This window comes from Takifugu rubripes, chromosome 14 (genome assembly GCF_901000725.2).
Source record: "Takifugu rubripes chromosome 14, fTakRub1.2, whole genome shotgun sequence".
NCBI lineage: Eukaryota > Metazoa > Chordata > Actinopteri > Tetraodontiformes > Tetraodontidae > Takifugu > Takifugu rubripes.
Window position 1 is genome coordinate 766,855 of NC_042298.1, and position 128,875 is coordinate 895,729.

General features: G+C 43.4%; 4 protein-coding genes, 1 long non-coding RNA gene and 1 pseudogene across 9 annotated transcripts; 3 read left to right on the forward strand and 3 right to left on the reverse strand.

Annotated features, from left to right (window-relative positions):
• Positions 1–12,709: 12,709 nt before the first annotated feature.
• Positions 12,710–72,582, forward strand: il1rapl2 (interleukin 1 receptor accessory protein-like 2). Of its 3 annotated transcripts, XM_029847294.1 has the most exons (19): positions 12,710–13,130; positions 13,264–13,596; positions 13,716–13,883; positions 26,397–26,505; positions 33,665–33,834; positions 34,288–34,391; positions 41,990–42,176; positions 42,255–42,408; positions 46,758–46,832; positions 51,152–51,284; positions 51,935–52,080; positions 56,146–56,286; positions 58,074–58,134; positions 59,279–59,388; positions 65,944–66,089; positions 66,232–66,309; positions 66,382–66,498; positions 70,063–70,299; positions 71,392–72,582. In XM_029847294.1, the coding sequence occupies exons 4-19, from the start codon at positions 26,412–26,414 to the stop codon at positions 71,482–71,484; spliced, it is 2,046 nt and encodes a 681-aa protein (XP_029703154.1). In that variant the 5' UTR covers positions 12,710–13,130; positions 13,264–13,596; positions 13,716–13,883; positions 26,397–26,411; the 3' UTR covers positions 71,485–72,582. The 3 variants fall into 3 exon arrangements, with proteins under 3 accessions (XP_029703154.1, XP_011616440.2, XP_029703155.1); XM_011618138.2 differs by having other exon boundaries at positions 12,710–13,596; positions 13,720–13,883; XM_029847295.1 differs by lacking the exons at positions 33,665–33,834; positions 34,288–34,391 and having other exon boundaries at positions 12,775–13,596.
• On the reverse strand, positions 24,909–26,212 carry LOC115252375 (uncharacterized). The gene is made up of 2 exons (XR_003890809.1): positions 25,775–26,212; positions 24,909–25,699 (listed from the first exon to the last, which is right to left on the reverse strand). It is a non-coding gene; the product is annotated as an uncharacterized lncRNA (long non-coding RNA).
• Positions 57,091–57,443, forward strand: LOC115252371 (small ubiquitin-related modifier 3 pseudogene; annotated as a pseudogene).
• A 7,186-nt stretch (positions 72,583–79,768) lies between the features above and the next one.
• Positions 79,769–88,650, reverse strand: hspa9 (heat shock protein 9). Its single transcript, XM_029847296.1, has 16 exons — positions 88,362–88,650; positions 87,870–87,928; positions 87,700–87,787; positions 87,302–87,483; positions 87,084–87,208; positions 86,928–87,001; positions 85,507–85,613; positions 85,267–85,429; positions 85,083–85,175; positions 82,535–82,744; positions 81,899–82,126; positions 81,597–81,819; positions 81,415–81,509; positions 81,234–81,326; positions 80,786–80,926; positions 79,769–80,600 (listed from the first exon to the last, which is right to left on the reverse strand). The coding sequence occupies exons 1-16, from the start codon at positions 88,440–88,442 to the stop codon at positions 80,532–80,534; spliced, it is 2,031 nt and encodes a 676-aa protein (XP_029703156.1). The 5' UTR covers positions 88,443–88,650; the 3' UTR covers positions 79,769–80,531.
• Positions 88,651–91,137: 2,487 nt separating this feature from the next.
• LOC115252366 (centromere protein U) lies at positions 91,138–97,814 on the reverse strand. Its single transcript, XM_029847311.1, has 13 exons — positions 97,697–97,814; positions 96,431–96,509; positions 95,901–96,069; positions 95,713–95,811; positions 95,560–95,632; positions 94,687–94,773; positions 94,536–94,605; positions 94,159–94,261; positions 93,032–93,110; positions 92,888–92,935; positions 92,700–92,761; positions 91,528–91,684; positions 91,138–91,415 (listed from the first exon to the last, which is right to left on the reverse strand). Exons 2-13 carry the CDS (start codon positions 96,507–96,509, stop codon positions 91,305–91,307), a joined length of 1,137 nt encoding a protein of 378 aa, XP_029703171.1. The 5' UTR covers positions 97,697–97,814; the 3' UTR covers positions 91,138–91,304.
• Positions 97,815–104,230: 6,416 nt separating this feature from the next.
• Positions 104,231–117,510, forward strand: LOC115252365 (RELT-like protein 2). Of its 3 annotated transcripts, XM_029847303.1 has the most exons (8): positions 104,231–104,935; positions 105,038–105,094; positions 107,899–107,965; positions 109,008–109,213; positions 109,763–109,825; positions 109,908–109,971; positions 113,211–113,387; positions 113,460–117,510. In XM_029847303.1, the coding sequence occupies exons 4-8, from the start codon at positions 109,021–109,023 to the stop codon at positions 114,457–114,459; spliced, it is 1,497 nt and encodes a 498-aa protein (XP_029703163.1). In that variant the 5' UTR covers positions 104,231–104,935; positions 105,038–105,094; positions 107,899–107,965; positions 109,008–109,020; the 3' UTR covers positions 114,460–117,510. The 3 variants fall into 3 exon arrangements, with proteins under 3 accessions (XP_029703163.1, XP_029703164.1, XP_029703162.1); XM_029847304.1 differs by lacking the exon at positions 105,038–105,094 and having other exon boundaries at positions 104,231–104,692; XM_029847302.1 differs by lacking the exons at positions 104,231–104,935; positions 105,038–105,094; positions 107,899–107,965 and adding an exon at positions 107,975–108,059.
• Positions 117,511–128,875: the final 11,365 nt, after the last annotated feature.

The window sequence follows — 128,875 nt, forward strand, 5'->3', positions numbered from 1 at the left end:
AGGGTTCCTGAGAAAAAAGACCCACAAGCAGGCAACGCAGTAAAGCTCAACTATTTAATGACTTTATCAAGTCTTCAGCAGCATCCATACTTGGCAAAAACAAGGTGTAACAGAAAAACTCGAGGACGGAGGCAAATCCCTCCAATTATGATGTACAAAAAACAGAACTCAAAAATTCCAAGATTAAACCAAAGGTTGTGCACTTCCAAAAGGCTCTGGTGAAACATACGAAACTAAGGGGCACCTTACTCATACCCAACTAATCAAGACCAAACGCCCATCAAATTGGAGGGAAAACAAAGCAAAGCAAAGGCAGGAAGTAGGTGGGCGGAGTTCCTGTACACGATCGACACCTGTAAACAAGATCACCTCCTACTTGAGACGAACTTCCAGATCACTAACAAGGACAGAGTCTTGGTGAGAACCTTTCACGCATGGACATCTACTTCCAACATGGGCTCCTTTATATGTGGAGCTGACATAAAATGGTAAGAATGCAAAACTAAACAACAGTTTGGACTCTTTGCTGTTTTACGTCCACAAAGCAAAAAGGCATTAAAAACTGAATACAAGAGCATTTAACTTAAAAGAATTCAGATAATGCTTTCTTCTCTGCGCTTCTCTGTACCTGCCTCAACTCCTGCTGCTGAACCTTGATTCAATTACTGCATTCTCTTCTATTTAGACTGAATGTATTGCCAAGGTTGTATTATTTCTATAAATTGCAGCCATGTAATTTTCTTGAGCAAAAGTGAAACCACTGAAAGCAGTCCCACACACCCTGTAGTTTCCGTCAAACCAAATCATACTGTGCCACCACCAGTATGAAAGCTCTTATGACTGTAGTTATTAAATAACATGCACCCCTAAATATCCTGCATCCCTACAGTAAAGGCAGTGAAACATTGGTTGTTTTGATGAATTAAAAATATTACTCAAGAAGAAAGGAGACCCAAAGCAAAGACGTAAATCAGCTAAAGCACTAGCTTCTCCAGTTGAAGGTGTGTTTTAGAGCGGCCTCTTCACACACCAGACCTGAATGCAAGTGCACATCTGTGGGCTGTACTGGAGACTGTGCACAGCAGACGTCGGCGCAACCTGACAGATTTGGAGCAGATTTTCTCCACTTCAGGATGACTGTTTCCACTGTGGTCCACGCAATATCTAATCTCATGGAACTTCTTTTCTACCCTTTTCCTGGTGGATGAGATGCCTCTGATGCTTTGGACGATCTCTGTGGACCATAACTTTAGCTGTGCGAGGCAAGGAAAATCCTACTGAAACAGCTGAACTTTATGAGATTAATCAGACATTAAACAGAGTCATGGCAGCGTACGGATGTCTTTTTATGAATTTGAATATAATTGGATAACCCTGAGTGCAGCCACGTCCCCGGGGAGTCCACGCACATCCAAGCACATCATTTTAGCTTTTCACCCTGAAAAGATGTTAGAGGTCACATTAAAGGTGAAAATGTCAGAGCAGGTTCTCTCTCTCTCTCTCTCTCTCTCTCTCTCTCTCACACACACACACACACACACACACACACACACACACATACACACATCTATCTATCTATCTATCTATCTATCTATCTATCTATCTATCTATCTATCTATCTATCTATCTATCTATCTATCTATCTATCTATCTATCTATCTATCTATCTATCTATCTATCTATCTATCGATCGATCCAAAGAAAAAAGAGAGGGAGACAGAATAAAGATAGGGAACAAGGGAGAGAGAACACAAGATAAAGAGGTGGATGAAAAGAGAAAACGTTCTCCCTTTTTCTCATATTAGAGTGTATGAGTAGGTTTATCAGACAGGAAGCAGTGTGGGCTGGAAATACTGCAGGCAATTTCAATTGTGTGAGTATGCATGTGTGTCATGTGGTTCAGTGTGTGTGGGTGTATGCAGCGTGGGTGTGTGTCAGAAACAGCCAGAGAACAGATCTTTTCTAAATCAGGAAGGAATATGACACCAGTGAGAATTTCAGAGTTACACGAGAGAGGAGAAAATCTCCCGTTTGCCATATCCACTATTTATCTGACTGTCGGTTTTCCTTTTTATTTCTGTATAATTAGGCATCGGATGAATCCTTCCATATATTTAAGCATTGCTGCATTTCCAAAATAGTTAAGGTATGAATCTTATACTAGTTAACAATGCCATGGTGACAGAGTGGTGTTTATGCAGTAATAAAGGTGAATATTCACCTCAATACATCAAAAGAAGCCAAACTGCTGCATTTAGCAGCAAGCTTCAATTGCTCACAGGAATCACAGGATTAAATTAAATGGTGCAACTAAATTTTTTGGATAAAATCCTTTGGGTCAAATGTTGATGTGAAGGTGTCTGTGTTGAACCATCCATGTCCTTGTCCATTTTAATATACACAGTTTGTCATATTACCAAGATTAATTTGACCTCAGGAGAATCTACCTTGGCCTGTCCTCCTACAGCTAGCTCCTCTGTGACAGGTGCTGCCCTGACCGCCTCCTGCCAAACGGGGCGGTCTTTTATTGGACTGAAGAGTTTGTGGCAACGTTCAGCTTGTTGCAGGATTCTCTGTTGGGGCCTCTGCTCTCTTCACTGCCAGACCCAAGCCTGCTTTTCAATGTCAATACGGCAGCAGGACATACTGCTGTGGGACTTCCAACAAAGCTAAAGGACACTATTTTGAGACATTAACCACAAGCTGTGGTTAGGAACAAAAGACTGTCCACAGTAGAAGACAATGGACAGTGGACTGTTGATAGAACAGGGGCTGTTGCTGATGCATTTTCCTACCCCCCATTACAGCAATGGGAGACACAGGAAAGACAGACATCAGCATTGAAGTGCCAGAGAGGGACACATGACCAGCAGGGACTGGCAGTTGTTGATGTGTCAGCGTTGAAGAGGTGCCAAGAGGAGGATGCAGATATGAGGCGAGTACTCTCACTTAAAGCTTGGTATTATGAGCTCTCTGTGTTTCCTCACTTCACAAAAGGACTCAAGGCTGAAGACCCTGCAACAATCACACTCTTATCTTTAATTGGTGTAGTTGCTCAGTAAAAAAGACCAGAATTACTAACTGCTTCAACTGGACTGTGAGTATGTTGTATGTAAACCCCTGGTGCACCTGGTCCACACGTCTTATCACAACATGTCCTATCATGAACATGTCAAAGCCACCCTCCCCTCCCACACCTTGTATCACACCTCACTGGCCCTCACCCCAACATAGAGCAAAGCCTGAGCCTGATACTGAAGGCTAACATTTATACAGCACCTTTCAAGCAAAGATTGCAGCTCAAGAACTTTTACAACAAAAGAGTAAACATTTACAATAAATGATTTAAATCAAATATAACAAAAGATAAAAATAAAATCCAACACAGGTTTTGTGTCACAGAAAGAAGCCCCAGAATGCAGAATGGGAAAACAAAACTGGTATAGCAGGCGTTTATTGCAACAGCAAGCAAATGAACAAATAAAATATAAAATGAATCCACAGAATTCTGATTGTCAGGCAGGTAGAGGTGGTGAGAGGCTGGACCTGCACTGCTGGCAGAACACTGCTGAGAATAAGGAGGAACAAAGATTTCATCCAAAGAAAACTCAACCAAAAATCGCTGCTTGTGTAAGAAAGCAAAATTAAAATCAATGTTCTGTGGAGAGTTTGATCTTCTTCTAAAGATATCTAGAAGTATCATGTTTCAAAGCATAGAGGTGTAGGTAACAAAAGAGGCATCCCTACTTTGCTTTGGCCTTGGCCAGTGGGAATTCTCCCAGCTACATGGGTGGTGCCCAAGAAAACACCTCCAGACTCATTCTTGGTGACATCAAACCCTGGTATGACACGGTCACTGTCAACAAATAGATCAGGGTTATTTCCCAGTCAAAAACCCTAGAAAACCAGTGAGGTCCAGTCCCTCCTGAAAAACTGCAGCGGCACTTCCATGTCAGGGGACAGGGAACCGTACAGCACAGCCCAAAGGAGAACAAGAGTAAAATCCCAAACAACATTGTAGATCAAATCAAATCAAATCAAATCAAATCAATCTTTATTTATATAGCGTCTTTTACAAACAAAAGTGGCTTTTCTGCCTTCTAGTTCAGATGGGTGATGCCAAGAGTCAGGCTTTCAAGTTAACTGGAGCCATATTTTGGTCTTGGATTAATTAATAACTTGGAGTGATAGATTGCTGCCACTCCCCCTCCTCGACCACTAACACGAGGAATATGATAATTAAGATGGGTAGGAGGAGTAGATTCATTTAAGCTAACATACTCCTCCTCCTGAAGCCAGGTCTCAGTAAGACAAAATAAATCAATGTGATGATCCGCTATCAGGTCGTGTACTAACAGGGATTTACACAAAAGAGATCTAATATTTAACAGTCCACACTTAATTGTGATATGTGTCGCCGAGTGGGGAAAAACAATTAGCCACGGGAAGCGGGTGGTGGTGCACCGTGGGTGCGAACCATCACCCAGCCGCCCTGGCTAGCCGGCTGCTCGGCTGCTGCCGGGGGACCACTAGCTGTAGCTACGCTAGGCAGCTCCGCAGCAGCTAGCTTCTCCTGGCTACCTGACGCAGCTCCAGCTAACTCCAAGCTGCGGAATCGCGTCTCAAGCTCAATAAGTCTCGCCTCCATAGCCGTAAATAAACTACATTTTCTGCACCTATTTCCTTCACTACAGGAGGCAGAGGAGTAACTAAACATTTCACACGCGAACAGACAAAGACACCGGGTGAAACAAATTGTGAGGCCATGCTAATGCTGATAATCGGCGGAGCCCTTTATTTGTTTAATATGACTCCCGGATGATGTGGCAGGGATGTGGCACTTAAATTATAGAGGCTCCAACATGTTAATGACATTTAGCATAGATGCCCCACTGACGGAGGATTTAAAACACTTCTTCGGCTGCTGTGAGGCTGAGCTGTAGCCATCCCACATTTGCAGCAGCCTCCAGCTCTGACACCCTGACACCCTGTGTGCACTGACCAGGATTTTCACATTCATTTTCAACCTTTCCTTGTCACAGGCCATTATCACTTCCTGCCTGGAGGCAGCGACCATCATCCTCATTCAGAAACGACAGTTGCAGCCACCCTCAATGTCTTCAGACCATGGCCCTTACACCTATAGCCATAAAGTCCTAGGAGGCAGGTCTCTCAGCACATAGCCATACTCTTAGGGAGGGTGGGGGCAGCATTATGGACGGAGGCACGGAACAGCCGTTAACACTGATTGCACTCTGAAGTTACGTCCAGCAAATCAAAATCAAATCAAATCAATCTTTATTTTTATAACGTCTTATACAATCAAAATTGTTTCAAGGTGCTTTCCAGAATCCCAGGGCCTGACCTCAGACAAGCAACAGTGGCAAGGAAAAACTCAACTTTAACAGGAAGAAACCTTGAGCAGGACCAGGCTCATGTAGGGGGACCCTCCTGCTGATGGGGGGGTGGGTAGAGAGAAGAGAGGAGAGGAGAGGAGAGGAGAGGAGAGGAGAGGAGAGGAGAGGAGAGGAGAGGAGAGGAGAGGAGAGGCACAGAGCACAGAAACACACACAAAAATACACTATACAACGGGTCAGCGGGGCCGGAGGTCATCATGCAGCTCCGAAGGCGGCGATACCTGTAAATGACGACCCCCTAAGTACGATAATTTGTCTATCTATGATGGTAACTGGAACTACAGAATTAGTAACAATAACCTTTTTCAAAGAGGTAGGTTTTAAGTCTGATCTTAAAAGTAGCGATGGAGTCAGCCTCCCGTACCTGGACAGGGAGCTGGTTCCATAGCAGGGGGGCCTGGTAGCTAAATGCTCAGCCCCCCCATTCTACTCCTAGAAACTCTGGGAACCACAAGTAGACCAGCATTCTGAGAGCGGAGCGGTCTATTGGGCTGATAAGGTATCACTAGCTCCTCCAGGTAGGATGGAGCTAGGCCTCTGAGGACCTTGTAGGTCAAAAGAGGGGTTTTAAAAATGATTCTAAATTTAACAGGCAGCCAATGAAGAGATGCCAGTAAAGGAGTTATGTGATCTCTTTTGTCAATACCTGTCAGAATTCTGGCTGCAGCATTTTGGATCAACTGGAGGCTTCTTAAAGAGTTGTTTGGACACCCTGATAATAAAGAATTACAATAGTCCAGCCTGGAAGTAACAAATGCATGGACTAACTTTTCAGCATCATGCTGCGTCAGTAGCTTCCTAATCTTTGTGATGTTCCTCAGGTGAAAAAGGCACTTCTAGAGACTGTTTTAATGTTTGAGTTGAAGGAGATATTTTGGTCAAAAGTTACTCCTCGATTCCTCACAGAGAGACTAGATGTTAATGAGATGCTATCTAGAGTGATCGTGTGATCTAATTTATCCCTGAGAGGTTCAGGACCAAACACCATGACCTCAGTTTTTCCTGGGTTAAGGAGGAGGAAATTTGAAGACATCTAGGTCTGGAGCTTCACTAACTTCTCTGTCTCCTCTGGTTTCATGGATAAATAAAGCTGAGTGTCATCAGCATAACAATGAAAATTTATCCCATACTGCCAAATAATGTTCCCTAAGGGAAGCATGTACAAGGTGAAGAGGATTGGTCCAAGTACAGAACCTTGAGGAACTCCGTGGCTAACCCTACTGTATGAGGAGGGAATACCATGGACATGAGCAAACCGGTATCTATCAGATAAATATTATCTAAAGCAGTCTAATGCTGTCCCTTTAATCCCAATCACATGTTCCAGTCTATGTAACAGAATGCTGTGATCAACTGTATCAAAAGCAGCACTGAGATCCAGCAGAATCAGCATAGAGACCAGTCCATGATCTGAAGCTATGAGAAGATCATTAGTAACTTTAAGCCGTTTCTGTGCTGTGATGAGCTCTAAAGCCTGACTGAAACATCTCAAACAGGCTGTTCCTCTGCAGGTGCTCCAGTAACTGAGTCACCACCACCTTCTCAAGAACTTTAGAGATAAAAGGAAGGTTGGATATTGGCCCATTATTTTACTAATACGTCAGGATCCAGTGATGGTTTTTTAAGCAACGGCTTAATCACTGCCACCTTGTAGGACCAGGGTACATAACCTGACACTAAAGAACCATTGATCTGGTCCAGGATAGAACTGCCTATCAGTGGTAAAACATCCTTCAACAGGTGTGTTGGGATGGGATCTAAAAGACACGTGGTGGTCTTGGATTTCTAAATTAGCGTTAGGGTTTAAGGGCTCGTTGGAGATCCTGTATGTTCCCACAGTCAGCACATCTGGTGATGGTCCAGTTGTTGGGATGGCCTGGATAGCTTTCTCTGTGATAGCTAGAACTTTATCAGTGAAGAAGCTTATGAAGTCTTCACCACTAAGGGAAGAAGGGATACGTGGATCTAAAACACTGTGACTCTTAGTTGATTTGGCCGCAGTGCTAAAAAGAAACCTGGGGTTGCTCTTATTTTCCTCAATTAAAGAAGAAACATAAGCTGTTCTAGCCAGCAGATGGTGCTAATTTCACTACCAACTACCTTTAGAATGACAGGGCCTTTCAAAAATTTTAACATGTACAAGGAATTCTTCACTTCCAACATGGACATGTTTGTGACAGGACTCACAAACATGAAAAATCTACTGCACACGGAAAACAGTGTAATACCATTTCCCTCATTTCTTTGTACCATTAAAAGAGAAAATAAGGTAAGATATTTAATATATTATAGGTGCAACAATAAATTAGAGCTGCAAGCAGAGTTGAACAGGGAATCACGCTCCACCATAGTAACACTGTTTTAACTATTAGAACACTGCATTCTGTTTGAAGTGAACATTTTTCCCAGGCAGTAAGTCCCAGGCAGTAAGTCAGGCTTTTAAAGGACAGTATATTCACAGAGAGACAGCGTTTCCAAAGCAGCGTTGCTCTCTTTCAGATGCTCAACCCTGAATTGCAGGGGTGATGCATTCAAAGAACATAAGAATACTATATTTTACAAATTGAGGAGATCAGTTCATACTTATATATACACACACATTATATATACACACACACACAATAACTATATTATTGTGTGTGTGTGTATATATAATAAATGTAGTATATTCATTGACTAATCGTGCATTATTCAATGTGATCAATGTAACCAAGTAAAAATATACAAACAGGTCAAAATCTAGAATGTAACAGAATAAAAAGGTTTGTGTGAACATAGGTGTTAGGTTGACCGGTAGAAAGATGCAGATTGTGTTAGACTAGTAATTACGGTAACTACGGTAACAAGTGGTCAAAACACTTGTGCTGTAAGTTTCCTTGAGCAGGCTAAGTGGCCAATGGGACTGCTCGGAATTTGCCAACTTAATAGCAAAATGCTGCTGGAAAAGTCCCGTAGGGCTAAAACAAGTCTTTGACTTGGTGTTAGAAAACCGGTGGGCTAAAGGTGTGACAAGATGAGGGGGTGAGATGACCAGCACAAAAGCACACATGGTCCATCTTCTCTTCCAGGTCTCCTGCTACTTTAGCATCAGGGCCATGAAGTAGCAGTGCTTAACAGACTTTCAGCCTCTTCAGGCTGCAGCACACCTAAACAACATTCAGGCAGAGGACTAAATGTTTCCCATTTAACTATTATTGATGGGTATATTTTGATTTATTGTGATTCTGACTGACAAAGGCTGGGCACTCCATTAGATGGAGGATGAGAAGTTCTGTCACTCAGGAAAAGCTCAGAGCAAGCAGAGCCGCCTGAATTAGCTTGGGCACCTGTTTTGGATGCCCTCTGAATGCCTCTCTAAGGAAGTGTTCCAGGGATCTCCCACCAAGAGGAGGCCCTGAGGATGACCCAGTATACCTCGGAGAGATTTTGTCTCCCATCTGGCCTGGAAGCACCTTGGAATCCTCTCAGAAGAGCTGGAGGAAGTGACTGGGGTGACAGAAGTCTGGGCATCTGTGCTTGGGCTGCTACCGACCCGGCCCCACGTGAAGCAGATGAAGACGAGACAAAAGAAGATGAGAAAAGTCAATCAATCAATCTTTATTTATATAGTGTCTGTTACAATCAGGAATGTCTCTAGGCGCTTTACAGAATCCCAGGGCCTGACTCCCAACAAGAAACAGTGGCAGGAAAACTCCCCTTTAACAGGAAGAAACCTTGAGCAGGACCAGGCTCATATTGGGGGTGGGGGGTGGCGACCCTCCTGCTGACCAGATGGGCAGAGAAGGAGGAGAAGGGGGAGCACATTTATGAGACAGAATAGACAGAGATCATGCAAGTAATTGATTATAACAAGCTGTCAGTATAATAGTAGTAGTAATTAGAATACTTTTTGACAGGTGACATACGACTCACCCACCCAGGAAAATGTTCCATCCTGTGATGGTAGTTCTTGTTTGAACAAACTGGACAAACCTCTGGTGCTTCTGGTGGGATATTGGGTTCTTGTTTGCCAGGAGTATCATGTTCTCTGTATATTCTACCAACTTCCGTAGCACCTGGTCATGCCTCTAACCCTAGTGAATCTGTACCAAGGCTGAGCAGCCACTCAGGATGTGATGGAGAGGTCCCAGGGCTGTGTTGCAAGGCTGCAACTCTCATCTATGCTATACCATTGTGCCAGGTTTTCCTTGACTAGGAAATGTGTCATAAGTGGCACAGATAAGGAAGCTAAGGTCATTGACTTAATTCAGAAAGCGACCACTATACTGCACTTGTATTGTTTAGCATTATTCAGCTCTTGAGATGTCCCTGTGTGCATTCGGTCCTTCCATCTAATCCATGCCATTTTTAAACTCTATAAAACAGTCACAGAAAAAACAAAACTATGTTAAGCACCTCATATGTTGTCCAGAGAAATGGCAAAACCTCACTTTATTGCTGTCCAGCTTGGCTCACCACAAACTCCATCAATGACAAAAACAATTCATACAGGCAGCTTCCCATTGTAACACGGAGTTGAAAGGAAGCTTAGCCACAGATGCTCGTAGCAGTGGTCCAAAATAAATAATGTAGCAAGGCAGAAGGCGTGGAGGGAAGAAGTGGAGGGCTTTCCATGTGGTACATTTACTCACTCTTAAGGAGTATTCAAAGCCAGCTCTCACGGCACAATATGCAACACTCCTGGACTATAAAAGGCTTGTGACTCAGAACACTCCATTCTGTGGAATCTGAAGAAATCTAAAGAGTGAGATACAACAGTGATGCCTGCACTAATGAGGAGGCACCACTGCATAAACTGGTCATGCTTCATGTAAAACCCTCATCACCTCCGCTTCACCCACACAGTTGGTACGTTCCCGTTCTGGTTGGTGGTTGATGTTTGGAAAAGGGTTCCACATATTGTAGTGTTCGGTTTCATTTCCAGCCATCATTTGTTTATGGTTATGTGATTTTAAAACAACGTTGAGTTTTTGAAGTGTGATATTATGCACCCTAACTCCCCTCACGACCAGAGGTGTAATTAGTGTTGTGACGATTCACTAAAATAAGAAGCAAGATTATACCTTTGACTTTTCTTTTGTTTCACTCTCACTAACATTGATTTCAATAAGATAAAAGTGGGAAACATTGAAAGTATAAAAAGAAACAGAAATTGCAAGTAGGTTTTTGTATCATGGAACTACGTATATATGAAGCACTGTGGGTTAATGCCTTCATGTTTCTCCAATGATACAGGTGCTCCTCGAGGATCCAGCTCCCTCAGCTCTCCTTTGTTCTTTCAGGTTTTGTCTTTCTGTGGCCCACACAGTGCTCATTTGTGCTCAGTTCTAGTTCTGTGCTCATAATTTAAGACATGATGAGCCCACATACCTTCATGACTACATGCATCAAATCCGTTTGTCTTTATTATGCGGTTAAATACTGGTTAGTTGCATCAGTTTAAGTTTTTGAAATAGGAAGCTGTTGAATTCATAACCCATACAAAACCCTGGCAGCAACTGACTCCCACCCTCATCTACCTCTGCTGGATTATTATCCACAAAATCTACCTCTCCTCATACAAACGGCTTAACGGACATTCTCCTCTGCTCCTCTCACACCCCCTGAACCCTCATCCTGCCCCTGCTCCTCTGACTCTGGCCTTCAATGCCATGCTGTCTGGAATCCTCTGACACCTTCACTGCCTCTACTTTGGACATGTTTACAAGAGGCTTCAAACACCATCTGCTCTGCTCAACCTTTTAGCTGTAACAGCTGACACATTTGTTTCCTGTCTGCTCATCTTTACGTGTGTCTTTTGGGTACTTGAAAAGTTGGAGGTAGGGCCAGGACAAAGAGGCACATATAAATTCACCTGCCTATCACCATGACTGTTGATGGAACACACTGCATCATGACGTAGCAAAGGTCACGCATAAGCAACACGCATTTGTTATTATCCTGCTTCACAGTAAACTTGAATAAGTTCTTTAGATTAAATGACTCCAGTCGGGCCCTCTATACATGTAGCATGCACTGTGCATTGGGCCCTGTGTCTGCATTTTAAGGGATATGCATTGTGTAATTGATGTGCACCCCTGTGCAACATGGGATGTATGATGAGCATCTTTACGTGTGAGACAAAGGTGGCATGCACACACACACACACTGTTACAATGACTGTAGCAGACATGGCTGCCAGGAGACAGCAAGAGCGGAAGGTGCTTCAGCTGAAGATGGGTACGTTGGTCAGAGAACACAGAAACCAGCTGACCTGTTCTACGGATGCAATGTTTCCTGGTAGCATCGTGACCATGAGCATCATGGCCATGAGCATCACGAGCATCATGACCTTTTTCAATGAAATGAAAAACAATTGATTAAATGAATAAATGATGGACTAATTAAGCAGCTGGTGGTCAAATAGCCTAAATGATTAATACATTTTTGTCCCTTTCATTCAGATTTCTCTTATATTAGTAAGTGAAAGTTATTCAGGCAAACATCTTTTGGTTTTTTTTGCTATTTATTTTCAATGGATGACCATTTGTGCCTCGTTTATTTGTCCCAGATTGATTTTCTTTCAGGTTAAGGCAACTGCTAATTTTCTTTTTATTCCATTAATAACTCAGAATGATTTATTTCAGAGAGATTTATCTTGTATTATTGCTGCAGTCGTTGGCTTTGAAATCATATTTCATGTTCTTCTGCATTCCTTTATAGTAAAAATAATGATATTTTGTTGTTTTGTGTTTTTTCTGTAAATCTACATGAGGGGATTTCAGTGAGTGCGGGTGGGGTACCTCAATTTGTTGCTAATGCCCCAAGTGGGCCAGAGACGGCCCTGTCTCCATTGGACTGATGGAGCCCAGAGCGCTGGCTGCTAGTTACATTTAATTCCAACTGAATCACATCAACTCAGGTGGTGACTTACTTCACTACACACACAAGTGTGCGTCCTCATCTCACAACACAAGTGCACTTCCATCACTTGTGCCCTGTGGAAGGAAGAAGATGACACACAACAAACAGTTCAAAGGAGGGCTCAGAGCAGCAGCTCGCTCCACTTCTGTGGTCCATGTGCATGAAGCCTTTGTGTGTTAAGGACTTTAGATGCTGGAGCTAACGTAAGCTTGATATCTCTGTCCACCTTCAAAATAAGTTTCATATATGATGTGAGCTGGCCTTTTCCATTTTTAGAAGTTCATGATTCCATTTCTTACATCTTTAATTTTTCCCTTTCTTCTGGTTCTGCTTTTTTCTGATATAATTTCTGTGCTCTTTCTTTCTCCCCCTCTCTCCATCTCTCTCTTCCCCCTCTCTCCATCTCTCTCTCGCTCCATCTCTCTTTCCCCCTCTCTCCATCTCTCTCTCTCTCCATCCCCCCCTCTGTCTCTAGGAGTCAGGATTCTTTATACTGTAGTCACAGCGCTGCGCTGCTCTTCCTTCTTCTCTGCACTCTGGATGAAAAGCGATCCTTTTCCCGTCCTTTCTCAGTGCTGCCTATTTGGACTAGACAACTCAGAGAAGAACCAGAGATCATCTGAGGGTCAAACCTGGATCCACACAGAAGAGTGACTCTGCAGGAGACAAAAGTCTGGACTGGACAGACTTTCTGGACAGAAAAGTCAAGAATAAAGCTTTTCTAAATTCCAGCTGATGTTCTGTGAGCGGATCCTCAGCTGACCTGTTAGTTTCTGGGAATCGTCTCCAAACTTAGATGAAAACCTAAAGGTATGAATTAAGCCACGTTGCAGGGTAGAACAGATGTACAGCCTGACTGTCACTGAAGATTTGCTGCACATATGCGTCCTGTACCGACATAGCAGATCACAGATGTTGTAAAGGGGACTTTGCATCCTTCTAGATTTGACTGTGGAGGTATTTTGGACGGACCAGACTTCCACAACTGCGCTCGGACTCAGCAGCGGCGTGAGCGCCGTCTCCTTTCCGCCATGATGTCTCAGTCGGACAGAAGAGGAGCAGCGGTCGGGGTCGCAGAGGGACAGAGGATGCGCTGATCTGGATCCACCGAGGAGGGCAGACGGGGATTGTCTTTTTCCGTCCATGGAGGGGGGTCTGCTGCTCGGCGTGCCTCCGCCACTCTAGATTTGTGCACAAAAGCGGTTGATGTAGATTCTTTCTGCACCTTTTTTATTCCTTCGCGTCTTATAAGACGGCGCGTCCCAAAAAACTGCCGGTAAGGTTCACAAATGTATTTCACGCCCTGCGAGTGTTGCAGCGCTTCTATATGTTGCATTTATACGCACGCGTCACATTCCGTATGCGCGCCTCTGAGCCTCTGTTTTATCTGTTCAGACAGAAGCAGAAGTCCAATTTCCTTGTAATCGCAAAGGCTACTCTCCTCTTCATCTGGTCTCTCCATCACTCACAACGTGCGTGCGTGCGTGCGAGGTCAGAGACCAAATCTGCCAGAGTATTCTTCCGCCGCACGGACGAGCGAGAGAAAGTCCGTCAACCTCTCTGGTAAGATGCGAACCAACCCGGGCTTCACTGCAGCCCCACCAAGTTGACTTCAAATGTAGAAGCTCGCTGTCATGTTCCGCTGAACGGAGACGCACTCCGCGATCTCTTCGATCTCCTCGATCCCTTCACGCTCAGGTCCATTGGAACCTCTTCAGCAAGAGTCAGAAATTCTGCACGGGAGGCGCAATTTGGCGTTTAAATTTCAACTACGAGTTACTCTTTGGTATTAAAGGTTTTACAGTTGATTTTTTAAATTTATGTACACAAGCGATGCTATCCTGCACGCACGCAAGCCCACGGTACATAAAAACACAATTAATTCATGCAAACGTTTTGATTTCGAAACTGTAGTATTTGTAATAAATATTACAATTATTAAAGCTTTATTTACAGCGGTCTGAACCAGTAGAAAGCCATTTTTGCTGCATCCCCCCATCATTATGACCTTAGTTTGTTTTTCTGGATCTATATGGAGTTTTTTTTAGCATTTTCTTTTGAAAATCTATATCCATATAAAATACAAAGAAACTGGGTCCATAAGTTGACCTGCTCCGCTTGCTGCGCACCATTGTTCTTGGTCATGTGATCCAACATGCTGTCCTGTCCTGGGGTTGAGGCTTGGCCCCTTCATGACCAGATGCTGTTGTTTCAATGATGAGGTGAAAGGTTCGAGGACATCATGTTTGGACTAAAGTATAATAAGACTAAACATTTCCCCAACGCAGCTGATTAAACTCTTTAAAATTCCAATTACATCATCATATAGGAGAAAAAGAATGGGATGAAGAATGAAGCATAGCTCACACATGTCAAACAAGAATAAAATGCACACCAATCAATCCATCAATCAATCAATCAATCAGTCAATCAATCATCTTTATTTATATCGCATCTTTTACAATCAAAATTGTTTCAAGGCGCTTTCCAGAATCCCAGGGCCTGACCCCAGACAAGCAACAGTGGCAAGGAAAAACTCCCCTTTAACAGGAAGAAACCTTGAGCAGGACCAGGCTCATGTAGGGGGACCCTCCTGCTGATGGGGGGGTGGGTAGAGAGAGAGAGGAGAAGGGGGGAGGAGAAGGGGGAGGACAGGTATAGGAGAGAATAGGCAGAGATCAGGAAAATACATTAATTATAACACATGCTTATAACACAGATGAACTTCTGTCCCAACACCTGAGCTGTACAGTGTGCAAAACTCTGGCTTATTCACTCTGAGGCTGGCTGGACCCAAATTTAATTTTGGGCATTGTTCAAATGAGCTCCCTGATCAGGTAACTCAGTTAGCACAGTTTGGGGGCTCCGTTAGCATATGTTGTATGTGCACCACTTACCACTGTGCTGCTGTCTGCTTTGGCTCTGTCTGGCTTTAGTTTTTGCCACTAGAAGGCGGATAACTTCTCTTCATTTTCCTCCTGTTTGTTTACATAAGACGCACCGGCGCTACTTGGCAGAAGGAGCCAGAGGAGGGGAGTGGGGCCTCTTGAGGGACTTGTGCACGGAGCGACCACTGTCATTGCACACGCAACACATTGTCACTGCTCCATAGAGATTGAAAGGTTGTCAGACCTCTAGTGCCCCCTTCTGGCCCAGGGCCCTAAGTGTTTGCCTGCTTTGCTTGTCGACACAAAGTGCCTCTGAATACCACAGCAACAATGAAACCACGATGGAGACTCAGACCAACTGTGTTCAATAGAGGCACCTAAAGATAACGCACACTGCGTTACAATGAGACAATGTGTGCTACATATCCTGCACCGGGTGATACTAAACCACAAACCTTGGACAGAAATCCTTTTACACTGTAGAGTGACAGCTTCCACGGAAGCTTAGAGCATGCAGGGACTGCCAGGCAGCTGAAAAGGGGCATAAATTGGGGGCGTTAGTGGCAATTATTCATCACATCCTTTAAACTTCTGACAGGACAAACAGTGTCCAATCAAGTCTAGTACTAATAAGGTGGCTTTGTGCGTGAAAGGGATTTTTCACTGCTTTTATTTTGAAAAGCCACACTGAAAGTGATGTGCTAAGTTACGCAGTTTTGACTAATGAATGAAGAACTTTATACAGCACGTCAATCAGTTGGACTCCCCTGCCAAATTATATATGGTTCGATGTGATATATGAAGAAGGCAAGAGCTCTGCTCCTCGAGCTGAGATTCCGCCATGTTCTGTCATCACACTGACGCTGTCACATGTTCCCCAAGCATGTGACACCGTGGTGGATCCTAGAATGGGTGAGCTGGCCAGATCCTGTTGTAGCAACACATCCCCCATCCTTCCACATCCATGCTTGCAGTGGGTATGATGTTCTCTTTCTGAAACATCGTATTTAGTTTGCTCAAAATGTTTTCTCTCCTTCCTCTGTGGCCGACATCAGACTCAGCCTTCATGTATTTCTTCAAGAGCAAAGGTCTCTTCCTCGCACACCTTCCATGGATGTTACTCTCTCTGATTCAAGAGTCTTTTATCAAATCAAATCAAATCAAATCAAATCAATCTTTATTTATATAGCGTCTTATACAATCAAAATTGTTTCAAGGCACTTTCCAGAATCCCAGGGCCTAACCCCAGACAAGCAACAGTGGCAAGGAAAAACTCCCCTTTAACAGGAAGAAACCTTGAGCAGGACCAGGCTGATGTAGGGGGACCCTCCTGCTGATGGCCGGCTGGGTAAAGAGAGAGGAGAGGAGAGGAGAGGAGAGGAGAGGAGAGGAGAGGAGAGGAGAGGAGAGGAGAGGAGAGGAGAGGAGAGGAGAGGAGAGGAGAGGAGAGGGGAGGAGAGGGGAGGAGAGGAGAGGAGAGGAGGAGGAGAGGAGAGGAGAAGGAGAAGGAGGGGGAAGAGGAGAGGAGAGGGAGAGGAGGGGAGAAGGAGAAGGAGAAGGAGAGGAGAGGAGAGGAGAGGAGAGGAGAGGAGAGGAGAGGAGAGGAGAGGAGAGGCACAGAGTACAGAAACACACACAAAAATACACTATACAACGGGTCAGCGGGGCCGGAGGTCATCATGCAGCTCCGAAAGGCGGCGATACCTGTAAATAAACAGAGAGGGGAGGGGGGGGGGAGAAGCAGAAAAACTACACAGGAATCATCATAACTAGTCTTCTTGATGAGGAGGAGGAAAGGAGAGGAAAGGAGAGGAGAGGAAACCATGACCCAGTGGAGTGACAGAGGCCTGTCAGGTGATCATGTTTCCGGACCCCGGCAGCCTTGGCCTATAACAGCATAGCTAAGATGTGACCTAACGATTAGACGACCCCCTAAGTATGATAATTTGTCTGTCTATGATAGTAACTGGAACTACTGAATTAGTAACAATAAGCTTTTTCAAAGAGGTAGGTTTTAAGTCTGATTTTAAAAGTAGCGATGGAGTCAGCCTCCCGTACCTGGACAGGGAGCTGGTTCCATAGCAGGGGGGCCTGGTAGCTAAATGCTCGGCCCCCCATTCTACTCCTAGAAACTCTGGGAACCACAAGTAGACCAGCATTCTGAGAGCGGAGCGGTCTATTGGGCTGGTAAGGTATCACTAGCTCCTCCAGGTAGGATGGAGCTAGGCCTCTGAGGACCTTGTAGGTCAGAAGAAGTATTTTAAAAGTTATTCTAAATTTGACAGGCAGCCAATGAAGAGATGCCAGTACAGGAGTTATGTGATCTGTTTTGTCAATACCTGTCAGAACTCTGGCTGCAGCATTTTGGATCAACTGGAGGCCTCTTAAAGAGTTGTTTGGACACCCTGATAATAAAGAATTACAATAGTCCAGCCTGGAAGTAACAAATGCATGGACTAACTTTTCAGCATCATGCCGCGTCAGTAGCTTCCTGATCTTTGAGATGTTCCTCGGGTGAAAAATGGCACTTCTAGAGACTAATTTAATGTGTGAGTTGAAGGAGATATTTTGATCAAAAGTTACTCCTAGATTCCTCACAGAGAGACTAGATGTTAATGAGATACCATCTAGAGTGATCATGTGATCTAATCTATCCCTGAGAGGTTCAGGACCAAACACCATGACCTCAGTTTTTCCTGAGTTAAGGAGGAGGAAATTTGAAGACATCCAGGACTTTATGTCTTTAAGACAGGTCTGGAGCTTCACTAACTTCTCTGTCTCCTCTGGTTTCATGGATAAATAAAGCTGAGTGTCATCAGCATAACAATGAAAATTTATCCCATGCTGCTGAATAATGTTCCCTAAGGGAAGCATGTACAAGGTGAAGAGGATTGGTCCAAGTACAGAACCTTGAGGAACCCCATGGCTAACCCTACTGTATGAGGAGGGAACACCATGGACATGAGCAAACTGGTATCTATCAAATAAATATGATCTAAACCAGTTTAGTGCTGTCCCTTTAATCCCAATCACATGTTCCAGTCTATGTAACAGGATGCTGTGATCAACTGTATCAAAAGCAGCACTGAGGTCCAGCAGAACCAGCATAGAGACCAGTCCATGATCTGAAGCTATGAGAAGATCATTAGTAACTTTAAGAAGTGCTGTTTCTGTGCTGTGATGAGCTCTAAAGCCTGACTGAAACATCTCAAACAGGCTGTTCCTCTGCAGGTGCTCCAGTAACTGAGTCACCACCACCTTCTCAAGAACTTTAGAGATAAAAGGAAGGTTGGATATCGGCCTATAATTTGCTAATACGTCAGGGTCAGCTTGTGGTCTTCTCTCGGGGTAAACTACTTGGACGGGCAGATGTGGGCATGTTGGCAATGGCTGTTATCCAGACAGTCAGACAGAACTTCTTTTGAGAACTTTTTAAATCATTTAGAAGATTCAGAAACTACAAGCAGGGTAGTGAAGGACCCAATTGTAACACAACAGGCTTCACATGCTTTAATAAAATTCTTCCTTGTCAGTTCTTTTGATCTCACGTACTTGAGTAAACACAGATGCTCACACAGGGAAGATAGCAGGGTGAAAAGAAGATGAGTGGACTCAAAGTCTTTTGACGAGACCTGGAGGTCAGGGTCTGAGGGCAGTCTAGGTACTGAAGGGTGACAAGCTGGGAGCCCGTGCTACCAGTGAGCGTGCAAAGAGGAGGGTGGCCAATGTCACGACCCTCATCAGACTGCATTAATCTATGGATGAGGATTCATCCATGGACTATGGATGTAGAATAGTAGGAAATGGGGGTGGGTGAGAGGTGTGGTATGCCCTGGACAAGTTGACAGCTCATTGAAGAATATTTATATTATAGTGAATTTATTAATCTGAATAATCAAATGCATAAGATTCCCTCTTCACTTGCCTCATAGAGGGTCCACTGTATTCCTGCCCCACATGTGGAGGCGGGGCAGGAAGGAGAGCGGGCTTCGTACTTTAGAGGAATGCTTTATTTGCAATACAATTTGATGTTGCAGTGAAATTTCGAGGCCTTGCAATTATCCATGATGGCCAAAAATAGAAACAGTTTCCCCCATATAGTATTTAATACCAGTCATACCAGTTGCTTGTTAGGGGGGTCAGGCCCTGGGATTCTGTAAAGCACCTAGAAACAATTTTGACTGTAACAGACGCTATATAAATAAATAAAGAGTAAAAGATAAAGTAAAACCAGTAATACCAGTATGCTGATCATCGAAACAGTAATTTTCACATTAGGAATTGAACACTTCCTTTTTGATGGCTGTCCTAGTTGTAAAGGAAAACATCTTTATCTGTCAAACATTTGTGGCGGAGCGAGTCTTGATGTGTCACTCATGCACAGCTTAAACCAACTCTGCTCAGATGTGGACTTTGGCGTCTTCACATATGACAGAAGGTTGGAAACCCAGTGGTGAAACGTCCTCCTCTTCCACACCAGGTGGTGATATGCATCTTTTCAACAGGTTATACATCATAAACAAGTGGTGGCAGAGCGGCATTTAGAACAGAGACAGATATTGTACAGCTTTCTTGATCTAGTAGCTAATGTACACATTACGTACAGTGTATGCTAACACTGGCATTCCTGAATGGTTTTGATCGTGGGTCACACACCAGTGTGGGGGTGTGGAGCAGGAGCACAGGCCTTGTCTAGTTTAACTCTAATTAGGGCGTAAACATGGCGGAATGTGTCATTGGGTGAGAGCGAGAAGCTCTTGAGAGCAGCATTTGATAGTAATGGTGAGACCGTAGGCATGTTGTTGTTGTTGACCCAATGACCTTGGGAGTGTGTTCATGCACATTTAGATTCAAGTATTTCTGAAGGTCAGAGCAGGTCATGTGATGCTCTCAGACTGGAACACAAAGGTCATTTGTTGGTTCATTGCTTTGCTCAATCCAGTTTCCCAGTGAAACAAAGCCTGGCCCTCCAAGAGGAAACATGGTCTTTCTTTCCTTCCGCAGATGTTTTCTATCTGCACCCTCTGTTCTCTTCTACTTGATACATATATGAGATTCTATTCTAAAGTTTATATTGATCCGTCTGTGTAGAAACCTTCACATGGCCTGCCATACGTGCAGTAACAAGACATGTCCAGCATGTGTGGCTGCCAAATGTTGCAGAACCATCTTCTTCCTGTCAGGATCAGTTCAACACATTTTATTTTCAGTGCTGTATAGTAGATAAGAGTAAGACAGGAGGCTGATTGCATTTGATCTACACAAATTGTGAAAACACAATTATTGTTAATATTTCATTCATTTACCGTTAATGTCGATTAAAAGCTGAGTCCCAGTGGGATTCTGCTGCCCCTGTCAGAACCAGTTAGGCAAGACTCCAATGTAAAAGCCAAGACCGACAGATCGAAAAGTTCAAATGTTTTATTAATTAAGTCCAGGAATTCCAAATGAGCAGACAGAATCAGGCCAGTAATCTAAGCAGGAATCATGCAACATGCAGGACGAGACAGGAGGGCCGACGTTGGACACTTTAACAAAAGAGAGTCGGGCAAAAGGGAAAGAGAAGCTTGTTCAGACACGAGCTGAACAACAGGCTTCCCTTCTTCCCTTCAATAATATGAAGACACTTGATATGTGCAAAATTGGCTCGTTGCGCTAAAAATGCCGTTTTCAAGTTTAAGTGAATGCCCTGTCCTTGAAGGTTCTCCACTCAATACAGAGGCAGGTGGTGGACCACAATTTGTCTGCTGGTCTCTAATGATGTTATAGGCTGAGTCTAACCCATGGTGCCTACACGCACGTGCTTGCTTGGTATATTAAAGTTATTGAACTTGGTGACCTGTTGACCTCCATCCTGCACTCGGGCTCAGTCTGATATGTCTTACAAACTTCTTGTGAGGAGCTGCATCACTGAAGTCCCTGAATTGTCTAATGCTAAGTGGATCGCACATCTTGCTCATTTGACAGGCGCACTCGTGCATGTACCTGGTTAGTAGATCAGCTCTGTGCGCTCTATCAAAGTTTACCGCGCTTTTGTACACACAAAGGTTTTATAGACCAAACCCTCCATCTCTCCTGCCAGACCTCCCAAAGCCACAGCATTTCATATCAGCTGAAGGCTTCTGAAAGAATTGTTTGGTTGGACATCTGATTAACAAGGAGTGACTGCATGGATGACCTTTTGGGCAGTCATTATACTAATCTTAGCAGTGCAAATAAAAGGCCTTTTCATGTGTGAGTTAATGGACAGATCTTAGCCAAAATTTAGGCCGAGCTTCTTCACCGTCAATCTGGAGGCCAATGAAGTAGTATCTCCATTAGATCTCAATCTAGAACTTTGTGTCTTCAAAACACTTCAATATTTGCTCTGTCACCTGTGTAACAATACAAGTGTATTTCATGCCACCATTCAATGTTTCATAAGGGAAGCCTGTGAAAAGGACTGGTCCAAGTACAGAACCTTGTGGGACACTATGACTATCTCGACTGTATGAAGACGACATTGCCTACATTCCCATTCTAGAACCTCTCTGACAAGGAGGATTGAAACCAGCCTCGTACTGTCTCTTTGATCCCATTCACACGTTCCAGGCTTTGGAAGGACATACTATGATCAGTCACAGCATTGAGGTCCAGCAGAACAACTGTAGAGATCAGGCCATGCTCTCATTGTATTTGAAGCCATAAGAAGGTTGTTAAGGACTTTAACAGAACTCTAAAACAGGTCTGGAACATCAAGAACTTTACAGATTTAAGGGAGATTAGCCCATAAATTGCTCATGGATGTGGCTCAGGTGAAGGACCTTGAGATGTGGTCTGACTGGTCAACAGGACCTCTGTGGGCAGATTAAAACAGACTCTTTCTGATTTGTCTACATCAGAAACCTATCAAACCTCTTCACCAGGGATCAGCTTGATCACCTCATGCAGGGCTAAAACTTCTCTGCAGAAGCTGAAAAGCTCAGAACCATAGAAGAAAGAAATATAGAGAAAACCTGCAGAACAATGCTCCTCCATCTGAGAAGATGTGGTTTCGGTCAAAACAATGACTATCATTCAATAGAAAGAGGTGATACAACTGATGAACACGAGAAGGTGAAAATTCCTCCTGAACTTTAAATCAGAGACAGTAAAAAAGGTTATATCAAACCACCTTCCTGTTCATTTCTACGGGAATATATTTAGCCTTGTGTCCATACTGTTTTTATAGGACACAAAGGGAAGATTGTGATGAAACATGTTCATACACACTGTGTGTGTGTGTGTGTGTGTGTGTGTGTGTATGTATTTCTAGAGGCAGAATTATAGTCGAGCATAAAGCTGTTTATGTAAACATTCTTCTTTTGTGGACATTTATGGGGGCTAAACTGATAGATAGGCTATACACACACACACACACACACACACACATACACGAGACATTAATATTAGTCCCATCTCCCTTAATAGATTGGCTAGCACATATGCTACATGCAGGAAAGCAAGGCTGTGTAATTCCATTTGCATGTCCACATCCTGCTGGGATGAATTGGTTCTGAGGTTGGTTCTATAATCACATTTAGTCAAAATGTAGAAAATGCTGATCCAGCATTTGAACAGTTTGTGTATGTGCACTGAGTGGAGCTGCTAGGAGTATGTGCATGTGAGTGGATAGAATTGTTGCTTTTTAATCTCTTTCCAAGTGCTAATGGAATTTTTCAGTTTTCCGGGTCACTTTTGACTTTGCAGCTATAAAAGAACTGCTACTCACTTGAAGAGACAACAGCAGTGGCTTACAATTGACTTTGAACCAGGCAACAATGTTTTATTCTATAAAAGACATCATTCTTCTGTAACTAGGACACGCTGCCGTGTTTGTTGGGGTATTGAGGTGGGATGGAGGTCAGCATTGAAGGTAGTTTGGGTTAATGATGAAGTCAGGGTGAAAGGACACCTCTACTGGGCCAGCTGAACACCTTCGGGCTCTACTGCTGGCCCAAGAGCCCTGCTCCCTGGTAATAACCAAAGCAGGTGTGTGCAGAGGAGCCCATCTATGGCTCTTGGACCTGGCACCATCCCTGGTCATCCCTGTTCTAAAAGTGCTTGCAGACCAGCTGGCAGATGTCTTCTCCAACATGCTTGAACACTTTACTGCTGCGGTAAAGTCCACCATGGCCCATGATGGATGCTTGGATGGCTGCCATCCATGCTCATCATCAAGTGCTCTGAGCGGTCAGTCAAACATCCCTGAACTCCTCAGTTTCACTGGATTCACTAAATTTTAGATAGCGAGTCAACTGGCTCCTCAGGGACGTCATCACCCTCACAACGACTTCAGTGTGAAGGACACAATGGTGTGTGCACGTGTGCGTGCATGTGTGCGTATCAGTGAGAGACAGAGACAGACATTTAGCTCAAACAGATTCATTTTTTTCCTGCCAAGCTTTTAATTTCATTCAACAGAAGCTACCTGAAGGAACACGCTATCATCATGTGGACATCACTGTCATTAGTTATGGTGGTCCATATGAGTCCACACCTGTTGGTGCAGCATTAGTCTCAGCACACCAGACGGCGTCCAAGACAGTCAAAATGAGAATATTCCGTCAGCCTGCAGGAACATTGCTTCTTAATTTGGCAGCGGAAGCTGAAACTGTCTTGGGCTACAGCTGTGGTCATTGTGGGCCAGGTTCTGGATCACTTTCAGCCAGACGGTCTGTGCCACCCTGTTTTCCACTTCAGTCCCTGTGAGACTAAATGTTGACGTGGCATTTCAAATGCTGCTGTTGTCGCTGGAGATGGCAGCAACTGTTCAGCATCGCTGAATGTCAGTGCTGCGGTGGTGCAGCGGGAGGCTGTAATTCACCTGCTCAATGAGCCACTGATGCAGCACAGCAAATCATTTCTATGTCTTTGCTATAAGGTCAAACCAAAGAGGATGGCAAGTTTAGCACATCTGCAACAGAATCACAAATTGGAAGAACTGGCAGTAAATTGGGGTTCATGAAATTGGCCTGTGTAATTGATTATGCTTCCTTGTCCCAGCACCATTCTAATTATTCATGTTACAAACATGTCTACTCTCCTGCTCTGATGTTTGAACTGGTGTAATCTGACATCAGTTTAATTTTCCTTATTGGTTTCTAAGTTGCATCTATATAAGTAACAGAAAATATTAATATGCATTTTCAAGGACTCAAAATCTCTCTCTGTCTCTTCATTGTGTTCATTAAAACTTTGAATTAATCTGTTGCTTACGGATTCTATGGATCCACAAGGTTGGAAAGAGTCACTGTTGGTGTCCATTCTGCTGTGTGGATGCTAAAGAAGCACTAGCTAACTGATGCTAACAAACCACCAATTATTGCTCTATCTTGGTTTGATCGTAAAAGCCTCGCTCTATCCTCTGGATGAGTTTCAAGCTGTTTGAAGCAAAGGCACTTCTAATTGTTTACTGTTGTAGCCTTTTACCAGTTTTAGCCAGCTGGGTTGGCAGCAGCTTCATGGAAGGAAGTTGTAAGACAGGGAGGAAAGGGACGCAGATGTGGAACGATAAACCTCTGCTGCTAAGTGAGCAAAGCAAAATGTGCAGTGCCACTGTGCCTGGCTGGGAACCTAAGGCCCCCCCAACTACGAGGCAGGGACCTTGAGCATCCGGGTGCCCTTAATCTGGATGGACTGAACTGTGACTGCTGGACAGATGTGGCGACAGCACACTCAGAAGTTAAAACTCAGATGGAACATGAGCTTATGTCACAGTGACGTGGTCCAAAATCATATTTATTTCATTTGGAAAATTACGTTGACAGAATTGTTAAGACTCAGTTCATGTTTAATGGAATTTAACCAGAGATCTGTTTAAATTGGATGAATTAGCAAAACGTGTGTGGTCAGATTATTCCCATTTAGAGATAAATATAAGGTGTTAGGCAATGTATTATTTAATTACTGTAGTTCACTCAGGCAAGATGTGTTTGTACTTTAATGGTAAGCATATTTTAAGGGGGTGTTAGATTAAAAAAAATGTAGTCATGGAATTTAAATGTTAATGTTTGCAATTTACAGTTCTGAAAACTGACCCCCTCCGCCCAAAAAAAGAAATTTGATGGTAAAAGATATTGGTACTGAAATATCGGTCATCACTTTACCTTACAATCGATAATTGAAAAACTTCACTGGCCAATCCCTAATGTTGATGCTAATCTCACTGGCATTTGAGTCACAGTTCTTTCTTTGCTGTATGTAAAATTTTGTCCTTGGAGGGGATGCCTTCTCTTCTTTTCTGTCTGGAACAATTGCTGGGCAATTCTGGTCATTCATCCTGTCCTCAAACATAACGCTGAGCTCTAATGAGGTGGACAACATGAGGGCATGAGGGCAACAGCTGCCCTCATGCCAACAGACAAGAGTTGGGAACCATTTATTGACAGACAGTTGAGTTCTCCGTTCCACATCAGCAGACTCAAGCCAGTCCAGAATGGTCCACTTCAGGGTCCAGGAGCGACGGCATGCCTACAAGGTAAAGAAGATCCTACCGGTCATGCATCCCAGTAACTGGTGTCCATCATGTTGGACAAAGATTATCACCTGGGACTTCCGCCATTCTCTCCTTCCATCCTGTGTTCAAGCGTCATGCTCCAGATTTTGTGCTTTGGATTAAAGTGTTTGGGTTTTGAAAAAATCAATTTGTTCACAAGGTACTGGCTGTCATTAAAATGGTTAAAGAGTTCCCTGTAGGAGCGCTCTTGACTTCACAGTCCTTTTGTTAGGAACGGCAGTCATGAACTGAACCCCAAAAAGTAGACACACACAGGATCGAGTAGATTTGAACTGATAAATCTTTACTGAAATCGTGGCAGCTGAACTCTCCATCAGAGCACGCACAAATAGGCATCTGAATGGACAATCTGCAGGAACGAAACAGGAAACCAAAACATACGTGCAAGCCAGAGAGTTCAAGAGCCAGGCTGTGCCACAGAAGGTTGAACAACAGACTGGCAAAGACAGAAGCGTGGACCAGTCTTTTAAAACAGGAGGCAGGTGTAGATGGTTATCTGGAGATGAGTCGCAGGTGTGTAGATGAACCAGGAAGCAGCCCCACCCAGCCAAGGGAGGGGAGAGGAAAAACATTCTTAACACCTTATTGTTGAAGTTTTTTCCTCTGTTGAGCTGTTCTGACCTTTTCTGTACTCTGTTCTGATTCTTTAAGGTGCCGAGCAGAGAGATGAAGATGTTCTGCATCGTGTTCCTTCTCCTCACTCCAGGAGTGTGTGAGGATGATGATGATGATGTAAAGTACATCTCTAAGAGAAACTCTGGTAGGATGCCAGCTCTTGATATCACTTGGAATATTTCATTTGCTTTCAAAGCATTAATCTTTGTGTTTTATGTCCCCACTTTTCTATTCTGCTCTCTCTACTATTATCTTGCTATCATTCACTTTTGAACTGCACGTTTTTATCCTTGATGATGCAGTGACAAATTGTTGATGTTGAACCTAAAGTATGTGTTGCCTTGCAGCAGGAGAACTCATGGTGTTCTTCCTCGATGTTGCTTTGCTCATTTCTGTCTCAGTGGTCTGCTGGAGGCGAAACAATGGTGTGCACTTTGGTCCCGGAACAATTATGTCTGCTTATTTCTTGCTGAGGTTTAGTCAGAGTCTCCTGTTAAATGATAATGTATTTATTGACTGAATGTGTTCAGCTTTGCTCATCTTTAGAATCAGTCTCTCAGTTTAATTAGCTTTTTTTTTAATGCAGCATAAATGACACAGAGAACGTTTATTGTGGTGTTTACCTGTGGTATTGTAATAAAATACCACGATCAACTATATATCCAAGGTCTCATCCATCCAGATCATAGTAACCCAGTGAGTCTACTGGAGCATCAACTGAGCTATTGAAAGAAACTGGAACTTCTTTTAACAGTTCAGCTAAAGAAACCTAATGAAGTGCTCTATAAGTATATACGTTCTTTAGTCATTAATATATAAGTCATGGAGCTGTGACCACTGTGGAAAAGAGACATGAATACGCCCAGATTTTAAAGCTCGTTAGAGTCAACTTTGCAGGATTCGCATCTTTGTTGCTTTTACTTTGCAGTTGCTCATAATAATCTTTGAAACAAATTTCTCCTCCACATCTGCAGCAGCGGCAGCAGCAGAGATTTTTGTCCTCAAAATTAATTAGAAAAACATAGTTGTTAATATTCCACTGAGCCTTAATAACCCTCGCTTCCAATGCCTCCAAAACTGATAATTCGTACTTTTTGTTTTTTTCAAGTGGTGAATGAGTTGCCCATCAAAAAGTAGTCTAGGCATCATCAAAACTAATTTAGGTGTGTTTATGCTGTATAAAACAAAGTCCCCATGTGGGTGGACTTTTGTTCAGTATCAGTGGTGTCTGAGTACGCCACAACTATAAGTGAGGCTTTTATTGCACCGTTTCAAAGCCTCTAGAGCAGTGGTAGGATGGTATAAATATATATCAAAGTGTTAAGCACTTCACTGAATGTGACTGTGTGTGCGGGAGAGGTGTGCATAGATCAGTGATATGTTGAGGGTACAGCACAGAAATGTGGGCGACTGCGGCAGGGAGCCTAAAATAGATTTAAATAATTCCTTTCCTCAATTATAGTTGAATGCACGGATTTGGATCACACTCCCTCAATGACTATTGCCAGGCTGCTGTGTAGTTTTAATCTTTTTTTACATGCCTGTGTCATCTGAGTGAAGTGAGTGGCAGGAGTCTTGGAATGTACAACCCCGATGGCCACTGCAAGAACGACTGATCAGTGGTCTAAGGCAGTGGTCCCCAACCACCGGGCCACGGTACCGGGCCGCACAAGAAATACAGAAATATTTCCATTTTATGTATTAGCTGAGTCTGAATGATCTTTTATTTTGAAAAACCTTTTGAGGAATGACCGGATTCTCTCGGTTACGTCTTACACGCTAAAATTGAACCCACAAGCGAGCAAAATGAGTAAGAAACAAACGTCTTTAAAAAATTTCTTTGCGAAAAAGAAAAGGCCCAATCAAGAGATAGAGAAGAGCCCACATCCGAGAAAAAGAAAGCTTTTTACAGACAATATCAGGAGTTCTACTTGAAATATGGACTTATCCCGGTAGGTGATTCCCGCATACCAAGCCCACTCTGCATAATTTGTGGCAACCAGCTCGCTAATGAGGCAATGAAGCCTTTAAAACTACTTCACCACTTGGAGACCCAGCACCCTAGTTTAAAAGACAAGCCCCTGGATTATTCTGAAAGAAAAAAAACGGGAACACAATGGGCAGAAAAAGATTATTGAGGGCCATCACATCAGTAAATGGGAATGCACTGAGAGCATCCAGTATTCTGGATTGGTCCAGTATTCTGGATTAAAGTCATGGCAGAATACCCTGAAATCGCCACCACAGCACTGAAAACCCGGTTGCCATTTCCGACATTCTATCTGTGTGAAGTGGGATTTTCTGCAGTGTCAGCAACCAAAACAAAACTGGGCATAAAACAGACTGGGCATAAGCAACACACTTCGGGTGTCATTGTCTCCCATCACTCCCAGATGGGACCGTCTCGTTGCAGAGAAACAAGCTCAGGGCTCCCATTGATTTGTCATAATGGTGAGTTAAAATGTTGAAAATAAAATGTTCTTTATATATATTTTTTATATATTTTTGTGGCGTATCTGTATCTTATTTTGAAGGGATGTGAGATTAGTGCTTGTGAGTCTTCGCGGTCACACTTATCTGATAGTTCAACCCCCCCCGGGCCACAGTAAAATCGTCAAACGTTGACTGGTCCGCGGTGATAAAAAGGTTGGGAATCATTGGTCTAAGGGATGGGACAGGATGACGTGCAGCAATGAACCTGCAGGGGTGAGAAACCTGTCAGTGGATCACCCAGCATCCTCAACCTACACAGACATAGATGGTAACATAAAATGATACCACCCTAAGTTCTAAATATAAGAATTCATGTGAGTAGAATTATGACTTGTGCTGCAGAATTACTGACTACTAGGGATGTAATAATACACTTACAACAGTAGGTCACCTAGACCTCATATGTTTCCACAGAGGGCACATCTTGTGATGGTCCAGTTGTTGGGATGGCCCGGTTAGTTTTTTCTCTGATAGCTAGAATTTTATCAGTGAAGAAGCTCATGAAGTCTTCACCACTAAGGGAAGAAGGGATACGTGGATCTAAAACACTGTGACTCTTGGTTAATTTGGACACGGTGCTGAAAAGAAACCTCGGGTTGTTCTGGTTTTCCTTAATTAAAGAAGAAAAATAAGCTCTTCTAGCCTTATGGAGGGCCTTTTTTATCAACTGCCAGACAGTCTTTCCAGGCTAAATGGTAGGTATATATTTTATACCACTTATAGAATACCACTTCCTTTGTAGTCTTCGTACTTTCTGCTTGAGGATCCTAATGTGTGAATTATACCAGGGGGCACACCTCCTCTGATTTACTATAGAATAATGGTGGATTCTTTCCAAGTATGAATTACAAAACTTTTTTAAAAGCATTTTGTCATAGTTTTTATGAGGGTGGATCTTAAACCAATAAGAAGAGCCTCAGTTTTGTCACTGAGGAGAACCAGAAGTTCATTTTCTGTCGGAAGTCACATAAAGAGAGGGTCGAGTGAGCAGAAAGATTGTGTGGTGCCTTGCAATGAGACTGAAGGTTAAATTCATGGAGTAGGTGGCCGATGGCGAGGACATTGGACATTGTCAATAACAGTCATAATGTTTCAGCAACCTGTCAAACTTGAACTGACATCATCTGTAAATTAGTGTTTCTTGAAGGGTTGGCTCAGCTGGAGGCATAACACTGGCACTGACACGGCATAAGCAGTCAGGCCAACAAAACTAGTGACCTGTTCAGGTTGTACTGATGAGGAGTGTACTACCATCATGAATGAGATTGTAAAGCATTGTGAGACAAACGTTATAGCAAAGCAAAGGTCAGCAGAATGTTTACTTATGGCCTCAATTTACAATGACACAGTAGCTATGAATTTATATGACCTAGATCCAGAAGTGTTGTATCTGAATGCAATTGGCCATTTCACAAGGATGTGGCCAGAAAAATCCCTAGCCGGAACCCGAACCCTACCCCTGGGTCCCAAGCGCAAAAAACTCTATGCATATTATACATGGCTACAGTCCATACAGTACGTGTGGGGCCGAAATCCAAATCTGCAGTCAGTTTTCACTGACCAGCCACCAGCTCTGGAAGGGACTAGGATTGGTAGCTGGATAGTCCAGCATATTTTAGCATTACGTGCTAAAATGCTACTAGCATTCACATGAGCAGAATGCTCTGAGAGCATGTGAAGAGCCCTTTGTAAACAACTGCGAGCGACTATTGTTGAGTTGGAGTACAAGTCTCCTCCTTCGCCACACCCTCAAATCAATATGGCCATTAGTTTAACCAGGCCTTAGGGTGAGACTCCCCCTCTTCACGATCACATAATGGAAACAGACAATGAGGCCCAAAGTGAAGAGGAGAAACTTTAACTATTGGATGTTAGAGATGCTCCTTGATGAAGTCAAGGCAAGAATATTCTTTTTGGAACGCTGTCTTCTGGAATTAATAATAAATGAAAGTGAATGGATGAGTGTGTGTGAGGTGGTGAATGCAGGAGGTTAGCACATTTGCTGAGATTTTTTTTAAAAAGTGGTCTGGCAAGTGGACGTGAAGTAGAGGACTCCTCTGACCTAATGAAAATGCTTCCCGTTTACTCAAACAAATTCATCTCCTGATGGTGCCTTTATATATACATGGCTCCTGGCCATGTCATGCTCCAAGTGTGGCCACAGCTGTGGAGCTGCAGCCACAATAGGAGCCATAGCTCTGCACATGGTTCCATGAGGTTTGTCCTTAGGAACCTAAAGGAGCTGATGAACTTGTAGTCCTGAGCCACAAAAACTAGTCTCTCTAAACTGTACATTGCTAATGTGGCTCAGGAGTGGCCTTTCTGACATTCTGAAGTTTCCCAGCATCACCACTGAGGCTCGCCAACGGCTCCAAAGCACGAGAAATGTGCGTACATCAGCCACATGTTGGCATAGAGCATTGCACATTTCCGTTTCGTTTCATTCTTGATAAAACTTTTTTCTGCGTATGTCTCTTTGTGATTCATTTAGAGGGTTTTAGAGATTGATTCTCTAAAGAGAACAGGAGAGTTTGTTCTACATTATGTTTCTTACTGTCATTTTGGGGGTCATGTTGGGGTGGAGGGATTGTTGATGTTGGAGTAAAGGTTTTTGAAGGGAAAAATTGTCGTTGTAGTTATTGAACTTTTAGTAGGTGTCACGGGCAGAAGCAGAACAGAAGCAGGGCAGGAGAAGACACAGGTGTGCCAGATTGGACTGAGGAGCACAGGGAAGAGACAGGTGTGTCAGGGTTAAGGTGTTGCAGACTGTGACGTAGGCGTCAATTTTGAACCCTAAATCAATACTCAGCCCGGGGGCAACCAAATGTGTCCCAAACACTCTGTTTGAATGTCCACCGGTGTAACGTTACAATCTGGGTGACAGTCGCCCGTCGTCCTGAGCGTGTCCTCCCTAACAACCACAGCTGCCTGTGCAGGAATCCGCCATTCTCATTCTTGTTTCACCCGTGTGTGGCTGCCAGGACTGCCGTCGGGTACAGTCCAATGACGGAGTCCCAACGAAGCCGTCCCCGCATCTTCTCCCAGTAGAAAAGGCACTTGGTTCACAGGTAGCTTAGCATTAGCATTTAGATTAAAAGGAAGTCAAACTGGCCATTCAGAACAAGGTGGTAAGGCTGGTGTGCGTGGCTGGTGTGCGTGGCTGGTGTGCGTGGCTGGTGTGCGTGGCTGGTGTGCGTGCCGCTGGTGTGCGTGCCGCTGGTGTGTGTGCCGCTGGTGTGTAGCTGAGCTAAATCCTTTATTTAAACCAAAGCACATTAGTAACGTTTCAGTTAGACATTAACCAGCTGCATAACAGGAGCATCATACGTTCCCCTTAAAGTCAAGCATACTGGTATCAGCAAGATTATTGGGCATTTAAAGGGTTTGGTACACTGGCACCACCAATAGTTCTTATGGGTTGATGAGGAAAAATTCAGGGCAACAAATATGCAAATAGAAAAATAACAACAACTGAACTGAAGAACCCTTCTGGAGAGAAGGCAAAACGTCTTCTAGGAAAATAACAGTTCAGTCGACACAGAAAAACTTTGGATAACTTTGACCTGGATGAATGTGAATCTACACAGATGACAACAAAAACAACAACAACAGTGCTGCGACTGCTGCATTATTTAATACTCCATTATTCTATCATAAAGCTGCAGAATCGGCAAAGAATGCTGATGGCTGTTTAGACAAACCGTTGTGTCTGCATTATTTTCTGGCCGGAAAATGAGGGAGGACGTCATAAGGAGAGCCAGGAGTCGGCTCTCACCTTGATTCCATTTTTTTTTCCTTTTTTATGCTTTCATTGCTTTGTCTCGTGCTTTGTTTCACATTAATTTTATCCTCTTAGTAGCCGTAGGACATGTCCCTCTTTGGAGTGTCTGAGATTGTAATCTCAGCTGTCCGATTAAATCTCGTTGCCATATTGCTGAGTTTAAAATGGCCCATTGATGTTAATGAGTAAATGGTTCCTCCAAAGAATAATCAGCCTTGATTTTATCCTTGATCATACCACTGTAATCAGGGGGTGAAGAGCTCCTTTCAACTCCAACATGCTTCAGGGCTCGTTTCACTTCAAACTGTAGGTGAGACTAAAAATCCCCACTCACATATCAAAGCTCTGAGGCTAAAGCTGGTGTCCACACACAGCAGAGCTACATCTATGTGACTGAAATAAACTTAGACATCTGGAAAATGAGTAAGTTGGAATACTAGTTTCTTTACCTGCATTTGTGAAATGTTGTGACAGTGTGACTTTGTTATTCAAAGTTCAGATATGTCTTTTATTGATCAGTCTGGTTAAAGGTGGTGACTGTAGGTGATGAAAGGGAAGGAAAAGCCAATCTCTTGCAGCTTTAAGGGCAGCAGTGTATATCAGTCAGTCTAATTACACGAGGGGGACATTTTCCTTGCTGCTGCTGCTGCAGAGTTGTGTAATGACAGAGTTGCTCTGATAGGCCATTCAGCTGGGGCTGAACCTGTAATTAATGCTGTCACACGGGCTAAATTCAGGTCTTTTCATGCCTTCTTGCTCTCTGCAGGCATCATCTTTAGATATTGTAATGACAGTTCCCTTCCGCACAACTTTCTTGCACCACTTCCCATCCATGCAGTACTTTAATTTACTAATTGTCTTAATTTAAAATCTACAGCATTTGTGATTCAAGCTGCTTGATGCAGGTCCATGTCTATTTTTTTCCAATAAATATTTAAGATGGCTTTAATGCTCAGAGCTGCTTCCCTGTAGCATTTCGCTAAATGCATTTGTTTGCCCTCTACAATTTCATCTCTTTGTGTCCACACAGTGGATGGATGCATAGACTGGTCTGTGGATTTAAAGGAGTACCATGTTTTGGCTGGTGAGCCGGTTCGGGTGAAATGTGCACTCTTCTACAGCTACATCCGAACCAACTACTCTGCTGCAGCCAACACCAAGCTCCGCCTCATTTGGTACAAGAACAAAGGAGATGCAGAGGTAGTTTCCTACCAGTCTAACAGAGAGTGAACCAGAATGTAAATACTCAAACCCACAAAAATCTCAGATAAGAAACCTTTAGCTAGAACCAAGCGTAAATTGCCGTATTAAGGGTGTATTCAGGACTGTATAGAATGAAGGCTAAACTGGCACAGCAGTGTGGCACAAAGTGGTTACCTCATTTTTGCATGAGGAGACCCTCCTACATGGTTAGTAGCACATCTGTTCGCCTTTAGGGCTTCATAAAGGTTTGCTTATGTAACTGCATGTAATTGAATGTTAATGTTTTTAGCCTAGTGAGGCTTAAAGTTATCACAGTTATTGAAATGGTATTTTGTCCATCTGATTTCCTTATGTAAAGAGCTCATTCACTGTGTTAAGTCTCTTTTCTCAGAATCCTGGCAGGACACTTTCATATGTGCTTTAGGATTATCTCTGTATTGTTTCCTTTAGGAGCCGATCATCTTCTCTGGTCACAGACTGAGCAAAGAAGATGACTCGCTGTGGTTCAGGTCTGCTGAGTTAGAAGATAATGGATTCTATACTTGCGTATTAAGGTAAAGTAATGATACAGGAAGGACTAGATCATTTTATTCCTTTATTATTTTACTGCCTTTTAAATTGGAGCACATTTTTAATGTTTTTCTTTCAAACAGGTTAAAATACTCCTTTGTTAACTCTTTAAATTAAATTTCAAAGTCAGTTTATCATTATAGTTTAAGAAACAAAAGAGGGATCAAGAAACAAAAAAGAATTCAATTAAATGTAAAGAAAATATAATTACCAACATAAAACAACTGCAGCTGAAGGATTTCTTTTTATACATTCTTTATTTGTCCAAGTTATTGTCTTTAAATGGGCCTTTCAGTTTGCTTTTCTTCATTTCTTCACAAGTTGTTCCGTGGTTTAACTCCCTGAGTTCACCCACCATGAACTTTTGCATTTGTTCTCAGTTTTTTTTCACATGTCCATCTAACCTTTAGGCTGGATCTGTCCTCCCTCATTTGGAACAACTCTTGGATGAATGCTGCATATTTGTGATTGAATTTGATCCTTGAATTTGAGCGTTTTGAGTTTGAAAAGGGGTATGTTGCTTATTCATGATTTCCATTAGTTATGAGTCTTCTGGCTGTTTTCTGAAGGATCAATATTGAATTGGTGGTTGCCTTCCCACCACTATCTTCTCTATGGGAGTGTGAAGAGCAAGACCTCGTGACCTTATGTATCTGCAAATAAAATGATTTCCAGGATTTTGGAAACCTTAAAAAATATCCTTCAGATGCAAAATAAAGAGTCATTTTCCCAACACTGACCCTTGGGGAACCCCACGTTTAATCTTACACAGTGATGACTTTTCACTGTTTATCTGCACATGCTGGTAGCTGTTTCCTAGCTAGCTGGTTTCCAAGAATGCGCTAAACCTCTGATTCCATATGCTTGCAATTTATTCAACAACAATTTAGGATCAACAGTATCACAGTGCTAAGACCATTAGTGCTGTGAAGTGGTCCTGTTGGTTCTGTATCCATGTTCCTGCTCACAAAGTACATTGTGTTCAGTGAGAAAGTTGTTTAATCTTGAATGTCTGTTTTAGTATTTTAATGTGATGTACATATTTTTGAAACTGAAAGCAAAGAGATGGATGTGTGCTTTGAGAGAACTTTTGAGAGAACTGTATGTGCTATGTATTACATTTAACCAACATGCAGTTGTGGGTGGATCCTGCATCAGCTGCATCCTGGCTGGTTTATGCCATCACAGGACAATGGTCCTGCAGCTAGCATGCAGTAATGTTTAAAGGAATGTTCATGTAAACAATCAACTAAGGACAATAAGCATTTTAAAGTGTTGCTCAACAAACTGACATCACATGGTTAGTTTCAATATTACATATTCAGTTGGAGTAAAAAGACCATTTAACTGGCTATAAACAAACAGCTCAAAATATATCATAGTTATCCAGGGTAGTTTTCTGTGTCAACTGGACTGTTTTTCTTCTCTTTTTAAGATGTTTTGCCTTCTATCCAGAAGGCTTCTTCAGTTCTGAACTCGCTGGGGAACAAGCTTGAAAATATAGCCCTTGTGGACCATTAGCATGCTAATGATCTGGGTGGTCACCTACTTTCAGTTGAGGTGTCTCCCCTTTGTCTGCTGGATCACATGGTGGTGAGTCACTGGGTCTCCTGGAATGGTGTGAATGTTTGTTTTGCTGTTGGAAAGAGTGGAGGATTGCATTGTATGTGGGTGATAGGAAGTGCCTTAGCCCACCACCTCTGTTCAAGGATGGTTTTTCCAATTTGACATGGCTTCCTTGACACCTCTCTCAAACCAACTGGCCAGTACCCGTACTTGGCTGTCCTCAAAGGAGTGCCCGCTCTCACACCTAAAGGAGAGCGGGCTTTATTTTAAAGCTCTGTCCCCAGCAAGTTCACAACTAAAGCCTTCTGGATAGAAGGCGAAACATCTTCAAAAGAGAAGAAAAACTGTCCAGTTGACACAGAAAACTACCTTGGACAGCTCAAAATACTTCACTATAAATGGCTTCTCAAATATTCTTCCTCTCATCACAAGTGTGTCATTTTCTCTTTTGGGGTTGCTTATACCTCTACTTACTTTATTATCATCTTTTGGCTCCTGATGTCTTCATCGTGAGCCCCAGGCCATCTTCATCCCCTCCCACTCCCCTCTGTCCTGCATTGCTGCTCTGTTCTCTGCAACAGCACCTGTCCTATCTGATCCCCTCCCACCTCTTTCTCTTTGCCCTGCACCCCCCCCCCACTCAGTTACATTCTTCTCTGCTCAGAGAGGCGACTCAGCCTGACAACTTAATGAGAGCTTAGTGACTGTTTTAGTCTTAATCTGTCTTATTACGCCCCCCCCCACACCCCTCGCACACACACACATGATCTAGCCTATATTTGAACATATACCATATGATTTTCTTTTTGTGGAGTACATTTTGCATAAGACAATTATGTTATTATGATGTATTTTTGAAATATTTTGCACAATAGTTTACATAAAGTAGCTATAATGTCCCAGCACCAGAGGTTGTACAAGTAGTCCAACTCCTCCAGGATGGCACATCAATATGTGCCGTTGCAAGAAGGTTTGATGTGTCTCCGAGCACAGTCTCAAGAGCATGGAGGAGATTCCAGGAGACAGGCAGTTACTCCAGGAGAGCTGGACAGGGCCGTAGAAGGTCCTTAAACCCTCAGCAGGATCGGTATCTGCTCCTCTGTGCAAGGACGAAAAGGGTGAGCACTGCCACAGCCCTACAAAATGACCTCAAAATGAATGTTTCTGACCAAACAATCAGAAACAGGCTCCATGAGGGTGGCCTGAGGGCCCAACGTCCTGTAGTGGGTCCGGTGCTCACTGCCCGGCACCGCAGAGCTCGATTGGCATTTGCCATAGACCACCAGAATTGGCAACTACACCACTGGCGCCCTATGCTCTTCACCGATGAGAGCAGGTTCAACCTGAGCACATGCAACAGATGTGAAAAGGTCTGGAGATGCCGTGGAGAACGTTATGCTGCCCTCAACATCATTCAGCATGACCGGTTTGGTAGTGGGTCAGTGATGGTCTGGGGAGGCATATCCCTAGAAGGTCGCACAGACCTCTACATGTTAGATAATGGCACCCTGACTGCTATTAGGTATCGGGATGAAATCCTTGGACCCATTGTCAGAACCTACGCTGGTGCAGTGGGACCTGGGTTCCTCCTGGTCCACAACAATGCCCGACCTCATGTGGCTAGAGTATGCAGGCAGTTCCTGGAGGATGAAGTAATTGATACCATTGACTGGCCCCCACGTTCACCTGACCTAAACCCAATAGAACACCTCTGGGACATTATGTTCAGGTCCATCATGATCCTCAGACTGTCCAGGAGCTCAGTGATGCCCTGGTCCAGATCTGGGAGGAGATCCCCCAGGTCACCATTCGTCGTCTCATTAGGAGCATGCCCCGACGTTGTCAGGCATGCATACAAGCACGTGGGGGTGACACAAACTACTGAGAATCATTTTGAGTTGCTACAATGACATTTTGGCAAAATGGACCACTCTGCTGCATCATTTTTTCACTTTCATTTTTGGGGTGTCTTTGATTTTCCCCCACCCCCTCTATAGGGTGATCATTTTCATTTCTATCAAATTATGTGGCATCATTTTGTTACTAATACATCACCTACTTTTCATCAGGAAAGATATTCAAGATCATTTTTCCCCCTTTTAGATCTGATGTGTTTTAGAAGTGTTCCTCTAATTTTCCAAGGTAGTTTTCTATGTCAACTGGACTGTGTTTCTTCTCTGTGAAGATGTTTCGCCTTCTATCCAAAAGGCTTCTTCAGTTCTGAACTCGCTGGGGACAGTGCTTGAAAATATAGCCCATGTGGACCATTGGCATGTTAATGATCTGAGTGGTCACCTGAGTGTCATTGGCAGGGTCATTGGTAGGGTCGGTCACCTAGTTTCGGTTGAGGTGTCTCCTCTTTGTCTGCTGGCTCACCAGTCAAGAACTGCCAATAAACTTTATTAAGTGGGTTGGCCTGAGGTTTAAAAGACGTGTGCTTGACAGCCGTACAGATTAATCTCAAGTCTATAAGACCAGCTGAGTTTATTATAGCACATTTCAGGTGCAACGTGTGACAAAGTGCTTTACATCAGGATAACAAAGATCTGGAATTTTCTGGTTATTTGTTCCTGATATTTTTGCACAGAAACTAAAATCTGCTTTTTTCTCACCTTTGAAACAGTCAGTAGACTCGTTCCTGGTGGCCTAAGAGTTCTGGATGGCCCATATTTAAGTAATAGACCATGAATGGATCTAGGCCCTAGTCAAAGCTTTGTAGGGCAGCAGGAGTCCATGGCCATCCCCTGATTCCTAGCCTGGACTGTGGTTTTCAATGTTCCAGACTGAAGCTGATATCTCACCTTTTCCTATTCGTTGTTGGCAACAAAGACCAGCAGCTCAGTTTTATCCTTGTTTAATCAAAGAATATTCTGGTTCATCAAGTAATTTATTTGGCCAATGCAACCAAGGTAGTTTTCTCTGTCAACTGGACTGTGTTTCTTCTCTTTTGAAGACGTTTCACCTTCTATCCAGAAGGCTTCTTCAGTTCTGAACTCGCTGGGGACAGAGCTTGAAAATATAGCCCCTGTGGACCATTGGCATGTTAATGATCTGAGTGGTCACCTGAGTGTCGTTGGCAGGGTCGTTGGTAGGGTCATTCACCTAGTTTCAGTTGAGGTGTCTCACTTGGTGGTGAGTCACCAGGTCTCCTGGAATGGTGTGAATGTTTGTTTTGCTGTTGGAAGGAGTGGAGGACTGCATTGTATGTGGGTGTTAGGAAGTGCCTCAGCCCACCACCTCTGTTTAAGGATGACTTTTCCAATTTGACATGGATGGCTTCCTTGACACCCCTCTCAAACCAGCGGTCTTCTCTGGCCAGTATCCGTAAAAACTACGTTGGATAACAATGACCTGGATGACTGAGAATCTACACAGACTTCCTCTAATTTGTTTGAGCAGTGTATATGAGTCAAACAGAGAGAATAATCTACAAAATTATTTTATGCTATGTATTGAGAGGACTTTCCTCGTGCTTGTCCTCCATATTGAGTCAAAGTCAACCCTGAATCATTGGGTCTCATTCATGAAATGTTAGTAATTTAGCCAACTCCAATAAAAACCTATTCTGGGTTCAGGAACAGGTGAAACTGTTGGGGAAAGTCAGATCTGAGTTTGGGGGACATTAAAACAATATCAACAAAAGGTTAAAAATGTATCCTTCCCAGGATACATTTACATAGACAAAGCCTATGCTGAGAGCCAGCAAGGTATCACTGCTGCCATCTTCAGAAAAACTATCCAGACCACCAACTTGCTTTGAAACATCTCACCTACAAACTGTTTGGTCCATGTTCACAGCCATCATCTATCCCCTAAACCAAGCCACATCCCTCCTTCCTCATTTTGACCCAGTTATCCACCATCTCACTTTTTGTTCTCCTGGACAATTTATTTTACACATCAATGATGTATATAAGGTAAGCAACCAGCCACATAATTTCTGTATCTTCTACAATGTCTCAACTTAATCCAACACATTATTTTCCCAACACACAGTTGTGGACACATTCCTTACTTGGTGTGCTCCACCAGTCTCAGCATTCAACAGTTATCTAGCCCCAATCTCCAGATCTTTAACCACCTTGCTATCATTATTCACATAGAAATACCTATCCCTTCCACGAAACACAACTGGACCCCAACTTTCAGAATTCTTGAATTCACTCCTTCCTCACCAACAGACACCAGTTTCAGTATAAAAAAAACTGTACCTCTGCCACTGCCCCTGTCACAGGGTGTCTCACAGAGGTTGATGTTTGGCCCCATCCAGCTCATTCTCTACATGCTCCTCTGTGCCCAGACCATCTGTCAATGAGGCCTCCAGTTTCCCTGCTATGCCAATGACATCCAAATGTATACCTGCACCAAAGCCATCACCAACATCACTCACTCATCTCTGACTCTCAATAGTGAGTTAGCATCCTCTATGGTCTACCATCCAAAGTCATCAATAAACTACACAACATCCATAGCTCTGTTGCAGTTTTTTTTCATCTGCACCATCTCCCAAGACCACATCACCCCTGTTCTCCAAAATCTTCACTGGCTCCCCATTACACAACAAATACAGTTGGAAATTCTCTCCCCTAAACTCAGAGCACGCAATAACCAGGCCCCCTCCTCCATGATAGATCTACTAAGTAACGTCTGCTCCTCTGAAGGACATCTCTCGATATTTCCATGGACCGCCCCCCTAACCCATCCACCCATCCAAACCCTCTTCAATCAGCTCTTATTATATAATTTTTAAAATGCATAATTTATATAATTTGTGTTATGTATATTTTTGTATAATATGTAGTTTGTAATATATGATGTATAATTAGCTAATTAGCCATCAGTGCTAACTCCATCCTCTGCTTCTAGTTTGCACTTCACTACTAATTTCAATGAAATAAACTAGCCTTATTCTAGGTTGTTCTCATGTCTTGCAGTTACCTGCCAACTGTTATGAACAAGGTATTCTTTAGAATAGATGAGAAAACAGTAAAAAGGAGTAAATGATCAGAGACATTTCAGTGTTTTCCACAGTTGTATACATGTAAAAGTCTAATGGATAAGCGTTTCAGCCCGCTTTACTTTAAAGACACGACCACACCATGGTGGTATGCTAGTGTAATGGAAAATCACCGCGACAGTACCACCCTCCTACTGTACTGTGTTGCATTGACATTGCCTGGTGAAAAAGTGTCTTTAGTAAATGCTTGGATGCTTTCCTACCCCATAATTGCTTTGTGCAGAGGTTAGAGGCCAAGAAAATGAATCCCCAAAGATGTCATTCATTAGCCTAATGTGATCATTGGTGCAGCAGATACATCAGTATAAGTAACAAGAAATTGTTTTGATAAAGAGTTTCAGTGAATAGTTAATCTAGCATTGTTCTTGCTCCCTCAGAAGTAGGAAACAAAGAAAGACAGAAATGTAGAGATTAGTCTGGTTAAGAGAACAGCAGCCTTGATACAGTCTTAAAACTTTCGCAGCCTGTTTACCCAATGTTGATGGGGGTGGGTGTGTGTGTGTGTGAAGACATTCAGGACCTGTTTAAACAATCTCTTCCAAATGTTCTGTTTTTACATTACAGAGGATGGGCTAGCGTTTACAACATGCTCACTCTGGAGCCCAGTTTCATAATGTTTTAATTTCCTTCCATTCTTCTGGAAACACACAGAAACTGCTTTCGAAGATCTAAGTACAACATTAACCAGGAGCTGAAGCACAAAGGACATGACCACATGTTGGTTAAGCAAAGGTGGTGACGCCCTGTGGTCGGGCAAATGTGGAAGATGCTCAGCAGGGGCTTGCATTTATTCTTTAAAAGCAGGCCTGATGTTTGCTGGCACCTCTAATGGCCCAGATATTTTAATTTCAGAGTGTGGTAAGAAGCACATTTGGTGTTTTTGCATTTGTTTTTCTAGTTGTTTCATGATGTTCAGGATGTGGTGCGATGATGAAGCTGTTTCAGGGTGATTGGACCAGTGTGATAGCGCTTTTGTATTTGGTATTTGAATCTGTCCAGGAACTCCACCTACTGCATGAAAGTGTCGATGTCAGTGACCATAGAGGCCAGTGACGAGGGGAAGTGCTTCAGCAGCAAAATGCGCTACATGGAGAAAGCTGAGATAACTCACGGCAAAATGATGAGCTGCCCAGATATTGAAGATTACCTGGCTCCATACAAGCAACCACAGATGAATTGGTACAAGGTATGAGAACAGTTCGGGCATACAGTCAGTGGGTTCTGCATGTGTTCTTGATTGTGATTTGATGTGGTGTCTTGGCAGGAGTGTGAACAAATCGAATGGAGGAAGTCTATTGTAGCAAACAGCACACATGTCTGGATTCCTGAGGTGGAAGAGGGTGATGGCGGGAACTACACCTGTGAGTTGCAGTATGGCTCCAGACTGGTACGCAGAACATTACTGCTAAAGGTCACAGGTAAGAAGCTGCCACTGATGATCAATACTGTGTTCACAAAACCAAAAACATTTTTCCTTTTTTGAAGCAAAGTTTGGTTAATATACAGAATATAGATTTTTTTGTATTATTATTTATGGGCACATTTGGAAAGGGATGGTTGGCTGTTAACATTAACTATAAAACTATCAATACATTTCAAGATAATACAAAGAATCAATCAATCTTTATTTATATAGCATCTGTTACAATGAGAATTATTTCTAGGCGCTTTCCAGAATCCCAGGGCCTGACCCCCAACAAGCCACAGTGGCAAGGAAAAACTCCCCTTTAACAGGAAGAAACCTTGAGCAGGACCAGGCTCATATAGGGGGACCCTCCTGCTGATGGGGGCTGGATAGAGAGAGAGGAGAAGGGGGAGGAGAGAATAGGTAGAACATAGAGAAACATAATATTAATTAAAATAAGCTGCCGGTAGAGTTGAGTTGAGTGGGTCAGCGGGGTCGGAGGTCAGTAGGTCAGCATACAGCTTATGAAGGCAGTGATACCTGTACATGAATACAGAAGGGGGGGCGGGGGGGCAGAAAAACTACACAAGAAATAACATCACTGGTCGGGGAGAGGAGAGGAGAGGAGAGGAGAGGAGAGGAGAGGAGAGGAGAGGAGAGGAGAGGAGAGGAGAGGAGAGGAGAGGAGGCTATGACCCAGCAGGGTGACAGAGGCCTGTCAGGTGATCATGTTTCTGGACCCTGGCAGCCTCAGCCTATAGCAGCATAGCTAAGATGTTAACCTAATAATTAGACGACCCCCTAAAACAAGAAAAAGAACCTCATGTTTATAGTTGCATATAATAAACAAGATTTTCATTATAATTTAATTATTTAGAAGTTGTGAAAGATTTGGAAAGCTCTTGCAGTCACTAAAATTAAAGAATTAAAAAATAAAATATTCTATATTATAATATTCTTCTACAAATATGTTTTTTCTTAGCCTGACTGTGTTTACAATATTTCCAGTGCTGACCTGGACTAAAAGTGTCCTGAGGGTTCTCTTGCTGAGGGTCCTTTGCAGAATCTTAGCTGTTGCTATGACAGAGAACAAGTCAGAGTGTCCCTATCCCTGAGGGACAAAGGCTTGTTGAGTACATCCTCCAACCCACATCACAGCCCAGAGTGCACCAATCACCCCTGACACCACAGCCTGGATTTAACTCCCAACATTTTCTAAAAGTCACTTTTCAGCCTTTCAATTCAGTATTTTCTTCCTGTTGTTTATCTGCTTGAGGTTTTCTATGATCCAGGTGTAGTTGGATATTAGTTTACTCATCCTGGATGGTCGTTCTGAGTTTTTTGTAGGGGTCTATTAACAAATCACATCTGGACTTGGACTGACTCATATTTATCCATCATCTTGGTCAAAGCACACCGTTGATCTGATCCCTTGCTGTGCTGCAAGGGAACAGATCAACAGTGTCCCTGCCACCTGCCACACTCGATGCTCATTTGTGCAAAGATTTGCTAGTCTGGTTACTGGCTGCTAGTGACTCAGCTCTGTCTGGTTGTGTGGGTATTCCATAATGGAACTTTCTTGTGGTTTTGTTCTTGTGTGTATGTGTGGGTCTTGCCTGTTGGCAGCTGGTTCTTTTGTGCCATGTGGCATCTTGAAGGTCTATTATGGCACTTCTGCTACCATGTCGACGCCTGGATGTAGCAGCTGTATGTTGGTGGGGTCTTGGTAGCAAGGTACTCTAAAACTCTAGTGACAGCAACACAACTGTGCATGTAGAAATGGAAAAAATATATAGATCTCCAGAGATAAAAAAAGAGAGAAATGATGATACATTAAATTACAGTCAACAGACAAATCCTGATTATTTACAGTGCGCACAATCCAAACTGTAAAAGCTTCTCATGAAATACACTGCACAAACAGCCTGAAATTCCATCATGGAACTTAAAACTTTAGAACAAAAAAACATGACATAACCAGCCAAATGTTGCCGACAGGCTGAATTTATATTTTTCTTTGTCTTTTTTCTTTGTTTTAGCTGTGTGTTTAGCACTCCAACAACACCACCAAGAAATTGTAAATTCAAACTCTCAACCACAAAATGCAGCTGATGGGTTTAACTCTGTAAACATGTTACTGGTTTTGGCCAGTCAAGAGAGAGTTCTCAAAGAGTTCTGACCCCCCTCCCCCATCACTCTGCAAGATGACCTTTCACCTTTATTAGCTCCACAGTGTTGATAGTTATCACACTGGCCAGAAAAGATATACAGATACACACACACACATACACACATACACACACACATATACTGTATATGTGTATAGATAAGTCCTTTCTATTGGAAGGACAGAATACATTTATCAATTACGCACTGCTTTGATTAAACAGAAAACACAAACTTGGGTATAATTAGCTGACAACACAAACAGTTCGACACAACCAGGTCACCATTTTGAAGTTTCCCATTATTCCTCATGCTCTTCATTTGGACTAACCCAATCCTCTTCCTCCACTTCCTGTCTTTCTTTATCCTATCTTCTTCTCACCTTCTTATCTTACATCATGATAACTGGATCTGTGATGTTAGTTTCTTGTTGGTTTTTTCTCATTAATCCAAGTGGATATTCTCTTTTTGTAAATTCTTTACTTACATTTTTTTGTCCCAACTCATCGTCTCTTCCTTGTGTGCAGTTCATTGTCAGATCATCTGCTGTCCCTGTTCCTGTCAACATGCCATCACCATGTAAGTTATTTGTTTGCAGCTAAATTCTCTCCTAGCTCCATTCATTGTGTGTTAGTGCTGTCTTTATTTGGGTGATCCCTAAATTGTTTAAATTGCATGGTTTTTGGATGAATCACCTTCGCAGCTCCATCTGCCTATTCATTTGGACCTCCATGTGCTTCACCTGTGGACTGTCACAGCCATAATATTCAATATTATGGTTCCATATTCCACTGCCACTCCCGTAACTGGCCTGGATAGATGTCAGTATGATCTGGCCTCGCTGAAACACCGAAGCTTGAAATAAGTAAATTGAGATTAACAAGCGTTAAAATAGTTAGCGACCATAATGAAATACCTTGTTACCTGTTGCTTTAGCAGCTTTAATACATAGTTGCCATTCTTGTGTCCTACTGCTGAGATACCCAAGTTGGACTCCTTTTGTTCCTCAAGAAAGAATAATGAAACAGATATCGTCATAAACAGGCACATACACACAGCAACATGGTGCCAGGGACACTCAGTCAAACACACGAGCTCCATCTAATCTTGTAGACCCAGCATCCCCTGGTGCCGCAGCCTCACCACACCTACAGGTCAAGTTTCTGCAATGTCACAAGATTTATTTCTGTGCAGAACTGTACTTTACACCAAGATCTTGTATTGATGGTGGGAGAGCTGGACACAAAGCTTCTCCATCACAACCCAAAGATTCTCCAAGCGTGGACTCTGTGGTGGCCGATCTACGACTGGAAAATGTGTCTTTATGCTCCCCAGCAAATGGAAGCCTTTTTTTCCTGAGTGGTTTTCTTACTTCCTTGGCTTCCTTGCGTGCATTGCCCCTGTTGATGCGCTCTTACTTCACCACTAAGCCCAGAGTTGAGTTCTGCTGGTGGTTTTCTAAGATCTCATTTCACAAAACCTTCATCATTCAGGATTTTTTCCAGAGCACATTTCTTGAAACTGATGGGTCCACAGTATCCTTACAGTTATTAATAATGGGCAGTTTCCAGTTCTTAATCCAATTTTAGTAGTTTCTGCAATCTCCTTTGGGGTTTTCCCTGCTTAATGCAGGAAAATGGTTTGATCGTTTTCAAACAGACTAATATGGTTCCCTTGAGCACAGGATGAGTGTTCCAACATGAGATATTGCTTACTGCATCACTTACTCTTAGATAACTGTTGCCAGCTGAAAGATAATGGCCTCTACAGTAATTACCCAGTAGGAGGCTCGTACCTCTTTGCTTAGTTAAATCAAGGTGGTGACGTGTTTTTTGGGCAGGCCATTAATCAGTTAGAAAGAACTACAATAAAAATACAACAGTATTTTTGAAAGGAATTCTGAGGTAACTGCAAAAGTCATAAACCCTGCATTAATTATTGTTTTGAATTCTTAATGATAAATCTCTATCTTCCCGTTAATTCCAAATCTTCATCAGATTGTGTAGCCTAATACTGTGAAGAAAAGAATCACACAAATATAATAGGAAATAAAAAAAACAGAAATAATTACAATACAACTGCTCTGATTTAGATGTATTGATTAGCATTTTTACTTAAATTGTAAGTAAATACGAACCATCTATTTTCGTCTTTTATTATCCTTTACCTTACGCTTCTAAACTTTATCACTCCCAGCTCTCCAGACCACCCACCCTCCCAGGGTTCTTTTCCCTCCAGAGAAGCAGGACACAGTGACAGAAGTCATAGCAGGTAACAGCTGTTCCTTCTTGGTTTTTCTGTTCACATAGAAAAAATATTTATGCTCTTGTTGCAGTGTGAGAAGTAACCATGCTTGCTTATGATTCTTAAATTTCCAATGTATTATTATTATTATTATTATTATTACTACTACTATTATTACTATTATTATTGTTATTGTTAATAACAACAATATTATTGTTGTTGTTGTTGTTATCATTATTAATATTGTTGTTGTTATTATTATTATTATTATTATTATTATTATTATTATTATTATTATTATTATTATTATTATTATTATTAACGTCCAGTAGAAATGGTAAATTCCATCTCTGGTGTGTTTTTGGTCCCTGAGGACACAGTTTCATGTTTTTACTGTCAAAGCATTTTCACACTTGGAATGGCTTTGGAATGTGCTGGAGCTAACCCGGAGAGATGCCTTAAGTGGAATATTTTTGTCACTTTTATGTGTGGAATGGAGGTTAACGGATGGGTATTCAAAGTCTGTCTGAAAAACTACATATTAACGTTGAGAATGTTTTTTTTTATGTTCTCATCTCTCGTTAAGGAAAGGTCTGTATGTTTGGTGCATTCATATTTTTAGTTTTTGTCTCTTTATCAGCATCTATGACCAATCAAACCTCTTCTGGTCGAGTGGTTTCTAATTGGTTGAAGGGCCCTACTCTGTCCTCCCATTCTGTTAACTTACATGTGCATACGCACTTTAGTTGAGGAAGCAACGCTGCAAGCTGCTCGCAGGCATCAGCAAGCATCTGATTCCTCCTGTGGCTTAAGTGGCCTTTTCAAGGCAAAGTAACAAACTCTAAACTCACTGAAAAGCAATAAGGAGAGTTGGAATGTGAGAGAAACATTACAAAGTGAACATCGATATGGCATAGCCGTGATGTACACCTGTGGATCTGAAAAGATTTAAATGGATGTGGAGGTTGCTGCCCCTTCTGAAGCTTTTCCACTGCTCTTCTGCTCTCTGTCTCTTGAGGACGTCCAGATTCTGAGCTGTCCTCTTGTAAATACGATGAAAGTTTTTACTAAAATTTGCTGCCAAGTTGCTTTTGTTGCTGCAGTGGCTGTGTAGCTTCGGCTAATTATGTGTTTACCTCATTGGATTACTCTTCAAAATACTGTGTTTTATCCTCTGTGACTGTTGGTACTGTGTCCTCTGTGCACTGTGACTGAGAGTAACATCTACTTCTCGTTCATGTTTAGTAGTTTTTATACTTCATTGGACTGTTTGTGGAGTGGGAAGAAGAAGAATGTGGATTCTGGGAGACATGCAGTAGGAAGGAGGGAGGGATCAGTAATAGAGCCAGGGTGGGAGGAACTTTTCCCCGTAGTTCTGCATGCTAAAATTCTAATATCCCACCCTTAAGAATCCAAGATTTAATGGTTAATGGATTGTGTAGAAAGCACTCAGAAGGTTAAAGAACATGTCCCTTATAGTGCTCCCAGTACTCTCCAGATGTGAAACTGACCAATGCAGCAGGGAGATGATAGCATCTTCCACACCAAAGCCCAATCGATATGACGGCTGCACCTCGCTGCTCACCAGGTGTCACAGGTTGGTGAGAACAATCTTCCCCATCATTTTTATCAGGTGGAAGGTTCAAGCCACTGGCCTGAAGTGGTTGGGCTTCCTGGGATGTGCTGCCTTAGGAACTGGACCCACACATGAGGGTTGGGTCAGGGTTATTTTCCACAGGAGTGGAACTCTCTACAGACTCACCCTGACATTCAAGATGTGTAGAAGTATTCCACAGAACTGATTTGCACAGTCCTGGAGTTAATGCCATCAGGGCCAATGGCTTTTCTCATCTTGGGTGGGGGGGTGGGGTTATGGTGTGACTCCTGTTGGGAGCAAATTAAAATCACAAGGATCAAAAAAGGCACTCAAAGGCCAGACCAGACGCGGTGGGACCATCCAAATATTAATAATGTCCAAATATTAAAGATGGTCTGAGTCCAAATGAACAACTGAATGGCATATTCTACAATAAACTATAGTGATTGATCCTGAAAAATTACCATATTAATGGTTTTTAAATTACAGGAAGCAACGCTTAAAATAATGATCCTGAAAAATTATGTGAAATAATAAACTGCAAGTAAGTCATTGGTGTATAATTTAAAACACACCCCTTGTGAATAGCCATTTAATTAAGCCTGTCAAAAATTTAATTTCAGTCAGTAATTTCAGTCTAATTTAATCTGTTCATTTAAAATGAGGCCAGCCTCCCAGCTAATCAATTGTCACCTAAATAGGCATTAAAGATGTAGTTAATTAGAACTGTCATCAAATATAAGTGTAGAAGGGGTCATTTGTTGCAGTACTTTGACAAGACCTTTATACAGGTTATATGAAAAAATATGTGCATGGGAAGAAAAATATATTTTTATAAATATATATTCACAAATGAAATTAAATTAGTGATTCACTCTAGTGAGTATCAGTAATAGTTACACTGGGAGCCTTTGAGTTGTGGGTGACACTGAATCGTGGAATTGCTGTTTTTTACCACCCATCAGATGAATAAACTTCTTGATGTTACGTGCTGCAAAAGCAAGTTACGGTTGCAATCTGGTTGAGATCAGGCATCTGCAAAGCGCCTAGAGACAATTTTGATTGTAACAGATGCTACATAAAGTGTAGAATCCTGAGTGTTTGATTGATTGACTGAGTCTGCATATAAGCCTCTTGTCATAATTGTCACCTGCGCCTTGCTGTCTATCACCTCCCTTGTAAGGAAGCAGCCCTATTATTATCAGATAGTCAGATGAACTGCATTTGTTGCCAGCTGTTGTTTGTTAGTGTGAATTTGTGTGAGGGTTTGTTGCCTGGTATGTCTGGACTAACGACCTGGACCACAGAAATGCACTTCTGTCCCTTTAAAAATGTGGGTCTCGGTTGCTTGCAACTGGACCCTGGTGTGGTTCTTTTACAGTGGTAATGCAAATGGACCGGAAAAGGGTGGCTTGCCCTTTTTGGGTTGTAGAGAGGTCCTGCCTCAAGTGGAGGACTTCAAGTATCTCGGGGTCTTTTTGTGGTTGGAGTACTGGACGATTGTGGTAAAGAAACAGCCGAGTCAAAATGTGAAGATCTAGATTTAGCGGTCAGTCTATGTTCCCACTCACTTATGGTCATGAACTTCGGGTAGTTACCGAAAGGACAAGATCAGATTCCTGTACCCAAAATGAGGCTATGTGCTTCTTTAGAGGTTGGCTAAAATGCTCAGTCACTCGGAAGGAGCTCAGGGTAGAACCGCCTCTCCTTTCCATTGAGAGGTGTCAGCTGAGTTGGCTCAGGCATCTCTTTCAAATGTCACCTGGACGCCTGACTAGGGATGTGTTCCTAGGGACATGTCCTACCAGAAGAAGGCCCCGAGGTAGACTCAAGACAGGCTGGAAAGAATATGGCCTCTTTCACATTGCACAAAATTAGCTCTTTGTCCCAGGGTGACGTTTTGGCACTGTGAAAGGGTTGTCATGGCATTTCGTCCTGGGTCCTGCTATTGACCCAGGAAATTAGCAAGATGCCGCTGTTTGCCTGTAATTTGAAAGCCGTCCAACATCGTCCTACTAAATTAAATGATGATGATGACGATGATGTTCTTAGCTATCGTGACAGTGCCCTTACAAAATCACAAGATCCGCAAGCTGTTCAGCTCTGGCAGGGAAGGAATATTCGGAGGCAGATTTTTGCAAAAATATTGCCACCCTGGGACACTCAGAGTGTCCCAACTTTGCACATTAATATACGGCCACTCAGCTCTGGTTCTACCTCCTGAGCATCTCCATCTCGGAAGCGGCGCCATGGTGCCCCTGGGTACTGTTGCAGTTTCCTGACCCAGACAGAGTATTTATTTTCAAAAATTCTTTAGAGAAATTATTCTGGAGTTTCTCCTTTGCCTAATCACTGGAGCAATACATTTGACACATTATCACTCAGACATTGTTCAATCTGCACTGAGCTTGTAAATTTGAAAAAAAGGGCCAAATTTGCAAAGTACAAACCAAAGTTGACATTCCTGCTGTCCACTGGTTACCTCACACTTGTCTGGTGCTCGTAAAGATGTAATGATGACATTGTAAATGCAATGATCCAATGACATATGAGAGAAAGGAAAACAGCCACGCCCCTCTCAGGGAGGTCAGACCAGCTAGTGCTGGCAATGTGAAAGTGCTGATCCACGCTAGAAAATACCGCTAATTTTGTTAAAGTGCTGAGCGTCTCTAGGCTGGCCTGGGAGTGCCTCAGGACACTCCTTAAGAATCAAGTTGGAAATATCTGTCTCTTTGAATTCTTGTTGCAGGAATGCCCCTGAGTTTGGACTGCAAGGCATTTTTTGGCTACAGTGGAGAAAATAAACAGCCTATTGTCTACTGGATGAAAGGAGAGAAGTTTGTGGAAGAACTTGCAGGACACATCAAAGAAAGTGAAGTCAGGTAACAACATGAGTGACAAATAACACGTTTCAATATGCTTTAGATGAACCTCTTCTAACTCGGGACACTTATAATACACTTATTATGTGTATTATTCCAAATTATGGACAATATGAGCACCCAGAAAAGTGTGTGTCAACTGAGAATATGACAAAAACACTGTTTAACTGTTGGTTAAACATCTGTTTGGGGTCATATACACAAACTGCTGCCAAAGGGGGCTATAGTGTGACACAGATTAAAGATGCTGAGGTCTTCTTCCCTGACAAAAACTAGCCGGGTGTGTCAGGTAACCCAGCAACTTTTTCTTTGACTAGTTATTTCTGGAACATGGGATGGACAGAGACCAGATCAATTACTCCACAGATTCTGATTCACAGAATATTTCCTGATTTGACACAGAGGGGCTGATTTCAGATAAAGAGCTTTACGTTCTGGCCTGGCTCATAGCGGGCTGACACTGTTGTCAATATGCTGCTCCCTCTATTACAACTGAGCTCTTCAGAAGAAGCTGGGAAGCTGCAGCCAAAAGTTATGCACTGTAAAATCCTTGAGGTTCTTGATTCTAAGCCAGATTTGGAAAATGTGACTTGTTTCTTTTAAAAGTCAAAGTGATTTTTTTTGGTGTTTTCTTCTGTGCATTCATTCAGGATTTTGAAGGAGCATCTAGGAGAAAGGGAGGTGCAGCTCTCCTTAATATTTGATGCTGTCGAGGAGGCTGACCTTGACAATTACACCTGCTATGTGGAAAACCACATAGGGAGGCGCAGCGGAAGTGTTTTTCTGCGTAAGAAATGTATGTATGATGTCCATTTCTGGTACTCAGACCCAAAAATTTTAACTTTTGACTCATGACTTGAGCTCCACATTTCTGATGACTGCACTATAAAACACAAGGTTGTGTTGTGTTTTGTGTTTTTATTTTTATTTTACATTTTTTAACGAAAACAGTCAAACAGGTTTGGACATTTTGACAAACACATTTTTAAGTTATCTTTATATCTTCCTGTCTGAATCAATTGATTTGTGTTGATTTTGGTTTGGTTTTTGTGTTTATTCCCATCTACCTGTGTGGATTTGTCGTGTGTCTTTTGTCTCTGTCCCATCTGTGACTAACCAATGAAGCTGATGATTCTGGTGAAACAGAAGGACTATAAATGTTTGCTCCATCAACAGAGAGGATGCTCCTCTGGAGGGCTTTATCACCACAGAGTGGGGAGGTCTATCAGTGAATTCCTAAAGAAACCATTGTCCCAATGGAAAATATTTGCTGTATCACAAACAATAAACCACAAATAAATCAAGATATTGAATGTCATCAAGAAAAACTGTGGCAAGACTATAGCACTGAGGATTTGAGGAGGGAACTGGAAGAGGTTAAGAAAAGCTTTAGGGAGAAGATTCAGAACACGTTTAGTGATAGTAACCAAAAAAAAAGGCTGGGAGAAAACAGATGGGCTCCAACTAGCCTGGAGCCAGAGTGAAAGCAGACCTGGGATTTGCTTCTAACTTAAACCTGTTCTTCAGCAGGTTTGTCACAACCCCATTCGTGAGTTCGTAAGTGGGTCTGAGTTTTCTCAGACTTTCATCCTCATCCCCAGGTAGCACGTCCTTTCATTTTCTCAGCAGCTTTAAAGACGCTGGCCTGGGGGATTAAGGGTCCTGTGGACGTTTTTAGCTGTTCCCTGAGCTGCCCTCTTCTGAGCAGAGGTGTCAGTGCTTCTGCTGGAGCCATCCCTCCAGCTTGAGAGTCACAGCCGCAAGTGCTCCGATGACCACGGGGACCACTGATGTCCTTCTTGCCCACATCCTTTCCAGCTGCTCTCTCCGACCCTGGGAGTTCTGTGGTTCTCCTGGTCCTTCTTCCTGATGTTGCTGTCATTGGGAACTGCTACATCTGCCACTCCAACCTTTGTTCCCTCTTTGTCCACCACCATATGTTCTGGCTGGTTTACCATCACCTGTTATTCAGTCTCTATCTGGACGTTCCACAGGATCTTAGCATGGTTGTTGTCCACCACCTTTGGAGATGTGTCCCACTTTTATCTCGGATTTTCCAGTCCAAACTTGGAACAGCTGTTCTGCAAGAATAGCAGCGACCTGGTCGTGAGGTTCCACGTAGGTTGCTACATCCTACGTCCTGCTCCTACACGACTCAATGCTCATCATTTGACTCTTTACACCACAATGACTTTGAAATGAAACCAACAAGATCTAAATATTACCGTCTGTTTTACTATCGTTTTGTTTGTCCCATTACCGGTACTTCTGGCCCTTAAGTGGGAGGCTCATATAGAAATTGTTCATTTCATTTCAAATCTACTGTGGTGGTGCATAGAGCCAAAGATGAGAATTGTGTTGGTGACCTATTATTTATGATCATGTTCCAAGGGCGGTAGAGGACACTGAGTCTGAATAGACCATGTTCCGCTCCACCATTGTCGAGGCGGCTGTCGCGAGCTGTGGCTGCAAGGCCGCTGGTGCTGGTTGTGGCGGTAATCCCCGTACCCGATGGTGGACACCAGAGGTGAGGGGAGCCGTCAAGCTGAAGAAAGAGGCCTACAGGTCATGGCTGGTCTGTGGGTCTCCGGAAGCAGCTGACCGGTACAGGTTGGCTAAGCGGGTTGCGGCCGCGACAGTCACGGAGGCAAAAACTCGGGCATGGGAGGAGTTTGGTAAGGCCATGAAGGAAGACTTTCGGTCTGCTCCGAGAAGATTCTGGCAAACTGTCCGGCGCCTTAGGGGCGGCAGGTGGCAACTCGCACACACCGTGTTAGGTGTGCGTGGGGAGCTGCTGATGTCTCCTGGGGCAATTATCCGGCGGTGGAAGGAATACTTCCAGGAGCTCCTCAATCCTACCAACACGCATCCTCAAGGTGGAACAGAGTCGGATGACCAGGAGGTGGACCATGCAATTTCCAGAGCGGAAGTTGCCGAGGTAGTGAAACAGCTGCCCGGCGGCGGAGCTCCAGGAGCGGATGAGATCCGCCCGGGGTATCTTAAGGCTCTGGATGTTGTAGGGCTGTCCTGGTTGACACGTCTCTGCAACATTGCGTGGACATCGGGGGCAGTGCCCTTGGACTGGCAGACCGGGGTGGTGGTCCCTATTTTTAAGAGGGGGGACCAGAGGGTGTGTTCCAACTATAGGGGGATCACACTCCTCAGCCTCCCTGGGAAAGTCTATGCCAGGGTGCTGGAAAAGAGGATTAGACTGATAGTTGAACCTCTGATCGAGGAGGAACAATGCAGGTTTCGCCCTGGTCGTGGAACCACGGATCACCTCTTTACCCTTGCTGGGGTGCTTGAGGGGGGTTGGGAGTTTGCCCAACCAGTCCACATGTGTTTTTGTGGACTTGGAAAAGGCTTATGACCAGGTCCCCACCCTGTGGGGGGTGCTCTGGGAGTATGGGGTGGAGGGTCCCTTGATAAGGGCCGTCCAGTCCCTGTACCAAAGGAGCAGGAGTTTGGTCCAGATAGCCGGTTGTAAGTCGGACTCGTTCCCAGTGAGGGTTGGACTCCACCAGGGCTGCCCTTTGTCACCGGTTCTGTTCATAACTTTTATGGACAGAATTTCTAGGGAGTGGAGGGTGTCGAGTTCGGTGGGCGGAGGATCTCGTCACTGCTTTTTGCGGATGACGTAGTTCTTCTGGCGCCATCGAGCAGGGACCTCCAACAAATGCTGGGACGGTTGGCAACCGAGTGTGAAGCGGCAGGGATGCGGATCAGCACCTCCAAGTCAGAGTCCATGGTCCTCGCTCGGAAAAAGGTAGAGTGCCTTCTCCGGGTTGGGGAGGAGGTCCTGCCCCAGGTGGAGGAGTTCAAGTATCTCGGAATCTTGTTCACGAGTGAGGGCAGGATGGAACGGGAGATCGACAGGCGGATCGGAGCGGCGTCAGCAGTGATGCGGGCGCTTAACCGATCCAGTCCTCACCTATGGCCATCAACGCTGGGTGATGACCGAAAGAAAGAGATCGCGGATACAAGCGGCTGAAATGAGTTTCCTCCGCAGGGTGGCCGGGCTCAGCCTTAGAGATAGGGTGAGAAGCTCGGACATCCGGGAGGGGCTCGGAGTAGAACCGCTGCTCCTCCACAACGAGAGGAGTCAGTTGGGGTGGCTCGGGCATCTGGCTAGGATGCCTTCCGGACGCCTCCCTTTAGAGGTGTTCCGGACATGTCCCACCGGGAGGCGGCCTCGTGGCCGGCCCAGGACTAGGTGGAGAGATTACATCTCTCGCCTGGCTTGGGAGCGGCTGGGGGTTCCCCCAGAAGAGCTGATGGAAGTGGCCGGGGAGAGGGCTGTCTGGGAATCCCTCCTGAAGCTGCTGCCCCCACGACCCGGATCCGGATAAGTGGGAGAAAACGAAACGAAACCTATTATCTATAGACCTGATTGGATAATATGATAATCACTTTTCATCTTTAACAAAATATAAAAGTTTTCTATGCATATGCTTTGATTAAAGCCCTGACGAAGAAATGCTAAAAAGTTTGGTTTTTTAAAAGTCCAAATTGAATTTTAACTAGAATATTGAACCTGCGGGCTCATGCACACCTCCGTGCTTGTGGCAGAGTGTCATTGTGCTTGTTCATAACAGTTTGATGATCGAGCAGCAGGACTAAAAATGTTACACACTCATTAAATATGAGTCGTGCTGTAGTCAGGGGTATCATAGCATGTTATAGATGGCTATAATTCTGAAGATAATTTGATTATTCAAGAAAGGTTTAGACTTTAATAAATAAGTGCCACAAATCCAATTTTGACATAGAAAAGGAAACTAATGTATCTACTTAAGCTCTTCTTCTGTAGAAGGTCATCATGTAATAACAGTAGTTTAACGTCTTGTGTCTCTGAATGCAGATATGTATCGTCTGGAGTTGGCTGGTGGTCTGGGGATCATCTTGTTGTTGCTGGGAGTCCTAACAGCATTTTATAAGTGTTACAACCTGGAGATCGTACTTTGCTATAGGAGGCACTTTGGGAGTGATGAAACAGAGGATGGTGAGCCTTAAAACATAAATAAATGCATGTCTCCAAACACGCAGGTAAAGTAATCAACTCAAAAAATGGTATACATGCAAAATTATTTAATCAAACTAAACAATTCAGAGAATTTCTTTAGGTTTTTAAATGTTTAAACGGATATTATTATTATTACTTTTCTAAGTGTATAAGCCATGGACAATGTCCACGAGTGAGGATCGTAATGTCTTTGTATTATTATTATTGCTGTTGTTGTTATCATCCCCAAATGATCACATTTTTGAGCCCTGTTTATGCCAGAAAACTCCCAAAAATGTGCATCAGCAGTTGGATATATAAAAGGTTTTGGAACTCAAAGATTTCTATAAATTTAATTTCTGTTTCTTCAGTGAAATAACATTTTTTACTAAGAATGAATAGAGTAACATAGGTAGATGAAAAGTGCCACGCGTATGGATCCCTGTAGGATCATAAAACCTCCAATTAACAGGAAACCAGTCCATTTAGCTACTGTGGTCAGTTGAGGCCACGTTTGACCTGTTTTGGCCTTTTCTGCACTTGGAATTTGAAGGATCAAAGGCTGTTGGGTTACAGCAAATTGAGGTGGGAATTGTCACACATCAACAAGACAATATGTAAACTTTCTGAAACAGAAAAAACTGCAAATAACATGGAAGAAAAACAGAAATATAAAGGAGGATATACTTGAAAGGCCCTCAGAATCATTGTGATTCACTCATCACTCAGATTCTTTATTGTAGTGGCTTGAAATTTTCTGGCCTGAACACTTTTCCAAAAACCCTCCCCACAAATACAGTCGCCATGTCAGAGGAAAAGCCAAAGGAGGGAGTCAAGAGAATGATCACATCAACCTCAAGGTTGCAGGGCAGGATGGTTCTGTGGTTCAGTTCAAAATCAAAAGGCACACACCCCTCAACAAACTCATGAAGGCTTACTGTGAACGACAGGGCCTTCAGATAAGGCAGATCAGATTCAGGTTTGATGGCCAGCCTATCAACGAGACAGATACACCTGCACAGCTGGAGATGGAAGATGAAGACACCATAGATGTATTCCAGCAGCAGACAGAAGGTCGCTGCTAAACCCTCCCCACTTCGTTGGCAGCCACCCTAAGATCTTTCCCTCAGTCACCTTCACTGTTCCACTGCTTGTCTCAGATTTATTATTATTATTATTCCTCTCTACATTTAAATAAGTTTTTCACGGTTCCATAATGATCTAGTATGGGGCTGATTAATGTACTGTCTCAAACAGAACTGAACTTTGTGCATGTCAACAGTCTCTCTGCTGGCCAATCAGGGCAACGCGTTCTTCTGACACCGCAAGCTACGATTGGATCAACAGCCTTTCACAGCTCTTACTGGTGTGTCAGTCCCTCCCAGGCGCTCTCCAGTGACAGTTTAGTATCCTGTAATGTGTGATCCCCGTTGTAAGGTTTGTGTCCAGAGGTCGCAGTCGGTGGGCACAGAAAAAGGTTTGTGACCATGATGAGGAATCAGCTCTAAGGGAAACAATATTCAATCCTCCACTTTCCCTTTGTGGTATGAGGGACAACAACAACAAAAACATTAATACTAACAACAACAACAATAATAATAATTAATAATAATGCTGTAGTAATTTCATGGTCCGGAGACATAAACAGAGAGTTTTAAATGGTTTCTAAGGTTTCAGTAAGGTTTCCAGGAAACATGAAAACCTGCTGAGTTGTAATGTGCAGAGTAACTGATGAACTGATCTTGTGTCTCTTGTGTGAACTGTGTCCTTTTCCAACTGTGTCACAGACAATAAGGAGTATGACGCCTACCTGTATTACACCAAAGTGGATTTCAACTCATTGTGCAGGTCAGTTGTTTCTGACTCTTCAGAGTGGTCACACCATCAAAACTAGCTGCAGTTTGCACCACATTGCACCGTTTGTTGGATAGCAGCTGCGTGAATAGTGTCCCTGTATGTTGAGAGACTTTTATTTTGTGCTACACATACTAAACCATACATTAAAAATTGAAAAAAAGAAAATGCCTACTTTAGTCTGGAGCAGCTTTTTTTGAACTTCACTTTGGTTGGTCATCCTTTGGAGAGCGGGGTAGATGTGGCACACAGAGTCTCACAGAAGCTCTGGTACCTCTCCGTAGACAGCAAGGGGGCATGAGTCCATGAGAGGGGTGATGGGGCTGCCTGATGATGGTGGGAGCTCTGAGGATGCAGGGCTGCTCCGAGGCTCCTTCAGGTAGGGGAGATGGGCACCATTATGGTGCTCCTGTGAAAAGTGTGAAAAGAAGTGTTCTTTCAGGCCTTTCTGAGCTGCCACAGGTGTTGAAGACGACTCTGGGCTCTTTTGATGAATGCAGTGGTGACGTCTTTGCATGCACCAGATGGACTCCCAGGAACTGGATGTTGCTGCTCAGTTCCACAGCAGCACCACAGATGGTTACTGATGCCAGTCAATCACCATGTCCATCATTGTTTCCACATTCCAACTGAGCTTGTGGACAGCTCCACCTCTCTCCTCTACAGACTCACCAGTGTCATGGATGAGCTCATATGAGGCTGAGCGGAAGTCAATAAGTAGGATTCTAGCAAAGGTGTTTTCATCTCTAGGTGAGACAGTGGGAAGTGGAGTGTGGCGCCCTCTGTGGATCACTTGGTCCAGTATTCAAGCATAGCTCAACTATAAACCCCAAAAATTCTCATGTTAAAAAATGGATTTCATATTTTAAATAATATCAGAGGCTTCCAGCAACCTCTGTTGTCTAATTGCACTCTTCTGTCTTTGAGTCTTTGATGCTTCCTTGCTTTTGTTCTGTTGTGATGATGGGTTCCAACTGTATACATTTAACTTAACTTTGCTTAAGCTAAAAGAAATTCCACTTCTGGATTGATGGAAACTTTTTTGAATTAAATAATCTAGATTTCAAATGAGCAAAATGACATTTTATTTTTACATTTATGACTTAATTTTTATTTTTTTATTTTCACTCCCCGTCAGAATGAACGATGATGAGGAAACCTTGGCTTTGGAGATCCTGCCAGATGTTTTAGAGAACCAGTATGGATACAAGCTGTTCATACCAGATAGAGATCTAATACCCAGTAGCAGTAAGTATCCATTAATCTGTGGAGAGATTTCCAGGGGATCTCCGCTAACATTTGTTACACAACTTTAACATGTACATTCATTTGAAACTGTTACACGTTGGTTCAGAACTCGCTTCTGTCACATCATTCATTTGCATTTCTGTTTATGGGTTCTTCCTTGTTCAAGAGGCTGTGTATCACAGCAGATGTCTGACAGGCAATGCTGGAACTAAATTGAAGGTAGTGACCCCTGCACTGACCCCTGGACCATCCGAGGTCTGTGCAGAGAGCAGTAAGTCAGTCGGGTTTCCGTGAGATTGACTCTCTTGTCAGCTTCCTGTGAGCCTGCACCTCCCCCCACCTCCTCCTTGTGCAGAGAAGGAGGTTCACGCCTTTGTTTAGTTTCTGGAGGACCTTTAAGAAGAAAGCGCAATGGTGGATGCCCCCAGCTTCAGGAGGGATTCCCAGACAGCCCTCTCCCTGGCCACTCCATCAGCTCCTCCGGGGGAACCCCCAGCCGCTCCCAAGCCAGGCGAGAGATGTAATCTCTTCACCTAGTCCTGGGCCGGCCACAAGGCCGCCTCCCGGTGGGACATGTCCGGAACACCTCTAAAGGGAGGCGTCCGGAAGGCATCCTAGCCAGATGCCCGAGCCACCCCAACTGACTCCTCTCGATGTGGAGAAGCAGCGGTTCTACTCCGAGCTCCTCCCGGATGTCCGAGCTTCTCACCCTATCTCTAAGGCTGAGCCCGGCCACCCTGCGGAGGAAACTCATTTCAGCCGCTTGTATCCGCGATCTCGTTCTTTCGGTCATCACCCAGCGTTGATGGCCATGGGTGAGGACTGGGACGTAGATCGACCGTTAAATCGAGAGCTTTGTCTTTCGGCTCAGCTCCTTCTTCACCACGACGGATCGGTTGAGCGCCCACATCACTGCTGACGCCGCTCCGATCCGCCTGTCGATCTCACGCTCCATCCTACCCTCACTCGTGAACAAGATTGTTGAAAGTTTTTTTTAAAATTCATTTTTAATTTTAGATCTGCCTGATTTGTTTTAAATATTAGATTGAACATGGACTTTATTTTATCTGTAGGTGAATACCAGGAACCCAGGTCCCCCCCTCAAGGTTTTTGATCTAAAAGCAGAGAGATCATTAGCATTCTGTTCCCTGCTAGCTCAGCTCAGGCTCAGCTTTAAAGATTCTGGCAACCACAAATAAACCGGCAAACCAGGATGAAGCTGGCTTTGAGAATATAATGCTGCTGTCCGCTTCTCCAGATGTGATACCGCTGGGACTCTAAAGAGTTTAAAGCAACCTAGCCACACCAACCAGGATGGCTCATGCGTCCATCTTAAGCATACAGGGCAATTAGACTATTTAACATGTGCGCTTTCTGTGAAGAAACACCTCATTCCAGATTTCATCACTGACTGCAAGCATGGCTTTCTCTGGCATGGCAGCAACCTGATGACAAGGCTAAACTGCAGAAAGCTACAAGCCCTGAGTGATGAGTTATGGTGCAAGCAGAAGTTTGATACAAACTGCTGTCAAACATGACCCAGTGCAGCACGTGCAACAGTTCCTCAGTGGTCTGGTGGTTCGGGGGTGCTGCGTGCTACTCACATGCTCGGTTGTGCTCATCTGTCTCACCTGCCAGCTCTGGTAAACTGGCTCGCACCCTTGTCCCCTGTAACGTGCATTGTTTTGGTATACAAATACCTCCAAAAATGCAACAGTTTCTGCCCAAGAAATACTGTTGGCTCCCTGCTAAATTCTTATTATCCATAAAATTCTTGTTCTTCCGTTCTTCCGTCTGAAACATCCGGCCTGTCCCACTTTCAAATGAATGTTTTCTTTTTTTATATAAGACGGGTCTGAAGTTTCACAAACTTTCGTGTTTCCTCTGGTTTGATGGATATTTTAAAAACGATAGTACAGCTGATGAAGATGTTTCATTTAATTTATTCCAAGAGTTCAACTACGTGATGAGCCCTACTCATATGAAGTGGAAACATCATGTCCACGAAGAAACTAGAATCCAATCACCTGGACACCTTATCACTGGCAGCACTCCAGCCAAAACAGCAGAGATACAGTCCTATCATGGTCTGAGAAGATCATTTGGAACTTTAACACGTGACGTTTCTGTGCAGTGATTAACTCCACATACTGACTGAATCATTTGTGTCGTCAGTCCCTTTGATTTTATAATGACAAGTTTAAATACAGGCCTATCATTTGTTGGTGCATGTGGATCAAGTGAAGTGGGTCATTAATCAGTGGCCAATTACTACACTCTTAAAACAAAGAGGTTCTAGACCTGCTGCTAAAGAAAAATGAATTTGGCGTTGAAGACAGCCACCAGTCAACGATTTTCGGGTTGGGTTTTACAGACGGGGTACATTTAGAGATTCTAAATACAGGGAACAAGCACATGTTTATTTTTCATTTTGTTGTCTGTTATTTTCTTTCATTTAACAAAATGCTGACATGACATTAACCAAACTGTTTACTCACCTGCAACAATACAGCGATACTGCTCAGTCAGCAGAGGATAGATGTAAACAGCATTAAAGACGAAGCACAAAGAAATTTAAGGGCTCATCAGAGCCTTCCCATTTTTCTAGCGCCAACAAGGGGGGAAACTAACTGCTTTTGTGATGGTTAATTCATTTTCTTACAATTGTGAAGAAACACAGAAGTCTTGACTAGCAAAAGCAGAAGGAACATGTGTCTCCAGAGGATCTGGATCTTAGACAGTCTGTTTAGTTAGACAGTCAGCTACAATACGATTAAGAAATCTGTTTTCCTCAAAGAGAGTAGCCTTTTATTTTCAAAAATATCAGGTTTTCCAACTTTCCAGCTTGACGGTCCTTGTCGGGGAATTATATATGCTTTAACCCTAGATCTAGTTCTGGTTTCCCAGGTTTCTTTTCAGGACTGTGGCCAAATTAACTAAGAGTCACAGTGTTTTAGATCCACGTATCTCTTCTTCCCTTAGTGGTGAAGACTTCATGAGCTTCTTCACTGATAAAGTTCTAGCTATCAGAGAAAAAGCTAACCAGGCCAACAACTGGACCATCACCAGATGTGCTGACTGTGGGAACATACAGGTTCTCCAACGAGCCCTTAAACTCTTTCACCTCTATATATTTTTCTGAGGCATCATCGCTAATTCAGAAATTCAAGTCCACCACGTGTCTTTGAGATCCCATCCCAACACACCTGTTGAAGGATGTTTTACCATTGATAGGAAGTTCTATCCTGGACCAGATCAATGGTTCTTTAGTGACAGGCTATGTACCCCGATCCTACAAGGTGGCAGTGATTAAGCCGTTGCTTAAAAAAACATCACTGGATCCTGACGTATTAGCAAATTATAGGCCAATAAACAACCTTCCTTTTATCTCTAAAGTTCTTGAGAAGGTGGTGGTGAGAAGGTGGTGGTGGTGAGAAACAGCCTGTTTGAGATGTTTCAGTCAGGCTTTAGAGCTCATCACAGCACAGAAATGGCACTTCTTAAAGTTATTAATGATCTTCTCATAGCTTCAGATCATGGACTGGTCTCTATGCTGGTTCTGCTGGATCTCAGTGCTGCTTTTGATACAGTTGATCACAGCATCCTGTTACATAGACTGGAACATGTGACTGGGATTAAAGGGACAGCACTAGACTGGTTTAGATCATACTTATCTGATAGATACCAGTTTGCCCATGTCCATGGTGTTCCCTCCTCATACAGTAGGGTTAGCCATAGAGTTCCTCAAGGGTCTGTACTTGGACCAATCCTCTTCACCTTATACATGCTTCCCTTAGGGAACATTATTCGGCAGCATGGGATAAATTTTCATTGTTATGCAGATGACACTCAGCTTTATTTATTCATGAAACCAGAGGAGACAGAGAAGTTAGTGAAGCTCCAGACCTGTCTTAAAGACATAAAGTCCTGGATGTCTTCAAATTTTCTCCTCCTTAACCCAGGAAAAACTGAGGTCATGATGTTTGGTCCTGAACCTCTCAGGGATAGATTAGATCACATGATCACTCTAGATGGTATCTCATTAACGTCTAGTCTCTCTGTGAGGAATCTAGGAGTAACTTTTGATCAAAATCTCTCCTTCAACTCACACATTAAATTAGTCTCTAGAAGTCCCTTTTTTCACTTGAGAAACATCACAAGGATCAGGAAGCTACTGACACGGCATGATGCTGAAAAGTTAGTCCATGCATTTGTTACTTCCAGGCTGGACTATTGTAATTCTTTATTATCAGGGTGTCCAAACAGCTCTTTAAGAAGCCTCCAGTTGATCCAAAATGCTGCAGACAGGTATTGACAAAAGAGATCACATAACTCCTGTAATGGCGTCGCTTCATTGGCTGTCCGTTAAATTTAGAATAATTTTTAAAACCCTTCTTTTGACCTACAAGGTCCTCAGAGGCCTAGCTCCATCCTACCTGGAGGAGCTAGTCATTCCTTATCAGCCCAATAGACCGCTCCGCTCTCAGAATGCTGGTCTACTTGTGGTTCCCAGAGTTTCTAGGAGTAGAATGGGGGGCTGAGCATTTAGCTACCAGCCCCCCTGCTATGGAACCAGCTCCCTGTCCAGGTACGGGAGGCTGACTCCATCGCTACTTTTAAGATCAGACTTGAAACCCATCTCTTTGAAAAAGCTTATTGTTACTAATTCTGTAGTTCCAGTTACCATCATAGATAGACAAATTATCATACTTAGGGGGTCGTCTAATCGTTAGGTCACATTCTAGCTATGCTGTTATAGGCCAAGGCTGCCGGGGTCCGGAAACATGATCACCTGACAGGCCTCTGTCACCCCACTGGGTCGGGTGTGTAGTTGTGTGTGTTTCTGTGCTCTGTGCTCTGTGCTCTGTGCTCTGTGCCTCTCCTCTCCTCTCCTCTCCTCTCCTCTCCTCTCCTCTCCTCTCCTCTCCTCTCCTCTCCTCTCCTCTCTTCTCCCCCTCCCTCTTTCTCTCCTTCTCCTCTCCCTCTCCTCTCCCCCTCCTTCTTCTTCTCCTTCTCCTTCTCCCTCTCCTCTCCTCTCCTCTCCTCTCCTCTCCTCTCCTCTCCTCTCCTCTCCTCTCCTCTCCCTCTCCCTCTCCCTCTCCTACCTATCCTATCCTCTACCTGTCCTCCTCCCTCTCCTCTCTCTCTACCCAGCCCCCCCATCAGCAGGAGGGTCCCCCTACATGAGCCTGGTCCTGCTCAAGGTTTCTTCCTGTTAAAGGGGAGTTTTTCCTTGCCACTGTTGCTTGTCTGGGGTTAGGCCCTGTGATTCTGGAAAGCACCAATTTTGATTGTAGACGCTATATAAATAAAGATTGATTTGATTTGATTTAAGAAACTCCCCATCTGTTATTTTGATAAGTGTATGACCATTCTGGATTCCACCACCCCTTTTCTACTGGAAGAACGCCTGGGCCTGATGACTTTAAGATACACTGCCTGTCCCGTTCTGATTCACTCACAGACATCATGTCAGCAGACCGACCTCTGAAGGACACACAATCGTCCTGTTATACCATCGTAATGGAAGCACATATGTGAAGTGTGTCATGCATGGGAAATGCCACTGCAGCTTGAGTAATAAGTTTCTATCACTCCTGTCAGCACACCGACAAAAATCCCAGATCTGTGAGCTGCTCAGCTCCTGCAGAGAAGAGATTACACAGTGCCTGAACTGGCAACATAAACAGCCGGGGATGCACTTCGGAACCTAATCACTAGAAATAGAATTTTGGCAAAATAGGCAAATGTTGTTTTCCAGATTAGCCGCCTTTGCTAAATTAGTGCTGGGACACTGGGCAGTCTGCGCTGAGCTTGTCAACTTCACAAAAGGGACAAAATTGCAAAGTCTGAAACAAATAGGTTAATCGTTACCAAATAGGTTAATCGTTACCCGGGCTAAAGTTCCATGCTGTCCATGGTTTAGCTCGCAGTCTTCCGGCGGATGTAAAGGCGTAGTGACGACAGTATCAACATGATGAAGTATGAGGGGTGGGGAAAAAAGCCACTAATCTCTCAACCGCTGCTGCTGGCAATGTGTGGAAAGGCCACCTTAGAAAACTCTTCAAGGACAGACACATTTAGGTATGAAAGCATTAGCTCGGCATGCTACGAGACAACAAGAGGGGAGAAGGTGCGTGTCTCCATAGGAATTTACAGTTTTTGGGACAGTGGCTCCCCACAATCCTGTCCTGTGGAAAATGTGTGGATGTTTTTAGACGACAGCAGCTTTGAGTTAAGGATCAGTTATAGACTTACACATTCTCCCTCTATTTAATTCATCTGTTTTGTAATTATGCTTTTGAAAGTCCTTTACAGCTAAATGTCAGCTTGACTTAAAATATATATATATAGTACAAAATTTTAGCAACATAAGTTTTAATCTTGACCTCAGCAGTTCCTCCATCCTAAATTGCTACAGTTTTGTCATGAAATGGTTCACTATGTGTTTTAACCTCTTTAAGGAAGGCCAGGATGTCACTTTGCATAGTTATCTTGGTAACTCCTTTGGAAACATTGCTTCTTGTTGTCTTTCTTCTCTTATATTTCTCCAAGCTTACGTTGAGGACTTGGCTCGCAGCGTGGATCAAAGCAGACGTCTCATCCTTGTTTTGACTCCAGATTTTGTTGCCAAAAGAGGCTGGAGTGTCTTCCTGATTGAGACTCGTCTCCATTCCATGCTGGTTACTGGAGAGATCAAGGTGTTCATTTGAGGAGGCAAACTGAAAAGCTAGTTTTATGCAAACAGATTGGGATTACATTCTGTAGTATTGCTTGGTTGATGGTATTGAGGTGTTATCTAGGTTCCAAAAACCTGATGTGTAGTTGTGTTTCTGTCTGCAGGTGATCATGATTGAGTGTGTAGACCTGAAGAACGTTATCAATTACCAAGAGGTGGAATTGCTTAAACAAACAATTAAGGTAAGAATGACAATGTGTGGAGTAGTTGTGTGATGTGAAAACCTTCAGCTAAAAAGTTACATTTCTCTTCAGGCGCTATCGGTTATTAAGTGGAAGGGTCCAAAGAGCAACAAGCCCACTTCTAAGTTTTGGAAACAGATGTTATATGAGATGCCTGCTAAACAGAAAGAGATTCTGTCTAAAGATCAGGTAAACATGTTGTCTTGCAGAATAATTTGAACAATATATAAATTGAACTTCGTTAAATTGGCAGTTTTCATTGAAATATTCCTGCAGTTTTAGTAGATGCTATTTATAGAATGTATTTTTTGAAGGAGTCTAGATATACATCATATGTGTGCATATATCAGGGGTGTGTGGTCCAGGGAGGCAAAGACCATTGTCAGATGTTAGCCAGAGAAAACAAATGATTTGAACAAAGGTAAAAGAAACCTTCTTTGTCAGGCTAGAACATCCATCCTTAAGGTGTTTCCTTTGATCCTCTTATAACACAGTACTGACTACTCTCCTCAAACAGGGAGACACCCATTCACACAAAGGTGGAATCACCCCTGACTCGTCAGACGTGACCCTAACCACTCACCCGATGGACACTGCATCACCTGGTTTCTTGAGGCCTTTTTTGGTCCATGACTAACTGCTATTCATGAAACCTACTCCCTGGTGGTCAGAATTCATCCTTTTCACACTGCATCTTAAATAGTCTCAACTCCTACCAAACCAGAAGAATGAAGACTTCAAATGCTACTTCAGTTGCTTTCAACAATGCAGTTGACTCTTCACTAGACTTTAAGGGAATAATATGACCTGGCTGAATGAAAATCTACAAAGACTATTTCCACATCTTTCCCACTAATGCAGACTGGGGAAGGAGGGGACTTGCTTTTTCTGAAATCCACCACCATCTCCTTCGTCTTGGTCACGTTGAGCTGCAGAAGGTTCTCCCTGCTCCACCTAACAAAACTCTCCACAAGGTCCCTGTATTCATCCTCCTGTCCATTCTCCACACACCCGACTATGACTGTGTCATCCGAGTACTTCTGGAGATGACATGTCTCAGAGTGGTACTGGAAGTCAGCTGTGTAGGTGGTGAACAGAAAGGGGGAGAGCACAGTTCCTTGTGGAGCTCCTGTGTTGCTCATCAGGGGGTCGGACACACAGCTCCGCAGTCTCACAAACTGTGGTCGACCTGTCAGGTAGTCCTCGATCCAAGAAACAAGGGGAGCATCCATCTGCATGTTCTCCAACTTAGCCCTCAGCAGTCTTGGCTGGATGGTGTTGAAGGCAGAAGAGAAGTCGAAGAACATGACCCGCACTGTGGTGTTTAGTCTGTCCAAGGAGGAGTAAGCCCTCTGTAGCAGGTATATCACTGCGTCCTCAACCCCCACCTTGGGTTGATAGGCAAACTGCAGAGGGTCTTGAAAGGGGCTCACCAGAGGTCTGAGGTGTGACAGCACCAGCCGCTCCATGACCTTCCTAATGTGGGAGGTCAGTGCTATTGGCCTGTAGTCACTCGGTGCCACAGGATGGGTCTTCTTCAGCACCGGGACCAGGCAGGATGTCTTCCAAAGCACTGGGATCCTCTGAAAATGAAGGCTCTGGTTGAACAGGTGCTGCAGTATTCCACACAGCTGCCTGGAGCAGTTCTTCAGCACTCGTGGGCTGATGCCGTCCGGTCCGGCAGACTTTCTCTGGTTGAGCCTCTCCAGCTCTCTCCTCACCTGGCCAGACGTGAAGGATAGTCCTGTCGGGGGGATGGGTGACATGTTAGAATCTAAGTAGGGTGTCAGCAGGGGGGAGGGGGAAGAAGTTGGCAGAAGTGTTAGGGGCTCTGGGAGGTGTGAAGGGGACCCACTGTTATCCAGAGGAATATTGGGACAGCTGGGGGAGGAGGAGCTAGAATCAAACCTGTTGAAAAACTGGTTCAACTCATTAGCTTGGTCCACGTTCCCATCAGCTGAGCGTGTTCCTCTCTTCTGGAAGCCAGTGATTGTTCTCATCCAAACATCCCTGGTCTGGTTCCTCTCCAGTCTCTCCTCCAGCTTCTTCCTATAGGCGTCCTTGCTCTCCTTCAGACTGCGTTTCAGTTCCTTCTGTACTCTCCTGAGCTCAGCTGGGTCCCCAGCAGTGAAGGCCCTCTTCTTCTAGTTCAAAAGGGCCTTCAGGTCACTTGTCGCCCATGGTTTGTTGTTTGGGTAACAGCGTACCTTCTTGGTGGGGACGGAGTTCTCAGTGCAGAACTTGATGTAGTCAGAAACACAGTCTGTCAGTCCATCCAGGTCCTCACCATGTGGTTCACAGAGAGCAGACCAGTTGGTGGTCTCCAGGGCATCCCGCAGACAGTCAATGGCACCATCAGACCATTGACTTGACCACCTGTTGCTAACGAACACGGCAAGTCCCCCTCCTTTCTTCTTACCGGCCGCGGTGGTGTCTCGGTCCGCTCGCACAGTGGTGAAACCAGCGATCGTCACATTAGAGTCCGGTATCAGTCCATGGAGCCATGTCTCTGTGAAACACATGATACTGGCCTCTCTGTACTCCCGCTGGGTCCGTGTGAGCGCCTCCAGCTCGTCCATCTTATTTGCCAGGGACCTGACGTTCCCCGTTATGACCGCGGGGACGCAGGGTTTAAAACGTCACCTCTTCATCCTGTTTAACTCCAGCCTTACTCCATCGTTGTTTCCTCCTCAGCTCCTTCGGGATTTGGGGCTTCTCTCCGGCCACGAAGGATGGTGGTCTTAGAGCCATCAGCTGGTCTCGTGTATAGACAATACCGGTCCGCTTCTCAGCACAGCTGATGGGGGCCGTGAATATCCCAAGCACCGCAAAACAGAGAAAAAAGTATTCGAGCCTCCAGAACATGGTGTCTGAATACTCCAGTTGTAAATGGAAAGAAAGAAAGTAAATCCAAATAGAAAAGAATGTAAACAAGTAAATAGAAAACACTACGAAAATTTAAAAAAGAACAATTAAGTTTAGGGAGCTGCTACTACTGGCTGCCGCCTGGGACAGCGCCATTTTGATCATGCCATTGATACATGCATGGCCAGATAATATTTGTACCATGAAAACCCTTAGGGAGGATTTGGTCTAATTTGCAACATTTGCTGTGCGTAGGCTTTATCCCATGCTGGGTTAGTCCAAAGTTTTCAAGGACACGCCACCTTTATTGTCCTGTGGAATGTCAACAGGAACGTTCATGTTTTCAACAAATATTTTACATTCAAAATCCATATAGGTCATAGAGAGCAGTTCAAGGATGCTGTCCAAAAATCTATTACAGTATTTAGGGGGGCCTTATCAAGGGGGATGACATTATTCACTGTAGCAATGTTTGGGTTTGGGGTTACTTAAGACATTGGAGTGTCAGGAACTAGTCAACTGGGCTGTTAAAAATAACTAAGGAATGTTCTCCTCTCGTCCAGAAGGCTTCTTCAGTTCTGAGCGGCTTTGTGGGAGTGGCCTGCCCATCATTAAGGAGTTGGTTTCATGAATAGCTGTCATTTAGGGTCATTAGCTAGACAAAGGCCCAGGTCAGTCTTTAGGGTCACATGTCCCAGGAGAGAGTGGAGTTTTTTCACCTGTGTGTGAACAGGTGTTTACCTGTTTGGGGTGAGTATTCTTCACTGTTATAAGTTATGATTTAGGCCTCCCCCTCCATTTTGGAATGGTGCTTCTAGACAAAGATGATGCTGGTGTCAAGATGATCTTTAACGAGCATCACATTCCTGTTTATTATTGTGACAACAGGTGGCTTTGGCCACGGAGATCCCTGACTACAACCAGCTAGTACCAGTGGGAGGCAGCCATGCTTCGACAGGAGCACAGATGAGGCATTTCTGTCACAGTTATGATTTCCAACTTCAACCACAGTCTTCCATCCTCTTGCCACTGCTTTCATCTTCTTCCAACATGCGGTTCTCCACTCTGGGCCCTGGAAGATGCCATGATTATTGCAATATCCCCATGACACTTCTGAATGGAGAGGTGGGACAACAGAAACAAGTACATTTTTGTTAACCTTACCTACAACAGCACCATCTAGCCTGTTAGACAAGGGAATGGAAAACAGGATGTGACCAATGAGCTCTAAAGCTACTTCAGGAGCCTAAATGAGAGAGGCCTCAATGTAAAGGTTAATCTGTAGGGTGACATTCTCTCTACTGGTAAGAAAGACTACTTGTTAAGGAAGAGTCATTTTTCCTTCATGCTGAGAACAGTTCACTGTGAAATAACAAATTGAAAAACATCGCCTCACATGACCCTATTATATATACCAGTATACTGTATATACAGTGTGTGTGTGTGTATACACACACACACACACACACACAATCATTTAATAAACCTTTGAACAATGTACTACACTCCAACCAACATGTTACATACTTTAATATGGTTTGAAGTAAGACAAACCATCTTAGTGAAAGGACGAAAGAATAACTGAGACAAAGATGAGTTAGCAGACAGCATTAAACAGGGTTGCAAATATGATGGTTTCTAGCTCAGTGAGTGTATACGACTGTGTAGGAAAGACAGAGACAACATCTGTTATGGCGGATGCCACACAGGACACTAAATCCACAGAGGTTTATTTCAAACAAAAAGAGCACCAAACAAATCTTTCAGGTGTCGTTGAAACGAGGGCAGGCTGGATTAACCAGACAAGACTGAGCGTGGTGAGCGAGGCTGGAAGCAAAAAGCAATCAGAAAAACTGAAATTTGTTCAACTAGCTTACAATGCAGCAGGTGAGAAGCTCCAGAGAAGGGGTCAGAGAAATCTGCCTGCCACAGCCAGCCTGCACAGAGAGGGAAATGAGCACAAAAAACAAACCTGACCTCCACATCCTAACAACCTCTGCTCCTACCCCATGGCAAAAATAGTAGTAGCAGCAGCAGTAACAGTAGTAGCAATAATAATAGCAGCAGTAGCAATAGTAGTAGCAGTAATAGCAGCAGTAACAGTAGTAGCGGTAATAGCAGCAGTAGCAATAGTAGTAGCAGTAATAGCAGCAGTAGTAGTAGTAGCAGCAGCAGTAGCAACAACAGTAAAATCACTTTGTGTTGTGTTTTTACCAGGTGTCTCAGACCAGTACACGGGGAAAGAAATTGGACCTCAACTTCAGCAGCACACGGCTCAGCACCAGAGAACTGAGGTCGGACATCTGGTAGAAGGACTACTCGTTTGATGCTGGATTCCTTTTCAGCTTATAGTCTGATCTTCCACAGACAACAGAGATAATATTTTGTGTTTACCAAGAAAGATTATCAAGACAAGACGCTGTACTTAAAGAAGCTGCTAATCTTCAAGTAGTGAACAGTGACGCGCTTCTTTCATTCTTGAGTGGGCAGCATGATTGAAAGGCACTCTGAGCATTAGGCCAAGCCAACATTTTACTCCTGATAAACCATGAACAAAACCAGTGACCGAGCCAAGATACAACTTTACTGATGATCAAACAAAAGTGCATCATAGACTTTTTTATTTTTTATCTAGTTAAAGCAATTCATAGAATACTGCATTTTATAAGAGAATGTGAATAAAGACCTGGATGATGCATCCAATCAGATCCTTTTTCAAAAGTAGATTTTTCATACTTTTTTGGGGGCATTGACAAAAAAAAAGAGATGTTCCTGGTGGACATGATTAATTGTTTTCTCAAGGTTTCAGGAAGAGTTTAAAGGCTGTTTGACACTCTCACTGTTGCATGTGAACCGTTGTTGGCTCACACGGTGGCCTGGACCTCTTCTACTGGCCTCTCTCTTAGTAGACAAGCTACTAACTGTTTGTGAGGGAAGTTCTCCTAATCATGAACAACAAGGATTTGGCTAAGAATTGCTGATGCAACCTTTAATCCTTCTAGAATGTTAATGTGTGTTTTTTTTAAATCCAGTCTTTATTTAAATACCTGTTAGTTACTGAATCAGTGCAGTTTTAATAACATAAGACGGTAAGAATGACAGCTATCTTTTCATGTGGTGTCTGAATAGGGTCCAGATCTGAAGAGTCATTTTTGAAAAATATTACCGTCCTTGCTGTTTTTAATTCATGTGAAAATGTGTTTTTTTTTCTGAAAGTTCTGAATTATTTTTGTTGATAATTATTAGTTATTCATTATTTCTAGGTGTAAGGTGGATCATAGTTGTCTTATTCAGTAGCAATATAAAGTAAGGTGGGTGTCCATTGGTTTCAAAAGATTTCTTTAATCTTTCACTGATTATAGTTGCAATAATTTAACTAATAATAAATAAAATAAATTGTTTTCAACATTTTGATTTTCATTTTGTGATTCCATAGCAGATTCAAGTGAAATCCCCATTAGGGATTTAAATCAGGATATTGACGTTTTCAGCATTTGAATGACGTCTTGAACCAATTATATTCAGACCATGCTGTAGAGACTGAACCATCTCCAACAGATGTTGACTTTTTCATCTTGAAAATGGCGTGGACAACCTGAATTTGTTTGATCTTACAGAGACCCGCAAGCTACAGACCAATCTAGGGACCAATCTAGCCAGACAGACCAAACCCCAGACAATCTAAATTCCACCATTTAGCAGTAGGAGCAGCAACAGCAGGAGCAGTGGAAGCAGAAGCAGCAGCAGCAGCAGTCACACCAGCAGCAGCAGTAGTAGCTACAGCAGCAGCAGTAGCGACGGCAGCAGCAGCAGTCGCCGCAGCAGCAGGGTCAGTAGCAGCAGCAGTCGCAGCAGCAGCAGCAGCTACAGTAGCAGCGATGGCAGCAGCAGCAGTCATACCAGCAGTCGCAGTAGCAGCAGGGTCGGCCGCAGCAGCAGCAGCAGCAGGGTCAGTAGCAGCAGCAGCAGGGTCGCCAGTAGCAGCAGTCACACCAGCAGCAGCAGCAGTCACACCAGCAGCAGCAGCAGGGGCAGCAGCAGCAGCAGCAGCAGCAGTCACACCAGCAGTAGCAGCAGCAGCAGCAGGGTCAGTAGCAGCAGCAGCAGGGTCAGCAGCAGCAGCAGCAGCAGGGTCAGCAGCAGCAGTAGCAGCAGCAGGGTCAGCAGCAGCAGCAGGGTCAGCAGCAGCGGCAGGGTCGCCAGTAGCAGCAGCAGCAGCAGTCACACCAGCAGTAGCAGCAGCAGCAGCAGCAGTCACACCAGCAGTAGCAGCAGCAGCAGCAGCAGGGTCAGCAGCAGCAGTAGCAGCAGCAGGGTCAGCAGCAGCAGCAGCAGGGTCAGCAGCAGCAGCAGCAGCAGGGTCAGTAGCAGCAGCAGGGTCAGCAGCAGCAGCAGCAGCAGCAGGGTCAGCAGCAGCAGCAGGGTCGCCAGTAGCAGCAGTCACACCAGCAGCAGCAGCAGTCACACCAGCAGCAGCAGCAGCAGCAGCAGTCACACCAGCAGTAGCAGCAGCAGCAGCAGCAGGGTCAGCAGCAGCAGTAGCAGCAGCAGGGTCAGCAGCAGCAGTAGCAGCAGCAGGGTCAGCAGCAGCAGAATTTTCCCAAACATCTCTCCCCTTGAGGCTCTAGCTGGGGTCTGACCAGTGCTTTCAGGTTGAGGTACACGGCAGGAGTGGAGGAGCACATGCTGTATGTAGATGTCACCTCTTTGTATCACTATGTAAATACCACCTGGGCTTATCCTCTGGGTCACCCCATTGTCATACACTAAGATTCTGACACTGCTGAAAAATACTTTGGTCTCATCAGGGACTTTGTTCACCTGACTTGAGGCCTCTACTACCCCGTGCTGCTCCACATAGCCTCTAAAGGTAAGTTGGTGTTAATGTTGTGCCACACATGCACTGAGAGTAACAACCAACATGGGATTTGCGAGCAGAGCCAAGAGGTCAGAGCACTCACAGGAGTCTGGGTGACAGAAGAGTTTAACAAGGCTCTCCAGCTTGGTTACAGAGTAGGTGAGATTACAGCGGTGCTGGAGCAGCAGTGGTTTTACAGGATACATCCAGACATTCCTGAAGGGAAAGCAGGATATGTACATGTGTGATGCAAGCCTTCACCTTGTAGATGCTCCCCTAAGGAACAATCATTACCTTTACTCTGATAAGCAGGGGAAGGTCGGGGTTGGGCTGTATTGTGTTTTCCACTAGTGTGGTTGACCCATCTCTCCTGCTGGCTGTGTCCACCGCTGCAGCTAATCGGAGTGATTTGGAGCCTCTTCAGGAGCCAAGAGCAGCTGTCCATCATCACATGGTTTCATTGTTGCCAGTGGAAAATCGAGCGTTCCAGACTCTTTGTTCTTGTGATTTTTGCATTTTGACTAACTTTTGTCCTTTTGTCTCCTTTCCTGAGGTCACCAGGTTTCCCTCTCTGAGGAGCACCTCACCTTTTGTCTGTTTCCGACACCATTCACCACCGCAGGCACGATCAGCACGCGCACCTTGCTTCATTTGTGTAAATTACATTGTGTAAATAGAGGAGATAAACCATTTTTCATGATAAGCTGTCTGCATTCTTGAAGTTTGGCTGCAAATCACAACACAACACATCCACTGTTCCCTTATTTGTGTAAATAATGTTTCTTTTAATGTTAACTTCAAATTAGACTTTATTCACGAGTTTTTTTAATTAAGGCTGTGGCAGTTAAAGTGAACTCTCATTTAAGTATATGTGGTCAACCAACATTACTGTACATCCAGGAGCCGGGTAAAGATATGACTTATTTACATATAGACTTATTTTACATATAGACCCAACGATCAGCTCAAGATCAGCTAGAGGTTCTAAACACAAATGTCCTGCACTGAAGGATGAATCTGGGACCATGAATTGTTCTACCAAATGAAGCATGATTCAGCACTTTCCGTCTCATGGTGACCATGTTCCACTTAGTTGTGTGTTGGTGTTCTACCCCATGTTGTCATGAATTGATACCAGTCACGGTGATGCTGAGCACCAGTCTTTTCTTTCTCATGTTAATGAATTGATTTGTCGGATTACTAACAGAAAAATGTGTGTGTGTGTGTGTGTGTGTGTGTGTGTGTGTGTGTGTGTGTGTGTTTATGAATGCGTAGTAGTTTAAAATGTTTATGAATTCAGTAGTATCACAAGTAATAGAAGAATAAGTACTGTTGTCGATCTTGGGCCCCCATTGTAAAGAGGTGGAATAGGCAGGTGAGGTCAAAGATGGTTGCTTCTGCCTTTACTAATTTTTTAGATTTTGCCAAAATATAAATGACTACAACTGGAGGCTTCTTAAAGAGTTGTTTGGACACCCTGATAATAAAGAATTACAATAGTCCAGCCTGGAAGTAACAAAAGCATGGACTAACTTTTCAGCATCATGGTGGGTCAGTAGCTTCCTGATCTTTGTGATGTTCCTCAGGTGAAAAAAGGCACTTCTAGAGACTAATTTAATGTGTGAGTTGAAGGAGAGATTTTGATCAAAACTTACCCCTAGATTCCTCACAGAGAGACTAGATGTTAATGAGATACCATCTAGAGTGATCATATGATCTAATCTATCCCTGAGAGGTTAAGGACCAAACACCATGACCTCAGTTTTTCCTGGGTTAAGGAGGAGGAAATTTGAAGACATCCAGGACTTTGTCTTTAAGACAGGTCTGGAGCTTCACTAATTTCTCTGTCTCCTCTGGTTTCATGGATAAATAAAGCTGAGTGTCATCAGCATAACAATGAAAATTTATCCCATGCTGCTGAATAATGTTCCCTAAGGGAAGCATGTACAAGGTGAAGAGGATTGGTCCAAGTACAGAACCTTGAGGAACTCCGTGGCTAACCCTACTATATGAGGAGGGAACACCGTGGACATGAGCAAACTGGTATCTATCAGATAAATATGATCTAAACCAGTTAAGTGCTGTCCCTTTAATCCCAGTCACGTGTTCCAGTCTATGGAACAGGATGCTGTGATCAACTGTATCAAAAGCAGCACTGAGATCCAGCAGAACCAGCATAGAGACCAGTCCGTGATCTGAAGCTATGAGAAGATCATTAGTAACTTTAAGAAGTGCCATTTCTGTGCTGTGGTGATCTCTAAAGCCTGACTGAAACATCTCAAACAGGCTGTTTCTCTGCAGGTGCTCCAGTAACTGAGTCACCACCACCTTCTCAAGAACTTTAGAGATAAAAGGAAGGTTGGATATTGGCCTATAATTTGCTAATACGTCAGGATCCAGTGATGGCTTTTTAAGCAACGGCTTAATCACTGCCACCTTGTAGGACCGGGGTACATAACCTGACACTAAAGTGGTAAAGCATCCTCCTTGGGATGGGATCTAAAAGACACGTGGTGGACTTGGATTTCTGAATTAGCGATGACGCCTCAGAAAAATATATAGGGCTGAAGAAGTTTAAGGGCTCGTTGGAGAACCTGTATGTTCCCACAGTCAGCACATCTGGTGATGGTCCAGTTGTTGGGATGGCCTGGTTAGCTTTCTCTCTGATAGCTAGAACTTTATCAGTGAAGAAGCTCATGAAGTCTTCACCACTACGGGAAGAAGGGATACGCGGATCTAAAACACTGTGACTCTTAGTTAATTTGGCCGCAGTGCTGAAAAGAAACCTGGGGTTGTTCTTATTTTCCTCAATTAAAGAAGAAAAATAAGCTGTTCTAGCCTTACGGGGGCCTTTTTGTAAACTAATAGACAGTCTTTCCAGGCTACATGATAGCTGTCTATTTTACAAGAATGCCACTTCCTTTCCAGTCTTCGCACTTTCTGCTTGAGGGTCCTGATATGTGAATTATACCAGGGGGCACACCTCCCCTGATTTACTATTTTCTTTTTCAGGGGGGCAGAATCAAGCGTGATTCTCAGTGAGTTTGCTGCACCTTCCGCAATAGAGTCAACCTCAGCAGGGCTAAGATTATAATGATTTACCCCTGGGGAAACACACGGTGGTCCTGGGATTAGCACAGGGATCACTTCCTTAAACTTAGCTACAGCATTATCTGAAAGACATCTGCTATAGCAAGACAGCGCTCTGAGCATAGAAGAATCCTTAATCATAAATGTAAAAGTGATAAAAGAATGGTCTGACAGGAGTGGGTTCTGAGGGAAGACTGACACATGTTCTAACACCATAAGTCAGAACTAGATCTAGAGTGTGGTTGAAGTAATGAGTTGGTTGGTTTATCTGCTGGAGGAAACCAACTGACTCAAGTAATGAGATGAAGCCATTTCTAAAGCTGTCATTTACAACGTCTACATGGATATTAAAGTCTCCAATGATAATGACTTTGTCCATTCTAAGGACCAAGTCAGATAAGAAATCAGAGAACTCAGACAGGAACTCTGAATGTGGCCCAGCAGGGGGCCGAAGATAGAATGGCTGTCGGAGTATGTGCAAATAGAAGAACAAGCGGTGAAACTGAGTGAGCTGTTTTCCTTTTCCAGGACTCTTCCTATGGTTAAAGCAGGTTTCTGAGGCTTCCACCTCACCCCAGGCAAAGGCCACTATACCTGGTTAGCGTGCCGCACGATTCACTATGGCAAGTTGGAGTCACTATTTGTAGATATTGTAAAAAATGTTTCAGTTCGAGTTTACTCTGCGTTCTGAGGCTCTGTCCTTGTTTCTAGGGTCACCTACCCTTTTTTTCTAAAGGCAAAATAGTGTATCTAGTCACATCAAAAATAGAAATACCTTATATGTTTAACTAGATGGTTAATGGGTATGCGCATGCATGTTGCATTTCTCTCCTGCGTCCCCTGTCTGTTTTTCTGGTTGCCATAGTATTCCCGGCAAAGGTTTGGCACACCCCTGATGACACCTGGTGGCCACTGATGAGGGCCTCTTTCTATGCCTCAACGTTTTGGGTCAGCACCCTCTCTCCTCTAGGTTTTGGGCCTAGGTCCTATTAAACCTTTGGTGGTTTATGTGGTTTGGGTTTGTACCTTTGTATATTACTATTTTGTTATTCTTTGGAGTTGTAGTTACCTCTGCCACCGCTAGTAGGCATAGTTTCCACTCTCTACCCAGATGTACTCCTGAAGGGCTTTCATGATGGTTGGACTGGACATTTCTCACTCTCTTTTTTTTGGAACTGAATGTTCATTTTAAGTACATAAAATTATTTTATGATTATTATTATTTGTTGATGATTATTTTCATGATCATCAACAAAGCGCGTCACAGATCCAAGTTAACGGACCAACACGTCAGCTCTAGCCTGAGAATTGCCACAGCAAAACTAACTCCCACTTCAATCCACTGGCATAAAAGGGAGACCAAAAACACCATTCCTGCTGAAATTGCATGGAAGTTTCTCTGGTGGAAAAAATTTGTGAAAATAATTTGTACAATAAGCCTTGCATATTCATGCTTTACTGCCTCTTAAAGACCAAAACCTTTTGTGTAAAGGCTTTTACATGTCAATTATATTCATTTACACAAACATTCCTTTCATCTGTTCCTGGTCCGGCCCCTCGGTCAAATTTTAGAACCCATTGTGGCCCATGAGTCAGAAGCTGCCCACTGTGATCTAGACTCAGCATCCAATCTCCTGCCACTAGTATCAGATGAGGTCAGATGACGAGAGAAAGGTGTACTGTTCACAAGCAGAGGAACAGATGAGTGCCACTTTGTGAAGTAAAAATGGCAAATAAAATTGATTGAATCCCTAAATTTGATTAGATTTAAATTGATTATAACTCTTGTCTTGTTTTTATATTTGAAAAGTCTAAATATTTTAAATAAATGTTTATGTGTACCGGTAAATATTTGTATTTAAGCTCAATAGCTTCCAGTGGTCAATTGACTCAAATTAGTGTTGAATCATGTTGCTTCATGTGATCCCCCTGTGGTTTTGCATTTTAACATTTGATATTTTTCTCGTTTTCTTAACCACTCTATCCCTCTCGGGGTCTCAAGGAGAAGCCACAATGGGTGAAGGCAGGTCCACCCCTGGATGAGTCGCCGGGTCATAACAGGGCCCTAGATGAGCATTTGTGGGTTTGGTACCTGGGCAGTGCTCTGAAGGTGTATGAGCCAAGAACCCTCTGCTCCTCAGCCTAGTTCCCAACTGGCTGAGCTGTCAGAATCCGAACTTGGGACTTCAACCAGTATTTATTTGTAGTGTGAGCCATCAGGCACCCCTTACTTGTAAACATGTCATTAATTGTATGTAAAATAAAACACTTTGTAAAAAAAAAAAAAAAATCAAAAAAAAAATCATAATCACCTTAAACTGTTATCATTGACTCAGGTGGACGTGTTTCTATTTTCAGACAGTCAATGCTGGCATGGGTCATTTTATGACAGAAAAAATTTGGGTTTATTTACTGAAATATGCTGCATAAAGCACACACACACACACACACTCAGTGATTTTTTTTCCAAAGTGAATCATAATTGTTCTTTATATATATTTCACCTGTGGGTCAAACATTTGACACTTAGTAAAGCACTCAAAAATACCAGCTGAGGTCTAAACTATCAGAATGTACAAGTGTCCAGCCACCTCCGCAGGGATCAATGTCTCATTCGCAACATTCAGGAGGAAACGACGAGCAGGAATGTTTGCTGAAGTCAACAGCCATGGAGCAACTTCACACTTTAATAGAAAATGTTCCTTTCTCTTCACTCCTACCAAACCAGAGAAGAGCACCGGTTGGTTCCTTGGCTCCCCATCACAACACCGAAGAGTTCCCTCCCACCCAACATCATGAACTGTCACCCAAGACATCCACCATCCAGACTGGAGGTTACAGGTTTCCCATTTGCATAATCAGCACGCATTTCTTAATGTTACAGCAAGAACTTGTGGCCTCCTATTATACTTTTAATAGGATTGATGGAGCTGAACTTTGACTCTCTCATTGAATTTGTCCTTTCCAGCATGAAAAGATCTAAAATGTCAAACTGGGTGAATGATGCCATGCATGTTGAAAAACCTCAATGATCCCTGTTGAGGGTTCTAAAGATCAGACACACAGGCCTGACAGCAGTTCATCTAATCCCCACTGACCTGAGGCAAAAAAAAACAAAGAAAACATGAACTAAAAGACATTTTACTGAATCACAAAGTTAACAGCTTTGTAAATAACAGATGACAATGTACAGACAAATTACAGACAGGATCAGAATGTGGAAGGATACACTGACATTTTTCTCTTATTAGAATATTTTACTGCCAAAACACAGTAGAATGATAGCATAGAGAGAATGATCAAGATTCAGCTTGTCACTCAGAGTTGCCACCCGTCCCTACCATGAACCCACCACCCCCCACCCCCACCGCTGTAGCAGTGCAACTATTCCATCACCACTGAGGGGGATCTACTGCTGCCCCTCTTTCTTCTCTCCTTCTGATGAGCCTGAACTGCTGCCGTCCCGCTCTGCTGCCATCTACAGAAGAGGGAGGGAAATTGCAGTTCACTCAACAGGAATAGACACCATTCAATGACATCTGCATTCAGGTCCCACTTCAGGATACAACACCCCCAGCAGCCAGGGAAGGCTTTTGCTTTACTAGTCAACAGTCACATAAGTATTTTCAGTCCATGAATCTAAAAAGGAGTGTCAGTTCTCACCTTCTTGTAGGCCATTTCAAAGAGTTTAAGCGATGCTTGCTGCAGGTTGTTGGCAGCCTGTTTGATGTTCTCTCCAGTTTCTGAGTCTTTGTTGGCAAGAAGGTCCCGGACCTTGGCGATCTCATCCTTCAGCTTGTTGCACTAACAGAGCAGATAACAACAACTTGATTATCTCCACAGGGGAGAGTCCAACCTCTGTTTATCCGGCTGAAATGCTGGAAAAAAAATCAATTCTCATTCAAGTGGGTGCTGTTCCTGGGTGCAGAGGCCCAGTCTGTGAGGGCCCAAGCAGTAGATGTGCTGGGACCTTGCCAGAAAGCCTCCTCACTACCCTCAACCACTGCACATGTTCATGTGTTTTAAAGCAATGTGAAAACAATAATATCTCTATTTGGGGGGTGATAGAGGCCAGTTAGGGATTAAGTCAGCTCCGAAACACCACACAAACCTCGTCAGCAGGAAGTTGATCCTTGAACTCCTCCATCTTGGCCTCTGTGTCATGGACGATGCCCTCAGCAGTGTTGACAGCCTCTACACGGTCCTGACAAACATCACACAAGTGATCATTCAACCAGCAACAACTCAGGTGGACACACTGCAAACATCTGTTGGGGTCATCCAGTCCTCACCTTCCGCCTCCGGTCTTCCTCAGCATATTTCTCAGCGTTCTTGATCATGTTCTCAATGTCGTCTTTACTGAGCCCTCCTGATGACTGGATCACAACTGTGGGGAGGAGAGAAGGTGTTGACATGCTCATCAGCATATTGGCAATAAAGCAGCATTTAAAAAAAAAAAAAGTAGGAGACTCACTTTGTTGTTCTCGCCCTGTCCCTTTGTCCTTAGCGGAGACGTGCACAATGCCATTAGCATCGATGTCAAAAGTGACCTCGATCTGAGGGACACCACGAGGGGCAGGAGGGATCCCGATCAGAGTGAACTGACCCAGCACCTTGTTGTCTGCAGCCATTTCTCTCTCTCCTTGACACACTTTAATTTCCACCTGAGTCTGTCCATCAGCTGCTGTGGAGAACACCTGCAGCAGAGCACAAACCATCAAACCATGGTCACACCTCCAGCTGGCTGGATGCTGAGACTGCATCTGATCCACGTACCTGGCTCTTCTTTGTGGGGATTGTGGTGTTTCTGTTGATCAGTTTGGTGAAGACACCGCCTAGGGTCTCAATACCCAAAGAGAGTGGGGTCACATCCAAGAGCAGCACATCAGTGACATCACCAGCCAAAACACCTCCCTGGATGGCTGCTCCGATGGCAACGGCCTCGTCGGGATTCACAGACTTACTCGGAGTTCGGCCAAACAGATCCTGAACAGTCTGCTGAACCTGCAAAACCCAACAATGGCACTGCGGTTATAAACTGAGCTCCATTAGTCACCTCAGAACAACTGATGCTGTTTGGGGAACAAGTTTTGTAGCTTTCGGCTGATACTGTGCAAGCAAACATGCCACCTTGTACTAATGCAGCAGTATTGTTGGTTTTAAACACTTGCTTAGAGCTAAAAAGGTGGGGGAAATGTGTTGGGTAGTGCAACAGTTAAGCATAAAGTCTGCAGGCAGCAGAACCCAAACATGAAAGCAGGAAAATGGCCTTTTATTTCTCATTGAAAAAAGAAAGCAACATAGCAGCCAGGCCAGCAGCAGTCAGCTTCTAAAGTGAATTGACCCTGTGGTCACTGCTCATCTAAACACAGGCTTTAGCAAGGTCTTTACACTTCCCATTGTCTACTGTACCTTGGGCATCCGGGTCATGCCACCAACCAGAAGCACCTCTCCGATATCGCCTTTGGACACCTCAGCGTCCTGCATGGCCTTCTGACAGGGAGCCACGGTGCGGCGGATCAGGTCAGCCACGATGCCCTCAAACTGCGCCCGAGTCAACTTCATGTTCAGATGTTTGGGCCCAGAAGCGTCCATGGTCAGATACGGTAGGTTGATGTCAGTCTGCACCAGCAAAAACAGCAGTTCCTCAAAACTCTGGATTCAACCACTGCATCGGTCCAAACGGCAATAACATGGAGCAAACATGTACGGCTGCTTCTCAACACGGGACAATATCAGAGTAGAATTCAGATTAGACATTCATATATTCAGGGATTATAGTGATCACTGACAGCTAATGAAAAACCAAAATTCACCCATTTCAGAATTTTAGAAAAGAGGTCAAGTCTGCAGAGTCTTGGCATCTGGCATTGATGAGCACACCTCACTGGAGACATGTCATGTACCAGCTTGCTTTAAGACCACCACCATCATCCCCATCCCCATAAAGCCAAGGATCAGAGGAATGAACGACTACAGACCTGTCGCTCTGACCTCTGTAGTAATGAAGTCCTTTGAGCACCTTGTGCTTCAACACCTTAGATATTTCACAGACCCTCTCCTCGACCCCCTGCAGTTCGCCTATAGGGCCAACAGGTCTGTAGATGACGCAGTTAACATGACTCTCCACGACATCCTCCAGCACCTGGACTCTGCAGGAAACTATGCCAGAATCCTGTTTGTGGACTTCAGCTCCGCATTTAACACCATCTTACAAGTCAAACTCTCCTGGCTGAGCGTACCCAACTCCACCCACAGGTGGATCACAGACTTCCTGTCTGACAGGAGGCAACATGTGAGGCTGGGGAAGCACACCTCGGACTCTCTGATCATCAGCACTGGTTCCCCGCAAGGCTGTGTTCTCTTCCCTCTGCTATTCTCCATGTATACAACAGCTGCACTTCTAATCACCAGTCCGTCAAGCCCCTGAAGTTTGTGGATGGCACCACCCTCATCAGGCTCATCTCCAGAGGGGATGAGTCTGCTTATAGGCTGGAGATTGATAACCTGGCGAACTGGTGCGCAGAAAACAATCTGCTGCTTAACGCAGATAAGACAGTGGAGATGGTAGTGGACTTTAGGAAGAACTCAGCCCCACTTACAGCCATCACACACCCCAGTCAACACTGTGGAGTCCTACCACTTCCTGGGCACCCTCATCTCCCGGGACCTTAAGTCGAAGCTGAACATCAGCTCTGTTATCAAAAGAGCTCAACAGAGGATGTACTTCCTGTGGCAGCTGAAGAAATTCAACCTACCAAAGACAATGATGGTGCACTTCTACACTGCCATCATTGAGTCCATCCTCACCTCCTCCATCAGCTACTGCCAAGGACAAAGGCAGACTGCAGCGTGTCATCTGATCTGCAGAGAGGGTGATTGGATGCTACCCTGCCCCCCCTTCAGGACCTGTACACCACCAGGACCCTGAGGCGTGCAGGCAGGATTGTGGCGGACCCCTCCCACCCTGGATTTAAACTTTTAGAGCCACTCGCATCTGCCAGAAGACTGAGGTCCATCAAGACCAGAACTTCTCGCCAGCGAAACAGCTTCTTTCCCACCGTGTCAGGCCTCCTCAACAAGGCCCAGGAACCCACAGATATTGCCCCCGCCCCGAGTAAGAGACTCTATGGGGCCACTGCAATATAGCAGCACCATGCGCTCTCCTCCACCACACCACCATCACCCTGCACAAGACACTTTTCACTTCCTTATACCGGACTTTAAATATGCTTTTTGTATTGTAAATATGCCTAATTTTTATATTTCCTTATCTTTATCCTTATTTTACTGTATTATTTTTATCGTGTCTGCATGGCAAGCAACAAACACCAAGTTAAATTCCTCGTATGTGTAAACCATTCTTGGCAACAAAGTTTGTTCTTGCTTGCTTCCTTCCTTCCTTCATCTCAACCCCAGAGAGAATCTGTGGGATACTGTGAAGTTCCAACTAGGACCACAACCAAAGATTATTCTAACGCTTATTTTGATAGTCCATCAACGCTTGGGTGAGCAGATGAGTAGCACCCTTCAGCGTGGGGAAGGCGACTACTTTGTGGACCACAGAGAATGCAACGCAAATTCAATGTAGCATGTTCGAGGTTCGAGTAGAATAAAAATTCTGACAATTTGAAATTCTGCTCCCGGACACATTCTCAAAGAGGACATGTCCGGGCAATGGAGGACGTGGAGCCATGTGGACAGTTGGCAGATGGCTGCAGCCACAGAGCGGATAAAGCAGGTCGGGTTAGCAGCTGGTAGATATCAGTCCTCAACACAGCACCACATGTCAACATCGTAACACAAACACCTTTCATGTGTTGGTACTCCTGATGGTAGTGTTGGGACACAACAGCAAACTCTTCTAAATGGACACGTGCTCTCTGGACAGCTGTCTCAGAGCTGGAATATCACCTGATTTAATAATATGACTGCTATAGTTACTCCAGTGATCACAGACCTGCAGGGACGAGGACAGCTCACACTTGGCCTTTTCAGCAGCCTCTCGGACTCTCTGCAGAGCCATGTTGTCTTTGGTCAGATCAACGCCAGACTGGATGGACAGAGGACATTCATCAGATTCTAAGAGTGCACACAGAAAAGATGCTACATTCTAGAATCAGAGCTCTGCACCATTTCTTTACCTCTCTCTTAAACTCCTTTACAATGTATGTGAGAAGGTGCTGGTCGAAGTCCTCGCCACCCAGGAAGGTGTCACCATTAGTAGACTTGACCTCAAAAACTCCTTTTTGGATCTCCAGGACAGAAATGTCGAACGTGCCGCCTCCCAGGTCATAGACAGCAATTCTGCAATCAAGCAAGCATGCTAATGCCATTCTGTTGTCATGTGTCTCCATGTTTCAGTAGCAACCTGGTCAACTTACATCTTGTCCTGGGTTTTGTCCAGACCATAAGCCAGAGCAGCAGCGGTAGGCTCGTTGATCACACGAAGGACGTTTAAACCAGCAATCTGACCAGCATCTTTGGTAGCCTGAAATTCACCAACACACAACAATGCCTTTAATATCTTAAATATAATCCATTATCAAGCAATTATAGTGGGGAATTTATAATACAATAGACCTTTTAATAAACATCTGCTGCAGTTGCTAAACAAAAGGTGTTAAAGTACTCGAGGCTTTTGTTTTTCCATGAACCCTAATCAAGAATTTTAGAGGGAACATAGATGTTGGGGTGTGGGGTGGGGTGTTTCTGCCCAAACTCTGCCCCCCTACAAAGGCGGCCTGAATCCGACTGAAGTTTACCATTCAAATTGCATTTACATTAGCCCCTTTGGCACCAAGTGGTTACATGAGCAGTTCTCAGAACAGCTCCCTTCTCAAACAGTTCTACCAACTACCCTCCCCCAAAACCAGCATTTTATTTGCTTTTGGACTGATCAGTGGTTAAGTACAAATGGTTAAAGTTAATTAGAATTTATTAAGCTAAAAATGCTAAATGATGTGCAGGCACTAATACCAATTTATGAGCTTTTTATATAAGACTAGGCTACATACAATAAAGGGCCATCAGTTGAATAAAAATAGCACATAAAACAATGAAATCAAATGTCTGTTTGCTTAAAGTCTACAAAATATAGGTTCAATAAAAACTCTAAACAAACTGAAAAAATATCCAACATGTTCCTGGCTTCCACTTTGTCTATTTTTGCTGCAATGAAATGTAAAGCAGTCTGTTTGTGAGCATCCAAACAAAGAGCAATGTTGGCCATCTTTGAGCAGCAGGAATAAAGAGCATCTGTGTCAAGGGTTGAGGATGTTTCTTCTTCATAGAACTGAAGCATAATTCACCTCTTTATCTGAGTAAATTTGACATTGTACTTGCTCTAACAAGAGAAAAACATTAAACCGTGTTAGCGTTCAGCTACCTATACAGCGAAGACAAACTTGGTCAAAATGGAGCTGGAACAGCAGCTTGATTATTTAAAAGTCAAACATGGGGTGAAGCTGTAAGGCACTACAGGGGGTTAGGAGGTGTCACCACGTTTCGATGCCAAGGAAGAAGACCCCACTCTGAGGTAGGAGCTACAGAAATTCTAGGATCTACGGACAGTGAAGGGGAAAGTTCCCAACTCCGTCCAGACCAAATGAGAAAAAAAAAAAAAGGGTTACAGGAACTGCAAAAGTCCCTCCGGTGCTAAAGGGGCTTTTGTCTGTGGAGGTAGTCCAGGAGGACATTGGTCACAAATGTAAATAAACATACCTATCAATCGAGATGAACAGGCTGTACACCCTTTAGCATGGTAACGAACAACACTGGAACATGCGTTCCTCAACTTGCTTACCTGTCTCTGAGAGTCGTTAAAGTAGGCCGGGACAGTGACGACAGCGTTTTTTGCTTTGGTTCCCAGGTAATTTTCTGCAACACAAAAGAGTGAGGGATGATGCAGAGGTCAGAAAGAGACTTGGGATTTCTCCTCTAGAGTTTGTGGGACTCATACCTGCAGTCTCCTTCATTTTCATTAGAACAAAGGCTCCAGCCTGACTGGGTGAGTACATTTTGCCATGAGCCTCCACCCAGGCATCACCGTTGGATGCTCGGACAATCTTGTAGGGGACGTTCTTACTGTTGAAAGAACAATGATGTACGTCATATAATGAGCTGACAAAAACGGTCTAAAACCCTCAGATGTGGTTTTGTGACTAAATAGCTACTCACAGGTCTTTTTGGACCTCTGGGTCATCAAAGCGACGTCCAATCAGTCTTTTGGTAGCATACAGTGTGTTCTGCGGGTTGGTGACAGCCTGGCGTTTAGCTGGCATACCCACCAATCGCTCTCCATCAGCTGTGAAGGCCACAACTGAAGGGGTCGTCCGCGCACCCTCAGCATTTTCCAAAACCTGGCAATATACACCAAACCCTCAAATTGGAACGCTTGCAACACACATTTAGCCACAAAAATCTTCTTTCTAGGACAGAGAGGCAACAATACTTGGACAAACAATGGTTGCATCAGTGAAGGTGTTAAAATCATCGAAGGATGCAAATTATCCTCATCATTTAAATTGAGCCGTTAGAGCTGATGCCAAGCATGTTAGGGGTCCACTCCTGCCCACCTTGGCCTGTTTGCCCTCCATGACCGCCACACAGGAGTTGGTTGTCCCCAGGTCAATGCCAATGACAGCACCCTTCACAGCCTCTGACCTACAATACAGACATGGTTATTAGGTAGTTTCTCACACACACACACACACACACACACGCACGCACACACACACACACTCACGCATAGTCCCTTCTGGACAGAGCTCCGAGGGTGTCTGACTGGAAACCACCCCAACATGCCTGTAAAGACATCACAACACGGACAATTATCGAACTTTAATATGTTCCTCAAACCGAGATGCAACTAATGGCACCAGGTTGTGTAAAAGATGTCGCATTGAAGGTCAACGATTAATTTGTGCCACAAAAAGATATTAAAGTCAAATCGCAGCAAACCCACTTCTGACGGTATCCAAAGTGCGTCACATATATTTTACCAAGAACCTTGTGTAACCATCAGGTCAACGAGTCGATGTTTAATAACGAGCTGAAAGCTTTGATTCACCGTGCAGAGATCAGCGCTGTCTCTTTTCTCCTCTATCCTTACACAAGACTTGCATGCGTGACTTTAACAGAGCCTCGCTCGTCAATAAGTAGGTCTCGAGTTAGCAGACTAAGCTAGCCGGGAGGTTGTCAAACCTTGAACACTCGAAATGTGAATATTCAAACCTACCTTTTTAATCAGAGACGGAACGTTCGTTCTGCAGCTATTTGTCCGGACAGTCCTTGAAACGCTTACTGCTACACGTAACATCTTGGTAAGTCTAATTAAAGGCTAACTTGCGCTGAATTAAAGTCCGAAGCGACGTGTTTGACGGTCAAAAATAAGCCGTCAACCTGTTGAAGAGTAAAAAAAAGTGAGAAAATGTGACCAAATCTCCAAATGACGATCAGCTGCCTCGATCACGACCCTTTCACGCAGATGTCTGAGCAAACTAGAGTCGCTTCTAGAATTATCCAACACATGTTGCACCACGCAAGGATGAAGGACCGGAAAGCGGGCGGGCGATTTATATGCCTGAGTAAAATGTAGGCGTTCTAAGAATCTATAGTTGTTTCTAAAGAAATATGTACATTATAGAATTGATTAAACGCTTGTGATATAAAATACAGTTTTATTTTGGGACTAAATATGTGTTGTTTCACATTTATGTTTCCTCTTTCTGATCAAGAAAGGAAAAGGGCAGTCTCAAGTAGTGGGCAATGTGAAGGTCATGATGTAAAGCGGGTATACCGGCGTTTGGCGTTTATTACGTCAGTCAGAGATGCGGATTCGTGCAAATGATGAAATATATTAATCCAAAAATAAACATTATGTCTATTGTGAACGTCGACATTTTACAAGCCAAATCGACAATGTAATGCCTCTATTAAAAGACTTGTTGGGCATTGTTAAAATGATTTACAGTGTCCCATGGTTGGGAGAACTGCAAACTACCATGTAAGGCTCATATTCACATGGAACACAACCAATCTGACCATATCTATTATTATCAGCACTTCTGTCAGAGCATTTCTTGATAATGTTTGGGTTTTTACATTACTGGTTTTTTTTTTTAAATCATGAGATACAACTATAACACACTTCTGTTCCTTCTTTTCCCAGAAAAAGGCATATGACATCAGGACAAGCTTTTCTTCCTGATATCCCCCTTAATCAAATTCTAGTGTCAAGAACCTTCTTTTGTTCAAGGCCAAATTAAAGTAAACCATGGTACAGTTTGCATGCAGCCCCCACTTACAGAAATGATGCAGCTGAGATTCACACAAATGGGGACTTCACAGAGATCTGTTCAGCCTCGCTCTGGGTGAACCACATTGATTTTTGTCTCTCTCCTTCCCAACATTACAATCGTCACCCATTCAACCAGATCAGATTTTGTGGCCCAACAGAAGATTAGAAATTCTGGTATTATAGCTACAAGTCCAACACTTCAGCAGAAACAACCTTAACTGAAGCACCTTTGGGGGTTTTGGTTTATCTAACAAATCTGTGACATTAGTAGCTTTTCTTATGTATTGGTGGTCTTTTTTTTAAATGTTATTTGTATATGCCAATGATGAAAACATTGATTTAGGGCTTTTTATTCTGTCTGTCTGTTTAATGCTACAGCATCACGTGTAAATGCACCTGCATCAGTGTATTCTAAATGACAAAGTTTTATTCTTTTCTATTCTGTTCTTTTGTGGTCAGGCCAGTGAATAGATGTTTAGCCCCTCTTGCCCATCCTGATACTCCTCCACAGTAAGTTTTACTGTTGTACTTGTGCTCTTCTTTGGACAACTGCCATGACAAGAAGGTGTAGAGGTGCATTTTCCCAGACCAAGGCTGGCCCTGATCCCCTCCTTGGAAGCAACAAGTAGTAGCTTCTAGTACAAAAGCCATCAGAGGGAGGGAATAACGATGCTTGAGAGTGATCCGTGCAGGGACTCGTCCTTTTCTTTCTTTCCGTTTTAAAACAATATTTTCATGAGGAGGTGAGACACATTAGAAGAACAACATGCCTGACTGACATTAAATGTCCCATCACAACCACATCACTATAGAAATATTGAGACCACAGAAATACTGCACATCTCAATAAAGTGAACAGCAAATTAGGGCTTCCTAGTGGCCCGGAGGAGCATAAACAGGCAAAACAAGTAAGAATGCAGAGGTTGAGAAAATAAGAAAAACATAACAGTGGATTCATTAAAAACATATAAACGCTACTTAATATTAATGAAAGATACAGAGGGAAATTAAAGAACAGAAGCGGCCAGGGTCCAGAAACATGATCACCTGACAGGCTTCTGTCACCCTGCTGGATCATGGCTTCCTCTCCTCTCCCTCTGTATCCATCTACAGGTATCGCTGCATTCATAGCTGTACGCTGATCCACTGAACTCTTACACTAGCACTTTGTAATAATCAATGTATTTCCCTGATCGCTGCCTATTCTCTCCTCCCTCTCATACCCAGCACCACCATTAGCAGGATGGTCCCCCATATGAGCCTGGTCCTGTTCCAGGTTTCTTCCTGTTAAAGAGGAGTTTTTCCTTGCCACTGTTGCTTGTTGGGGGTTAGGCCCTGGGATTCTGGAAAGTGCCGAGAAACTATTTTGATTTTAACAGACGCTATATAAACAAAGATTGATTTATTTTAAATCTAGACTCAAATCAGATCCATTGCAGCCACCTGTGCTCTTTATTACCTCTTATTGGTTCATCATCAGACCCTCAAGGGTAATTAACTGTGAGAAAGGCACCTATAAGGCACAGCCGAGAGAGTAAAGGTATAAACACGGAGGACTCAGGTGGGACGGTAAGGTGAGGGTTTGAGGAAGCTGGTGCCACAGGGTGCAGTGGAAAACTCAGGATGGATGAGTGAGAAAAGAAAGGAGTAGTACATGGTCTCCAAACAGTGATGGTGCAAGAAGACTGGTCAGATGTTGTAATGAGTTCACACCGTTGGTTGAAGCATTTATTTATAATTGAGCTCTGAAGCCAGAAATGGAGTTCCCACACACCAGCACGAACAACCTGATGAATCTATGTCAGTATATACTGGGCTGTACTACACCACCAGTGGAATCGCCTTCATGACCTCTTCAATCCATTTCATCTATGTCATTATTTACTGTTCTGTGAGTTTTTCAAGTTGGTTATTGATTCTTCTCAACTGGGCCTCTGTGGATCGCAGATGGTTGACTTCCTGTACCAGAGCCGGCAAACTAGATGCTCCATACTGGAGGACAGAGCACAGGAAATGGGCTGTTTTAGAAAAGTGTGATCAACAGCATTCAGGGGATTCTTGTGTGTGTGTGTGTGTGTGTGAGAGGGAGCATGTGTGCACAGACCATCTCATTCTCCTCCGAGTTTTGGTGTCTCCAGTCCAGGTATTGTCTGTTGAGCTGAGTGAGGTGATGAAGGAAGGCGCGTCCCTTTCTCAGGTCCCACAATCTCAGCTCCAGTTGAGTCTTCTGCTTCTGCAGCAGGAATGTCTGCCTCTCTGCTCTGAACAGTCACATCAACAACAGTCAAGCACAAAACCACGCCTGTCTTTAGGATCAGAACCAGACAGAGGGAGATTTGATTTTAAAAGAACTTTTATTCCTGATTTGTTTACATTCTCTGTTTATCACTCAAACAAAATAATAAAAAGTTAAAGTTTAGGATCAGATCATTTCCTCTGAACACAGGACACCCTTCACACCCCAGGTGCATCCAACCATCTCTATAGTCCATTTATGCAACCTAAACTCCACCCTTAGACCAGTTATCATGGACACCAGCTCCTCAGACCTCTGACTTGGCGTTCCAGATGGTTAACTCAGCTGTCCCCGAGATGACATTAACCAGCTGGTGTACAGCATTCCTCCTAGCACAATAATGTGGAATAAAAGATAAAAAGGCTGAAGGAGAAACCCTCACTGACAAATTGGAACCACCTCTGCTGCTGTCCAAACAGCCCCTCCAGTCTGGGACACTGGACAAAGAGGTGGTTAAGGGTCTCTGACTGGGAGCAGAAGGAGCAGGCATCCCCTGCACTTGTCACCAAACAGTGCTCCATTTTTAATAAACGGAGGAGCGTTCGAGATCATTATCCTTTTGGCTGGACTACCCAGAACAGGAACAAAGGTATCATGATAGCTACTGGTACACCAGTCCCATAAACATCGCTAACTTTAGCCATGCTATCTGAAAAGCTAACAATGATGAGCTCCAATCATGCAGGAGGCAGCATCCCACCACCTCTACAAAGCTAAACTGGCTTCCACCAATAAGCAACTCACTGGTGGCACCAGCTTAAATATCAGGCCAGCGACTCCACCTCTCCAATTCTCCCTCACTGAGCTGGTTACCAGACACCAAACCAAACTAGCCCCCAACCAACCAGTGATGAAACTATGAGGCGTGGAGGGAAAATTAAATACATAGAGCAAAAGGTTGAGTAAAAAAGTTCAATCATGCTGAGTCCCACTCACCAGAGACAGACAGAGACAGAAACAGAGACAGAGACATACGGTACCTCATTAGCTCATATTTTGTGTCCAACAGCCTCTGAGTCTTTGTTTGGCCCACATATTTCATCTGTCACACAAACACATGTGATTAGCAGCTCAGGTGGATTTCAAAGCAACATTAAGCTGCGACACCAGTTTGATTGTGTATGTATCCTCAGCACCTAGCTTTGTGCAAGAAGCTGTTCAGCCTTACCTGAGCATTTCTTTGTTTAAGGACCTGAAGGTTCTTTGTGTTGCAAATCTAGAGAAACACAATGAGATTAAGTCAAAGCTTCTCATGACAAAAAAGGTGGCTTGTGTGTGATTAAAGTCCCTATGTGAGTGTGTGGAAGCTCACCTTCTCCTGCAGCTGCTCCTCTACGATGGAGGAAAAACGGTTGATTGACTGACTCACAACGTTTGACTCCACCGATTTCCTGAAATCAAGTCCAGCACAGTTACATGAACATCAGCATGCTGTATAAACGCAGCAGGCCTTCAGAGAGTGGACGCTGGGACAGGTCACCGATCCTAATCTGGGACAAATTTCACTCATGCGTTTGCCCCAACGATGACCGCAACATCTTGAGGAGCCAAATTAGAGAATTTGTGCTATTTTTTTGGTCACTGTCCTTCAAGGGTTATTTCTGAACAGAAAGAAGTGACCCAAAGCCGAGCAGTGCCCCTCAAAAGACCAGTGCTGAAATGGAAAACTAGGACAGGGCATCCTCATCACTCTCCCCCACCGTGGAAGAATTGCCCCATTCTGAACCAGACTATGCCCCCCACTGGATGGTTGAGAGGGTCCTCTCCTCTCCCTCCCCTCCTCCTCTTCTCCTCCTCTCCTCTCCCTCCCCTCTCCCCAGTCGGCCATCAGCAGGAGGGTCCCCCTACATGAGCCTGGTCCTGCTCAAGGTTTCTTCCTGTTAAAGGGGAGTTTTTCCTTGCCACTGTTGCTTATCTGGGGTTAGGCCCCGGGATTCTGGAAAGCGCCTTGAAACAATTTTGATTGTATAAGTCGCTATATAAATAAAGATTAATTTGATTTGATTTGAAATGGAATCACTTCTTGACATTCCCCAGGGCTCCAGAGGAACCAGAGAGGTCCTTCACAGGTTGTTGTCCACCAGGCTGGTCCAGCATGTTTCAATCATCCTATTGGTTAAATGAACTCTAATCTGATTGACAGATGAACCAGCAGGGACGGGAAACTAATCTGAAAGCCCAATTCTGTTGAATCCCATGTCGTTCACTGGTCCCCACTCATGAACTGGGATTGTCACCAGAGTTAAGGTTCACTCCAACACTAACGTAGTAACAAATCAACCTTTTCTGGTTTATTTAAAGCGATAATAAACAGATGCAATTTAAGTCTATAATTTAATTATTTTAAAGAATATGTTACTTAGTTTTATTTGCGGTCCCTTGTTTTCAACTCTCTGGTCAACAATGCATCCATCCCATCCTCCTGCGATGCTGGTGTACCTGTAATGGTCGATGAAGTCCAAGAACGCGTTCAGAACCAGCTCTGCCTCTGGCCTCTTCTGAGCTTGCCGCCGTCCTCTCTGACGATGGCTGACAGCCCTTCCTGAAGAAGAGCAACAGGAACCATGAAGTCAGTCAGCATGGCTCTGAATCTCCAACTGTCAGAACCTGAGGCCACGGAGGTAACCTGAGGTAAAGGAGATCCTCCCCACGTTATTATGAACACTTCATGACAGACACAGTATATCGGACAACTGGATCCTCCCATTTCTATTCTTCATGATAAACTCACAACCAGAACCAGAATGAGTAGAAACACTCCATATTAGAGTTCATAAAAGCCTGCAGCAGGTCTTGTTGTCTTGTTCTCCACCTGCCTGAAGCGTTCTTTCTGGATGCGGCCCCATCAGTGGAAGTCCACATCCTGGCTTTCTTTGGAGCTGGAATCTGAAACCCGATGCAGGTGGGAATGAATAACAACTCAATAACAATGGCCTCATGTCTGTGCATGCAGTCCTCCTTCCTCACCCCGCTCAGGTCCTGATGGGGCACTTCGTCCTCAGAGGTGGAGGAGGGGCCGTGACCTTGAGAAACACCAGCAGCACCAGAATCCCCCTAGAAACCAGGAGAACATCGCAACATCATCACAGTGGTAAGGGTCAACCCAATATTCACTAAATATTCAAGCTTGAATTATTCTGAAGATTTAGTGACTACACTGAGGCAAAGGTCAGGACCCCTGTCACCTCACAGACCCCCTTTATCTTCTAGCATCCAGAAGCTTCTGTTGGGGCCTGAGGAAGGTTTGTTGCACTTTGTGACACAGAATTCTGTCAGCTCTTGTATCTTCAGCCTGACCACCTCAGCTAAGCTCTGCCTTTCCACACTTTGAGGAGGTGGTTAACCTGCTGCAGGGGCCAGACTTTTGCTCCTCCAAACATCACAGTGGGAATTTCTGACAAATTTGTCTGAACCAGTCCACCGACCTCCAAGACCCGTCTGTGCAGACAAGGTTCTTCCAGAAGTCTTGGCTCCAGGCTGTCCTCTCTGTTAACACCAGCCTGGCCTTTATGCTCAGAGCAACGCTTTCCTCTCATGAAAGGGAAACCTTCTGACTCCATCAACAGCAGCAACAACATGCTGCTGGTCTCGTTTAGGGAGTTTGATGGCCTCAGCCACCTCCTGTGTCTCCATGGTGCTCATGCTCACTCCAGCTGTGAGGAGCTACACGTGTGAGCCTCCTTCAACATGCTGATGCTCCGATCATGTGCACGTGATGTCACACACCTGGGTGGCATGTTAGCCAGAGCTTTTAGGCATTGAAATACACATTTGATTACTTGACTTGTGCTTTATGGTTTCCACCCATTCAATAGCCACATGTCCCCATTCATCTCCTACCCGTGTCCGAGCTTTCTTGGACTTTGGAGTTCCTGGTTCCCTTTGCCATCTTTTCTTCTGGGTTTTCACTGACCTTGATGACAGATAATTGGGTTCATCCTCAGCAGAGGCCTCATGCAACGTCTGATAAAACCATGATCTCTGTGGCCTCACCTCAGTTCAGACGCCCGCCGAGGACTCGCTTTCTTCTTTCTACCCGAAGGAACAAGCTGACTGTGGGACTCTGGCTGCGAGCCTTCTTCTGACATAATGCTAAATGGATCGGTCAGGTTTTAGAGAGATGCTACTGCCAGATTCTTTTTACAGGCAGAAATGTGGAAAATGGCCAGATTTGGACCAACCCTGCTGCAATCCTGCTCCTTCTGCTCCTCTTTGCCTCTTGTGTTTGACTGGCAGCACCAGCCTTGGACATGTGTGGGTACTCCCTTCTCTCCGCATGCTCTTCATGGGCACAGTCACCCTCCAACTCATTCAGGTGCTCCTCCAAAGCCGTACTGTGCAAACGGTGTCCTGCAAAGAAATAAACACCAGGACAGGTTGTGGAAAGGTGATGCAGACCAGAGTTGGAATCCAACTATACAGCGAGAAAATGGCCTCCAATCTTTCAATGCAGCATCAACAGAGGCAACATTTTCCAATGAGTCAAAAACATGTGCCATTCAGTAATTAGTCATTAAAGGATCACTTGGACTTTGTTACTCAATGTTAGGTTGTTCTACCTTTATCTAATAGACAAACATAATAACCACAGTCCCTTAATGACAAAAAGTGTTTTACTCAATCAAATAAAGAATTTGTTTGAGAGTATTTATTTCTGTTTCCAACAATTCCATACTGATCATAAATAAGACCAGTATGAGGAGACACTCACCACCATGGAGCTGCAGTCCCTCCAGGAAACTGGCTTTCTCCACAGTAGACAGGTTGGGAGAGTCCAAATCCTTTTGCATCTGAACACATCAGTCAGACTTTTAAAAACTGCTAGAATCTCAATCAATCAATCAATCTTTATTTATATAGTGTCTTTTACAATCAGAATTGTTTCAAGGCGCTTTCCAGAATCCCAGGGCCTAACCCCAGACAAGCAACAGTGGCAAGGAAAACTCCCCTTTAACAGGAAGAAACCTTGAGCAGGACCAGGCTCATGTAGGGGGACCCTCCTGCTGATGGGGGGGTGGGTAGAGAGGAGAGGAGAGGAGAGGAGAGGAGAGGAGAGGAGAGGAGAGGAGAGGAGAGGAGAGGAGTAGAGGTAGAGGGAAGGGGAGGTAGAGGAGAGGAGAGGAGAGGAGTAGAGGTAGAGGGAAGGGGAGGTAGAGGAGAGGAGAGGAGAGGAGAGGAGAGGAGAGGAGAGGAGAGGAGAGGAGAGGAGAGGAGAGGAGAGGAGAGGAGAGCAGAGCATGACCCAGTAGGGTGACAGAGGCCTGTCAGGTGATCATGTTTTTGGACCCCGGCAGCCTTGGCCTATAACAGCATAGCTAAGATGTGACCTAATGATTAGACGACCCCCTAAGTATGATAAGTTGTCTGTCTATGATGGTAACTGGAACTACAGAATTAGTAACAATAAGCTTTTTCAAAGAGGTAGGTTTTAAGTCTGATCTTAAAAGTAGCGATGGAGTCAGCCTCCTGTACCTGGACAGGGAGCTGGTTCCATAGCAGGGGGCCTGGTAGCTAAATGCTAAATGAAGTAACAAAAGCATGAATGAACTTTTCAGCATCATGCCGCATCAATAGTTTCCTAATCTTTGTGATGTTCCTCAGGTGAAAAAAGGCACTTCTAGAGACTAATTTAATGTGTGAGTTGAAGGAGAGATTTTGATCAAAAGTTACTCCTAGATTCCTCACAGAGACTAGATGTTAATGCGATACCATCTAGAGTGATCATGTGATCTAATCTATCCCTGAGAGGTTCAGGACCAAACACCATGACCGCAGTTTTTCCTGAGTTAAGGAGCAGGAAATTTGAAGTTATTTTCTTTCGTTAGAAACTCCAGAAGCAGCTTCCTGCTGAGACAGGTAGACTAATGCAAATGATGGGTTTATTAAAAATACTCTGCTATAAAACAGTGATTTAGGAAACCAAATACTGATCAAAACCCTAAACAGTTTGAATTCGAGAAGCCGCCAAACGACTTACTTGTCTTCGCTGCTGCCGCCGGTGTAACCATCAAATCTGTCCGGGTTGCTGCAATTCCAGCCATGGCGACACCAGAGCCCCGCCCCCTCTTTTATGACCCGCCCCCTCATGCTCTGATTGGCTAACGGTTCTGTAGTCTCTGCTGGTGCAGACCTTTCTTTCTTTCGTTCGTTCGTTCTTTCTTTCTTTCTTTGCACCTGTATTCATACAATGTAATATAATTATTTGTTGTTCTGTCATGAATTAAATGCTCTAAATGACTTCACTGAATTCTGTGGTGGTTTTAATTGTGTCTTATAAATATCTTAAATATAGGCAGTCAATGCCATTTATTTTGTTATTTAATTTTTGTAAATATAATGTTCTGGTCAGACTGGGATGGCAGCAGCATTTACGCCAGCATTTATGTGCTCCAGAACCACAGTCCAGGCCCGACACAGTGCTGCCATCAGTCTGGCCGATTCACTGGATACATCACGCCTGGCTCCACGGGTTCCCTTAGCAACCAGAACAGAGAGTCAGAGCTTTTTCTTTGTGCGCATTTAAAAAGGGCCCATGCCTTAACAACACTTAAATATAGGTAGCCCATTTAATTTGACGAATTTAAAGTCAGTTAAAAACAGAGCTTCATCCAGTCCCAAAATATTCACCTGTCTGGAGATACATCTGGCCACATCTCTCCATGTTAGATCCGCTGGATCTGTTAAAAACCTTTGAACAAACTGAATTCGCAAAGTTGTGTTCCTGCTGGCCAGGTGGATGAGACCCTGCCCTCCCTCTTCTCTAGGCAGGTACAGCACCCCCTGCTGGACCCAATGCATGCCATTCCAGAAGAAGTTTAGAACTCTTCTCTGAACTTGAGCCAACAACCCTGGAGGAGGCTCCAGGCAAGTAAGCCGGTGCCATAGCACAGGCCACCGGGTTATTGAGGAAAAGAATTTTACCTCTGTTCAGGGAGAAGTCACTTCCATTTTTGAATTTTGCTTTCAATTCTCTCAGTTGTGTCAAACCATTTCCTTTTCACTGTTGTCTCATCACCAATAAAAACACCAAGATAATTTAGACCGTCCTTCCACCAGGTAAAAGAAAGGTAAAATCAGGCCATCAATGTTTGCACGAATTCTAGAGAGGAGGCGTTTGAAGGAGAGGAGGCGTTTGAAGGAGAGAGCGTCAGACGCCTCTATGCACCCTGAAGGGAGCACACAGATCGCTGGAGATTTAGCATACTTGCAATGTCACTAAAAAGGATCATGTCTATGAAACCGGGGCTGAACCCAACCTCTCCATCACCTTCCAGAGGAACTTGTGCGCAACTCAGCCAAAAGCCTTTTCCTGGTCTAGTGAAATGAGACCAGTATCGATCCCCAATCTGCCAGACACCTTCAAAACATCCTTAATTAGGTGGACTTTGACCACCATAGACCTGCCGGGCACACAATAGGTCTGATCCCAGTGAAGGACCTGCTCCATAGCTTCCTTCAACCTGATAGCCAAAGCCTTGGACAGAATCTTGTAATCCAGAAATAGCAGAGACACAGGGCGCCAATTTTTTATGTCTTGCAAGTTACCCTTTTTGGGCAGAAGGGTAACGACTGCTCTCTGATAGGACAATGGCAGGGAACCCAAGGCCAGGCTTTCATTAAACCCCTCCAGTAAGTCATGGGCCACAATGTCCCAGAAGGCTTTGTAAAACTCCACAGTGAGCCCATCGACATCTGGAGCCCTCCGACCTTGCATGCTGTGCAGGGTGGCATGGAGCTCGTCCAGCTGCAGCGGCCTGTCCAGCCGTGAGTTTGTTTCTTCCTACAGAACTCCTCAAACAGTGCCTCATTCTCATGATACTCGCTGACATAGAGACGTCTATTTTTTGGACTTGAGGACTTCAATGTGTCCTTGCTCTCCTGTGGAACTGCCAATTGCCTCCATTTCCACTATCTTAGTCTCCAGGTCTTTACTTGATCTGCAAGTGTCTTGCATGGCGTTCAGAGTATAGGAGCTGTATCTCTGTTTTGCCAAAGTCCCACTATTGTCCAAAGCATGTAAAATCAGATTTCCTATGCTTAAAACCAGAAGAGAAATAACGTTAAACCTCTCTTAAAACTATTATCCAGTGTTAAGCGGGTGTTAAAATGCCAGTACGCACTCTTAGGTAAAATATTCTTAATAGTTACTTTGCTTAAAACCAAAGAATGATCCGTAAAACCAACTGGCATAATTTTAAAGCCCCTAAAAAGACTGAAGTGATGTTTGATGCAATGAAATCGTTCGAGTCAGGCCGAGGAGATCCTATCTTGACTCAGGCGGAACCATGTGTACCGTCAGCTCTCTGTGCATCCTCCTCCACACATCCACCAGGCCATGAGAATTAGACCAGAGAGGCTGGATGAGGCTCTGCATGATTGCGGTCTAAAAGGTGCAGTTAAAATCCCCACCCAGGAATAAAAACTCTTCCGCCCCACAACCATTCAAAACTGTGCTGACTTGGCCACCATGGCGACCACACGCGGCTGGCCGCCACACACTCACTAAATTACTATAGAACCATGAAACACCACACTAATGTGCGATTTTAACAGGAAGTGATCAGACGGATGACCAAACGATGATGGTCGATAATAATGGTAGATGTACAAGCGTTAATGTGAATACGGGAAAAGAGTCTGTGCTGTGCTGTGTCTGGCAGCATTATGCTCTACATCCTGACACACTGTGGTTTGGTGAGGAGTATCTGGTGATTAATGTGTCAAACACTTTTCTGAGATCGATGAGAACAGCACCAATGACACCACCTGCGTCTAGCTTTGATTGAATGTTTTCCAGAAAGAAGCAAACCACTTTCTCAGTAGGACAATGTTGTCTAAAGCCAAATTGCGTCCTGTTCAGGGGACATGGACTGATGCTAATGTGATCTACAATTCGCTCCACTGCTATTTTTTTCTGCTGGAAGTGTGCTTCTTGGTCTGGAGTTGCTGGTTATTGCAGGATCACCTGATTTAAAGACAGGTGTAATGACAGAGCACTTCCATGGTTAAGGGAAGAAATGTTTGTTTATGGATATATTTAGAATATATGTCCTCCTGTAGCTCCCCAATTTCTGTCCGCACTATACTGTTTGCCCTCATTTTTTTAATATTTGTCCAGATCTCTTTAGCATTTCCTTTTTAGTATCAATTATGTTAATGGATAAATTTGCTTTTGCAGATTGAATTTCCTTGACTACTTTATTATTACTATATTTTTCATTTTAAGATTCAAGATTTACTTTATTCATCCCCGTACGGAAATTGAATTGTAGTAGCAGCCTAACATGGATTAATATAACTGTAGTGTAGGTTTTGTATTTACAAAGTATAGAAATAGAATAAATAAAATACAAATAAGATTAGAACCTAATAAGCATTATAAGCATATATACAGCATTTATTATAAGCACATATACATAATATAATATATACATATTATAAGCATTATAAGCATATATACATAAATATAGAATAAAATAGAAGTAAAATTACAACATAAACATTAAACAATTATTGTTATTGGCTGGGTTAGGATGAATTATAGAGTCTAATGGCGGACGGTAGGAATGACTTCCTGTAGCGTTCCTTAGAGCAGCGAGGCTGCAGTAGTCTATTGCCTAAGCTGCTTCTCAGTTTGCTTCTCAATTTTAAGTGATATTTTGAGAGCATGATCACATATTTTTTCAGTAATTCAGATTTAGATTTCCTTTATTTGTCCCACAATGGGGAAATTTACGGCGCAACATAAGCAAAAACAGAGGAAAAGACATTCAGGAATGCAAGGATAGAAAAAGATATATAATAATCCAAAATAAATGGATCATTAGTCTTTCTATATACCTGTACATATTTCAGAGAGGAGTTTACCTGAAGAATATACAGATCAGAATATATAATATTCAGTGTGTGCAAAATGGTTGAAATGATAATAGAGAATTGTAAAGTTATTGTGTGAGTCCAGTGGCACAAGCAGTTATTTATTTATGTCCACTAGTCTGCAGACTAGCGGGCATTATGTTTATTGTGCAGTCTGACAGCAGCCAGCAGGAAAGATCTGCGATACCTCTCCTTCACACAGCGAGGGTGGAGCAGCCGCTCACTGAAGGAGCTGCCCAGTGCTGTCAGGGTGTCCTGTAGGGGGTGGGACGTGTTGTTCAACATGGATGACAGCTTAGCCATCATCCTTCCGTTTCCCACCACCTGCCCTCCTTACCAGTCTGTCCATCCTCCTCCTGTCCTTATCTGTGATGCTACTGGACCAGTAGACTATCTAATAAAAAATGGCTTAGAAAGTCCTCAGGAGTGGTCCCTGCACTCCAAAAGACCTCAGCCTCCTGAGCAGGAACAGTCTGCTATTGCCCTTCTTGACAAGGGCGTTAGTGTTGTGTGTCCAGTCCAGGTTATTGTTTAGGTGAACACCCAGGTACTTAAGTCTTCACAACATCGACATCCAATCCCAGGATGTTCACTGGTGCAGGCGGGGGGTTGTTACGAAATCCACCACCAGCTCCTTAGTTTTACTGGCGTTGATCCGGAGGTTGTTCCACAGGCTCCAGTCCACAAAGTCCTCTGTACTCCGTATCGTCCTGGACTGTGCCTTGACCCTCCTCCTTGACCCCCCTCTCAAACCAACGGTCTGAAAGGGGTGTCAAGGAAGCTATCCATGTCAAATTGGACAAACCATCCTTAAACAGAGGTGGTGGCTCTATCGCCTTCTGGATAGAAAGCGAAACGTCTTCAAGAGAAGAAACCCAGTCCAGTTGACAGAGAAAACTACTTTGGATTGTATGACACCCTTCCAAAAAAAGCCACCAGGTTTCATAACTATATACTATAATGACCCTTTTCCTAATACATTGTGTGTACAGTTTCCAGAGGAAGCTGAAGAGCACCAGAATCTTACTGTTGTGATGTAGAGAAAGATCAGAGAACTAGAACTGTGGAATTCCTGATCCTACGACCTCCCCCTAAGATATTGTACTTCAGCAGGAAAGGTTTTACATAGTTTATGTGGTCTTTTAAAAAACAAAAACAAAAAAAAAACCCACCCTTGTTGGCCCTTTGGCATTGATCTTTGGAAAGTCGGTCTGTAAATGAATTAGTTCTTAAAAATCAGCAGGTACCTCATGAATGCTGGGGAACAATAGCCGATACAATGTGCAAGAAGAAAAAGCTAACTGTGTGCATTAAAAACCCAGAAGGAAGCAGTCAGGGCGCAGGGGAAGGGTCGCTTTACAAAAAACAATGTGACAGATGAATTTTTTTCAGCACTGAGAAGATTCCATGTTAAGAAAAAACTTATAACATAACTAAAAATAAGATAAGTAAAATAAGACCATCAGTGTCTTGTTTACATCCAGTCTGAAATAGAAAATAGTTTTTTAGGCCCTTTTTAAAGAGTGTAGGCATGTTAAACTCATTATCGACCACAATTGTCAAGAATTCATTACTCACCACTGTCTTCATAGAGACCTTGCGATATATTACTCATGTTAACATTGATGTTCTCTGTACATGCGGTATCTTCCGTCCGTCCGTCCGTCCAGGCAACAATTTCTTGGGCTCTAATTACAAAACAAAAACAAATTAACTGAACTGAAAAGAAGCTTAAAAATTGGGTATCACACCTCTCTAAAAAGTCCTTCAGGACTGGTCCATGACCTCTCCTTCCTGAAGTAGGCTGAGTAAAAGTGATTTGTCTGCAAACATCAGAAGATGCCTGTCACCATGGTTACTCTTATAGTCATTTGTATAGAGAATATACAATAGAAATAGTCAATCACCAGTGAAGTCAGAGCCACAGAAAGATGTTTGCCAGTGATCCTGTCTGGGCCAGGACTTTCTTAAACTACTTCTATCTTTAAAACAAAACTGGACTCCCTTCTTCATTTTCCATATAACTCATGGGAAGTTTTATGTACTGTGCTGGTTACTGAATGCTATCTTTAGTGCTCATTGGTAGTTGCCAATGGTGTTGCAATCCTCCACCAGCCATTAAACTGCTGACCTGGGATCCCATCCCATAAAGTGTAATGATCACTCACTCAACAACACAAGATGACCGCCACGGTCCACACAAATTACCATCTTAGACAAATATAGAGGAGAATTATTTCCTTTTTTTCCATTCGTGTGCAAATGTTAAACTTCTTGGGCTCAGATGCTGAATATAAAGCCTTCGACTATCAAAAAATGAGTGAAGCAAAATTAAAATTGTTGCTTTCCAGGTGCACAAGAATGTAACAAAACAGTGAAAATTGTAGAATAACTCAATCTTGTATAGGTTGGATCAAACAATTGCGGTGGTTTACTTTTAAAGGAATCAGTAAAATTGTGGGAATAATGAACGCAGTAACCAATAATGACCACACGATGGCAACATAGTCGAGGTAATTGGTTTGAGTCGAGCGCCGATGATGCTGTTTTCTGGTGAATCTGTTGGTTCCAGAACATTTAATCTGTTAAATTAAAACACATGGCATCCAAACTGTATAATATTCAGGATCGTGGTCAGAGTGGTAAGCAGTTCTGTACAATAATAAACGTTGTTTTTTTCCCTCCATTTTTCATTAAATCATCTGGTTCTTTCTTCCATCCAACTGGTGAGACTTTAATTTCAGCTGTGACTACAGCTCCTTTGACCGCCTCGGTCCATGATGAAAGGCCGCTACCGCAGGACGGAGCAGCTCGCAGCTTCCGGTCATCCTGCGCTCCTTTGCAGAGTGCCCTCCACACGCTCGACGCGCCTGGATCGGAGGACTGCTGCGCCGCGACTGGGAGTCCAAGCTCCGGTTTGACGTACCGTCAGTGCGAATGTGCGGCCTGATCAGGAATTTCACCTTCATTTTTGAAATACAGCATGTTCTCTGGCTTTGGAGGCGTCTGGAGGGTTATCCCCGGCAGAAAAACGCTCCACACACTTATATCTTCTAACTCGCTGTAATTGTCAAGACCGGACTGTCACCTGATCACCGTAAGTTGCACTTATAGCCTGATAAATGCGTGGAACGATGCTAAAACAAGATTCTTTTTTTGGTCACCCCACACGGAGCTCTTTATTAAATGATCACGGAGGACAATGACACTGCTAGAAAAGAACATCTACAGCATTACCAGTAAAACCTCTGGTTCTGAAGCCTCCACATTCTGTATCAGCGCTGAAAAGACCTTCAAAGTGTCATCTGAGGGGGTGCTGGATCGCGTTCCTCTGTCGTGGGTAGGGAATTACTGAAATGCAAGGGCCGACAACGAGGCGAGCGGGATGTAAGTCCCAGAAACAGGACAGTCCCTTGAACTAGAGCCTGGTTTCTCCTCTCAGCACAGTCCAATGTTGGGTGACCAAGCAGAGAAAGCCCCCAGAGAAGTGCTGCAGGAGGTGAGTTCTCTCTCCGGGGCTCAGAAACACTCTCTCCTTCATCCGACGCATTCTGTTGAACACACAAATAGAATTTAGGATCCAACTTTAACACTTATTTTTATTATGTCTTAATTAATCTGCTTTGAGCTCTGAGAGCATTTGACACGTTCAGAGAGTCATTTCTATTGTTTCTATCGTTAAACATACATCAAGATAGAAATGAAACCATCAAAACTGCAGAGGTCTTCAGGTCACATTTTAACCCCCACCCCACCCCATACACACACACACACACACACACACACACACACACACACTTCTGCATGTATACATATCCAGTATTTAATATCTATACTGAAAACTGAACAAGCAGACCTGCTGCACTGGGAGGTGAGAGCATGGAGGTCACGACAATGCTTCTGAGTCACTGCAATGCTTCTTTCAGTTTTGTGTGTGTGTGTGTGTGTGTGTGTGTGTGTGGGGTGGGGGGGGGGGTGGGTGATAGACAAATAGAGTAAAATACAGTGAATGTAAGGCTTTCGTAGACAATCCCTTCACTGGCTACAGTATTGGATGTGTTGTATTTTTCAATATTTGACTGATAGGATTCTATTATTTATTATAGGATAAATTTTCATTGTAACTAACCCCTCTTCGTGAAGTAATCATCTTCTTCTGGTGGAATACGCCCAAAACACTGTCACCTGTTCCACAACAGGTTTGTCCCCCTTTGAAGCCTTTCTGGGGTACCAAACCCACCTCCTCTCCTTCCAAGAGCAAGAGACTGTAGTTCCATCCATTCCGGAGCTCTTTCAGAGGGCCAGGGAGACCTGAAGAACAACTAGGTCGGCCCTGGAACTTGCCCAGAACACGAGCCAACATTCATCAAAATGCCTACCAGTCCCCTCTTATCAACCTGGTCAGTTGGTCTTGCTGTCCATCCAGAATATTCTATTGGCCACCAAATCCCCTAAGGTCTCTCCCAGCTTCATTGGACCCTTTCCCATGACGTCTGTTTGTGCCAGCCAGTCTGCTGCGATGAAGAGTTTTCTAACTTTGGTTCTTTGTGGAATTCTACTGCCACGTTTTTAGTAAAGTCTGGTTTGGTCAAATCTACTCAATCCTGTGTGTGTCTCTGCTTTTTGGGGTCCAGTTCGTGTCTGCTGCTCCTAACACCATCCATTCATAATCATCCACACTGTTTGCAATTCAAAACCTGTAGATAGACATAATAATAATGAATCATATGAATCAAGTACAGGACCAACAGACTGGGGAACTCATTCATCCCCCGAGCCATCAGGCTGTTCAACTCCTCACAGGGGGGGAGGAGGGCCAACAGGAGAACTGGAACATTTTTATAGTTTTATATTTATATTCATATTCTATTTTTAATTTATTCTATTTTATTTCTTATTTTATTATATTTTTATTATCTTTAATAGGTTTGATGGGGTGAAATGGTGGTGGGAAATTTTGTAGATGCTTGTAGATCTTTGGAGATGCTAATTTCCCTGGTGGACACCCCCTAAAGGGATCAATAAAGTACTCTTGAATCTTGAATCTTGAATCACATATATTACAGTACAATCTTGGATTTTACTTATATATTCTCTCCACATTTTCCTGTTAACTGCAAAAAAGTTGGAAAATCTTAAATATACTGAAATAAAGACAATTAAAAATAATCTACTAAAGCATGCATATTAAACAATTTCATTCCCATTCTGAGTGTTTTTTTTTTAAACCTTTATAAAAAGAAAAATGCCATTTATTTATAGAAAAAAGTATAAAATAAAAAAAAGTCTCACAAAGTATCTATTTGGATTTGATAGCTGATTTTGAAGAAAAAGACTAGTTATTAAAGTGATGTTTTTTTGTAATGTGGCAACAGCTAATTTGTATCTCCAAAGAACAGGAAGTGGTATTACCAGTCTTTGGAGATGCCAGCAGGTGCCTTGACTAGTCTTAAAGGGAACCCTGTCTATTCATTCTGCCATGAAATGTTATTGTCCTGTTCAAATCTGAGGCTGGTGATGCCTGAAAACTCATCTCATAGTTCCAAACTAATTGTGTGTCTTCAAAATAGTCTCAGATAGTTGGTGAGCCTGTGGGTGGGACGGGGATAAAGATAAGGCTACAGGAGGGTAACCACGATAAGGGCCCCTGTGTACAGCAAGTGTTTGAAGATTTTCAGTTCTGTTGGTTTAACATATGGCAAAAGTGGTAGAAAGAAGTCCCTCATTATACCTAAACTAGCAACACACTCACTGCATGCTGTACACAACATCATAAGTCTATCAGTATCATTGTTTGCTCACATATTAAAGTGCCAAGAAAAAAAATGGACTATATTTATGAAAAACATACATTACATAGATAATTTGCAGGATCCTGGTTTCAGTTCAACAACAGTATGCCTCATATTCATGATGCATCCAGGAGAAACAACAAAATATTTTCAGCTGTTCCAGGATGCAGTTAGGGATCGTTCGGCTGAGAAGGGAAGCAGCGAATTCAATAAACTGTTGCTGTTTTCACGGCTTACTCACAAGGCTTGTGCATCCCAATCCTTATAGTTTATATTCTAACTACCAAAACAAAGGCTTGATGTTGGTTTCAGCTGGATTTATTATCACCATATGAAAAAGCTCAATTCAATGACTGAACTTTTTGTTCCGTCACTCACTAGATAGAAAAGGAGGGGCAAGTGTTAGTGCACCACACTATATGTTCCTCCAAGCTTCTTATCCACACATGCACATTTTGTGAATAGTTAAGATAAATGTCAGCAGCTAATTTTTGTGTCTTTTTGCCAACAGAGTCTAACCGTGGACGACCGTGCTGACGTCCACATGTTTGGACGACATCATTGATTGACACATTCTGGTAAGATGATATATTTGATGACATACTCAGTGCTTCAAGGGCAATCTCTCATATCTGTGAAAGGATATACTGTTGAAAATGACTTCTTTAGGTGGTAAGTGTCTCTCATAAGATTGCTTCTGCATTAAAATCAATTGTGAAGTAATAAACAATAAACTTACAATGGATATCAGACAACGGCGAGTGGGAGGCAAAGGTTTTCCACTGAGGCACTTTGGACAAAAGCTTCTCCTGAACTGTAATGTTAAGTGTTGAAGTAAACTGATGCATTTAGTGCATGTTATGTGCTGTGCAGTATGTTCATTCTCATATCAGAACTGTGTGATGGCTGTACTGTCAGTTTTGTGTTGATGGCACATTACACATGTGCAGAGGTACGCGCGCACACACACACACAATCTATTGGGCGACAGTCCTACTTAGAATACCCTTAAATATGTTATTCACAATCAGAAATGTATTTCTTCCTTTAAACTATATTCTTACTACCTGGCAAGACGTCATGTGACAGCAGCCGTTTGTGACCAAAATAACTCGAAAAGTTTTGAATGGATGTTAATAACGTTCAGGAAATGTGGTCATTGGGAACAGATGGTTACATTTTGGCAATCTTTCAGATGTTTTTGGATTTTGACCTTCAATCTTGATCAAAGGTTTATTGATCATAAAGCAACCTAAAATGTTATGTAACCTTGTATTAGCACTGCCTATGTATACTGTACTATAGGTGTAATTCACAATATGTGGGGAAATGACCTGCTTGGTGCAGGTCTGTGCACTCCCAAGTCCTTTTTTCTATGTTTAAGTTAAGTATTCATTCGTTCAAAGGATGAGAATTGGACAGCAAAGTGTTTGTACAAAATTAGCCGCAATGGGACGTTTGGTGTTGGTGTAATAATATGGAATTCTCAATGAAAACATTAAACCTTTTTCAGTAATATTCTTTTTAATGAAGTTGCATGAAAAATGAGTTGAAAGTTACATTATCATATAGGTGGGTAAATAAGCGCTTGTGTTGATTGGTCTGTTTTCTGTGTTTCAGGTTAAACCCAAACATGAGTGAATTAGGTCCTGCAGAGGACAGGGAACAACCACCACCCTACATCATTTTTGTGGTGGTCTCCCTGTTCTTCCTGATGGGCCTGCTTGGTTTCCTCATTTGCCATCTGCTGAAGAAGAAAGGCTACCGTTGCCGCACCATTGGAGATTTGGATGATGAGGTGGAAGAGAAACTGGGCGCAAATGCAGGTTTGTAGAGACATAAAAAGGAGCCAAAGGGATCATGCATTTATACATACTTTCCATTTCAGAATGTTAGAGCTACTCAGAAAACTCTTAACTTGTTAAAATGATTAGGACCATGTTAAAAGTGTCTTTGTTACAATTTAAACTTTATATTTTAATGTGGCTATGAATCGATTTCATTCTGCAAGGCTTATGTAAAACTGAGAGTTATAAAAGTTATACAACTTTTTTTGAACAAATCTTGATAAGTTTTTTTTTCCAGTCTTAAGACAGACTGGACAAAAATTTGGGTCACAAATCCATCCTTTTGTCTCTTTGTGTGGTTGTTTTACTCAGCATGTGGACATAGACAAATGGAAAATCTGCAACATTTTGATTCGTTGCATTCACACCTATCTACTAAATTCCTAAACATAACATAATTCCTTTTTATTCTAAAAAATAAAATAAAAATAAATCATGTTCATTTACAAAATAAAGATATTCTGTACCTTAAATCACTTGGAAGTACTTTTTATTGAACAAGTGATATGATGACTGATTGTGTTTCAGATTACAATGATGAGCACCAGGACACAGTAGAGCAGATCCTCAAATGCATAATTGAAAATGAAGGTGATGTTTAATTTATACTGTATGTCCAAAAAATAAAGCTTCTGTAGTTGTGCTGTAATCTGCCTATCTTTGCTACCTCTAGCTAACATGGAAGCCTTCAATGAGATGTTAGAAAGTCGCAACATCTGTGTTCGCCATGACCCGAGGTAATTTTTCCAAAATTGGACTTGATTCTTTTTATACACAGTTTCCATTTTCCAGATTTTCCTGTACAGCTATGCCATTTTAGGCAACACTTTTATGGCTTTTGTTGACACATTCCAGTCTAGATAGTTAAGGCCCAAGAGCTAGCCTGACCTGCACCAGCGATGAACCATTCCATACTGCATGCATCTTTAATTAGGGCCCAAATGATGGACTAGCGAGGTTCTATTTTGGGAGGATTCTGACATATATGCCCAGAGAAATGGCTTAGAAGTTCCCTGGCAGAACTGCAGGGTTTACAAACCCGGACTACTACGGTATCTGAAAAATCCCAGAAAGACTCAAAAAGCTTCACTTACTTTCCATTTTCTGTGTGCCCCCTCGGCCCCAGGAGCCCCCCATGGTCTAAAACAAATAGGAAGTTGGCCGATTTAAAATGTGGCTAAAATGATCCAGATTCACCAAACCTCAACATCATGGATTTTAAGATACTCCCAGAGGGGGCCTTTATTTTATTTTTTTGAAGCATGGAATTTCCCTTCAAACTCTCATTTAACATTGTGTCTTTGTGAGACATTAGAGCGCCCCCCCCCCTACTCCCAGTAATGACAGCCTTCATTCTCACACTTAAACATGAAGTGGCTTTTTATTCTGTGTGCCTCCTAGGTGCACAGGTTCTAATCCTACCAACCAGGCCACAAAATCTCAAACTCAGGAGCCGTAGGGGGCACACTAATCCATCACACTCTAAAACAACCGCATTGGCAATGTGGATTTTGGTGTGGGAAATCAAGACCTACGCTCTCTGAGTAATCCCCAAAAAACTCAAGAAGATTTAATTGTCACACCAAAGCCGGAAGTCGGTTTTATCACAATTTTTTTTTTATTACGTCACAAAGTTTGGCGTGCATCGCTTCCTACACACATTTTACCAGAATCTGTCTAAATTCTGGAATTTGCTGGCTCGGACTTTTCTTGTAATTAGGACTGGAGGGACCAAGATATAGGGGTGTAAACACCCTCCAAAAACCTATGCAATCTAATAGGAAAGGCCTCCAAAAGGTCAAATTTTTTACCCCTGTATGAGTGCCCATGGCACTGCCATACATTCACATAGAAAAACCTTTAAACTGTAGCCAAAAGTGTCCAGATTCTCCACTAGCTACAAGCCTCTGCTACCTCACACACGTCAGTTGTAGAACATTAAATGAATCAGCACTCTATAAAAGGAGCTGCTGTACCAACAAGTCTTCTGCTCTCATATTCAATGCAACGGAGAAAGTCTTTGAAAACTGACAAAAGCATCCCTTTTAAACTGTCGTTTCTCCTACACCATTTAAAACTCAGGAAATTCCAGTCACATATATTTGAAAATCATCTGGGTCTAAAGAGCCCAAACAACAATATGCATCCTTGTCAAGTGATCCAAATATGAGTGGGCTCTGTTTTTTCTTAACTTTTCATCTCTCATGTGCCTATTGGGTTGATGAACTGACAGGCCTGTTTTTTTCCCCCCACACTGTCTGAACGTCCACTACTGGACCAACTAGTCTGACAAGTCTCACTGTTCCCGTAAGTGGTTCAAATTTGAACACGGGTCATATGTTTCTTTAAATGCTATAAACTGCTGACAGCAGCATGATGAGGGCAGGGACAGGGAATTGTCTAGTCTTTACCGTATGATCTTAAAACCATAGCCAATTTCAAGTATGAGAATAATTCAATTAAATACATAACATAAACATAAGCAAATTGACACAGGTGTGTGGGATCCACTTGCAACACGGCAGCTCCGGACAGTTTTCATAAAAGGCTTTATTAAATACTTGCGGGAAACAACACACAGGTAATCATGGGCCTCTGTGGAATGCAGAAAACACCCCACAGCCACAGGTGGGCAACAGTCCAATTAAACACATGGCAAAACTCTTAATCTGGGACAGAAGGTTGTACACCAACACCAAACGTCCCATTGCGGCTACCAAGGTAGAGACGTAGAAGAAAAGTCCAAGGCAGGCCGGCTCAAAACCAGTAAGTCCAATCAAAGAAAGTGCTGGAGAGTCAGGCATGAACCAATAACAATCTGGCAAAGCAGAAATGCACTGCCATAGCTTAAATGTGGCCTAGGCAACAGGTGAAAATGGTGAAGCCAAATCAGGAGGGTGTGGAAGAAGGGGCGTGGCAGAGTGAGTGGAATTTTCCACCTCGGTATGCGAGCAGAAGAGCAGGCAGTGACACAAATACATTATAAAGAAATTCCTTTATAGACTTTTTATACTGTACTTTCTTCAGCGCAACACTAGAATAAAATCCCCACAAAAAACTACACCCACTCACACACACCACGCACACTGAGTTAATACCTAAATACTTAATGTTGCTAACTGCTTCTTGGCTGCCCAATGTCCATATCTAGGAGACGCTGTCATCTGGTAGCATCTGAAGCTGCTTTATTTTTTTAGACTATGTATGAACTATATCAGGGGTCGGCAACCCAAAATGTTGGAAGAGCCATACTGGACCAAAAAAACAAAAAACAAATCTGTCTGGAGCCGCAAAAAATTAAAAGCCTTATATAGGGCTTATAATAAAGGCAACACATGCTGTAAGTGTCTATATTAGCTGTATTAGCCTACTTTCCAAATGATAAGTAGGCTACAAATACATAATGAGCATTCATGATGAAAGGTTTATTTTCCCTGCAGCGCATCCTGGAGAGAATGACGCACCACGTGGCCACTCTGCTGTACGATGGCGCTTTAAGTTTAACTTCCATTATAATGAGATGTTGAAATTAAATATTTATTATACACATTTATACAGCATTGGAAAACTTTAAGAATGATTGTCACTTATTCCTCCTACAGAAATTATATTAAAACAATTTCCATTTTCATATTTTTAAAAAGCTCCAGGGAGCCACTAGGGCGGTACTAAAGAACCGCATGCGTCTCCAGAGCCGCGGGTTGCCGACCCCTGAACTATATGATTATTAAACGGATCAATCTAAACCAAATGTTTATACATTTAAATTCTACATGGTTAAACTATATGCAACCAGTTATGGTGGCACAGCAACACAAGGGACAGGGCTACAGCTGTACAGGGACACAAGAGCAGTGGAGCTCTGCAGCCAAGGGACACAGAGCAACTGGGAGGTGCTGGTAAAGAGTCTGAGGGTCATTTTAATTGTGTATTGTTTGTTTTGTGGTGAAAAATCCTTTTTCATGTTGATGTACAGGTTGCGTAAGGAGTCCATTGCCGGTATTCCCTCACATCACCACACAGTTCATTCAGGCACTGATATCAACTCTTGCCATCTCTGCGCCCTGGCGCGATCTAAAAAGGGCAGAAGGCAAAGCCGAACACCTCACTTCAAGCAAAGGCCTGGCGAGCAGACCGTATTCTCTGTTGGCAGGTAACGAGTCTCAAAGCATGTCAGGATGAGTCTTAGGTGGAAAATTGTTTTGTCATGCTCTTTTCCACTCAGGTTCCGAGTGACACATCATGATAAGAAGCTTCAAGGTGGTCCAAATCCTTCAGTCAGTTCAGGTGACCAGCTGGACCAATCCGAGGACAGTGAGGACAGGAAGGAGAGTGGATACAACCTGAGAAGTATGTTTAAGGACATCCAACCACCACTGGACACCTCAAATAGGATTGTACCGAACACTGGGAAACGCAGAAAGAGTATAACTCTTTTTGGGTTGAGGCGGGGCAGTGACCCTGCTGGTAGTAAGGTTGCAGAGGGAGCAGGTAAAGAGACTGGAGGAATAATGTTTACCGGTAAGAACCAACCAGCAGTGCTAGAGGAACTGGAGTACAGTACTAAACCAAAAGCACCTCTGTCACCTGACCACAAAGCTAACACTTCAGAAATAGTGGACCCTTTTCCTGCATGTAAGAACCAGTTCCAGGGTTTTGTCCCTGCAACTGAGGGTGGTTCTATTCAGTCATCCAGTCCTGTCCCATGTATGAGACCTGGTAGCAAAAGTCCTCTACAGAGCACTGCAGCTTCTGTCCCCAGCTGTCTCCCCATTCAATCACCGCTTTCTTCCGCCAAGGATTTAATGACTGAGAAACACAGAGATGTTGTGGATTTGGTTTTACCGACCAATGATGCTGGTGATCTTGGCCCTCTGCAGACTTCTACACCTTTTGCACCTGTCCAGGGAACAATTTCAGGTTATACTGCTGCCCATTGTACTAACCAATCCAACTGCTATCCTAACAGAGTCTTTCTAGTCAATCAAACACCCCCTGACCTCAGCTCCAGCACAGATATCGAATCAAGTAATAGCCTAGCATTGGTAAGATTAGGTTCATCAAACACTCCTACCACAGAAACAAACTCTGACATAAGTTCAGCAAAGGCTCCACCAGAAACAGCAACAAACCTCTCTGCAGCCCTTGTGCAGAGCCCAAGCTTTTCATCAAGCAAGATGCAAGAGGGAGGAGTTGGACTCCCTAAAGTGCAAGAGAAGAAATAAATTGTAGTACTGGAATTCTGCAAACGTTTCAATGTTCTTCAGTTGATGGAGAGTTGAAACCTGATGTCCTGTCCTCACCTCCTTATCATCTTAATAGCGACAGACCTCTGTCCCCATCCTTAGCTGTCCAGAGTAAAGTGCCTAAAATAACAATTGTCAAATCGAGCACGGACAGCAAAAGAGTTTTCTGTTGTTGCTATGGTGGACGAGCAATCTTCCACTTTAACAAAACACTAGAGTTCTGATCCCCCAGAACCTGGGGATTACTCAAAAGAATTATGACCAGTTACAAATGTAGCACAAGTAATAGCCTATAGTATATGGAGAGACTTCTGAAACACGAAACAGGTCAACAGTGAGCCATAAGGAGTGATTCAGTGGAAAGGCAATTCATCTCCAAACATTGTGATGCAAGCAAAGCATGATGCAGGCAAGTACATTACTGCAAAAATGATGATTGGTAGAACTAGATCACTGAAGATTGTGCTGTGCATGATTTGACCACAAAATGGTCGTCACAAAAATCTATTTACTTGGAAGCCTATAGGTCCACCAAACCAAATATTGGGACAAATACCATCCCAGGGGTCTATTTTTTCTTCCAAACCTGTTGAATGTTGATGAAAAAATTACCTACCTATTTAAATACAACATTTTATTTGAATGTTATTGTTCTTTTATCTGTTGGTATTCCAGCAAGGGCACGCTAACGAGATACTTCCATTGTGCAGCACCAGTAATGCCAATGTTGCCATTAATGGTATCACCACAGTCTTTGAATTTTGTAACCAGCAATAACGGAAATGACAGTGAATTGATGAAGTGGGAGCAGAAGAAACTGTGAAGAAGTTGTGCAAATTGCAGGCAAACTTCTGATACAAAAATACCAAAAAACTTGAGACCTGAGACACATGGCTGCACTGAGGCTACAATAAGAAATAACAATGAACATGTCTTCATTGACAGTGAACATGCTAATGGACTGGCTTACTGGCTTATAAATAACATCCACTGTACCAGGACAATAGATGCTGCATGTGCTGCACCTTCACCACCACCTTATAGACACTGTGTAACAATTAATTTCTCAACCATACTTGGAAGGTTTTCTTTAAAAGTGTATTGTTACAGGCAAGATTGGTTTCTAATTATTTCCAAATCAACAAACAGTCTCAACCTGTTGTGTTGGGGATCAGTTATCGACAAATGGTAAAGCAAGAAAGATGACTAGGAATGCTAGCATTGGTGTGCTTGTCATTGATTTTCATGTGGAACATTTATATTTATAGCATGCTAATATTTACAGCGGGACAGAGATGATCAAAACATTCCAGCTAAAAAAAATGAAACTCAAAACAATATACCTATATGTACGTTCATGCTTAATCCTTTTAGTATTTTCAATGGTACATGGTAGATTTAATACAATACAATTCAATACAAGGGTTATATAAGCATTTATATTACCGGTAGTTACAGGTTTTTGTCAGCTTACTTAATGTTTTCACTACAGGTCTGAGTATGTGTAAATTGCAGAATTTAGCACTGAATTATTTTGTTTTGATTACCAGAATAGAAAAAAATGAAATAATTAAATTTTGGCCAATAATAGCTGGCGACGGACTGGCCCATCTGTTACTTGATAGGTTACATCATCCTCTTGTTACTGGTGTAACGCCATTCCAGAGGTGGATTTATGATTCATGGTGATTTTTTTTTATGTATGTCATAACTTAGCCCATATTCTGATTAGACATATATCAATACCCTACCCTCTCACTACCGGAAAGCATTGATCCATTCAGACACACACTGTGAAATAGGTTGCAGTTCTTAATACAAAGAGGAAAATAGACATAATTTCACTCTTTTATATGAACACAGTTCTGCTACCAGCACGTGACATTTAGTTTCGGATGCCCTCTGGATGCCTCCCTAGGGAGGTGTTCCAGGCATATCCCACTGGGAGGAGGCTGCAGGGCAGACCCAGGACATGCTGGAGAGAGTATGTCTCTCGGCTGGCCTGGGAGCGCCTTGGAATACTCCCCCAAGAGCTGGAGGAAGTGTCTGGGGAGAGGGAGGTCTTGGGCAACTTCTTAGGCTGCTGGCCCTGCGACCAGGTTCCTGATAAAGCAGGAGAAGATGAGACTGACGAGATCATGAGAAGATCAGATACAGGGCTAGAGTAATATTTTCATACTCAGTGTTTGAATTTTCCCTTATACATATATAATATATTTGGTCCTGTGAGTCCTGAGAAATCTGAATCAGCCCACCAAATACACATGAAGAGTTTTCAGGTCAGAGGTCGCTGTCTCCTTCTGGACTTCATGGGAAAGCAAGCAGGACAGCTGTGGTCTCTTCTGTTTTTCTTCTCTCCCTTTCTCTCTCTCTTCTTTCTCTAGCTCTTTCTCCCTAATCTCTCTTTTTTCTCTCCGATCTCTCTTCTCTCTCTCTCTATGTCTCTCTCTCTCTTCTTGTTCTTTTTTTTTCTCTGGCAAATGTTTTGACCTTGGAAATATATCTTAAGTTATCTTAAAAAAGAATATCATTGAGAAAATATTACAAATACCTGCAAATGTCTTCCTGAATGAAACCAAATATCTTTACAAAACATGTTAGCTTTAAAATTATTTAATGACTAAAAATTGCCAAAGGTTTGGTCTAATTTGAATGCATGTTATATGTCAAAACTCTTAGCAGCTTCAGTAATGGAATGTTATTGACAGAATTTTAGTGCTTAATCTGGGTTTATTTAAATAAAACATTTGGATCATTTTCAATCACAAGGAACAATATGAAGTTGGCTAAAAATTAACCCCAAACATTTGCTGATGTTAAAATATAGATTTTAGGGTTGTATAAAATAAATATATCAACGATTCTAACTAAAAGGTACGTGGTATAACTGAATTTGAAGCGGTGACAAATTATGACATTTTTGAATCCTTTGAATTTGTGAACATGATATACAAAAAGCTTGCAGCAATTCAGATGTATTTTTTTCTTTAAAAAATGTACTCTGAATAAAATAAGAGAATTAAACTTTTATATTGTTACGTGTCCTATTTCATTCTTGGTGATGACACAGCGATATACAGTAGTTTATAGCCAGGATGGAATAAAGTTAACAAGATGTAGAATTAAGTTAGAAATTCATCATGTAGACTCCCTCATCTTCCTCCATCCCACCTTCATCATGGATGGTTTGGACCACAAGTGCACAAGTTGACAGTACATATGATTATTACTATAGATTTATTTTAAACACGGATAGTATAAGGACAGTATAATGATGAAAGCATATTTATAGCAGAATAAATCAATATTAGGAAATATTTCTATTGGTTTTACATACAACAGTCAATGTTCAATTTGAAGTGAGGACTAAGCAGGAAAGACTACCAATTTTGCTACACAAGTAATTTATAGATATAATTAGAAGAGCAACAGTTACTTTTACTCGCTGCAGTTTACTTTTAATATCAAATACTGTTCCCATTTACAGCAAACCCTGCTGGCGTGACAAGTTGAAAACGGATTTAGTGCAACTGTTCTGTTATCCATTGAAGAATCCAACAAATTAGTCATTCCAAATATAACAAGTACAACTAAAATTCAGCAATGAGAAAATCCACTGACGGAGCTGGCAGGGTGGAAATCTGGAGGACATAATGTTTGACTTAGTTTTACTCATTTAGTAGTTCACAACCTTTCAATACTGCATGGTGGGAGCCTCTAAAACAGTTTCTGTCCTCGTTCAGATGAAGATGCACTCATTTCTCAGTGCACATGGGCACATTTGCCTAAGCTGTGCTGGCATCTTTGCCGGGTTTCCCATGTTGGGACATGATCAATTTCTCACGTCAGGGGGCCCTTCTGTGGGTTTCCTATTCCTGGGAGGGGATGTTGCTGCTACTGGAGGGGACAGTGGTCTCCCACACTTTTCGACCTTTCGCTGGTGAGGGCAGTGCAGACAGAAGACTGAAACTTACACAGGGGCAGGGGTTCCTGCAGTTTCTCCAGGTCTCTTCTGTAGCAGATCCATGCAATGATTACTGCCACTGTAATGCTGTGCACCAAACGTAGATGTAACGTCTTCGGGATCTGAAGCTGAACTTGTACAGTGCAGATAGCATATCAAGAAGGTCAAACCCTCACGTGAAACCTATTGTATGTGTCAACTATGGTTGTCTGGAACCATTATGAAGGTTTTGGCTCCAACTAACCCAGTGGTTCCATGCCAGCAAAAAAAGAGACTTGGTTCACAGCTTGCTTCACATAATTTTTACAATGATGTTTTCTTCCTGGTTTACGCTGAAATCCACAGAAGCTCATCCAGCAGTTGGCAGTTCTTCACCCTGCTCATGCCAACTGGGCCTATATCCCTCTTCTGGGACTTCCACGTCATCAGTGGTATCTGGGTTTTCCCCAATCCTTGCAGAAGGATTCCTTCCTCCTCCTCCCCCTCCTCCTCCTCATCTTCCCCTAGCTGCTCCATGTCACTTAAATTTCCATCCACAATCCTCTTGAGAGCTTCTTCAACACTGTGTTTTTTGCCATCTAAAGCCTTGCATGCAAACAAAACATGATTGTGCATATTTTCCTTGGATTGGTCAGTTTCTAATTAAAATCAGAAAGCAAAAGAAAGTTACTAGCAACTGTATTACATTTGATCCGTCATTTTCAACACAGTTTCACTAAAACATATATTATGAAATATTATGCAGTCAAGTGGGTAGGGGTTACTAGGTTATTTATCAGCTGTGCCTAGTATAATGTGTAGTATCACTTTAAGGCCAGCCAGGTAGGAAACAACAAAATCACGTGGCAAGGGAAAGCCAGGAGGCCAGGTCACCCCCTGATATCGAGTTTGGGTACAAAGCCCCAATGATAGACGGACTCGACACAGGGGCAGCTGACCTGAGAGAGAATCATGAAGTCCTGGGGGAACTCAACTCATCTCTACTGGAGGACATGAACACGGTACTGTGAACTATCCCTACCACTACCATTACTGAGACCAATCAGCTAATGTATGCAGCGGTAACAGTAATCCTACAGATGCTTGTCAATAAGATAAGGAGCATGAACAGCCAGAAGGAGCAAATGGCCCCATGGAGGAGAAGGCTAGAGGCAAAAATCATGGCAACATGGAGAGAAGTCAGCCTGTTTGAGATGTTTCAGTCAGGCTTTAGAGCTCACCACAGCACAGAAACGGCACTTCTTAAAGTTACTAATGATCTTCTCATAGCTTCAGATCATGGACTGGTCTCTATTCAACCTGAGCCTGAAGCTGGGGAGAGTGCCACAGCTGTGGAAGACGTCCTGCATCGTCCCAGTGCCGAAGACAGCTACAGGCCGGTAGCTCTGACGTCTCATCTGATAAAGGCGCTGGAGAGACTCATCCTCGATCACCTGCGCCTACTGGTGAGCTCCTTCATGGACCCGTTGCAGTTCGCCTACCAGCCGAGCATCGGGGTAGACGATGCCGTCATCTACCTCCTTCACACCTCCCTCACTCACCTGGAGAAGGCTGGAAGGACTGTGAGGATCATGTTTTTTGATTTCTCCACTGCATTCAACACCATCCAGCCCAGGCTGCTGGAGGACAGGCTGCAGGTAGCTGGGGTGGATCACCACCTCACAACAAGGACTTTGGACTACCTCACACAAAGACCACAGTATGTGAGGGTAAAGGGCTCCGAGTCAGATCGGCTTCTCTGCAGCACTGGTGCCCCGCAGGGAACAGTTCTGGCTCCTTTCCTGTTCACCCTCTACACCGCGGACTTTTCACACAGTACATCTTCATGTCACCTCCAGAAGTTCTCTGACAACTCTGCTGCTGTCGGCCTCATCACTGATGGGGACGATATGGAGTACAGAGAACTTATTCAGGACTTTGTGGACTGGAGCCTGCGGAACAACCTCCAGATCAACGCTGGCAAAACCAAGGAGCTGGTGGTGGATTTCCGCAGGCGTAACAACCCCCCGCCAGCACCAGTGAACATCCTGGGAACGGATGTTGACATCGTGGAGTCGTACAAGTACCTGGGTGTTCACTTAAACAATAACCTGGACTGGACACACAACACAGACGCCCTTGTCTAGAAGGGCAATAGCAGACTGTTCCTGCTCAGGAGGCTGAGGTCTTTTGGAGTGCAGGGACCACTCCTGAGGACTTTCTATGACTCTGTGGTGGGATCAGCCATCTTCTATGGGATAGTCTGCTGGTCTAGTATCATCACGGACAGGGACAGGAAGAGGATGGACAGACTGGTGAGGAGGGCCAGCTCTGTCCTGGGATGTCCCCTGGACTCGGTGGAGGTGGTGGGAAACGGGAGGATGATGGCTAAGCTGTCATCCATGTTCAACAACACGTCCCACCCCCTACAGGACACCCTGACAGCACTGGGCAGCTCCTTCAGTGAGCGGCTGCTCCACCCTCGCTGTGTGAAGGAGAGGTATCGCAGATCTTTCCTGCCGGCTGATGTCAGACTGCACAATAAACATAATGCCCGCTAACACAATCTGAATATTATATATTCTGATATGTATATTGTATTCACCCTTTGTACTATGTACAGGTATACAGGGGCTGAGTATCCATTTATCTGGATTATTGTAAATATACATCCTCTTTGTATATTCCAAATTCTTTTCTATTCTATTTTATCTTATTTTTCTCTGCGTGCTCTTGGTGTTGTTGCACTGTAAATTTCCCCATGTGGGACAATAAAGGACCTGAATCTGAATCTGAATCTGAATCTATGCTGGTTCTGCTGGACCTCAGTGCTGCCTTTGATACAGTTGATCACAGCATCCTGTTACAGAGACTGGAACATGTGATTGGGATTAAAGGGACAGCACTCGACTGGTTTCGATCGTATTTATCTGATAGATACCAGTTTGCTCATGTCCATGGTGTTCCCTCCTCATACAGTAGGGTTAGCCATGGAGTTCCGAAAGGTTCTGTACTTGGACCAATCCTTTTCACCTTGTACATGCTTCCCTTAGGGAACATTACTCGGCAGCATGGGATAAATTTTCATTGTTATGCTAATGACACTCAGCTTTATTTATCCATGAAACCAGAGGAGACAGAGAAGTTAGTGAAGCTTCAGACCTGTCTTAAAGACATAAAGTCCTGGATGTCTTCAAATTTCCTCCTCCTTAACTGAGGTCATGGTGTTTCGTCCTGAACCTCTTAGGGATAGATTAGATCACATGATCACTCTAGATGGTATCTCATTAACATCTAATCTCTCTGTGAGGAATCTAGGAGTTACTTTTGACCAAAATATCTCCTTCAACTCACACATTAAAACAGTCTCTAGAAGTGCCTTTTTTTTCATCTGAGGAACATCACAAGGATCAGGAAACTACTGACGCAGCATGATGCTGAAAAGTTAGTCCATGCATTTGTTACTTCCAGGCTGGACTATTGTTATTCTTTGTTATCAGGGTGTCCAAACAACTCTTCCAGAAGCCTCCACTTGATCCAAAATGCTGCAGCCAGAGTTCTGACAGGTATTGACAAAAGAGATCACATAACTCCTGTAATGGCGTCTCTTCATTGGCTGCCCATTAAATTTAGAATAGTTTTTAAAACCCTTCTTTTGACCTACAAGGTCCTCAGAGGCCTAGCTCCATCCTACCTGGAGGAGCTAGTGACACCTTACCAGCCCAGTAGACCGCTCAGCTCTCAGAATGCTGGTCTACTTATGGTTCCCAGAGTCTCTAGGAGAAGAATGGGGGGCCACGCATTTTGCTACCAGGCCCCCCTGCTATGGAACCAGCTCCCTGTCCAGGTACTGGAGGCTGACTCCATCTCTACTTTTAAGATCAGACCTCTTTGCTTATTGTTACTAATTCTGCAGTTCCAGCTACTATCATAGACAGACAAATTATCATACTTAGGGGGTCGTCTAATCGTTAGGTTAACATCTTAGCTATGCTGTTATAGGCCAAGGCTGCCGGGGTCCATAAACATGATCACCTGACAGGCCTCTGTCACCCCACTGGGTCATGGTTTCCTCTCCTCTCCTCTCCTCTCCTCTCCTCTCCTCTCCTCTCCTCTCCTCTCCTCTCCTCTCCTCTCCTCTCCTCTCCTCTCCTCTCCGCTCCTCTCCGCTCCGCTCCTCTCCTCTCCTCTCCTCTCCTCTCCTCTCCTCTCCTCTCCTCTCCTCTCCATTCTATCATCTACCTGTCTTTCCCCCTCTCCTCTCTCTCTACCCAGCCGGCCATCAGCAGGAGGGTCCCCCTACATGAGACTGGTCCTGCTCAAGGTTTTTTCCTGTTAAAGGGGAGTTTTTCCTTGCCACTGTTGCTTGTCTCGGGTTAGGCCCTGGGATTCTGGAAAGAGCCTTGAAACAATTTTGATTGTAAAAGACGCTATATAAATAAAGATTAATTTGATTTTGATTTGATTCTAACAGAGCTGAGTAGAGGCGTGATCCAAGGACAGAGCAGCCCAAGAAGTAAAACAAACTGTCCATGCCTGAGTCACTGGAGACTGCTAAGCAAAGGCTCACAGCCCTGGCTACCCGACTAAAGAGGTACACAAGAGAAGTAGAGGCAAGGAGAATACACAGGGTGTTCTCCACTAATGCAGCAAAGGTCCACTCTCAATGGCAGGGCAACAAGATGACAACAGACCCACTCAGGGCTGAGACTGAACAATACTGGAAGGGTATCTGAGAGAAAAAGGCAATGCACAAGACTAATGCCCAATGGCTGCAAGACCTACAGACAGAGCACAGCCAACTTTCAGAACAAGACCCAATAGTCATCACATTAGCAGACATCCAAACAAGAGCGTCCAAAATGAAGAGCTGGACAGCACCAGGGCTTGATAAGATCCACGCCTACTTAAAAAGCTGACTGCACTCCATGAACGCCTGGCAGCACAGATGACCCAGCTGCTAACATCAGGGAACCACCCAGAGTGGCTAACCCATGGCCATCCAACTACCAGCCCCTTAACCTGTCTAAGCACCACATGGAAGCTCCTATCAGGTATCATAGCGGCTAAGATCAGCAGGCACATGGATCAATACATGAGCAGAGCACAGAAAGGCATAGGGAACAACACCAGAGGTGCCAAGCACCAGCTACTGGTCGACAGGGTAATCGCCCAGGACTGTAGGACGTGGCACACCAACCTGTGCACTGCCTGGATTGATAACAAGAAAGCCTATGACTCAATGCCTCATCTCTAAACAGACGGTTACATTCTATAATGTAGAAACAATGCTATTCAAGCTGGAAAATGAAAATAAATGTTAAATGCTAAAATATGAATAATTACCCAGAAATGAAGGCAGTGGTGCTTCCTTATTGCCAGTGCTTAGTCTACCACTAAACAGCTGGAGCTGTTTAATTAATGTTTCTTCAACATTTAGTAGAAATGCCTTTAGCTTTGTTTTACCAACAGATGGAGCCATGTCCATGTCCACGTTAGACATCGTTCCTTTTATTGCACAACCAAATTATATCTTGACATAATCATATACATTAAGTGTTATTAGGTTAATGGAGTTTTCCCCTATTATTTTGCTTTTAGCACATATTTTTGAGTCCACAAATAAAAAAGGGTAATACCAAGGTTGCTTGTTTTTTGCTTTTTTTTTAGTATTTAAAGACTATATCCTCTATTCAGACTCCAATTCAAGCTATAATTCTCTTCCTTTGGGTTACAAATTTGATTGGCAATTATCTTCTTGATATCTTCTTTCTATTTTCTGCCAGTGGTGTCAGAAAAACTACTGTCCAAAAGTCCACTCGTTTGAATGCTGAAGACGGTGAATTTGTGAATTTGTCCCCTGTCTCTCTGGTCCAGGGTGGAAGGCTGTACCTCTTCTCCCACTGGTGATGGGCTTTTCTTCGGAGTTAAATGGACCGTCATTGTTAAGTGGTCCAAATTGGTGTTTAAACAGTTGTGTTCGGCCTTGTTCTGCCTCTCTCAGGCCTGTTAAGCTAACAAGCTGGTGCTGCTTGGTTCTGTCTACATTTTAAACACATCGTTTAACGTAAGCTCCCTAAAATTCACACATATTCAATTACATGTAGTCTCTCGGTCCTAACAAGCCCAGACACATTAACAGCTGTCATTAATAAGTGGATTAACTGCACATCTGAACATTCAGCATTAAAGAGAGGCTGATAACGAGGGCAGAGACAGGCCAGACGAGCCACAAATTCTGGGCTTTTCTCATTTTAGACTTACTGGTTTCATAATAGTATCATCAACCCTTCCCCTTCACTTGTTTGGCTCTGTTGTAAATATATTTTTTACAGTATTAATACTGTGGCCATAATCTGCACTGCATTTATTAAAGTTGTTTTAGGTAACTTGCTTTTGTGCTGAAATATGTTGTTAAATTCAAGATTTTGTCAGTTAGCTTAATATCAGGTAGTTTATGAAACTACACCTGGGTGTAACCAGTCAGCTCTGGATCTGAGTCGATAGAAATGTGACAAATTGTGGCTTTTCATCAGTGAACCTCAATTTAAATGAATATCACAGACATTAGTTGTTGCATTGCACACTTTCCTGCCTCAAAATAAAAAATGACAAAGATTGAAGCCCGTGACCCCATGAAGGGATACAGCGGTAGGAAAAACCAACTTTTTTATTTGAAATGATTCCCTTATTCCAAAAACAACAGTCAGAAAACATTTCAAATGTAGCTCTTTTCTGTCGTTTTCCATCTTCTCTTACATCCCATGTGTTGCTCCTCTCATTCCAGGAACTCACTCCTCAGACTGCCTTTGCTGTCAGCAATGTTGATTAGCTCTTCCACCATATTACCATCTTCATCCTCCTCTTCCTCATAAATCTCCAGTGATGTCAGTGCCTCTCCATCCCTCTGTTCTTTGCCCCCAACCTCCAGGTATACTTTAGCAGTCTGGCTTACTTCAGCGCCAGATCTTGGCCCTCTTCCTCCATTTTCCCTGGCTCCTGTGCCCTCTGTTTTGAGTTTGACAGGCTGCACCATCAGAATACCCTCATCCAAAATGGGGGTCCCATCAATGCTGAGCTCGTCGCCAGCAGCTCGGCTGGCTTGTTCCATGCTCAGGGGGTGAGTGCTGGGATGTAGGCTGATGGTGGACTTGCTTGTGCAAAGACCCATGAATAATGGTTGGAATTAAAATTCAAATTCAGTGACTTCTGACTAATTTACAGTCTTAAAGTGGATTTCAAGGATATGTCTTCCTTCCGGTGCTTGATTCTTGGGTGAAAAATCCTTAAAAAATCCCATAAACTGTTTCTCCAGGTAAAAACAAATAATTTTCTACTCGTGGAATTTTCTTGAAGATTTTCCAAAATAAAACAGATGTCTTGGTTAATCTCGGAATCCGTCAGTGAATCATTTCAGCCCTGATTCTCACAGCTAGTAGAGATGCTCCCATCCTCACTGTCTGAGTAAATTTGCTTATTGAAATAGAAGTAATCCTTCCCATCTACCGTCAGAATCAATGTGTGCAGGATCTTAGCAGAAGGAAGAGAAGGGGGCTTTTCACCCCCTACTGCTCTTAAAGAGCCAAACCCACCTGCTATATCTTTCCATCCCTGGGCCATTTGAAAATGTGGGTGGGGAGCAGGGAGGAATAATCTCAGCTCTTCTACATCAAGAGCTCCTAAAGTGCTCTTTAGCAAGCAGTTGAGTCATTTGAGTCATAAAACGGGCAAAATTAAAACACTGTATTTAAGCAAGACCAAGAGAAGTAAATCTATTAAGTCTTAATATGTGCTCAGTTAACCAAATGTGGAAAGCAACTTTCATTTCTTGCTTGTAAACTTAAACCATCAGTTGCTTTGACATTTGGTTTTAGCAGCCTGCTTTGTTCACTCCAGTGAGTGTCCTTGACTCATCACAGCTCTTAGAAACGTCTATAAAACATCTGTTTGTGTCAGATGTGAAAAGTCAAAAGCCCATGTTAAATGTTAATGCATCATAATGCATCATATCGATGCAGCTAGTTTTTCTTATTTTTATATGCCCCATTTTTATATGCCCATATATATATATATATATATATATACTGTATATGTGTGTGTGTGTGTGTGTGTGTATAAAATAATTTATATAATTTTATATATATATATAAAATTATAAATTGCCATTATACCAATCCATAGCAATATCAAATGAAATGTTTTTTGTAGAGTGCAGTTTATACTCAGTTGATATACAACATGAGCTTTACATGGACAGAGGATGCATATGTGTACATGTGTATACATACAGTATACAGTATGTGTGTGTATCTGTTAATGACCACATACAGAAGTGTAGATGTACCACTTTTCAAAATCCTTGAAAAATGATAGGTTTCAAGGTTTCAGGCACCTTTGCGCATATAGGCCTGGTTTTACTCCACTAATAATGTAGATTTCCACAAAAGGAGTTAGATAAGTGAGGTGATGTGAGGCACCTTGAAATGAATTTTACAAAATTTGTGTTTTGCTGTATTTAGTTTGTCCTTCTGATTTATAGGTACCTGGGGGTAGTAGTAACGACAGATGCTGTGTGACTAAAAGCTGCATTTGGGCAGGTGCATTGTGTCTAGATGTGCTTTATGCTTTAGTCTGCGCCTGTCATTCCCATAATCCTTCCTCCTTTCCAGTGCATCATCGTTCTCTTTCCTCTCCCACCATTGCTCCCTGAACTCCCGTCTTCCTGCAGCAAAAGGCAATGAGAGGTTGTCGACTTTGCTCAAGGATGAAGAGGAGGAGCCAGTGCAGTCCAGCCTGTCTGCAACAGAGGGCCAAGGCTATCCATCCTGGAGTGGGGAGCCTGGAAACAGGAACTTCCATTAGATGTCCTCTTTGAAAACAGAACCTGAAAAGGAAGTGAGATGTGACGTACTGATATTATACCGTGGAGGAATTGAAGCTGCCAATTTTTTTTTCTAAAACTAGATCTTCTTTTTAACACTGATTTAAAACAATGTTATGCATATAGAGACCACCCAGATCATTCGCATGCTAATGGTCCTCAAGGGCTATATTTTCAAGCTCTGTCCCCAGCGAGTTCAAAACTGTAGAAGCCTTCTGGATAGAAGGTGAAACATCTTCAAGAGAAGAAAAACAGTCCAGTTGACACAGAAAACTTACCTTGGATAATTAATTACTAGTTGGATTTACAACATCACAAAAGGTTAACCAAAATTATTTTAACTTCTGTAAACACATATACAGTTTTATTGGATCACCATAATTGCGATCTGAGTACTTTACATAATCATAATTTTATACAACTGTAGTTCCATGCATGTTATACTCAGCCTTTGTTCTATAAAGGAGTTCAAGAATCTCACAAAACACCATACAACTCAAAGAAAAATCCTTGTTTGTGAACATTGCAATGAGCACAAACATCTATGAAGTCATGAATGTGTTTGTACTCTCCATAAGATAGTTCAGTGTGTGCTAACATTATGTGCCTAAATGTACTCATAAATAAGTACCAATAATAAAGATGATAGCATGATCTGACTGTCTTTCTAGCACAGCATCAAACCGTGGTAGGTCAGGTTGGTAGACCCCTCCACAGCCACATCGCCAGTCCTGAAAGCAGCAGTGACACAGACGTAAAGATGTGGATATTGCTTAAATATAATTCATCTTCAATCTTCAGTGACAAATTATTTGGTTGGTATTCAAACCTTTGAAGAAGAAGGTTTCCCATCAGATACGGGCAACAGCATCAAAACTGGTGTTACAGCGACCTACGAAGGAGCTGGACATAAGAAACACTCAAGTGCTCACTTTAGATGCCACGATTGGCTCTTTAACGTAGGGAGTAAGGGAGTGCCAAACGTTGAAATAGTTTTTGTTCATAATGTCAATCATAAATTAATTACAAAATATGAATAGATTAGACCTATTATATCAATCTACATTCAATATCCCAAAATTATTCTGACATTATTCAGGCTGTAATTTAAGCACTTTTGTCCTTTGCTGTGACCACCATGCCTCACCAGACAGATACTACCAGACAGGTGATGAGCAACTTCTGGGTTCACCAAACACCAAACTGACCTCCGGACAAGACATACAACTTGTAAACGTCACCAGCTGACTACTGAGCTTACACACAGAGACAAACACATTCACAGTCACGCATAGGAAAGGTTGCCGATGCACTAGTCCTTCAAATGCAGGTTCCCATTCTCTGGGAATTCAAGGAGAGGAGAGGAGAGGAGAGGAGAGGAGAGGAGAGGAGAGGAGAGGAGAGGAGAGGAGAGGAGAGGAGAGGAGAGGAGAGGAGAGGAGAGGAAGCCATGACCCAGTGGGGTGACAGAGGCCTATCAGGTGATCATGTTTCCGGACCCCGGCAGCCTTGGCCTATGGCTGCATAAATAAGATGTTAACCGAATGATTAGACGACCCCCTAAGTATGAT

Bases quoted from the DNA above. Each gene is read 5' to 3' on its own strand.
- il1rapl2 (XM_011618138.2), top strand. From the start codon at position 26,412: ATGAAGATGTTCTGCATCGTGTTCCTTCTCCTCACTCCAGGAGTGTGT. The intron at 52,081-56,145 runs GTATGTATGATG...CTCTGAATGCAG, and splicing joins TGTTTTTCTGCGTAAGAAAT to ATATGTATCGTCTGGAGTTG. The intron at 66,310-66,381 runs GTAAGAATGACA...ATTTCTCTTCAG, and splicing joins TGCTTAAACAAACAATTAAG to GCGCTATCGGTTATTAAGTG.
- hspa9 (XM_029847296.1), bottom strand. From the start codon at position 88,442: ATGTTACGTGTAGCAGTAAGCGTTTCAAGGACTGTCCGGACAAATAGC. The intron at 85,430-85,506 runs GTAAGTTGACCA...GCTTGATTGCAG, and splicing joins GACAAAACCCAGGACAAGAT to AATTGCTGTCTATGACCTGG. The intron at 82,127-82,534 runs GTACAGTAGACA...TGGGTTTTGCAG, and splicing joins GCATGACCCGGATGCCCAAG to GTTCAGCAGACTGTTCAGGA.
- LOC115252366 (XM_029847311.1), bottom strand. From the start codon at position 96,509: ATGCAAAAGGATTTGGACTCTCCCAACCTGTCTACTGTGGAGAAAGCC. The intron at 94,606-94,686 runs GTGAGGAAGGAG...ATCGGGTTTCAG, and splicing joins CCCATCAGGACCTGAGCGGG to ATTCCAGCTCCAAAGAAAGC. The intron at 91,416-91,527 runs GTCTGTGCACAC...TCTGTCCTCCAG, and splicing joins ACTCGGAGGAGAATGAGATG to TATGGAGCATCTAGTTTGCC.
- LOC115252365 (XM_029847302.1), top strand. From the start codon at position 107,983: ATGACATACTCAGTGCTTCAAGGGCAATCTCTCATATCTGTGAAAGGA. The intron at 109,214-109,762 runs GTTTGTAGAGAC...ATTGTGTTTCAG, and splicing joins GAAACTGGGCGCAAATGCAG to ATTACAATGATGAGCACCAG. The intron at 113,388-113,459 runs GTAACGAGTCTC...TTTTCCACTCAG, and splicing joins ACCGTATTCTCTGTTGGCAG to GTTCCGAGTGACACATCATG.